Genomic DNA, 144,179 nt, shown 5'->3' with positions numbered 1-144,179 from the left:
CCACTGGTTCCTGTACTTAAACTCCACAATTCTCCTTGAGTTGTGACAATAACTGGAATCTTGACTATAAAGCCAGATTGATAATGATCTGTTTGCTTAAGAAATCTGATCTGCTTGATGTGGAGGACTTTGAGCTCCTTGCTATACTTGGAAGAGGAATCATGTATTTGTCACTGTCATTGTAGGAGGTGCTGGATAAGGACAGATATTCTGAGGCTACATTGGCCTCTTCAGACTTTGTTGGTGCTATGTTTTTGACTGAAGCTTCTCACCAAGGAAAGCAAAACTATAAATACCTAGTAAGGAGCACCAAATTTCCACAAATTACTGATGGAGCTACCTGGAATTTGGCTGAGTGCCTGGGAGGGGGACAACTTTCGGCACACCTCATCAGGCAGGCAATGAAAGGGACTATTTTCCCTTTTGAAATATGGAATAAGTATAGCCCGAGTTCTGGGCTAGTAGAATACTAAAAGTTAGTGTGCAGCCTCAGCTGACAGACAAGAATGAAGAAAATCTTCAAGTGTAGAGCTTTGTACTCTCCCTGAGCTATAGAATACACTGACGTAATTTTCTTCTGGGCCAGAAGTGCTCAGAAATTATAGTGCTCCCGTAAAACACAGTGGAGTTGATGTAATCTGATTTCAACCCCATTTTTCAGCAAAGCGAGGCTTATGTGTTCATACCATCCCTAAAAGCACACTTCTCTGGAGCTGCCTTCCAGTCCTATCTCAGTTACTTTTGAGCCAATCTTGACAAAACAGTGAATGTATCCAGAAAGTCCTGCAGGTTCTGTGAAATTATGTCTTTGGGTAGAGAGGGGAAAAGAGGCTTATCACTGCCTCACCTGTAAGCTTTTATGAGACATTTGACGTCTCACAAAAGGTCCATGAGAGAGACATGCTCATCCATACTGTTAAAAAAGGTCCATGGAGGAGCTTAGCCTCTGGATAGCCACTGCTCTGCAGAGCTCATTTCTTTGCTCACCCCTCAGCTTTGCTTCACAAGACCACAGCTAGCTTTACACAATACAACACCCAGCCTTGACTTGGGAAATAGCTTGGTCAGAGGCTGTTCCCAGGAAGCACCATGAATAAGTTCTTCTCATTAGACTTAATTCCTCATTCCTTCAACACTTTCCCAAAAGGCATTGAGCCATCACTCTCCACATGCTCTACCCAAGGTCATGGAATGCATATACTAAGTTTTATGCTATAAACCCACTGTTTATATAAATTGCAGAAAAGTCTGCAGTCTTTATTTTCAAGCATGTTTTAAAAAACCCTACAACACACTAAAAATAACAATTACTCCTTAGGCCAGAAGTAGATGGTGGTATAGAAGTAGAGGGTGGTATAGAGTGATTCAATTTGCCTTACCTGTCCTCAGGACCAGGAATCAATTACCAGCTCCTTTTATTCAGCAATATAGAACTATATACCTAAACCTATCCCTTGTTTTATCGGTTTTGGTTTTACAGAAGACTTTCATTATACACCAACAACGTCACTCTACTTGTGGAGAAACCTCTTGCCAATCTTGGACTCTCAGCACTGCTATCAGCAGCTGTCCATTTTCAAGGTTTATTGTCTGTGGAAAGAGCTAGAAGATGCCAAAGGTCAAAATTTAGTTAATGCTGCAGGAGCCCCTCTGAACTCAAGATGTGCCAGGACCTGCTGAGTGCCTTTCAGCTCAACCCCTCATTCAGAGTTAGCATCAAGTATTCCCAGGAGCCCCTGCTTTGCACATAGTGCAAGTAATTTGATCAAATAAATGCAATGTTGGGTAATAATTGGACAGTTAATTGAAACCCTTTCCTGCCCGTGGTCTCCCCAGTGGGTAGAGTGTGTTAAGAGGCATCTTGAGCCTGTGACCTGCTGCTTCTTGGGAGCCTCAGCTGGTGATGCATCTGCAGTGCCCTGGTAGGGATAACTGGCCAGCTCTTGTTCTGGGTGTTTGGGGGAGCAACAATTCCTGGGAAAGTGGATTCTGATTTTTATTTTAAATTCCCAAGGAGTTAAAAGCTCCTTTCCAGCATTAGCCAGAATGTTGACTATAAATCCACAATTTTCAGTAATTGGACCTCATTAATAAATTCCTCAAGTGTTCCCAAAGGCAAGAGAGGTAAAACAAGAGCCACAGGGATCAGAGAAACAGGGAACTGTGAGGATTCCTGAGTGTGTTGTTAATTCCACTTAATCAGCTCAGAGAAACTCTGTATTCAAAAGAAAATAACCATGACTCACAAAATGCTCCTGCCAGCAGGGAATAGGATTCTCTCCATTTATAGTAATATTTTCCCCAATTTTTGTCCTTTCTTCCACTCCATTTCTAAGTAAAGAAAAAGACCATCCCTCAGGCACTCTGAACACCTGCCGTGTTCTTGGGCCTTAGGGTAAACTGAAAGAACTGTGCTCACAGGAAAAATCCAGCATGGATTCCTCAGAGCTTCTGGGAGACCTATTCTGCAATCCCAATGTGCCAGAGGGCTTTCCCATCAGATCCAGACCAAACAGACTGTGAAGCAGAGGCATAATGAGGCAGATATAAGATTTATTGCTGTTTGAAGAAGACTCAGATAGTAGCAAACTTCGAGACAGAGCAAGCCCCATTCTCCACTCTACACTGCTTCCCACAGAAGGTAGACAAGTCAAACAAAGACAAGACAAATTACAGGGATAATAATTCAGGTCATGAGAAAAACAGGGATTATAAAGGATGAGAAGGCAGGAGGGTTTGCCAGGAGAATGGAGCTTTCTGAAGATGGCCTGAAGGAACACCTGAAGGGGCAGGTTCTCCAACACTGTATGGAGAGCCTAAAGTGCTGAATTTTAAAAACAAGAAAGGCAGAATGAGAGTCAAGAAAGGAAATGGAAAGCTTTTGAGAAAAATTGTAGGGAAGACAAAATATTTGGTTAGAGAAAGTTTGCACTGGATTCTCAAGATGCCTATAAATTTGGGAGCATAAGACTGTGCAAGCAGATGAAAAGCAAGAGAGTTTGTGGAGCCATCAGAACCACTGCTCAGGCTGCTCAGAAATCTTGTCTCTGTACTCTTCCTTACTCTTCTTTCTCAAAACAGAATGTGAAGGTACTGGGTACTGCTGTGTTGTCTATGGCCTGAAGATCACAGAATCACACAATCATTTAGGTTGGAAAAGGAATCTTAGATCATAGGGTCCAGCCTTTGACTGATCACCACTTTGTCAATTAGGCCATAGTACCAAGTGCCACATCCAGTCATTTGCTGAACACCTCCAGGGATAGTCACTCTACCACCTCCTTGGGAAGCTTATTCCAATGTTTGACAATCTTTTCCATGCTTCCTGATGTACAACCTGGCACTCCCTTAGCACAGCTTCAGGCTTTGTAGTCTTGTTCTGTCACTTTCACTTGTTACTTGTTCACTCTGGAAGAAAAGACTGACCCCCATCTGGCCACAGGCTCCTTTCAGGCAGTTGTAGAGAGTGATAAGGTCACCCCTGAGCCTCTTTTTCTCCAGGCTAAACACCCCCAGCTCCCTCAGCTGCTCCTCACAGGACTTGTGCTCCAGACCCTTCCCCAGCTCCATTGCCCTTCTCTGGACTCACTCCAGCTCCTCAGTGTCTTTCCTGCAGTGAGGGGCCCAGAGCTGGACACAGTGCCTCACCAGTGCCCAGCACAGGGGGACAATCTCTGGTCCTGTTGGCCACACTATTACTGATCCAGATCAGGATGGCCACCTGGGCACACCCTGGCTTATGCTCAGCTGTTGTCACCAGCACCCCAGGTTCTTTTCTGCTGGACAGCTTTCCGACACTCTGCCCTAGCCTGTAGCGCTGTTTAGGGGTGTTATGATCTAATGGCAGGGCCTAGCATATGGTTTTCAACCTCACACCATTGGCTTCAGCCCATCATTCCAGCCTGTACAGATCCCTCTGCAAAGACTTCCTGCCCTCTAGCAGATCAACACCACACCTAACTTGGTGGTATATTCAAACTTGCTGAGGCTGTACTCAATGCCTTCATCCAGGTCATTAATGAAGAGAAGGAACAATACAGGGCCCAATACTGAGCCCTGGGGAACACCATTCAACCACCTGCCAACTGGATGTGGCACCACTCACCACCATTCTCTGTGCCCAATCATCCAGGCAGTTTTTTACCCAACAAAGGGTGCACCTGTCCAAGCCATAGGCTGTCACATTTTCCAGATGAATGCCACTGGAGACAGTATTAAAGGCTTTGCTGAAGTCCAGTAGGCTGTATCCACAGCCTTTCCTTCATCCACTAGGAGCATCATCTGGCATTAAAGGAGATGAAGTTGGTCGGATAGCACCTACCTAAACCTGTACTGCCTGAGTGTCTGATCCCTTGGTTGTCCTGTGCATGCTGCATGATTACATTTAAGATGATGTGTTCCATTACCTTCCCAAGCAGTGAGGTCAAGCTGACAAGCCTGTAGTTCCAGGGATACTCCTCCCGGCCCCATGTGGTGGGCCACCTTCCAGCTGTCTTTGTATATTTATATATACTGGCTGCCTGTGTATTGCCCAATACCTGGGCATGTTTACCTAATTAAGGATTACATACAGAAGTGGCTGTGTGTAATCCTTACATGGTATGTCTGCAAGGGAAACTCCGTGGTCCCCTTAGCACTTTTGTGATTCATCCAGTAAATACATTGCAAGAAGTCAATAGAGCACCTTGCAAGGGGAAAAATCCATCACCAGCACACGACCCACCTCTTTGGCAGCCAGAATGACTAAGAATAAAGTGTGCTGGACAATAGGTCTTTCCTTTAAACATACCATTTGAGGTTTTCCAGCATAAAAATCTTCCTTGAAATATATGGTTTGGATGTCCTGACAAACAGCACTAGGGGAAATATAATTAATGAAAACAGCTTCAATAACTGACCCTTATTTCTTTCTCTTTCCCATTTCAGACTTTCTCCCTACTTGATATTTGGGAATTCTTTGGTCTCAGTATCTATTTACTTTATTTTATTTTTATTAGTGTCCTTGAATGTAATGTAAGAATAAACATTTCAGTTTTCACAGCCTTGTGGCTTTTCATGGGAACTTAGCTGCAGCCACTGTGTTTACAAAACTGAACTGCATCACAGTGTTTGTTAATTTGGTGATCTTGGATTATCCATATTTTTGGCTGCAAAACTCCCATTTAAGTATAGAGTTTGCTGTGTTTTCTTGGGTCCCAAGAGGACTTTCTAGATCAAAGTTTTAGAGTCAAACAGGACCAGCCAGTTTTATAGCTCACAGAAATACCAAGTTATCAATATCGATAGACCACTGGTGGGAACTCTGTCGCAGCAAGGAGCCAGCCACACATGTCCCCTCCTGAACCCACACCAGGATTCTGCACTCAAGCAGGGGAAATGCAAACAGGCTGAAACCTTTACCCTTGTGCAGGTCTCTCTGTGTTGAGATCAGAAGTGCCACGACTGGTTGGAGTCAAAGTCCCTCTTCCTTGTCTTAATCATTAGAGGCAGAATCTTCAAGGAAGGATATTAGCCATACAGACCTAAATCTTAAAAACACTGGAACTACATGATGAATTACAGTAACACAAATTGCAAGTCTGCATAAGCAGGAAATATGAAAGTAAGATAGGCAGCATCTCCAGGTAGTGGGAAACCAGGAAATGGCAGTACTGGCACAGGGAGTAAGACATGCTGTCCTGCAGTGAAGGGGCAGTAGATGGACCATAGGAAAACTTGCCTGGAGATGCAGGAGAAGAGTATTTGGCTCAGGGTACAGTTTAGCCGAAGAAAACAAAGGACTGTTTCTCTCTGGTTGCCATTTATACACATATAAGCAAAAACAAGCAAGCATACTGTGGTCTCTAGAGAGTTAATGACTTCAGAGGAGTTAAGGTGAAAATTATGGCATGGATATGTGTTGCAATATGTGCTAGGGGAAGAACTAAAGAGAAGGAGAGAACTATCATATTATATGAGAGATACTGTGACCAGCAAGAATGGGGTTCTAAAGGGGTTTTGTTCATAACCCTACGTATGGCTTATTCAGTTCTTACCGTTTACTCAGTCAGCAGTTGTGCCCTGTAAATATAATTTGTTTCAGTACTATAAAGTATAAGGCAAAACTGGAAGGTTTCCACAGAATTTCAGCAGGTCCTTTACCTACAGCTAGGCACAAAATCATGCCGCTGGCAGAAAATCATGCCACCTGCACAACCAAGGAGTAATGACAGATTCTTAAATGCATATTAAGAAGAAAATTGCTTCTTTTAAATGCTATGGAATTTGTTGGCAGAGAGCTGCATTAATGCGATGCCAAGATTATGCACTTTAGAGTACTCACCTCAGCAAAACCTTGAACTTCTGAAAACCAGGACACATGCTAAGCACATTAGCTCTGTCCCCTTTGAGCAATGCCCCAGCTTGCCCATCGTACATATACTACCTTTGCACCATTGCTGAGCTCATGGCCCATGACCACAGGAAGCAAAGAGAGGAGAGCTGTTTCTCAGTGAGTGGTGATCTCACCTATCCCATCCTCATGCACTGAACCAGATTCCCTGAAACAGCATCAAACTTATTACATTTGACAAACCATCTTTCCTTATGGAAACAAACAAAAAACCTGTCCAAAACAATACTGTGAATCAAATGTCTTTAGCTGGCGAATTTCTGATAAATCCCATCTTGCTCCTTGCTGTCCCCTAGCAAGAAGACCTTTGTAGACCACAATGTCATAAAATTATGTCCTTATACTTTAATCTTTTCCATCTGATAACACTTACGTTAGCAGCCTAGAGGAAGATTTGATTCCTTCACTCACATCTGCCCAGCTACTCTGAAACTGTGGCTGCTGTTCAGGGCACCCTCAACACACATCAACAAGCACTGCAAGCCTTTTGTGTCCTCCCTTCTCTGTTTCTAAATAAAGATTTTGGACATCTGAGAACAGAGAAACAAAAGAGAGACAAGCTTTAGACTATGAACTGAACACAGTGTATACCTGTGCCAGACGTAGAAAAGGGATAGAGAAGGATGAAGGTGTATCCCTGCACCTTGACTCATGTGAATAGCCCCCCTGTTATGGGGTGAAATCAATATTGGAGTTAAGGCATATCTACATGAAGTAGAGGTTAGCAGATTTTGAGGGCTAAGTGTCTAGACTTGAACAGATCATCAGGTAGTACATGGTCTAGAAAGAATGTGTGAAGGCATGGTGAGGAAAGGAAAATGCCTGGTGTGTGTATGTGGAATCCCTGAATGTGAAAAGTCTTGCACAAGTACCTATGACCAGACCTGAATTAATTGCATCAAATGGGAGGAGAAAATGGGGAACACAAAAAGTGAAGCTGAATGAAAGTATGCAATTTACCTTGAGAAGGGGTGATTAAAGGAGTCCTGCTCTGCACAAGCTCCAACAAGTCCATGAGCTATTCCTGCTGAGTGAGTTTTGTTGCCTTGCACTATTCCCCAGGCAGCACAGCTGCAGGCTGTTTGCCATCTGGGCCTCTTCCTTAACAGAAGAGGTTATTTAAATAAGGGGCAGGAGGGAAAGGCAGGAAAAAACATTATTTCCTTCTAAGCAAATTTGACAGCCTGGGCTGAGCCTGCCTTGAGATTAGAACACAACCTGCCAGCCCTGCTGGTGTATCCTCACAGGGAGCATGCAGCCCTCTGCACATGCACAGCCCAGTCAGTGAGCAGAGAGACAGTGGTGCCATTGAGCAGCCTGAGAGCACTGTTAGCTGACTGATTCTTCCATCCTGTCCTCTACTGTGAATGCATTATTGATGGTGATCACAGAGCTGAGGAACTTGCAGCTTGTCTTGCACATGGAGGCACCAGCTGCGGCTTTACTGGAGTGTCACTGCTGGCACCGGACATCCTCCCATCCTAGCAGGAGGGAGAGGTGGGGAGGACCAGCCAGACCAGCCTTTCAGACCAGCTTTCAGACCAGCCTTTCCACTGCATTGTACTTACAGCAGAATTTTCCCTTGGAATTACAAACTACAGCCCCATGTTTTTAAGGGCTCCAGCACCCAGCCTTCAGTGCTCCCTCTTGTCCACTCCACAGCAGAGCTCCCACCTGCAGTGTGCAATGTCATCCCACATGGTAAAGAGACTGTCTGTCTCTTTTGTTCACGGTGCCTGCAAGGAAGAAAGGTCTGATAGTGAGTGTCATGCAGGGTGCTGACATCCTGCCCAGCTGCTGGGCATGTATACAGCCTTGGGAGACAATGGGATAAGGGAAACTGTGAACAGCAGTCAGTAAAAGACATAGAGAGCAGAGGCCTCACTTCAGTGGACCCCCACCTGAACCTTTAATATGATGGAGAAAACCTGGCTCTCATAGGGATCAGGAGAGGACAGTGTGAACTTTGCTATAACCCAGAAAGCCACTGAAAAAAAGAGGAGGGCAATAAGGCTCGTGAAGAGCCTGGAACACAAGCCCTATGAAGAATGGCTGAGGGAGCTGGGGTTGTTTAGCTTGGGAAAAAGGAGGCTCAGGGAAGGCTGTCACACTCTACAACTGCCAGAAAGGAGGCTGTAGCCAAGTGGAGGTCAGTCTCTTCTCCTAGGCAACCAGTGACAGGACGAGAAGACACATTGTTAAGATGCAGCAGGGGAAGTTTAGGTTAGACATTAGGAAAAAATTCTTCACAGAAAGAGTGGTTGGGCACTGGAATCATCTTCCTAGGGAGGTGGTAAAATCACCATTCCTAGAAGTATTTAAAAAAGACTGGACGTGGCACTCAGTGCCATGGTTTAGTTGATAAGGTGTTGTTAGGTTATAGGTTGGACTTGATCTCAAAGGTCTTTTCCAACCTAGTTAATTTGGTGATTCTGTAATTCTGTGATTCTGTGAATATTGCTTCATCTGAAGTGGAGCTTGACTCTGCAAAGTATGGAGGTGTGTTTTATTCTATATCACACATCAAGTCTGTGTTTTCCCATTTAAAGACCATATTTCTGTGGCTTAAAATGTGGTATTCTAATAAAGTTAACCCTAGAGACTGGAAACCTGTGGTAGCTTTCGGATGTTTAGCAGTGTGACTGCTGTACTGTAAGACTCTGGCCACTGCAATGTCCTATTGCATCTTCTGCTCTTCCACCTTTAGCACTGCTCAGACCTAAGTGTTGATGAGATCTTTAATCTCAGAAATAACCAGCAACACAGGAACCAGTCCTAGGCATTTTCCAGCATGGAGCAGTGTGCTCTTACTCTATATTGTAACAATCTGTTATGATAGTGCACCACTAGGCATTGCAGAAAATGCCATTCCTCCCACATCCTAATGAAAAGCTTATAGAATAAGAATAAGCAAAGATCATCTTGTGATTCTTTTACCACAATCAAAAGTAGGCCTAGCTAACAATCTCTCTCCTTTGTCTATTTCTTTGCTATTAGAAGAAAATAAATCCATTGGTATTTAATTAGGAATTGCAGAAAACCAGAAACTACTTCCTAGAAATCTGTCTCATTCGAGCCAAGATTACCAATATACTATCTAGGAAAAGACACGAAATACGTAACAAGTTATGTAAGGAGTCATTTAAGATGCAGAACTCAAGAATTAAAGAAGTCTTTCCAAAGCACAAGATTAGTACCTAACAAGTTTAGTGCTCGCTTTTATCTGCAAGCTCTTATTATATGTCTGCCTCCTAAAAATGCTCAGGGCTGTTGTGTCTTAAATTGAGAGGTTGTCACTGTGAAAAATGATGGCAAAATGGTGGAACTGTTGTCCAGGTCGCAAGAAGGACAATTTCTAAATCAAGTTCCTGCCTTATGTACAGGTATTATGCCTCTTCTTAAGAGTTAAAATTATTTTCTGTCTCCTGGCCTTACAGGGAGGAGAATGTATTGGTTGGATATGCAAGATGCAGTTCTCAGGCTCAGCTCTTTCCCACCAGAGGCAGGTATGTGCTACACCCATCCCATTAATTAGTGCCTGCTCTGGGCCTCTTGTGGAGGAGGATTGCAGCTTAAAACAGCTCTCCATGTCATTGTGAGTGTTCCCATGAAAGTACTCTGGCTTGTTAAGACATTCAAAATCAAACATGTGCCTGCCAGATAGAGGATCACCCCAACTACAAATGAAAAATGCCTTAGATCAGAGTCCATCCCTATGCTTAGGTGTGCTATAACTCTCAACAGAATCACATATCTATTATTCTTCTTGATTTCTCTGCAGGATGCAAGCCAAAGGCTTTTATTGTCAGTCCAGAACAGGATCAACACAAGAGAAATTCCAAAACAGCATCAGGGAACAGTATGCTTGTTTTCTTCCCTCTCTTGTTATTTCCTCACATTAAACAATTAATTGACTTTATTGTTCTTGCCTGAGGCAAAGAAGCCTGGCAAATTTGAAGGGTATTTTTATTATTAGTTAGGTGTATTTACTTGCCAAGCATACTTTCCCAAGTTCTCTGAACATCCTACTCATCAGTTGCTAACAAAGGCCCCATTCACACAAGGGCTACCAAACAGGTTTGCAGCATGGTTTACAATTGGCCAAGAGGGAGAGCTCTCAGGGCCCCCACTCTGTCTGGTGCTTTGGCATCCAAGGTCATTGACCATTAAACAGGACACTTAAGCCTCAGCAAGGAAAGGACTTGTCTAAAGGAAGGCTTAAGTGGAATTGTGATGCCTCATAACAGAATTGCAGTTTCAAAAGTTCCTCTTCATAAATACAGTTGCCTCTGGTTTTTGGCAGAACACTCCCAAGTTACATCAAACTCTGCCCATTATGTGTCCAGATCTGATGCACATTGGGCAGTCCCTTCTGAATACAGCCAGTTCCTTCTCTAATGTAATAGTTCCTCAAATAGGAGATATGGGCTCATCTGTATCATCAGTCCAAGGAGGTTTATTGTATATTTCCTGTTTTCCCAGGGAGTGGCATAAGCACCAAAGCAGGGAGGGCAGTAAAACTTCGTCCAACCTTCTGTCTGAAGCTGGATCCAAAATCTGAAAATAATATTAAATCCAAGAATTTTATTAAAGAGTGAGGGTGAGTCTGTAGAGTTTAGGAGATGACTGTCAAACAAGGCTTTTCACAGTAAAGGAGGAAGTTGGAAATCCAAGTCCTGCTACCTCAGCTATGGAGTTGGGCCTTTTACCAGTAGGAGTACTCAATTTGTCCTACAAGGCTCTGAATTTAATCTGGGGACCCAGCTGCACTGCAGAGGCAGAGTGACTTCCAGGCAGCTGCAAGGCTCTGCTGGAAATTACCCTGGGGCAAGGAGTGGATGGGCAGAGGAGTGTGAGGATAGGATCTGCTCAGAAATGCTGTTTGAAGGTGAATGCAACTTGTTGGTAACCTCTGTCTTGCTTTTCAATGCTTTTGGTTCAAGCAGGAATTAGGTGCTTGTCTGTAGTCAGCACAGTCCTGCACAGGCCAAATAGTAAGAGCTGTTTCTGGAGCAGTATAGCAGAGGTGATGTGGCTGCCAGGCAATGTCCCAGTAGGACCTGGGAGTGGAAGCAGAGAGGAGGTGAAGAGAAGAGGATAGCTGAGCCTTTGCAAGGTAGTGAAGAGTCTCTTCCACTTCGCACAAGCATGGAGGTGAAGTTGCCTGAGAGTTGGCATCAGACTGCTTTTGTGCATGTGTTCTCTATTACCTGGGGATAAAAGATCTGTGTCGCACTTCAGGAGTGCTGAGGGCATGTGGGACTGCTCCGAGGACACTGTGCTTGTGAGGAGTCCAAGCTAAAAAACCTTCCTGGAAACCAGAGCAGCAGGGAGTTAACAGCCTGACATGAAGGTCTTCACTGACTCTCTGCTGTCATATTAATTTCTTCAACACACCACACTGGAATCCTGTACAACCCCTATAATATTGTATTGCCATGAACAGCACAGTCCCACTTGTCCTGACAAGAGAGAGTCCTTTTAATAAAATGTGGTTGGAAGTAATTTTGCTGAGATTTCCTTTGAAAACCAGTTAGAATTTTTGTATTTTCTGTCCAGGGAAAATCCAGTTTGGCTGCTCAGAAAGCACGGTCTGTGCAATCTGCCCATTCTGTGCACTCCTCCCTGTAACACAGACTGAGCCTTAAATCCCACAATATATCCTTTTATCTGAATATAATGCATGGGGCAATGCAAGATGGAGCTGCTGGTAAAAGAGGTCATGAAGTTCCACTGCACTAGCATTTTGAAAGGGAATCCTATAAAAAAAAAAAAAAAACAGCCCTGACATGGCTGCTGAGAAAGATCCTGCACTCTGTCAATGTCTTGGCATGTAGTTAGCACCGAGTATGGGACTGGACACAAGCAGAGAGTGGGCTTTTTTTGGCATTGGCCACAATGAGTGTGGTTGTCCAAGGAAAGTCTGAGGGGGAGGCTGAGGGGATAGAAGAAGACAGACATGTTAAAGGAAAGCGTGTTCCTACATAATGAGACATTGTACCACATGTTTAGGAAAAAAAAAAAAAAAAAAAAAAAAAAAAAAAAAAAAAAAAAAAGTCCAGGGTGGTGAAAGGATTTCCCCAGCAATGGAGTTGAGCTGAACATAGTTTTGGCTTACCATTATGGTCTATTGTGTCTTTGTAGGCATGGGGATCTTACACTGGACCAGCCTTTGTGTCAAATCTAGCTGCAATGCCTGAGTTCCCCAAGCTGCCTCTCATCTGTGAATCAGCTTTCATTTGTTTCTACCCATGCAGCTGCTATTTTTTATTTAGTCTAATTTTAGCATATCTACCAGCAGCTGCAAATATAAATGGTCCCCTTTGGTATCCAGCATGCCCAATTAGAGAAGTGGCCCACATGAAGTATGTTGGTTTCCCTCGCTCCACATAACTTTAAAAATAGACAAGTAACAAACAGTTTCTGCCAAGTATGATGTTATTACAAACTGCATTGAACAATTTTATGGGGTTTAATTTTTTTCTGATAAATTGTGAGCACAAACTGTGAAGTTCACACACAAATATTTCATTTTAGAATTGGGAAACCAAGGACCCCCCAAACTGCCACATTGGACCTGGAAACTGAAGCTCATTGGGAGAATAGAAACATAAAAGAAGACTTCTGGAATTGAGTGATATTTTCACGTCATGGTGTGTTTACTTCTTAGGAAAGGAAATGAACCATTCAGGAGGAAAAAGGGATGATCAAAGAAAAATTCAGATAGTAATAAATATAATATTGATGAATAAAATAATATAATAAATGATAACTATTAATGCTTAATATTAAATTTTTATCAGTGAGTACCAGTCTTTCAGGTTCAAGACAGCTATTAGGAAATCCCCTGAACTGTCTGGGGGAATTGATATGTTGGTAGGATTTTGATATATTTTTGATACATCTTGAGATATATGGTTTGTTTTCCCTGCTGACTCTTCTGCTCCCTTGCCTGTGGCTGCACCCAGCACCTGCCTCCCTGCCCAGCCCCAGCGCCCACCCCACATGTGAGGACCAGTGTGCATTTGGCTCCTGCCAGTACAAGGCTCATGGTCTGCAAAGGGTTCACACACACTGGTGGAGTGCTTCACCAAAACCAAGCCCAGAACATTAAGACAAGAAGCTATGTTTGTTCTTCAGTCACTGTATTTCCACTGCAAGGGTAAAAAAACCCATTTTATTCCCCTTGCTGACACAGCAGACTGGTCCTTCCCTCTTTTGGTCTTCTATGTGCACTGTGAAAGTAATTCAGAGGTAGATATCTTTTATGCTTAGCCAAACTCGGGTGTTTTATTTGTTCAACAAGGTCTCTGACTAGAGTTATTCCTTCCTATTCTTTCAACAGAAAAAAAAAAAAAAAGCAATGTAGACCCTTCTCTTAAGATCATGCCTAATGATTGCTTATTTGGGAACATCCTTTGATGTCTTGGCTTCTCCCAAATATATTTCCATTTTCTAGCCAGGGTCTAGGCAGTATGGGATGGCTATACAGACCTTCAGATCAGCCCTATGCTGCCCTGCTGGTGTTCTACTAATCCTATTATGGCTCCATGTGTGAAAAGAGAGACCAAACAAGTTTCTGTTTATTTTTGCCTGTGAGCCATGAGAAAGACTAGTTGGGTGGGAGTTTGAGAATAATAATTATCAGAACATCAGTACAATAAAATTATCCTGTACCTTTTCTCTTTAGTCATTGAAGTTTCATGTTGAGTACTTGAAAACAGCAACCCAGCTGTGATCTCACAGACCACTGGCAGTCTTTGCTCATTAATCTTGCTGAATGGGAAGCAAAGATCTGTTACAGACAGAATAAGGACTATCATTGATCCTTGTGAGGATGAACACTGCACCTGCAAGAGACTGTGCCAGCTGAGGGAAACAATGCCAAAAATATTTGTGGGGTGAGTAGATGGAGAATTCAGTACTCTTACATAAGCACTGGGCTGACCTATGTTGTGTTTGGCCATCACTTTTGGTAGTCTTTACTGACTGCATTTTTATTTTCAATCATGAACACATCGCACACTAAAACTACTCCTAAATCTACCTGGTGTCAGAAGCAATCTAGATCACCTTCAGTTATCCTCACACACTTGAACAGCAGGGTGACTTTTCCATGTGGTAGTTTTTGATCCAAGTTTCAACCTAGTTACAGGATTGTCAATATTGTCAATACCAGATACACCATACTGAAAAGGTAGTAAGTATGATTTTGAAAATCAGCACAGAAGAATCAGGCTTTCAGTTGTAAATTCTTCACACTATTTGTGCAATGCAAATGTCTCAGTCAAGCAGAAACACATTGGGTACTGCGACTGATAACAGATGGTTAATAATAACAGCTTGCCATTTTAGCCATACATCAATACTGCTTCCACATGCTAAAAATGGCAAATACCATTTTTTACCTGTCAAAATCAGATAACTAACAACTAAAGTACTCAAAATGTTATTGCAAAATATTCAAAAAAGTAATTTTACTAGCTCCAGCTAACATGAGACAAAGCTGTTATTTATATAATTCATGATGGAAAATTTAATATAGCTGGAAAGAGGCACTGGAGAAAACCAACAAAATTCCTCAAAGATGGAGATAATACTCTGTATCCTTCTATCATGTTATTGAAAACAGGGACGGGGTTATTGGAAATGTAAAAAAAAAATCAAGATCAATAATTTGTTGTGGGTTTTTTTAGTCATGTGATTCTATTTGCTAAATTGCTAGTGATGCGTGCTTAGCCTTTGCTAAAGGAACTAGTCCCTTGCTGAGGCCCTTGCCTCACGAGCCATCTGCCCAAGAGTGGTGCAGATTCATGAGACAAGAGTCATCAAGTCTAAAGTCACTTCAGATGGTAAAGTCAGCTTTTGTTCAGGCTAAAATTTTTTTCTCTTTAGTATTCTCATATTTGGAGGTTAGCTGCTGCCACCTCTCCCAGCTCTCTCTGTGCTGCAGGGACCATCCTGCATGGGCCCTCATCTCCCAACCCAGGTTGTGAACTACCCAGGCTGCACTCTAATTTCATGCATCACCAGAAGCCCAGGCTCCTCACAAATCAGGCTTAGGTGGCTGGTAGGACTGTGGCTCTGCAACTCTCATAGCTGGGCTGAAAGGCCTTAGAAGCTGCTGAAGAAGGGTGACGGACCTCAACAAAGCTCTTGTCTTCTCTGATTCCTCAACCCCTTCATCTTTGCTCATGGAGCTCCCACATGGGTGAGATCTGACTTGCCAGCACAGAGGGCTTGTCTGGGAACAGTGGGGATGGGGCTCAGTGCCTCATCTTCCCTACAGGATACATCCTTCCTTTTTGTGCCTCCCAGAAATTCAGTATGCTCATGGATGCTGGGCTGGCTGAGCCCTGTGGCTCACCCTGTATTGTCCTGCATCTGCACCACACTATCTGCACAAACCCACAGCAACTGAGCCCTCCATGCCTGTTTCCCCCCATTTCAGATGGTGTTAATACCCCTCAATGGACCAGTATGATTCATGAGTGAACATCTCTGGCATGCTTTGCAAAGAAAAGGTGCTGCATGCTCTCAATGCTCTTCATTTCTCAGAACAAAGCTGCCTTAAGAACACAGGACTTGTACCATGTACAGTAGACATTTCTAGCATAGCTTTTATTGAGGTTAATATAATATTCATAACACTGCTAAGGGACTGGTTGTTGGACAAAAGGGTTTTGCTACTGGCATTTATCTATAGAAAAGTTTTTCTGTTTTATGCCCACACACTAGCATATAATTATAGTAATAAAGTCTAGTCCCTCACTTGAAGTGACTGCTGCCAGTATTATGAAATCATGGCAATAGTTGTAAAAATAAAAGAGGTCAAAACCCCTCCACACACACACACCCACTCTGTAGCTGATATGGAATAGCTTTGGTGGGAAAATGTAGACCTTTAAACTTTCTCTACCAAACTCAATGCATTCTGTATTTAACTTATCCTCTGAAACAGTTTGTGTTGTAGGAATTTGAAAACTGCATATAACCATGGAAAAAGTCTGTACTTAATTAGCTACTGAGTTGAGCTCAGTTTAAGCAAAATAACAACTGTTTCTTTGTGCTAACTTTTTAAAATGATATTCATTATATGCATCAGACTGTCCTTACACTAAGGCTATTTGAGCATTGACTTCTGCTTCTAGTTTTGGCAAAGAGAAGCATCAGGAAATGTCTGTATGAAGATGCTTTTTCATGTCTAACAGGGCAAGAACATTACTTTCTCAGGAAAAAGGGCAGCTATCTTAGAATTGACATGATTTCAAGCACAATATGTTATAAGTTCCCAGGTGCCTCATGGTAAAGCAGTGCAGAGAGTGGGAGGAAAGGCAAGGACAGGTAGGAAAGGCTATTGCCCATATTCTTTGCACACTTTTCCAAGGACTCCTGCAGCAAATATCCCTTTTTCCCCATTACGAATACAAACATTAGAAAAAAAATATTATGTGACTAATGTACTAGCCATGCAAGAAGGAAAAGCAGAGTGGGCAAAACCTGAACCCCTGTATGTCACAACAAAACACAGAAGGCAACGCCCACATGCAGCACCTGGGACAGAGCTGGGCATCTTACTGCTTAGCATCTCAGGATGCAAAGCTGTGCCTAGGTCTTTTTGATTCCTTTCTTTTTAGAATACTTTCACAGAGACCCTGGTTTCACAAAGTGTTTGAGCTACCTGCTGAAAGAAGTTTAACTTCCTCAGGTGTCAAGAGCAAATCTCTAAAAATCATGCCCTGCTTGTGAGTCTTACTCCTGAGATTACTTTTCACTCAAAAAATTGCAACTTCAAATTTGGCTCTGTCCAAAAGATGACAGAATTGAAAGTTTAGTCAGAAAGTAAGAAGAGGAATTAAGACAAGTTAGAAATAAATCAAACAAGCACAAGACTGCTGCATTTGACAGCCTCTTCCTGTTCCCTCAGCTCTTCATAGTTTGTGGAGGGCCAGAGGCATACAGTGGAGACAGTTGAAGAGTACAATTCCCAGCATGGCCCTGAGCGAACTGTCTTGTTTTGTTTTCTTAGCTTAGGTCTTTGGAGCCAGTGGGAAAATAAAAACAACAACAAACTCTCAGTTGTTCACTCTTGTTTACTGGAAGTAGAAAATAAAGAAGAGTAAGCAATGTAGAGGGAGGGGAAGGTAGAAATAATAATTTACAGGTTGCTAAGGGGAGAAAAGAAGTTCAAGAAGGGTGATACAAGACAAAGGTTTTTGGAGAATGCTAATAATTATGAAAATCTTAATCAAATGAAAAACTGGAGACTTCTTAGATTTTCCCTCCTGCTCCTGTGTCTCATTTAAAAAGAAAAAAAAAATCAGAAAATTAGTGCACACAGGGCACAAACAGGTTAAGCTTAGAGAACAAAATCAAAAATATGGTGATAGATCCTACGCTTGTTTATCCCAGGGTAAATCTTTAATTGTCCCATTGGGACAGCTCTGGGTTTGCCTCAACATGACTGAAAGCAGAATGTGGCCCTTGCACAATATGTCCAGATGTTCCTTTTTTCTATGATGAAAATGAGAGAGTTTCAAAGACATCTCTCAGACTGATGAAATTCACAACCTCCACCCTCTCCCCATGTAGCTCTACTTAATTCAGCTGGTTACACCAGAGACAAATGGACTTTTGGCTCACTGAATACTTTTTCAATGTTTTACATTGCAAACCTACTATACAGGTTTGTTAGTGCCTGAAATTTAGCAAACCAAAGCTATCCTGGTACTTTTACAAAGACAGCTGGCCCAAGGGAAACCTTTCTGATGTCTAGGACAGCAAAAATTTTTTTGCATCTTGCCTTGTCTGCAGACTGCAGGGGCTACCAACAATCTCCAGAAGAGAATACTCCCCTTTTCTCTTGGGCATTATGCCAACCACAGATAATCAGCAAGCAGAGAGGTAACTGTTCATAACTTGCTGCTGAATTGCCTAGTGCAGGTGTGTATTCCTCATTTCAGCTGTCTCTCACACTCTCTTTGGCCAGATGATCTCATTTTGCACAGATTCCTTGCACTTTGTAAAGAATCCCAGAGATATAGAAAGGATCCATCATTTTACACTCCCATGCCAAATTCTGGCAATGTCTAAGCAGGTGCTCAAATATGCTGGATATCCAGAAAATCAAGATACTTGCAGAAGAAGACGGATAGTTGGTTTGACTCACTGCATTTTGTGGATGCGTTCATGTACATTGCAGGAGTCAAATACTGTTCCAATGAAACAGTGCAGAGGATTGGGTGGGAACAAAGGGAAAGGAAGTGGTAAACGTGTATAATCTTGCCATTTTTTTTCCCTAGAAAACCCTCCATATTTTGAGGCGGAGGGGGTCATGGCTAGAAATCAAGATGCCTTGACCTGCTTGGCAGCGCAGATAGATGCCTTCTCTACCTTCCGGTTAGATACCAGGGTCTCTGGCAGGCTCTGCCTAGAGCCAGCTGGACCTGTCCATGGCTGAGAACTTGCCTACTGTGCCGTGGCTGTCCAGGGAAATGGCACAGCTGGAATGGCTGTATGATATTCACAAACATCTCTTACCTCCTGACAGTATTCCATTGACCTTCTTCAGCAGTTAAGCCCAGGTCTGACACACTTGGAGTTTTGGCTAGGCAGCCAAAAAACTTCTGTTGTTCTTCTGTTGTCTTCAAAAGAAAATGATCTCCAGGTGCCTTCTCCCCCATGAATCCAGCTGCAGAAAGAGAGGAGTCAGCCACCATGGCCAAAGAGCCAACTTGCCTACCTTCACTCAAACTGCATGACTGCTGGCATCATGCTCTTACCAGCATGCTCTCTCACCAGCTTTTGCCATGCAAACTTCTTCATACTTGATCATCTATTACAACTGCATCTGTAGGGTCTGATTCTATAGTATCTGGGGCCCTTTATGGCCCTCAGGATGCCTTTGCATTGTACAGGCAGTCCCAGGACTGGTTGTACCACTCCCAGGTTTGATGAAGTGACGATAAAATGCATGGATGGGCTGTGGGCATGAGGTTCAACCCTGCTCCCACAGAAGTTAACACTAATTGCAGTTTTCACAACAGAAGATATCTTCCACAAAACTATAACTTCAGCAAGCCAGGGCATTATTAAAATCAATAATAACAGATAAAAATTAAAGCATGGTGGTCCATCAGTGAAATTATTTATCTTTCTTCTGTTGCTGAAAGAAGAATCCTCTGAGTTTCTTTGGTTGTGTCTTTCCTGGAGCACCACAGTTTCCCCTCCTGCTTTGCAGGGTGTTCCCTTGGTTTACCATGGTGGACCTGGCCTGTAGCACAGTTGCTTTGCTGTCTCCAAGTTGTGCTGCTGGAAGGAATGGGACAGGCAGTGGGCTCCCTAGAAGATTGCCCCTTCTGAATTGCCAGGAAAGAGAGGCATCACAGGACCAGTAGGATCAAGGAGAGGGCTTTGTGGTCTTGGGCTAGTGTCACAAGTCACATCTCATACATGTCTCTTGTTCAGTGAGAACTTCCTCTCAGCTGATGAACTTGGCCATGGTAAGCTGGACACCAGACTGGGTGCTGGTAATCGATGTTACTGTATTCTGGGTCTCTCTGAGTTAATCCCACACCCTCCCACGGCAGAGGCCTTACAGCAGGGCAACATGGCCCAGCAAACTTGACACTTTCTGGGACTGCTGCTCTTATACTCTTTTGGGACAAATTTAACTTACATCAGCATCTATCTGAGCACACTTCAGCTCCAGACTGTTCTTTCTCTGCAGAACCAAAGACCTGCAGGACAAGCACACTTTTTGCCGGACAAGTATGCTTGCACAGTGTCCAGCAAAACAGGACTGAGTCTACAGATGTTTCCCTAACACACTTGAGCACACTGACCAAGGAAACCCCTTGCTGAGCACACAGCACCTGAAATAAATCGTCCATACTGTTGCTAACCCAATTTTTAACTGCCTAATCAGGGCACAGCAGCAGCAAAGCAGAGTTGTTTAACACCTTTGCCCAGAGAAATATCCAGATACCCAGGGAGAAAAAAGCCGCCCTTGGGCACAGACTTTAGATACACAACAATGAGACACAGGAGGGGGGACAACACATGACATTGCCTTTGGCCAAAATCTATTTTTCAGGGAGCTGTTTAGCAAAACAACCACCATCACCACCACAGAGCTCTCTGAGCTGTCACAGAAAATGATTACACTGATTAGCCTTGAAGTTAAAACCAGGAAAAGAATTGTTTGGATCAATTCTTTTGAGCAACTGAAAAGAGACACATACTTCCCTATATGGTAAAAATGCAGCTCACATTCAGTGGGAAAATGTGGATTTTATTTTCTTCAGTTACAGCAGTTAATCCTGTCAGTTCATTTTAATAATGTTTTTTATAAGCCCATTCTATCCAGATGTGCTATGTTTTTGTGCTCTTTTCAGGGACACTGGGCATTTATTCCACATTTACAACACATTAATGATGCTCACAGAAAAAGAAGGGATTCAAAAGCTATGGTCCAATGATTATTTTTAACATTTTCCAGTATCTTTTTCAAAATGCCTAAATTCGCTTTATCTCTACAGGATAAGGCTTGTCTGCATACCAGGTTTGAAAAAAAAAGGATAAAAGATCCTGGCTTGACCTGAGGATGACCTTTCTGTACACAAGCTCCGTTATTGTACAGGAACTGAAAGCAGCAGTGCTTAGCAAAACCAAACCAAACAAGCCCGAGAAGCAGGCGGAGGGCCTGGAGCTGTCGCCCAGCAGGGAGGTGAAGCTCAGAGCACCACTCCCTGTCTCTGTGCTGTGTGTTCACCCGGGAGCCGAACCTTAGTGCAGTCCTCGGGTCACCCATGTCAGCAGTGAAACTCAATGGGCCCAAAGGCTCCTTCCCAGCCCCAGGAAGACTTGTGTCTAAAAGCAGATCCAAACAATTGTGGTATTTTCTCACATCTGCTGCTCTGAAGAAATGTTGGGGGGTTTCTTTGGTTTAGATTTTGGTTTTGGTTTGGGTTGTTTGTTTGTTTATTTGTTTGGGGAGGCTGGGGTTGTTTTTTTTTTTTTTTTCCATCAAAGTTGCTGTAAGCCTCCTTGATTTCATCATCCTGAGCAGGGCATGTTCAAAGCACGCTGCAACTGCTCAGAGATTGCTGAGGAATTTGGACTTGCAGTTACTTGCAGAAATTTAGATAATTACTCATTCTTTAAATGTGAGACATTTTTATACCCGTGCAGCTCCTAATTACATAAGGAGTGTCAAGTTTGTGATACCCGGTGTATGCTTTTTAATGAGTACTGTTATATGATATGAGGATTTTTCACACAGACATGGGAATATACTTCTGGCTTCCTGGCATTCTTCCCATATATGAACTACTGGTGCTTTGAGTTTGCTGGGAGAAGTTGCTGACCAAGCTCCTCATCTGCAGATCTCTGCTTTGCTCTGCACATCTCTGCTGCCTAGCAGAACAAATTGGGAAGTGATATTTCCCTTAAGATAATTTTTTCCTTCAGCTGAAAAACAAACCACTTTAAGAACTGCTTTGTCAAAAACATTTGTTAATGTTTTTTTCTGGATAAAGCAAAAGAGCAAGTCTCTGTGTAAGAGCTTAGAGATGAGAGAGTCGCAGCGTATGATAGGTGCTCTGTGGTAAGGGCAGCTTCAGAGCATCTCAGTTTTCTGGTGCTGTGAGCCTGCTGGTAAGGCTGAACCATGTTCTCTAGGACCCAAGGGTTTGGAAAACATTTCACAGTGCAGTCCCACCCTGAACTCCTGATGCTGGGGCTGCCTTGCCAGAGGAGCTGAGAGACCCCCTGCACCCCAGTGAGAGGCCCAAGATGCACTTGCCCACAGGTAATGTGGTTCAGGCCAGAGAACTCTCATTCTTACAGATGGTTGTATAAAGGTCCCCGTGTCAAAACCAGTTTTCTTTACAATATTCAGAGCTTCCTTTCCCAGTGCTGGCTGATCCTTGGCCTCCCAAGGTACAGGCAGACTACAAATGAAGAAGGCAAGAGGAACAGTGTGACCTTCTGCCAAGAGGGACCTTACAGAAAGCTGAGTTGTGATCTGTAGGAGTAGGGTGGTTTTGCTGTGCCAGAAGCAGTGCAGCCACCCAAGCCACTGGGTTGTTAACATCCTGCATCAATTTATGTGCTTCCTGACTGAACTGTATTTTACTTTTATCAGCTATCTGTTTTTCAGACTTGACATTGATGGTTTCAGTTTTGCTGCTAAAATGCACCTTGCACTCTAGAAAATATTTCCTGTTCAGGTTCCTGCCCAAGTGACTTACAGAAACTGCAAGAGATCAGACAGCGATGGAAACTTGTGACCACGTCCTCCTGCAGGTGCTCAGCGGCAGAAAGGCAGACGCAGCTGTCTACTGAGAGGCGGCGCACATGCTGAAAGCATTGCCTGCCCGGCCCCTCTGCTGAGAGCAAGCTCGACAAGACCCTCCATGGAGGAGGGAGTGAGACCAGTTTCTGTGAGACTGACAGAACAATCTCTCCTGTCCTCAGGATCACCTACCTGCACCGTCTCTGTGAGCAGACTCCCCCACCCCACACCCAGCAGCTGGGCCAGAGGGAGCGCATCTGCCAGGATAATGTGTGCGATGTCCCCCAGCGCTTTGGCTCCGCAATGTCCCCTCGCTGTGCCCTGACCTAGCAGCACCTTCCCCGGGGCCATCCTGACCCACGACACAGCACCCGGCCCTGGCGCCGCGCCCTCCTCCACTTCCGGGCTCCTCCTGTGCAAACCCAGCTCCTCCCAAGGCAAGGGCTGCCGGAAGCCGCGGAGGGTCCTACAGGAGTAAGGCGTCTGGGTAGATGCAGACAGAACACTGTTGAAAGCACAGGGGTATTTTACTTCACCTAAATAAATAAAGCAAGATGATTTAGCAGTCGCAGGCAGTTTCACACTTTCAATTGTCATGCGATGAGGCTAGACCATCACGTTCAGGCTCTGTGTAAGCTGTGGGTAACAGAATATATCGCACTTTTATCACTTGTATTTATTTCTTGCTAATATTTGTATCATGAATAAATTTTCATAAATGAGCACAGAACCAATAGGGTTACTCATAAGGCACAACTTGCAAAGCAAGGAAGCCTAAGAAGTCAGTGCACTTGGCATCAGGGTCACCAGTGACCATGTTGTGAACCAAAAACCATCAGAAAGGTGCATTATGGTACTGAAACATATATAGGGACACTGCTACAATAACAGTGGGAGCACACTTACTCAGACCAGCACTTCAGTGTAAATAGTGAGTAAATAGTATGGAAATAGCAATCAGTAATTTAACCAGCTATTTCCTGAAACACTCGGAGATTTAAATTATTGAACAAATGTTGTTTGACTAATTTGTATCTGTAATGTGAAAAATTAATATTCAAACAACTTGAATGACAAATTATGGATATTATTTGACCAAGTTAAACAGAACACAGATGTATTGCTTCTTTCTTAGACATATTTATGCCCAGTGGCAAAGCTCATCTCCTGTGGGCATATTCCTGAGCATCAAACACACATGCCTGCCTTGCACACCCTAGTATGTGTACATGCCGTCACTGCATGGGTCACCATCTCCTGCCTCCTGTCACCACAGACACTCTGACATTTATTGAATCAGGATGAATTGTGATGTTTTTCCTCTTTCCCTCCCTATCATATTGATAAAGGTTTATGCCAATCTTGATGTTAGCCAGCTGACCTAAATAAAGCATTTAGCTGTTTCTGCCTGCTCTGACACTTCTGGGAAGGCTGGGTTCTGGGTGCAGGCAGGTACTATCAAGTTGCTCAATAGCATGTTAGATTACCACCTTCTCTAACTGACTTTTCCTGGAGCATTGGGCATCTAATTGTGGCTAGAAGACTGAAGAAATCTTCTTTGAAGTCACTGCAATTACTTTGTCTGGACTATATTGTATGGGTATTTTTTGATCTTGTCAAGAACAGGCTGCTTGTAATTGAGAAAGAAGAAAGAAAGAAAGAAAGAAAGAAAGAAAGAAAGAAAAGAAAGAAAGAAAGAAAGAAAGAAAGAAAGAAAGAAAGAAAGAAAGAAAGAAAGAAAGAAAGAAAGAAAGAAAGAAAGAAAGAAAGAAAGAAAGAAAGAAAGAAAGAAAGAAAGAAAGAAAGAAAGAAAGAAAGAAAGAAAGAAAGAAAGAAAGAAAGAAAGAAAGAAAGAAAGAAAGAAAGAAAGAGAAGAAAGAGAAGAAAGAAAGGAAAGGAAAGGAAAGAAAGGAAAGAAAAGGAATGGAAAATGCCATGGTAAGGTGACAGAAACAAAGCTTTTTGGGTATGTGAAGAATATCCAGCAGGATGAAACATTCATCTCTTCATAAGATTTTCAGAAATTTTTCAAAAGCAAACACTGAATGTCAAAACAATAATTAATCAACAGGGTCAAGCTATTTCCTCCTTACTCATATGTAAAGTGTGACGTAGCTGTTCACACAGCAGTCTGTTAAAAACAGAAAGCAAGAACATTGAAAAAGCAGCACTTTTGTGGCATTCACTGATTTTGTTCTTGAACAGGCAGCATTTTTTAAAGCAGCAAACTGAGCAACACAGGAATCTGCAAATTGTAACAGACTCTTGCGAAAGAACTCACACTTTATCTTAATGTGCATCTGCAATTATAAAAGTTGTGTGAAAGTTGCAAAATAAACCACAACCCTGGAGGACCCGGTTCTGCACATCTAACTATGGGAAGCTGACAAAAAACCCTTTATATAAATCTCAGAAAGCACTGAATATCGAAAAAAACAGGCCTGTATGTTCTTTATGTATCCAAAAAATTTCCCAGAAAGATTTCCAGTTTTACAGTTAGCTTTTGTACTGGAATAAAAAGAAATATAGTAACCTTTACACTGAATGGCAGCTCTGTGAAAGCACAATACTGTGAGAAAGCATATTGTATTACGTATTGCATCATGAGGTAAATTAATTAATTAGACAATATTAGTTTCTGTTGATATCAAGTCTTCTTACTTTTCCAAATCAAATCATAGACATTTTCACAATCAGAACAACATGTTTTTCATCAGAGAAAAAAGGAGGTAATTATACTTTAACATCATGGCTTCAATTCTCAGGTTGTATTAACCTGCATTCTGTGACAGATTTGTGGAAAGGATTTTACGTTGGACTGTCACCAGCTAGGACTTTCTCTGCATTATGGTTTCTCCATGCTACTAGAAAAAATAATCTGTGTCTGAGCTGTGAATTGGTTACTCCAACCTCACCAGCATAATTTATTGGATAAATAATGTGGTCTGGCAGGCACAGAAAGGCCTGGGAGACATGTCTCCCAGGTTATGTGCCTAGTTTTACTACCAGAGTAAATTACAAACACTCAGCAATCCCATAACCTTCCTGTGCCTCTGCTTTATGAATAAGGATCATAATAACTTCCATTTTTGAGGAGTATTAAGAGCAAAAGGTAAAAGACATTATGCTTATCCTACAAATTATTATTGATAGTACCAAAATTTTATTTTAAATGGTTGCAATATATGCAGGAAGGAAACTTTCTAATTAAAAGATGTAGTAGCATTAAATCACAAGAGCAGAGGAGGTTTCACACAGTAACACTTAGAAAAGTAGAGCTAGAAAGCTCTATATTGCCATATAATTGTAGGGACATAAAGCCATATCAAGCATAACCACAGCATTCCAGACAGCATTTGTACATCAACAGGAACATAGCCATAGGGAAGACATGGTTGCCACAATGACCCTAAGCAACTGTAGCGACTACTCCTGGAGTTAGAAAACTTTTCTTTCCATATAACCATGCAGACCTTCAGTTAACTTAATTACACTTTATCCCACTCACACTGAATTTGGCAAGCAGTTTATTCTTGGATTTTGTTCCAGTTACAGCTAGTATGTCCCTTTCCAGTACTCTCTTTCTGAGTCAGAAAAAATCCACTCCTCACAAGCTGCATTTTTTCTTTTTGCTCTCTGAAATTCTTTGGACTTTCCTGTATTTGTTTATAACTTTAAGCACTGAGTCCAAGTGTAGAGAATTCCCTTTAGCTGAAAAGCCTTACCCAAGCAAATAGAGAAGAATTGCCTCCCACGATTTTCACATGGTAGCCCTGATAATACTTAACAGTATAATTGTTGCCATTTTTGTCACAGCCTTTTGTTCTTGCCTCCACCACAAGCCTGATGTCCTACCGCAGGACCACTGCCTACTCATTTTGCATCAGCACACTGATCTCTACTTCAGAATATATCACAGCTGTCTTTATTCAATGCCATTTGTTCCATTTTAGTCCCATTTTCAGTCTAGAAAGCTCTTCCTTCTTTTTTTTATTATTTTTTATCCTGTCCTCCAAAAGCCAGGCAATATTTTTCAGCCAATTTTGTAGGTGCACACCTTATTCCCTTATCAAAATTATGGTTGAAAATACTGTATACAGAGAGTATTCAGGTACAGATCACTGTAGGCCTCAACAGAATGTCAAATTGTTGATGGCACTTTTCTGACTACAGTTTTCTGGTTGATTATGGATCAAATGTTTTGCACTTCATATATCCTTAATTTGCTCATCAGAATGAAAGTTCTTTCAATTGAAGCCTATTGCCATGTTAAAAATAAGGACTATTTTAGTTCAATATTATCATATTTTAATCTCAAAGAAACACAGAAGTAAACAGTTAATGTAATCTATTACTGTTGGTACGCTTAATCACAAATCTGTCCTACCATAACTGGCCAGTGCTTCCACAGCCACTGAATATTTAAGCTAATTTTCATGAATGTAATTGTTGAAATAATTTTTAAATGTAACATGTCCATGGATTTAGGCTGGCTTCCATTTAGAACTACCTATGTCCTTAACCTTTATTAATCTCTCCTTGGGCATTTAGGCAACAGCAAAACCTTGTAGCTCATCCCTTACTCTCACAGCAGCAGCCCCTCCCCCACTCATATGTTTGCCTCATGAACTCGCGTATCTGTCTTGCAAAAATTCCATTTGGGAGCTATGACAGCATTCATCCCAAAACAGTCTTTTCATAACAGCATCATCCACTTCTACAGTGGTTGCTGCAGCAAGCAGCCCACATTCCTGAAGGGAGAAAGGTTCCTCTAGTTCTGTATCTGAGTGGGGCTGATACAGGGTTGTCAGTGCCCTATTTGTCTCAAGGCTGGATGTAAGGTCTGTGCAAGGAGCAAAATTACTTCCACTTCTGGCCTACCTTCAGCAGGACTCATGCTTATCTGGCCCTGTGTGAGTGCAAAGAGCGTGAAACCCCTGCATCTTCAGCAGCACCAGGTGATGTGACATTGTGAAAAATGGGAGTCCAATATAAACTTCCCAGTCCTGCTTCATTTCCATAAGCTGTGGGTGCCTTATTGCTCTCACTGGGTGCGCTTTGCTTTATAGAGCCATGGTGATACAGCATGGCAGTGATGGAGCTGGAGGCAGGAGAAGCAGAGTCTGTTAGTACAGTCCTTTCCCCCTTGTAGTGTTACTGTGGTTCCATCCTGCATGCAGCTGCCCTAAAATGCATCTAAAATCATCTGCTTGCCTTTCTTTCCCCTTTAGACATTGCATAAAACATCTAAATGGCAGGATCTGACTCCTGTTTTGTGCTTATTTAGCAACTGGTGAGGCACTGGAGAATCAGGGTCTTTTCTAAAATTATACAGTCTGACAGCAGAGCTGACATTGCAACCTTAGTGTGGCAGATACAGATCAGCATATAACATCCAAAGTGAAATAATCACATTTCCATGCTGAGCAGCTAGTGCTAGACAAGTGTATATTCATCTACCCCAACCGTTCCCTGGTAATAAAGAAGAAAGACACACCTAGAGAAAACAGTGGAGCAAGCTGGTTTTGGTTACCATACTAAATGCCACCCTGTCTCTGCTGAGGACCTTCTGAATGTTGCAGCTAAGTCAATAATGTCTTTTCAAATCAGTTTATTCTTTAGCAGGCAGTTGCCCAAGCCAAGGCCTGGAGCAATCAATCCCAGCCTATGGAACCAGTTTTCTACAAGCTGCTCACTCTTAGCCACAAGGTAACCTGTAGCTGGATCTGTGAATACAGAAAAAGTGAGCACCCTGCAGAGGACACACTAGAGACTGCCCTTGTAAAGATAGCTCTGGGACAGAGGAGCTGGTGCTTTTCACTGCTGTCATGTAGAACTGCTGAACTCCATGTGAGCTGGACCCTGAGCCTCCCCGCACCGCAGGGGTGTTCTATGCTGAAGCAGCACATGAATGCGAAGGCTGCTCTCAAGGACCACCTCTGCTCTGCAAGTGCTTTACCTTGGATTCTGCTGCAGATCAAAGATCTGAGAAGGACTGGGGGAACAGTGAAACAGTGTTTTCAAGTGGTTTGCTAGTTGTGGATGTGCAAAATTTGCCTTTAGTACAAGCACATCCCACATGCAAGTGAGACAGCTGACCAGGGGAGTGCCAGTCAGTAGCATTTTCAAACATTTTGCCCTAAGCAAAACTAACCATTAGACTGCCTCAAAACCCTTCTCTTTAACATGTTTTCTCCTCTAGCCCTACTGCTGCCACAAGCACTGGTGCATTTCCCTAGAGGCATCCAAAAGAGCTGGCAGCTCAATATACCCTGGACATAGTATATGATAAATGTAATGACTTTTTGGGTTTGCAACTTGTGCTCCCTGCAACCCTGCTCTCCTTTTCAGATGTTTTAGTTGTTATAGCTGTCTAACCAAGGTAGTGGAAAATAAAACCACTTTGCAGTCAATCACATGTGGTGTAGCACAACCGTTTAAGCCAATATTTCCACCATTGCTGAAGACACTCGAAAGCTTGACCATGTTGAGAGGTCTCTAGCAGGCAGAGAGAGGAGGTGATCTTCCAGGCTTCTTCCAGCCTCATGGTTCTTGGATTCTGTGAATAACAAAGTAGCTTCCTAAAGGCAATTGTGCTGTGTGCACTTACAGAGGTGGTTAATTCATGAGGATGCTCATTAATAATGAAGCAGAGCATCGCTATGGGGAGAATATTGTACTTATTACCAACAACTCTCCAGAGATCTGTGGGGTGCAGAATTCTGCTTCCTTTAATAAATAATATATAACTCTTATTTCTATAATATTATGCAACTAAATAAGATTTAATTTAACCATTTCTGCTCATCATCTTTCACCTGCTATATTATTGTTGTGGTTTGTTTAGAGAGGGTTACTTATCTCCCCTTACCTGCTACATAAAACAATATCATTTATTTTGACTGTTATAAAACTCCTTTTTCTGAAGGAATAACATTATTGCACCTGATATATTATCCAGTATCTAAATGAAAGGCTGAACTTGGGGAACACATCTCCACAGATCATTCATCACGGTCCTGATTGCTTGTACGTGTCCTTCCTGAAATGCATCTCTTGCTTTGCATTAATTCACTGCAGTTTCCTCTATCTCACAAGAGAATTAACAGTGTTTAAGGATGTAGAACAGGTTTTAACCCTGCATAGACTTTTTCAGTTTGAGATCAGTAAGGCAGAGGTATATGAAATGTATTCAATGAATAATTTGGCCCATGCTGTGCAATCGCATTTGGATTTGGATATCTGGGAATGCTATGTCATATGTAAAGCTCAGTGGCAACTCTAACCTTAAAATACTTCTCTAACCTGAATAGGATAGACACATGTCTGGAGTAGGAACCCAATAATTTACTTCTCTGAAAACAGAGTTTTCTTTAAACCTCTGATATGCTCTGACATGGTGTCAGATTATATCAAAGCATTTTCCATAAACCAGTTTTGCATATGTGAGAGATGCTGTCCATGACAGACTCAAGGCTGAAATATTTAAATTATTTAAATATTTAATTTATTAGTTGTTTATAAATATGAATTTCAATTATTTTGGCTTTCCCTGGATAATCCAGTTTATCTCCTCCTTTTCCCCATGACTAATTGGCTGCAGCCTGAATATAGGGAACATCTATGTTCTCTGCAGTAACACACAGCAGCATTGTCAACAAAGTTCTCCTGTTTGGTTTTTACCAGTGTGGGCTCAACATGAAGATAGAGAATACTTTCAATTCATATTCATGCTGTTATTTGAAAAGTGATGTTAGAAAACCTAAAACTAAAAACTGTGTTATCTCTCATCTAGTAGCTGATCCCAATCTCTCCTCAGGAAGTTGAGGAACTTCTGTTAGTATAAGTGCAGGCTTTTCTCCATCTCTGTTTCTGTCTGTAAGACAGGATTCCCTTTTTCTGCTGATTTCTGCTTAGAATAATGAGGGATTCCTCTGAGTTTCACTCAATGAGCTTTTAAACATCCTTCCTAACTGAAACATGACTATTAGTTTCAAATTTCTTGAAGAAGACTGTGGGGAAAAATTACCTAAACAAAATAGTTCATGGCATATAATAGTCAATTTAAAACAACTACACATCATAAAGTTAAACACAGATGTTGACAATGCTCAAACCTATCAGGCAAATTTTCAATAGACTCCAGGAATCATAATAATCATGTAAGTCAAAAGCTAGCTGCAGTGAAGAAATCTGCTTATAGGTAAGGCAGTAAGTCATTATAACAGCTCAAAGTTTTCTGAGATTTATTTAGATCACCCCCTGTGAAAAGCGATGAGCCCAATCCAGTCATAACAACAGAACAGAATGGTGTAAACCATAATAGTAGCAATTGCTTTATGAATCTGCCTGGTAGGTTCTATCCTATATAGAGTCACATTGATGCAGAGAGGGGCTGGACCAGGCCCAGGGACCCACAGCTGCTGCAAGACTTGCCATGAACACTCTGGGAAATCCCTCTTACTGCCTGTTTCAGCAGCATGCAGACCACTCTGCTGATTCCCTCACACCTTGCAAAACCAAACAGGGACCAGAATAATGCCACCATGTGAGACAAACTGCCTACATGCCAGGCTGACACTACATGGGAACCATGCTGCAAGCAGAAGTTCTGGCTACATCTAAGTGAATTGATCAATCCATTAAACAAAGATCTCAAACTAGACTTAAAACAGTGCTGAAGAGCTCCAGTGCTGCATACACTGGTTTCAGGTGACTATTTTGCAAGAAAACAGTTAAAAAAAAAAAAAAAAAAAAAAAAAAAAAAAACCCTGTCTAACCTGTTGAGGCACTTGAAATACCAAAAGCAATTACAGTTTCTGGCAAAAATATCCTTAGGCAACAGTAGCTGTGCTATCTTGCATGCCCAATAGCACCTCACTCTTGGCTGGTGTCACTATCTAAGTACCCATCTCCTTGCCTGTGGCACTTTAGGATGCAGATATTAAGGACCCCTATGTCTAAATCCCCTGGAGAGCATTATTTTTCATGCATACCGGGACACACCTAAGACAAACTGAAAGGCTACATCTATTCTAGTGAAGAAAATGGTTTCTCTAGCCCTCAAGGCAGCTAGCATGCCACATCAGGCGTGCATGCATTCACGGCTTCACCCTGCTGTCCTCAAGCTGTTCCCTGGGGAAGTGGCCAGCTGTGGGCTAGCCCTGAGCTGCTCCTCCACCTCACCTGCTGCAATCTGGGCTCTCAGGGGGCCAACACTTTGCCAGGGCTCTGCTAATTGATAAGCATTATGCAAGCTGCTGCTCAGATCTGTGTCTGGCTCTGCTTAGTCTATTAGTACACATCCCCTGTCCTGAGCAATGTAGATGTTGGGATGCTTCTGGCTTCACTCCAGACTGTGGGTTAGGACATTTGCCTGGAAGTACCCTGTAGCAGTGTGGAGGGGTATAATTTCATTTCATATAATATCCTGTTTCATTTCTCTCAAATATAAGCAGAACAAATAAATGGTCAGATTTCAGAGAGAAACTGGATATTCACATTTTTATTTCTGAATGCAGATGCAAGTGCACAGAGAACAGCACTTATGACAGATGAACTGTACCTAATTCCCTCCCCAGTTTCCCTAAGGCTGCCACTGCTGCTTGGAGATAATTTGATCTGTAAATATTGTTTTGAAATATTGGGGTTTTTTCTCCATTCACAGACAGATTAAAACCACAAGAATATGCTGAAATGGGCCATGCTCATTCCCCACATGATAGAGCAAGAGTTTTTCTCAAAGATAATGCAAGCCTCCAGAATGAATCTCTGTTCCCTAAATCCATGAAAGAGAAGTGTGAAATAGGATCCTGTTTAGAAAGGACTTTGATTCGCTGATCTGAGGATGAAGGACTTGTGTGGAAGTCTCTGTCCTTCACCTCATGGCTGGGAAGATGCATAAACACTGTGAATCCTGCAGGGCTTAGCTTCTCCTCGACCGCTTGAAGAGCAAACTGCTCAAAGATCCAACCTGAGGGATTGGGAGCTATTCATAGTAATGGCTTTCGGTGCTGCTGTGTTTCTCACTGTTCTGAAAAGTAGTTATGACAAAGAAAATTTGCCAGACCTTCAACAAAAGCTTGGATTAATTAATAACTTCATTATGGGCAGATATATAGAAATACACTCCTGTGAGCTTTGCTCTCAGCCGTTCGAGTTGAGGTGCAAAAACAGCAACAGACATGATACAAATTTTACATGTCTGAGGTTTAAGATCCTGACTAGGAAATCAGTTTAAAGGCAGACAGAAAGGAAAGGTATTTGAGGATGGTTGAGGTGAGAAAAGATTTAAAGCAGAAGAGGCAGAAGTGGAGAGAGGAGCTAGATGCAGGAGAGGGAACAAGCATGAGTGACACACCTGAGAAATTCATAGCACTCCTGCCAGGCCCTTAGCAAGACAGTATGGGGCTGAAAATGCAGGGGGAAAGTCACTGAGTGGTGAGCACAGCCAAATGGCTGAACCTGGAGCTCTGGGGACAGAGCAGAGGACAGTGCTCTACACAGCAGAATCTGCACCAATGGATGCAGAAACAAATGCGCTCCTGGGTGTGTGCCTGTGCGTTAGGCTCAAGCTCCAGCAGCCACCTCTCTGTGCCAGCACCATTTATTCCTTGTTGCAAGAAAAAGTGAGTTGCGCAAGGTTGGTGTGTGCTATCTCCATATAAGGCCTGGGAATGAGTCCATGCTGGCAGCTGGGGCTGTAGAGCTGCCATGGCACAGGTGCTGCTGGCAGTGGGCACAGCGCAGGGGTGCCTGCCCCTTCTCCCTGGGCTTAGCTGCTAAGGTGGCAAAGACTGTTGAGTCTGAGGCCAGAACTGAAAGGTGGGGTGGTTGCCAAACCAAGCAGTGGAGTTGTTAGAGAAAAAGAATTGTCAGCAGTTCTTAAACAAATATCTTTCATAAACACAATGCTGCCTGGACTGCATTGCTATGAGCATGAGTGTGTGTTGCTGACATTAGCTCATATATTTGCCTTTCAGAGGTTCAGGAAGATGTGTGCTACATGGGTCTGAACCTGAAAGACAGAAATCTCTCTCATCCTGTGGTTGGCATCTCTAGTAGGTACCTGGTCCTCCGCAAAATGAGAATGCTGCTGGGGACCTTCCTCACCAGGGCTACTACAGCCATGTGTTTGAACCACACTCTCCCAAGAGCTGAGGTTATGTGGCCAGTGAGTTATGTGGAGTCATTAAGAGTATTCACAAATCACTATTTAGTTATCAAAGGGCCCAAAAATTTTAGACTAATTAGGCCATGAAGTTCTCTGGCATTTCTCGAATAGTGTGTCAATTTGTTGCATACAGAGTACCTTACTCCTTGAGGACTTATATACCCTCAAATGAATACTCCTAGATATATAGACAGCAATATAGATTCTCCTCTGAGGTGACTCTTGAAGCATATAGTCACCAGACACACAATTGGAGCTACTCTAGACTGATGCCCCTTTGTCAGCTAGCTGTACACTTTATTGATGTGTCACATTATGTGTTGAAATGTAATTAAGAGGGTTAATGGGAGTGATCTTTTTTTATCCATGCTTCTGGAGATTTCACCAACACAATCAGGTCATCCCTGTTTGCCAGCCACCAAGCCCTCTGTTCTTTGCACTGCTGACCCTCATTTCCCCTGCCTTGGCCACAGCTGCACCCTCTGCTTTGCTCACATGGCACCAGTGCGAATGCAAGTCAGCCGAGGTGCTAGTGGCTCGCAATGTGCAGCTCCCTGGGGTGCATTTTGGGGGGGGGGCACGCTGGGAGCTTTGCCAAGCATGGAGATCTGACAGTGTTGCCTAAGAGCTGTGGGTCCTTCTGGTGAAATAAGGCTTTTCCTGGAGGTCTTTGTTGCGCAACCCACGGTGATTAAGGCTTCCATGTTCTCAAAAGGAAATGAATACTTTGCAGGCTACGTAAGGAAGAATTCAGGAACTTAGGAGGCTAGAAGGGAAAGAATATACAAGCGTGTAATTGGGTGAAAGATGAAAGCCTCCAAAAATTCCTTCAAGTGTTGGAGAATGAGAGTGAAATGGTTCCTGTTAACAGCAAATTCACTGAAACTGTTAGTAGCAGGGAGAAACAAAGTGCGAATTTTGACTGGGTTCAGCAATCACCCTTGTTTAGAAAACAGAAGGCAATTATATAAGAAGTTAAAGGGTTCCAAAGATTTTGAATTGCCATAGTTCATTCTGAAAAAGTGCTAATTTTTGAAATCACAGAAGTTTGCATTTCCACTTTTTTATTTAGTAAAAGCTTTCAAAATAGACCTAAGCACTAAAGAAAAGATCACTAAATAAATATGCATCTTGAACCAAAATGAAACATATCAGATAAAAATAAACAAGGGTTTTTTTGCTATTATTTTTTTCAGGAAAACTGAAAATTTCCATTCCAATTTGACCTGCTTTACTATTCCTCTCCTTTCATCAGTGTGGTCATCAAGGCTGAAAGTCCTAATACAGGTCACTCTAATGAGTGAGTTTGAAATCCTTAGGAGCAGCCTGTATAGGAAATGGATCTGTTGTGTGAAATCCTGTTACTACTGTGAAGTGCCCTCTGTATTGAGGTATTTAGCAAACCTTTTTATCTTTGGCATCTCTGGTGCACATTGTTGTACCAATAACATTACTGAAAACAAAGAGAAGGCAACTTGGCCCATTATTTGATAACCAAAACTAATTGCTAAGGTTTGAGTCCAGTAGTAGAGTATGGGAAAGTTTCCCATTCTAACAGGTCATTTCTCATGTGTCACATTAAAAACACATTAAAAGTCTTATGCTTCATCCTTTTGCACCCTTTGTGAAAGGTACACTGGTATAGTCCCAATGAAGTACTGGAACACAACACGTTTAATTCAGACTGTGTCATTTCTGACCATGCTGCAGAAGCAGCAAAGTAGCAGTAGCAGTAGCAGCTTTCTAAAAACCGTCCAGAACACATTGTCTGAAAAGTCCAAGGAGGAGGAATTCAAGTACTTGCTTTAGCTTCTGGAGCAACCTGGTCTAGTGGAAAGTGTCCCTGCCTATGGCAGAGGGATGGAACTAGATGATCTTAAGGTCCCTTCCAATCCAAACCCATTCCATGATTCTATGTTTCTTCATAATAAGTACCATTGTACTGCTCAAAGTTTAATGAGCTTTAATAGTACCACTTCAAGGAAGGGTGTTGTCTCCCTCCACAGAAACTGCCTTGTGAATCCATACAGAAATATCCCATTCTTCATTCAGTGAACTAAGGCTTTAGCTAAGATCAGTTCCAGTGATGAATTTCATGAATGGGGGGAAAAATAAAGCACATTGGTAAGATTTACTGAAATATTTCCTGTGATGACACTTCCATGTCTGCACATGGAAATCTTATTAAAAATTATTTTATTTATTAACTACTTTTTTGAAACAGATATTTGGAATACACAAATTATTTTAATAAATGTTAGCAGGAGGGATTACTTGATCTTGGATAGTCTCATACTGCCTTAAATTTTGGTTATATAGTAGATAGTATGATCATGAAGACAATATATATAATACAATAATGGATACATTAAAATAGCATTTAAATTAATATGTAATGCATCAGAAATATTGGTTAGCAAGAAGGGACACTATATTGAAATGAAAAGAAATCTTCAAAGAGAAGTAGGAGTTTAAGTCATGTGAGACATGTCTGAAAGACTACAGAGAGTTAATTTAAAGGGAAGAATCTGCAAATATATAAAAATAGCTGCCTGTTGACACCTTTTACAATGGAAGTCAAACCTAAGAAATGGAAGGGCGACCAATTTTAAATGTAGGAAATTGTCCTTTTCCTTAGTGTTATCCTGTGAAACACACAGTATTATTGCACTCCAGAGCTAGCAGGAATTTAGTATTTCTTACTTATCTGGGAACAAACACATGAAGAAGAGAGGCAGACTACTGAGCTTCATGGTACAAATCATCAGCTAAGAATACAAGTATAAGGGGTGGTGAATGTGCTTTATATAGGCAAGGTTTTTATATTTGCAAGGTTTCTTGCTTCCTGCTTTGCAGTACTTACCCCTAGCCTCTCTGAGAGGCAGGATGCTTGACATGAAAGGACATCCGACTGACTTCATGTCGGTTCCTATTGCCCTCCCCCGGAAATGATTAGTGGATACAGAGCACTTCTGAGTGTGAAAAAGAGCCAAGAAAGAAAATGTTGGCATGCTGTTCATGTGAGATATAAATATATCCTTGTCATGGCTGGAGGTTTGGGTGACTTCACACTGACTGGAGATGCATTGTTGTCACACGCCAGCCCCTTGTTCTTCACCACAGAACAAATTACTATTCATGAGGCAAAACCCTAAAACAAAGCCTGCCCTTCAAGTTTTGGTGGCCCAGTAGGATACAGCATGGTTTAGGATGCTGGGGTATTATCTGCACAGCCAGAGGAACTCGGAGGTGTATTGCCAAGAGCATGATAGCCATTTGCATGTGCAGAGCTGAATTATCAGCAGAATTCAGTGGATACAGCTTGAGTACTGCCAGTAAACACACCACTTTTTCAACCCATAGAGAGAAAGGGCATGGATGTTGGTTTGAGAAGTAGGGGAACAAGATGAACCAAACGCACATCAAGCACAGCATTATTTCTGACACAATGCATGGGAGTTTCAGACTCTTAGGTGGCTGTATTCCCTGGACTTGTTCACACCTGTGATAGGAGACATCTGTTCACAAATATATAATTATTTCCAAAGAGCATTTTACAAACAGCAGTGCATGCATATAGTGATCACCAGCCATGTAGCTGTATGAATCCACCTTGGTGTCTGGGCTACAGAACTATTATATAATCAATTTTTCTTCAACTTTCACCTCAGCTTCTTCCAGGGTCTTTCTAAGACATGAATCCCTGTTTCCTTCCTAGTGTAGGAACACTCTAATGGAGACATGCTCTGAGCTGTCCCATCCACAGCAGGGATTGGACATGCTCAAACAGACACATCACTAAGCCAAGAAACCTTATGGCTTCAAGTTGTTGATTCGGAGCCATATGGGCTTTCGTTCTGCACCAGCTTGATTACTTCATTGCTTTAGTCTGTATGGGCTACCCAAGCACTCCAAAAAGAGATGTACGTGTTCCAAATAAGGACTGAGGCAGCCTGCCTAGTGATAGCAGATGGCAGCATGGTACCTCTTCCTGTGACTGTTTTGAGCCCTTGCGAGTGGCTGTAGACAGTGTCTTCCTCTCCACACAGCATACTGGTTACCATGTGCTGGGTGAGGACAGGGAGGCCTCACTCCCCAGGGAGGAGGCAGATTTTGCTGTAGGCTCAAGGCCTTTAGCCTTTACTAAAGCAGTCACATGTCCTCTTATGTTGTACTTGATTATCTACCACACGTTTTAGCTCTTTCTTCCTAGTGTTTGCTTTCCTGTCCATAAGCCTAGTTTGCGTTTGAGCCCAGAGCATAATCTTAGAGTTGGCATTTCTGCAGTGCATGTTGCTTCTCCACTGCCAATCCCACAGAGGCCTCCAGAGCACTGTGTATCTACAGCCCATCCTTCTTCCACTTCTAAGTCTTTATGTAAATTGCAAATTGTGTTTACAATACTATTACATTTTTTCAAGCCATGGATCAAATCATAAAATGGCACAGGCTGAGTGTAAGTATATCCAGCTGGTACACACTCACATGCAATTATATTTGTAGTATATTAAGTAGAGTATTCAAACTATTTAATGCATTAATGAGCTATCAATGTTTAAATACAAATATAATCTAGAACCAAATTAAGTGTCTTTTTTATGTGCACATTTCTACTAAGAACACTCGTAGACTCATAAATTTGGGTTTGGGTTGATTTGGGTTGAAAGAGACCTTAGAGATTCAGCTATTCCAAAGCATCTGTCATGAACTGGGACACCTTCCACTAGACTAGGTTGCTCAGAATCCTGTCCAATCTTGCCTTGATACTGCCAGGGATGGAACATCCACAACCTCATTGGGCAACCTGCTCCAGTGTCTCACCACTCTCTTGGCCAGCAGCAATTCCTTCCCCAGCTAGAGGAAAAACCAGAGGATTCCTCACCATCCCAGAGGCTCAGGGCCTGAACACCCCACATGGGTTTCATTCCTGCATTGGGAAGACCAGGAGAAGACAGAGGAGTTCAGATACAGTTGTCAAAGTACCAAATAAGAGAGAGGGAAAGCATGTGTACTGTTATTTTCTTGAGGTTTCTTTGAGCCAACTCTCAGATTTTTTGCTGATTGAGCCCTATATCAACATTATTTTTCTGACATCAAGATCAGTATGAGTCCTAGACTTCTTTAATTGGTTTCTCCTTAGAAGTATTAGTTCTGAAATAGATGCCTCCCAGTTCTCTGGAAGTTTTCTAGGACTCTAGAGAGTTTTTCATGTAAACTGTGTAACCCACAAGCTTTTTTGAGATGTTCAAATACAAGTTATCTTAACTTACTGATTTATTAATGACTTTGTAATAGCTTCAGCTTTCTATTATCCTTTAATATTTTTGCAATTAATAGTTTCATTGTTATGAATAATTATAAAAAAATATGAATACTGACCAGCTGAAATATTCCATCATTGTTGTCTGTTTCAGTCCACAATCTTATGAGTTAATTTTTCTCTTGAGTATCTGTTGATATGTGCATTAGGTTATCTGCTGTATTCTTTTCTTCACTTCATTAGTCTTTTACTTCATCTGGCTTCCTCTTTATATAAATGTTTATCAAGTTTCCATGCTTCTTTTCATTTTGCTTTATGTTTTTTTAATGTCTTGCACTTTACTTTGTTAAAGCTGGTTTTTAATCAGTGTAAACATTGGTTCTGATTATAGACTGCTGTTTTTAAGCTACACTTATTTATTAATAAATACCTGTTTTTAATCTCAGTTCCCCATTTATATTTTTTCTCTGACTGATTGACTTACAATTATTTCCATATTTGACAAATAGTTCCTTGAAAAGGTCCCATATCTATTTGTATTTATTTTATATGCAAAGCAAACAAAATAGTTCTTTACACATAAAATGACAAAAGTGTCCTGATGACTTTTTTCCTAAACAAACCTTAAATTGTAATTTTACAGACTGTTTATCTTTATTGGGTAATATGAGATGCAGAACTCCATAGGCTGGATATAACTGTTTTGAGGCCTTCTTAAAATTCCAAGGATACTGAAACACATACAGCATCAGACCACTAAAAAGTCAACAAAAGTTCACCAATCTCTATGACATAAGGTGGTATTTTTCTTGTTTAGTGAAACTTGCCAATTTTGGAAAATAGCCTACCTGGAAAAACTATTTGGCATATATATTTAGCCCATGCTGAAGAGCTCTACAAAATGAGGCTGAATTTAAGCACATTTTTAAATGATCTCCAGGTACCTCTAGCAGCTATATAAAAAAAAAAAAATCACAAAAATAAAGAAAGAGCAATTGCTATTAGCAAATATTACCCAACTATTGTAAATTAGGTGCATGCTTAACATCACCTGTTAGCAAATGTTATCCAAATGTTTAAAGTTGAGCATATGCTTAATATCAGTGTTAAATTGCTGTAGGTGTATTCAGATCATAACTTGTTATGCAATGCAATATCCATGGATGATTAGGAGGACAAATATCTCTGTATCTTACAATGTTCACATTTGCGGGCTTGCAGATAAACTGTTCGCTGCTTGTTCCCCACAGCCTTGATCTACCAAAGTCTTTGAAGATATTCAGAAATTAAAGCCAGTAAATAATCCTACCCAATCATAGGTCATTGCTGTGTTTAAAGGCCTTTCTAGCTTAGGGCTATAAATAGCAGTAACAATGCGAGTACTAGCCATCCAGATTTCCGGCTTTAAAACTTGCCATCACTCTTTTGAAACAACGTCTGTCAGAGCATCAGTGTTCTGGCTAGCACATCTCCAACTGCTTAGCAGCCTCGTACTGAAACAGTTACTTGCTGAGAATGTACTTTTGCTGAAATCAAAAATAGCAGCAGATCTGATGTAGCATGAGCTGTTTCAATCAATGTTCCTTGGCTCCTGGGATGAGTTTCTAGAGAAGAATGTCAGAGAGAGCACAGTTACAAGCCCTGCCACAGAGTCATGGATAGGCTGATGCTGAGAGCTCACTTCATCTGGAGAGAAAAAACCTCCCACTCAGAGGGGTTTACTGCCCAGAGCAAAACACATCTTTCTAGGCCAGTGAACATTTAATTACTTATATAGTATGAATCAATGGTAGCAGGAGAAAGTGTCCCTTGAATGAATTCCAGTAACAATCCAATAGAGCAAGGATTCAAACCCATCTCCAATGCCCTGAAAGAATGCTTTGCTGAGTAAGTTACTATATTGGTATAGGGATCAGAGATAGGTTTGCCTCCCATTTCTGGCTAAGAAAGTAAAAATAAGAGTGTTAAGATTAATACATGCAGCCCCTTTTTTGCAGAATGATAGGGCAGGAGTGTGAAAAAAAATTAAAAAGGATCATATCTCTGTGTATCTGATCTCTTGAAGAATGTGGAAGTAAAAGGAAGAATGGAGAAGAATTGCTTGCAAAGCAGAAGCAGGTGTTCTCCTGGGCAGAGTAGTGAAATGGTGAGTTTGCAACCACACCATGAGAAGTGAGAGTGTGTGCAATGCTACCTGTGCTTTGAGGGAAGGAGTTGAAGGCCTGAAACACCAGAGCTCCTTCTGAGAAATTGGATGCACTCAAAATAAGTAGGAGAGGAAGGGTATTTTCCCTTTTGTCTTCTCTTCCTTGACTTGTTCTAGCTTGACAGAAGCAAATAAAAACCTGTGAAGGGGTCATATCACAGTTCTGTTCCTACTGGATCTGGCTGACCTAAGAAGGCATAATGCAAGCATGGATCATCCAATCCATGAGGTGCGAAGCTTGGTGGAATGGGAGGCCAGGGTCAGCCTCCCATCTGGTTGCCGTGCAGTGCCAGTCCCTCCCCTACAGCCAGATCTACTATAATAAACCCTGCAACCCCTGTCTCTTTGGAGGATGCTCTACCACTTCTAAATCACTCAAGACTTCAGCCTAACTTGAAAAATTTTCAGTGAAGGCAAATAATAAGCTCCAAAAACAAGTGAGTACCAGCGTATGGTGAGCCAAGCTGCTTATGCAGAAAACAGCAAAACCTTAAATAACATTTAAAAGCAAGCCTGAGTAAAACCTCATTGGTGTTTTTCTCTTTACAAAATGTGGACAGTGATGACCATTTAACCAAGAATTAACCAACGTGTACTGTTGATTAGGGAAGGACAGAAGAACAAAAACTGATTTGCACTGGGGTGTGGAGGTACCTAGCAGTATTGCAGCACACCCCGATGTAGCTATGCTCTGCCCTAAGCAACTGGCCCTGCTCAGGCGGGCCACTCTTCCGAGCCATGTGCTGGGGAGCATCCATAGGCCGCGCACCGCCAGCTCAGGAATGCCGCGCTCCTGACACTCTGTTTTTCCAGTTGTCAGCTCTGTCTATAAATTGCTCACTTATAGCAAATCCAGCACCTGCTATGGACACCTCAAGCTGTCAAGTGCTTGAACGTATCTCAAAAGAAACCATTCTATGCTCAACTCTTTGGTTAAAGCAGCTTCCCAGAATTTCTGAGGGCAAGTTGTTTTGAACAAATCTCTGAAACTGCTTTTGGATAGACCTAAGATATACAATATTCCCTTTCAGAACAAAATAGCAGATCCACTGGGCCTTGAACACACTACCCTCTATAAGCACAATATGTTTATCCTTTACAGCACTTAAAAATGAGTTTAGACTGAAAATTCAGAAAAAATCCAAAGTAATAGTAATTTTAAAATTGAATCCTTTACTGCTTTGTTCAACTGATTTGCAATTTTGATATATACTGGAATATGGTCGTTATTCATTAATAACTCCCAGGTGGAAAATATCAGATACTTGGATTTGTTCAAGCTTGATAACCACTTCCTGTAAACAGCCTCCCTCAGCCTAAAGGTGCTCAAACAGCAAAAAGTTAACATTTGATTGCACATAACAGAAAATGCAAAAGTCCTGTGCCAGATTCATTTCTGGGCTGGCCCAAATATAGCCCAAAATACAGCTGGGTCTGATAACAGCCCAAGTACCGCTGCAAAAGCAAAGCAGCCCCAATGAAAGCCTCAGCTGCCAGCCTGTGGAGACAGAGATTCCAGAGTTGCTAATAACCAGCTAAGACAAAAGGGGAAGGGCTGGAACTGACATATCTTCAGCTGAAGAAGGACTTTTGGAGGTTGCACAATGCAAGGTGTTCTGGGTTTTGGAATTTTTTCCTCCTCCCCTGTGGCCAGAAATAGCTCCAAATTTGTGACCTTCAGGCATGGTACAATCAGCCCATTTATTAGTCTGGTTGGGGACTAATAAATGAGTTTAGTTGGGGATAAATAGATTAGTTGGGGAGGCTTCAGATATTCAAGGAGTGATTAGGGTCAGAGATTTTTGATTTTTGAGGGGTGTTTTTTTTCCCAGTGGGGTTAGTGGTTTGTTTCTGCATTTTTTTTCCTTTTATGGGGTATAAATGGTATAACTTGAGATTGCCACTGTATGACATGGGATTTCCTTATGTAACCAAGTCAGAATTCGTATAAAAGTAAGTTAAATATGACCTTGAATGTCTTGAATGTATAGATTTCTGATTTTCTCTGGTCTGTTCATCTCATTTGTTCCAGTGCAAAATTGGTCCAAAATGCCATTGAATAAAAATTCTTGAACAATAGTAGTCTTTTATCCAGGTCAGGCTGATTCCACAACTCACAGTGACCTTGGCCTACAAGCCCTGTGGTGCTGCTTTACAGCTGGACCACGCTCACTCAGGAAGGGTCTTTGCACCATGAACAAGGTGGTCCTAGTGATCTGTATTCAGGGAAGCTGACACCCAGGGATACTGAAGACCAACAGTCTAGAAGCACTTCATTAATCTGTGAAGCTCATTGCCCCAAGATAAAAAGAGGTCAAATGCTCAAGAGGACTCCAAATGGATTAGCTTTTGTACTGCTTCTGCAAGGTTCTAATTGTACTTGATGTTCACAGATGACAGAAGAGAAACCTTCACATTACAAGGCATTATACAGTCCTTCTTGTTGTTAAAGAAAAAAAAAGACAAAAAAAAATTGTCCAAACAATTTCTCAGGGGCATCTGACAAGGTCCAGTAAAAGAGAAACTGTTTATCAGGGAGAGACCACTGCAGTATAACCCCTCCCAAATGCCTCCCAAGTGCTGCCTGACTTGCCAAGAGCTAAGCATCTTAGGGAACACCACTGCAGCCAGCAGTGAGTCCTCATCACTGCTTGGCTGGTCCAGGAGGTGATGACTGTGCAAACTATCAGCAAAGTGTGCAAGCAGAGTATTAGTGGGACAAGGATCAGTGCAGTGTGAATGCAATAGACTGGCATGCCCAGCCACGGCAACCACAAGAACTTGCATCTCATGGGGGTGGTGGCAGTGCCCTTGTCCTATGACAAGGGAAGGCAGGGAGCCAGGAGCTGCCCCTGACTCAGGTCATGTTTACCTTGCTGCAGCCCCAGGCTCAGGCACATATGTCAGAGGAAGCTTTGCATTTATTTCAAAACATTGGTAAAATTATTTGAAATACCTTGGAGAGGACTGTGTTATTGTTCTTTCCCTCTAATACCAAATGGAGCTGTATACATTATGGGGACAATATGCATAAAAAGCCAATATTTATCAGATTTCCTGGGTATTACTTAAAACAATGAAATTATATCGTTTTAGGCATATGATCCAGACATTAACACACAGTTTGGAAGTATGCTTCTTTCCTCTATTTATTATGCAGAAAAAATATAAAAATAAATTCAGATATTTGAAAAACACTTTAGACCTTTGATGCTCAAATGGATTGATGTCTAATTTCATTTCACTCAATCTGACAAAAAACTTTACACTCAGCACTTTGTATCCAGTTTTAATGTTACTCATTTTTGTGGCTATGTTTTCAAGGTTTTTAAAAATACCATAAAAGTATGAACTTATGGGCAGACAACTCTTTCACACCACAAATCTACTTTTCATATTTCTACAATAATTTCTAAGCACTTAAAGAAGTCCGAAATTGTATTACTTTCTCTGAATATAGATTGGTAGTAAAAAGAGATTATGCACACCAAAATTCACCTTTTGCCACCAAATACAGGAAAAGAGAACATCTGAAGCCTAAGAACAGCTAAGAATAATTGTCAGTAAAGAAATGGAATCACACAGATAGGAAGCAATATTCACATTGCAGCTTTAGGCAACTATCAGACTGAAATAGGAAGCCATAAACTTCCTAGTGAGCTTTTTACTTCATCAGCAATGCTTAGGTTCACTGCTCTACTTACACTACTATACCAGTGGATCATTTCAGATGAATTTTCCCTTCCCTTCCCTTCCCTTCCCTTCCCTTCCCTTCCCTTCCCTTCCCTTCCCTTCCCTTCCCTTCCCTTCCCTTCCCTTCCCTTCCCTTCCCTTCCCTTCCCTTCCCTTCCTTCCCTTCCCTTCCCTTCCCTTCCCTTCCCTTCCCTTCCCTTCCCTTCCCTTCCCTTCCCTTCCCTTCCTTCCCTTCCCTTCCCTTCCCTTCCCTTCCCTTCCCTTCCCTTCCCTTCCCTTCCCTTCCCTTCCCTCATTGGTTAATTAATTTCTCCATGAAACCCTGAAATACTCAATATAAATACAGAATACTATTAAATTGCAGGTGAATCTCATCAGTGAAATAGTTTGGAAAATGCTCAGTGAGGTGTACTGGTACAGGTAAAAATCTTTACCAGAGCTTAGAAACCTGGGTGTTGGTGAATCACGTGCACCAGGCATCCAGTGACGGGACAAATAACTGTTGCAGACTTGCACATTTTCAAGATCAAACTCTTACAGTATGTTTAGATATTTGAGAGGACACAGCATTACTTTGTCACATTTTACTGATGTGAGAGATACCTGCACTCATGCCACATAGCTTGTACAGGCATGCAGTCCTCCAAAGAAGCTTCCAAAGAAGCTGCAGCTTTTGGCTCCAATCAACAGTACGTGCATCTTAACACATTACTTTTGTTTAGGATCTTGGCTGAGAGCCCAGCCTTTGGGTCACCACGTGGATATTGCACAGAGGATATTTTCCTGTATTTGGTAACACCAGTTTTTCTCATAAACATATCAGTATTGCTAAATGCACATTTCATTTTTCATACTCTATATTTTCATATGTGCACCTCAGTGGATGGCATTATGCATGCAACAGCAGATCACCTATGAATATGCCTTGCAACGGCTTCCCTGATCTCTACTATTTCTTCAGTTCCATTTGCAAGGAATTTGCTGATCAATGTGCCCCTACTAGGCACCTCCACTCAGCAGAGATGCTTCTGTGCCATTTAATGGCATTCTGTGTCATTAGGATGACGCCTGCTTGAGCAAGGAGGTTGGAGCAGATGATCTTCTGTATCCCTTTCCAGTCTTACCCATTCTGTGATTCTCTGATTGGTTACACTCTGTTGCTGGGTGGGTTTCAGACTGTGCTTTGGAGTGGGTAGCCCTGCTCCTCAAACCTCCCCTGGATTTCATCTGACATTTTATCTGCAGTAACTAATACACTTTGACATTCTTTTCCCTTCCTACAACCCAGTTCTATGCTGTGTCGTATTTCCTCCTCCAATCTATACAGGAATACAGCATCTAATAACACTCTTCAATCCAAGTTTCCTTGAAAGTAACAAGGAAAGAATTAGGCCTGAGTTACTGATATAGAATACCATGAGTGATACACAACAAACCTCAAAGAGCTACACAAATGGTTCCCATGCAACTAAATGCCTCCTTTTTAACAAATTAGGAGAATTAGCGTTGTAGCAAATGCAAAGACAGAAGTCTTCAGCAGCTTTCTTTTAGTGAAGCTTCCTTTTAGCTTGAAGACTGAAAATTACCAGACTCTCCTGTGTTCCTACTGCCTGAGATCAGGGCACAGCTTGTGAAATCAAGTGTTTTATTATAGGCTAAATCCTGCTGCATTAATTCACCTTTTACAGAGTTTAGTAATGAGATACAGCTCAAGAAACCTAAGCTTTCTTCAGAGCTAACTTGCCCAGAAGCTGGCTGGGTCACCTCATACCATTTAGTTCCCCAGCCTTTAGTGTCACCATCACTGAAACAGGGCTAAAAATGATCAGCAGCTTTAAGATCAGCTGCTGAGAAAAGGTATTTTGTTATTATTTAGATAAAAATCTGTACAAGTTTGTGAGAGCTATGCAAAAATTAAGAGAAGATGAATACTTTCCCTGAAGTGCCTAACAAAGGACATGAATCTCTCCAAGGCGGGGAAATACTATTGTCACTCTGCAGCAGGTGGGCAACTGACCACAGGCTACCGCTGCTGCTTTCTATTCGCAACCACCTCACAGCACCTTCACACTGACACAGAAAACTAAAACTCTCTGGACACCTGGACACCCCACCCTCTCTGTGCCATCCCACCAGCACCCTGCTAAAAAGTCACATTGCTTCACAGCTGACCTTGATTGAGATCCAGATCGTTATAGCCATAGAATAAGGTGGCAAGCACAGGCATTAGGGTTCCACTCAAAAGAGTGTTTGGCTATTCAAAATTATGAGTTCAGAGGGAATCATCAGCCGTGGTAAGTGTGCCACACAAGCATGTGGAAAATGGGAGGTCAGGTAAACCATCTGAATCAGCCAGTGAGAGGAGAAGTAAAATCTCCCATGTAAGCAGCCTACAGTTGGATATTACATCTTGGCAGTGGAGTGAAATTTGAAAAACAGGGAAAGACAAAGTGAAAGAAAGTGGCTGATTGAGATGCCTTCAGATCAGGATTTCAGATGGAAGATATTGCTTCCAAGCAAACATATTCTAGAAACAATGCTCCTCAGCTCTTTCCCCTGCAGACAAGTATGCAGCAAGCTGACCTTCATAGGTTTTGTTTTGGGTAAGTTGTTACTCCTTGGGAAGAGCTTGGGCCAACTCTGGACTGGTAAGTGCACTAAAACTACCCATACACTGAAAGTACTTCCTGAAATTCTCAAGAGCTCCTTGCAAATTTAGCTTCCTGTTAGCTTGGGTGCACTTGATCACAACCTTGTGTAGTACTTACACAGATTTCCTGGTGCACTTAAGCACCACAGCTGGTCTGTGAATAGGGAAGAGTTAAATAGAACTTCCCCCTGCCCCCCTTTTTTTCCTCCCTATTCATCTTTCTGGCTACTCACAAATGACCAGCAGGTCATCTTCTAGAAGTCTTCCACAGAGCTTCACAGAGAAAATGCTGTCACTATAATATTGCTTTCTATGAGTCCTAGCTACTGACTTGTGGGAAAATAGTGCTATGTCCATACCACAGCACAGTAAGCAAAACATATTTCATTTTAGAGTATACTACTATAAAAGCAAATACTATAAATTGCTATATGAAAACCTCAAGGTATTCACCAAAACATTATTTTATCTTATTTTTTTTTTTTAATGAAAATGGTGGTGTTTTTCTTCCTTTTATATATATAGAGGACACCTGTTTCCCAGGATGCCTTCATGGGAATAAGTATTTGGGATGCAAATGGAATTTAAAATTAGGCTTATTTATTTATTTAATCTGGCTAGATACACGACTGGCACTTTGTTGCATTGTTTCTTCTTACAGTAAGTAATCAACATTTTCTTTCTCATACAGCATTTCATTCTTTGTTTGGCAATAGTTTAAATATATCAGTATTAGCAACTGTAACCATATCGTGAAATAAACCCACTGATGTGCAAGATACGTCCTAGTCTTTAATTTCAATTAATAGTTTAGTAGAAGCTCTCCCAGAAGGAAACATAACCACAAGCAAACTATTTTAATGCTGTAAGGACTAACACTCAGGCAAAGCTAAACACAGCTCACTGTAAATTACAGGGCAGACTTTCCAACAGTATGAAGGGATATAAGCAGACTAAATTGACTAGAAGAAATGACAAAACAACATGTGACATAAAGAGAAGTCATCTGTCTAATAGTGAAATGAAGACCCAAGGTAATGTTACTATGACTACAGCTGTGAATATTCTCCATATTACCATTTGGATTTATGCCTATCCTTGCAGACAGATTTCCAATGTGCAAGCACAGAGGATAGCAAGTTCTCTTACAAAAAAAATCTGCCATAAAAGACCAGGTAAAATGGAGGAGCAAAGAGATGCCCACTTGCAAATTGTCTAACAGTAAGCAGGGTTGTCATAGACCTGTAGGTTTACTGAGGACAAATGGAGAGAAAGCAGAGCCTGTGGGGCTATCACTCTGTGTTTTATATAAACAGATATTCCTGTGTCCCCACCTCTGAGGCCAAGAAGATATTCTTGTTCAAGGTCACAAGGAAAACAGAAGATGCAAATAGAGCCTGGCAGTTTTTGAAGGAGAAAGGCCCTAATTACATGGAGACAGACAGTCAGCCTGCCTGTGGAAAGCTAGCTCTGCTAGCTAAGCATGGTGTAAACTGGGCACCTCCTGAAGAGCTTTCCCATTTAGTATTCACATACAAGATAGCTAACCAAAGTGAAATCCCCCATATTTCATTAACAGATACTGTTACTAAAATGAAACTGATTTCCTGCATTCTTTTCAATAAAGCTACCAAAAATAGTCTCAGTCCACAAGCCAAAAAATCAACACAGTCCAAATTTCCATGGAGAGAATCAGTGTGTGCTTTTTACTTTGTATAATTAGTCACCAGTTAATGCCATGTACCTCACTTGGAGTCCAAGAGCCACTACCATCATCCATAAAAAGAAGGCTGTGTAGTACACTATTTCTTTCTTTTTGTATATGTTGAAAGAAGAATGCTTATAATAATAAGGTATTTGAGACAACATTGCACGGTTATGGTCATTAGATAGATCAGATAGAAAATACACTTGTCTTAAAAAACCAAGTATTTGTCAATGTCTTTATGTTGAGACTAAAAAAGGTTAACAGAAGTATGTATAAAAGTCTGGGGAGTCTGAGAGCCAGATCTCATGAGATGTCTCATCTTGCTCAGAGAATAAGGCATTTTTTAGTGTCTGTAACCAGCCTCGATGACTTGAATAGAATCATAGTTGAATAACTCACAAAATCAGATCAAAAAGACATATTAATTCTCTTTAACTTTTCATCATAAGGAAAAAAAAAACCAAAATAAATCATAATTTCTTTGGTGCAGTTTAATTTCCATAAAAGTAATTTTTGGGGTGCTCTGGATGAGCCCAGATGGCTCTAAAGAACTGCTTTAAAATTGAGCACTTGTGGCTAAGCTTGTATGTTCATCTCTGTCAACTGCAGAAGTTTGTATGATAGTCTGTGTTATTAGCATTCAATTTCTGTATCTTTTATGAGCTTTGTGTGAGGCGCTGATCTCTGCCTGCCTTTGAAATAGGGCAGAATCAATATTGTTTCAATTGTGATTAAGTTCATTTTGTGTGCAAGATACACAAGAAACTCTCATCCTTAAAAGTATCTCCCTGCAACACAGCGCTGTCATTGTGAAAGGCAACAGGAGATGCTGTGAAAATTTGAGATGGTTAAAGTCAGAAAAATGTAAATTATGTAGTGGGAAATTTACTGAAACAATGCTTTTCAACCTTATTCTGTTTGGAAGGCCCCAAAAATCTCCAAGTGTATGTAAACCACTTATCAGAAAAACAAATTTACTTGCTAATGGATTTGTGTTTGGGTTTTCTTTCATATTTCAGAGGAGTAGCTTCTGAGATACAACACTGGTGTAGAGATTGCTTCTTCAGAAACTGGGATGTGCCACAGGTTCTTCATGATGTCCTGTGGTGACAACCTCAGTTACTAGGATCTTAACCACAGAAAATGCATTTCATTCAGCAACAGCATGCTCAAATAGCTTCTCTGTTTGAGCTGTTGCAAAGAAAAATCAAACTAGTGTCTTCTGAAAATTGTTTGGATTTTTCTTGAGTGATTTCTATACAGCTTTAATAATACTTAATTTGATACTTCCAGTCATAATGGATGGCCTATTTCCAACATAATCTTTCTTAATTCTAAGTATTAGCTAGCATGGGATGTGATATTCAATGGTTACAAAGCTATGCTGAATAGTATTGTGTATAATTTGACCATATTTACTGGTCTTAGGACACTTCTTTATCTATTTTTAAAATAGAAGGGGAAATAATGTCAGTTTCTGTCTCCTTTCTTTACTCCAACTTTATCTAGTAAAGGTTATATTTACATTTCATCCCTCTGCATATCCGAAAACAAAGCTATAAATTCTCTCAGAAATATGCAACATACATGATAGCCAAAGTATCACCTATGTATAACCATTCCATAAGCAAAGAAGAGCCTTGATCTGTTCACATCTTTGCTCCTTTGTCTTTAGAGGAATAGAATTCCAGGATAATTTTCTTATATTTTTTAAGATTTTAGACCCCAATATTATTTCTTATTCAAGTACAGGAAGCATCTACATTGTATACATTCTTTCTTTCATAAATATTTAGTAAAGGTCTGTTTCTTGCATAGAGATGCCCTTCTCCTCTGAGCTTTGGGAAATTGTGATACCTTCTCAGGATGAATCATAAAAAACATTCTTGCTAGATTGAATTTCAACAGTAGGAGCCTATAGCCTTCAGTATAAATGATCAACCTTGGTTACAAAAATATTTGGTTATTTTTGGTTAATGAAAAGTTTTGAATTTACATTTCAACACAATTTTTTCTCTTTTCTATATCTACATGTTCTTACCATATTTCATTATTGGTTGTATCAACAAGGCTTACAGAAACTGAAAGGAAACAAGAAGAAAGGCTTATAGTGTACAGGTACTTAGTTGTATAAAAATACTTACACTGATCAAAAAAAAATATAAACACTTGGTGTGTATGAGAGACGAGTGCATATTTTCTGATTGTTAAAAATCTGCATCTACTAAAGCAGTCATTAGACATGATCTGGAAATAAAATTTGATTGTTTATTGACATTTTCAATAGAAAACAGTGTTTCCTATTAACTTCTTACTAACAGCTTTAAACTTGTGATTTGATTATTTTTGTGCACAGGATATAGAAAAAAAACTCTCATCCATTGAAGTATCTCCCCAAAATGTGGGCAAAAAACACCCTGAATTTTGTAAACATATGCTTGTAATTATAGCACAAGGGTTCAAACCATGTAGAAATAATATGTGTACACTCATAAGATAAGGCTCAGACCTTTTGTCTGCCTGCTTTCTATATCCAATTGTGTATTTTTGCTTTTCTGTCATGCCATTTTATTGCCTCAAAGTGACTTTTATCTGTGCTGCAATCCCCCCTTCTCTTTTTCCCTTAAGTATTGACAATATTCTGAGTGGCTGAGGGCATTGAAGGCCCTGAGGTAACGGCTTGTCTAAGGACAGAATAAGATGAACGGCAGAACACAGCCCAGGCACACAATCCTACAGCTCAATGCCAGCCTCTGGTTTGTAAGGCTGCTCCATTTTCTCTGTGATCAGGTCACAGCATCCTACTAAGTGTGCATTGTGCCCTGGCCACAGCTTTGCCTCTAGAGTAACACATGGATGTATAGTCGTGTACCATTTTGAATTAAATTTTCCAGTGTTCACATCCACAAGACTGCAGGAATAGAATCTGAAGTGCAGCTCTGTAATAGATATACTCAACTATATATTCCAGATATTTTTTCATTGTACATTTTGAAATGCAAATGAGAGGGTTTTACTTCTGCTGAAAGATGAATGATACTTAGCCATGCATGTACATCAGGTAACTTAAAATCCAGGAAAGTGCCTCTGTTCCTTTGAAAGTGATTCTGTCCCTTGGCTCACACCTATGGAGTGTGCTGTGCATGGGTGCATCTAAAGTCCTCAGCACTGCTTTCAGCAGAGCAGGTTCAACCTGATAAGGGTAGTGATTTTCCAGAAGGATAAAATAGCCTCTTGCACTGAAATTCCAGCTAACCAGAAAGGCCTCAAATCTCATGAAAGAAATACATCTATAACAAGTTCTTTAATCCCTCAGGACCTGATGCCCCATAACAGATTCCTAGTCAACTGTAAAGAGTTATCAAGGTCATGTTAAATTCTATATGCTTATGTAGTAAGCACATCATAAATATCTGCAACATGACAAATTTCATGGCCAGTTGAGTAACCTATCCATCATTCCCCAGACAGTGGGATATGAAGAGGCATTCCAGCACAGATACCACCATCATATCACCATGAGTGCCAGCATATTTAGTTTATTTCATCACCGTAAGGCAGTGAAAAAACTTTTTATAAGCTGTACTTTGGAAAATACATCTTGGCCAAAAAAGAAAAATCTTGACCTTTCTATTCTCTTTTTGAGTCCAGGAAAGTATGTTTAACCCTGAAAGATCACTTTACTATAAAAAACCTTCTATTTATGTTAGACACCACTGCCTCCTCCCACGTCTATATTCATGCGTTACTTTATATTTTCAAGAGGAAAACTAATCTTCCTTTGCCTTTAATATAAGTGCCATAGGAATATGTCTTCCTGTTAATTCCAATGCAAATTTTATTCCAAACTCCACAGTGAAGGCAGATATTCCCTAATCTGTCCCTCTGCCCCCGTTAATCATCTGGTATATTATAAAGAAGCAGAGCCAAAGTTCTAACAAGAGTTCAGACAAGGCACCCCATCCTGCATAGCAGTAAAACAGTCTGATCTTTTATAAACTGTAAAGTACTTTTCCTGGACATAAGGCTTTCTTGTGTATCAAACTGCCTAAAAATATATATATTTTTTTTCGTAAGATATCTTGGAGGGAAGGAAAGGGGCAAACCTTTCTTTGATCCCTTTGTTTTTTCTAGGCATGAAGATAATTATTCCCCCAATTTGTGCAATGTCAAATAAGTTGAGACTATATGCATCAAGCTTGAAATTTTCCCCATTACGCCAAAAGGCTATATGTGGTTTTATAGAGAATAAACTACTTAATTTAGGCTATAAATCACTTTTTGATTAAGCCATTTCAAATTTCATAAAAGTACTATATTATTGTGATGGAAGCAACTATGAGGCTCCCTCATCCAAGCAGAATACCACAGGTTATGTATGACAGCAGTACTAATTTCATACAGTGCTACTGCTGCAATACTGTCCTGTCCTGGAAGTTTCTTGGTCTCCCATTTAGAAACATGAGCTTTTCTCATGATCACTCCTTAGTCTCAGACAGTCATGAGCTGAGGATATGTAACCCTGAAGAAATGTAAGAGTATTGGCATTTAGAAATCATTCTGTAGTCTTTTTTAATTACTACCACAATCTATCCAAGAGCTGAACTAGAAATTATTCTTACTGATCTAATTATTCTAACCCAATCCAGTCTGCAAAATGACCAATAGCTTTTGTTTTCAGACATGGCAGTCATCACTGACTTTAGTCTAACAGTTTACTTATTTGACTACCTCTGTATGACTAAACTAATAATAAATAAAATTGTTCCACTAAGTGTTTTAAATTCTTTTTTCCTTCTTCTTCTAATTACAAGTGTATTTCCATGGACTTAAAAAATTACAGAACTTTAAATTATAAAAATAAGTGTAACCAAAAGTAAACTTATGCTCTACTGTCAATAACATTCCATTTTCTTTTAGAGTAATATGATGCTACATAGCTATTTTGAACTAAGTTCTTCTAAGTAAGTAGTATTGAGTGATTCACATGAGCAAAGGATACAATATCAATGCACTCGACCACCTCTTTGCAGTGAAGAAAGTATCATATGTAGAAAACCTCATTCTTGGGTGTTGTTAAAAGCATGTTTTCTCTCCATTTTACACTCGTCACCCAGCTGATGAGTGCTTGTACAGGTCACACAGATTTCAGTAGTCTTTAAAACTGTCCTTATTTTACATACTGTAGACTAAGGTAGTGCATAATTTTTAACAATTTTTTATTTTTGAAATCAGTTCAGTTTGTCTAAACTCAAGATGCTTCTTTACATTATTTGCAATATGAAGATTGCTCTAAGGGATGCTTATTTCCTTTCAGAACTTGGAATTTTGATCTCTAAAATGGCTCTGGTAGAACCTTTCAAATGTCACAGGTTGTTAAAATGTATGAATGCATGGCATCTGAAAAAATACTGAAGTTTTGCATGACTATTCTACATTTACAAAATACACAGTTTTCTGTGCTGTGTGCGTGCAGCACTGTATCTGTATGAACATGATTCATCTCCTCTGTCTTTCTCAGCTGCTAATTCCTTGCCAAGTTTCACTGCTGGGTGCTTTGTAGTGTATAAAGATTTGAAATCAGTATGAAGTTGGCAACAATTTGAGAAATAAGTTAAAAGAGCCCAATGCATTATTTATTTTTAAAGTCCTGGGCAGTTTTCTTTCTCAAGTTAGTAACATAAATCACCCCTTTGGGGTCTTGGGTTAGGCCTCTTTCAGTTGATGTTTCACAACATCTGTTTCACAATGCTGAGGCAACAAGCTAGTCTGCCTTGGCAACAGGCATTGCTATCCATTTATATTTATTTTTAAATATCGCTGTAAAATTAGGCAGGAGGGGTTGCTGCAAAAATAAATTTTAGTATCGTTGCCTTAAGTTTGAGATGAGATTAATGCTTATCTCAGTTTATAATTGCAAGAACTTTATATGAGGTGTAATTGATACATCTTGATGAAACTTCAAATGTCTCAAGCTTCTCCTCAGCAAGTACATGGTGTTGCCTGTGGGAGGCAGATGGTATAGCTGAGGTGATGAACCTGGGTTTAGGTCCCTGGGACCATGTCATTAAGTTAAAGCCCTGGTGGAAAGCACATATTCTCTGGCTACTGTTACTGGCTTGCCAAGTTGCTGCCTTTGTCTCTTGGCTTCCCAGTGCAAAGGAAAGCATGTCGTGCTTTGCTGCTGTGTGGGTGTCATAGGCTTGCCATGGGACACGTTTGTAATTTATCTTTACATTTATAACAATGTCATATAACAAAGACCAGTCTATCCTCTGCAGTGAGCTGTTCTGGCCCTTAGAATCCTCCTGCTGCTACAAGCAGACAATTTGCTGTTACTCCAAAGCACACAGATATGGTGATTTCTTTGTCTGAAGACAATAAACTGGTTAATTTCCTCATTCTTCGTATTTACAGAAGGAAATATTAGAAGTCACAAGTATGAATGAGCTGACAGTCATCTATATTGCCTTCTTCAAGGTCTTTGATGTTGCAGTCTCAGAAAACTTAGTTGTTTTGTGCATTGTGTCTTGAAATCATGAACGCTTTGATCTACATTTAAATGCATGTACTCATGGCTTTATATACATAGTTCAGATATTAGGGAATGACACTTCTGATCATAAAGGCTGTACCGCCAGTCTTTTAAAATTCTGCACATATGGTTACGTAACTACCTTATAAAATGCAAGCAGACCCTCTGTTTCTTACCTTTATTTACTGGTTATTGTGGTTGGGTAGAAGGAGGCTAAGCAGTAGTGGGACAGAAATGATGGTCATGTCTCAGTGTCCCACGTCTGTGTTGTAGGGCAAACTGGGCTGTGTCCAGCCCTCTTGTCAGTCTATGCTCAGAGGGAAGGGACCTGTTTTATTAACATGCTCCATGCCAGCACATCCTGCTCTCAGTTGTTTTCAAAACCTGCCCATCAGAATTTCTCTACTATGGCGGCTATAGCCAGCCATGGAAGACAGTCCTTCCCTAGAACACTTACCACATTGGGGTGAGTAAAAGTATGCAGAGCTGTAGGAAAATCTCAGGTCCTCCAAGCCTCATCCCACCAGCTTTTCTACTCAGCTCTGATGGCACTTGGACATGCCAGGACCTTCCACAGTTGCCATCCTTCATGTACATGTGCCATGGGCACCAGTGAGGTCTGCACTGGGAAGAGTCACTGCAGAGGATGAAGATGGCTGTAGGCCCTGACAGGAGGTGACATAACCAGGGCAGGGACAACAGGGCATTCTGAGATCAAGCTACCAGGCTCAGAAATTTGGTAATGCCTCAAACAGATTTGCTTCCAACAGAGAGTCAAGTTTAATGGTAATCCAGTATGGACAAAGAGACAACCCAGATCAGAGTGCAGGGTTTGAGTGTGACACCACTTGTGATCCAGAAGGCTATAAATAGAGAATATATATATTCTCCAGCTCCAGTGTTTGGAGGTTTATGCTCCCAAAATGTTCTAATTTTCAGGTGGTGAAAAAAAAAAATCCCTGTTTATAAAAACCACAAACTAAAGTAAAAGAAATTAGTAAGAAGCTTGTTTATTTAATTTAAAATGAGGCAAGGAAAGAGTTTTCTTCATACAGCAACACTGTTGGAAATGTTAAATGTGAAGAGGTAGAAATCCATGGCCTATCCCTGCACATTTTTATTTGCAGCAAGTTTATCCACACATGTATCTTACTTTCCTGTACTGTATTCTTCTCTAAATGTACATTGTCACAAAGCATGCACATCATCTTACCCTTCTGAAAGTATTTTCATATATATTATAGAATTTCCAACAAAAATAACATTATTGAACTTGAAACTTCACTTAATGTATTGCATATAATTTTCCTTCTTTATTGAGTCATGTCAGATGCATGAGGTGACAGTTTGACAGCTGTTCTTCATTTGATGGTACTGTAAGCAGTTACATAAAAGGATAATATATTATTTTTATGACAACAAAATTCAGCAGGAGTCCTGACTTAGCATCTTAGAATATGCCTAATATGTATCTGTTGCTTTGTATATAATTTAATTTTTCAGCACAAGTAAAAAACTAGTCAAAAATCCCCCCGAACTTTAAATATGACTTCTTATAATTTTGTTATTTTTCTGTATCTGAAGTGATGATTTCTAGAGTTGTAAAATGACCACAGTGAATTTGTGTTCAAGAAGAATTCTAAGGTACTCATGTTTATATAGTCTGCTTCTAATTTTCTCTTGATGTACACATATTTCTCATAGCAAGATACTGTTCTGTGAATGAGCTTAGCAGGAGACGCTGAATAAATACCATTAACTTCCACTCTAAACAAAATAACTTTGATAGCTTCAATAAATGCCCACCCTAATTCTGCTTTAGTGTTACTTCAGCAACTATTCATCATCAACTGTTCTGGGAAAACCCAGCAGTATAAATGATTATTCATAGTTATACAGCAGTGTATAGAGATGTGTGAAACCCAGTATAGTTTAGATATCCCCAAAGAAAGGCCTTAAACATAAGCACTTCATTGTTTTAAAAATATAATATTTTTACCCAAAGTTTAGCACTGTGATCAGAGCAAAAACTATGTACCAAACACTGTTTGAGATGTGATTACATTTTTAGGTACAAATTGTTCCCTTAAGTTCTTCTGCCTTGTTCTAATTAGTAGTAATGCTGATTAAACGATTTAATATATGAAAATTATAGTTTCAGATTAGCTATTCCCTACACAGCATAAAACATGGATGTTTGTACTTCTCTGTCTTTGCCTTTTTCCCTGAACAAAATATGTATCTGTCTTAGTTCTAATTAGGCATTGATTATAGCATGAAACTGTGCTACCTTTCCCACAATCACATCCTTCTTGCAAGTAAGTAGCCTTTAGAAGTCCTGGCCAAAAAAGTTAGACAAAGAAAAAGGTTACAAATTACAATGACTATGCTGATCTGCAATTTTCTCTCTTTTATTGCAAAGGAAAAGAAGAATACCAAGATCTAAAAAAGGGCTAAGTATCATTTGTAACAGGAACTCAGTTTCTTATTCATCTGTAAAACTGGGTTAATGACAGTGACCAATTAATAAAATGCTTCTGCACACAAGACCTGGCTAATATAAAAACACATTTAATCCCTCTTCTACCCTAACAGAGAGACCATACCATAGAAAATCAAGTGTTTCTATTTTTCTGAAATGAAGAACTTTCCCAACTCAGTAATTCTGCAAAACTTTATCCATTCTCATGATGGTGGGTTAGGTTTTTTTCAGGTACTACAGCCAATTTAAATGCAAGATCTATTGCACTCACGTCAGGACTATTGAAGTGTTGTTTGGAAGGACTCTTCTGAAAATATGCAGTTCAACCTCCCGCTAAAGGCAAGCCTTTTGCCAGCACTAAATCAGGTAAGTTGTGGGGCTGTTTAATTCAGCCTTGGAAACCTCCAAAGATGAAGGCATGACTACATTCCTAAGGTCCAGTGGTAAAAGAACAACATTTAATAAAAAAATATCCACCAGCAGACCAGCACCTGATAGCCCAGTGTTAGGGCAGCCTTACTGATAATATAAGCTCCACTTGTGAAGATAGATAGAAAGTGAGGTGGTGTTTCAGTACAAACTTGTTTATTCCTTCTTGCTCCTTGTTAAAATAGCTGTATCTTCATGCTTCGGCTGATTTATATCCTGCTATAGCACTGTATTTTTACTCTTAGATGGTTTACTTGTATCTGAATATAACTTTGGAATGAATTATCCGTGGCCTGACTTTGATGGAGGAAGAGAGGCTCTATTTTAGAGATATTTTAGACGTCTTTCCAATATTTTTCACATGGCAAACCCTAAAAGATGAGCTGATATTGTATTTTAAAAATAAAACAATACCCCATCACTTTACAGTACACCCAATAAGACCTATTATTTCAGGATTTTTTTAAGTTTAATGTGACTACCATGAAATTACTGGTATATTGTTAAAATATTAGCAGAAATTGGATCCTCAAAGCACATTCATGTCAGAAAAACTTGGAAACCCCATGTGGTTTTGTGGCTGAAACACTGAATTGGACAGACAGAGGTTTTTATTCCCAGCTTTCTATTTGCCCACAGTAAGCAAATAATTTCATATGTTCTTGATCTGCAAAACAGAGCAAATGGCAGTAAACTACTTTATAAAGTGCTTTGAAATCTATTGATGAAAAAAACTAATTGAAAGATTTGCTGATACTAAATGAAAGCTCTTATCTCTGGAAATTACTCAAGAGGGCTTCAAATCTTCATAGAAGTAGATTACTCTGATTGAAATATGTTCCTTAAGAAACTGATGCAGTTAAACCATTGCAACTTCTGTGGTACAAACAAGACCAAAGAAAAAGCCTGAAGCAATAAGTACAGGGGAAAGGGAATGCCTTTGTAGGTCAAGCAGTGTAGGGTAAAATTTTCTGAAGCAAGCACTTCAGTCTCAATCACTTCTCATTAGCTTTCACCTCTTCCTGTTTTAGTTTCCAATCACAAACAAGGTCCAGCCTTTTTACCTGAAGCTAAATCACACATTATTTTGTGTGCAGTATAAACTATATTTGAAACCCTTAGTAGATTGTGCAGACATGGAAGACAATTAAAAAGAAGTAAAGAACAACCTGTGCCAAACATGAACTTCCTAGTGTATTTTAAAGTAAAGATGATTCATTTTGGCAGCAGTTCAAAACCTGGCAGTGGGTAGAGGGGGAGACTTAGCCTGAAGGATAGGTCGTGTTGTCACTGTCATCCTTCCTCATAGTTTTGTCTGGAACAGCTTAAGAGCCTTTTCAGCAAAGCACGCTGAATCAACTTATTCTTGGCCAGCTCAGTTTGCTTTTTGCTGAGCCCAGTGCAGGCAAAGAGGGTGTGACCAGTGCAGCCTCTTTATTCTGCAGACTTATGAGTCCCTTGTCATAGTTTCTGCTACCCAGAACTAGTTAAAATTGAACAGTATTCATTGACCAAGGTGTCTTGTGATAGGAGCTGTAGTTTTTGTACATGTTCTTTAAGTGCAGAGGGGCTGTGTTATTCGCTATAATGCCATCACAACCCCCACGTCTGACTCATATTATCAAAAAAATTATTAGAGCTTAAAAATATTCATGTGGGTATTTTTGCTGTAACTGGAAGACAGAATAAGTACCATGGAATGTAATGACCCAGATGAATTAGTTCAATCCTAGATTACTTTCTATTAATTTGTCGGGTAAGGTCATGTGTTTGCAGCAAAGTGAACTAAACATTCTGCTTTAGATGAGTTGATAAGCATTCCTGTAAGAGCACTTTGTTGCTTGAACCTAAAAGAAATAGTAAGAACAGTTTTAACTGTAGTTAATGATATTTACACTAAGAAACACTAAACACAAGATCTCTCTCTTCAAAACATTACTTGCTGGGGGAAAGAGAAAGGCTAAGATATGACATGGAAGCCCTTTTACATTTCATAAGGAAATGGGCCTATACCTAGTGCCCAGAGCAGATGGTTTCATCTGATATAATTTCCATTTAGGCCATGATTTTTCTGAGTGATAGCACTTTTCTGAGTGATTTCATTTGTCTGTGCTTTAGGAGTTCTTGTTATACAAATACAGCATGGATATTCAGAGAATTACACTGTTAAAAGTGTAGAGCCAGCTAAAGAGTTCACCTAATACTTCTACCTAATACCTAAAAGAATACTGTGTTTAATGAGATCTTCATATCACTATTAACATACCACACACCTTTGAAAGACAATGACACAGAATTTTGATTTATCAGAAGTACCTATCATTTTTAAGAGGTTCTTCTGAAACTGAATTTCTTATAGGGATAACATAATTATATCAGAATCATTAAAGCTGGGCTTTGGGAAAGTGAGGACACAGATGTTGCCTTCACTGGGCCTAGGGACCAGGAGTGAAGGGAGCAGGAATGGCAGCAGAATCCTTCTCCTATCCCTGGAGTTTAACCATCAGGGCCATGACTGGTGCTCTGCAAAAGCTTAGCTAAGATTACAAAGGGGAACTAGACAGATTTTGCCGTTCTAATTCTTGAGCCTCTGGATATCCTCTTCTAGACCAATGAATGTCAAAATACTCACAAAATCATATGGTAAGCTTAGGCTTACTAGCAACATTTTCATTCATACTTTCCCATCTTCTGCAACAAGACTAGAATGCGAGACATCAATGGAATTCAGACCTCTGACCTTCTGAATATTCACAACGAACATGCTTTGAAAGCATTATACATTTCAATCTCAGGACAGCTTTTCTTGTCTTTGGTGTGGTACAATTACTAAAATAAGATGGTTGGAATGCCTTTCCATCTACCAAAACAAACACCTTCACATGGTTCTGTAACATGCATCTGCACCAAATATACTATGGTTGTGGTTTTAAACAAATTGTTTGACATGTTTATAAAGCTAGTATAAATTTCAGATATGAATCATTGTTATTCCAAAAAGTAACAGTTTATCTCATGCTTTGTTGAAAGCAAAGGAAATAGAAACATTTTCTCTTTATGACTTTGGCTTTCTTGACATCATCAAAATGCATTTGAATTTAACTTATCTACTTTCAGTACTTTAAAAAAGAGGGAAGGATGGAGAAGTCAGGAGTTTATCATACATACCTCTCTAACATGCTGTCATTAGTGATAGTTTTAGAATGAAAAATAAGAACAAAAGACAATATTAAGGAGAAAAGATTACAGATAAATAATTCTGTATTTATTGACTGATTAACATACGTGTTCACATGAGTTAGAGGAATAGTCCTGTTTTATTTTAAATGTAAAGAAGTTGTTTTACACCATTTCTATTAGGGCAAATTCTGCATTTAAAAAATAGGATTTTTTAAAATTTTCTGCAGGCTTTTCCAATTGGCCATATTCTTCTTTCATAACTTTCTCTGGTGATACTTTTCAGATGCTCTTCAGCTTTCTTCAAACACTGAAGAAGTAATATATAGAAAGAAGAAGAAAAAATAACTTAATATGGTAAAAAGATGAGTTGTGTTGTTCTTTGATACCTAAACACTCATTAAGTAGTGTATATACTACCCCAAATCCTTCAAAATCTGAAAGAGCAGCTTCTGGTGGACATGAATAGTGTTCCACAGAAATATATAACATATTGAACCATTGTGTTGAAAATTAAGATTCCCACAATGCAAATCTAAGTCTTAAGAATCTGGGTGGAATTTTAGAAATTTGGAAAAGAAAGGGACTGTAATCAGGAGGAAAAAAAATAGCTATTTACTGCTTAAAGATGCAAAAAATGGCAATATCCTCTACTAAAATTTAGTTGGCAGGATAAGAGGATACAGGATTGACCTGAACTAGAAGGGCGCTTTCATGTATGAAGAAAAAGGTACCTTTTCTTAAGGTTTAATGAGTTTACACCTATAGATTAATGGATATTAAAAGCTAGGCTTTCCTCATATTTACAATGCTATTTTGTTGTTGAAATAAATGCAAGTGTGCAAGCGTTTCTACTGAAGTAAATTCAAATAAATCTGAGTTCTTTGTGAAAAAGAAGGAATATATGTTGTCACAATTCATAGTAAACATAAGGAGTTAGAATATACAAAGAAATTAGGGAAAAACTCAGAAAGTTCTGGGTTTAGGAACTCAAAATTAAGAGGGAGTATAATTTCCTTTATTTAGTATCATCAGTCTACATTTGATTTTATTTCTCCATACTTCATATATACATGAGCATATTTCACTAGAGGCTGAAAGAAATTATTAGAAAGTGACTGTACTAGTTCTTACTATAGACTGAAAGGTATGTTACCACCCTGTGAAGGATCCTTTGTTCTGGTTAAACAGAGCAAACAAATAGTTATAATCTCAAGACTTCCATGACTAATATGGAAATGTGTTAATACACATTCTTATCTTGGATAGAAATTAAAGGGGAGACTGTTCATGCAGCTTATAGTTAAGATGTTAGAAACCACCTAAAGAAATGAATATAATGAAATCGGTGAATATTTGTAAACAAAATCACCTTCCAAATCTTGTGTGTATAGGAATGAAACTAAATGCAGCATCTCAGTACTGTTCCTTTGTTAATGAAGTTCAAGAGAAAACTGTGACATTTGTTTTTTAACTGATCTATCTTGCACCGTTAGTGTCATGCACAGAAAACTTGGTTAAGGCACCGTCCTTGAAAAGCAGTTACACAACTAACTGGAAGTGGTTTGCATGGATAATACCTTCAACTGTAAGTCACCAGCTATGCTCTGGAGACTTGCAAACCTTTATCCAAAATCTGAAAAATTTTGGCTTGAACAACAAAGAACAAGGAAGATAGGCAATCAGTCAAAATAAATTATGTATCCTACCTGGTAAGCATTAATGTCCCCTCCCAAATCCACACAAAATATTCTGTCAAGGTCATTCCTTGCTTCTCAAAGCCTTTCATAGTGCAAACACATAGAGCATTTGAAATCAGCTCAGCTTTGTACACTGATAATATTTTTAGGTTACAACAGTGAGATGAAATTATCAAAATGAAAATTGCAAAACTACAAAATCTAATCCAAATCCACTAAAGAAGCAGCATATATATGTAACACATATATTTATATGTATTTACATGTATTTATATTACATGAAAAATAACTTTGCAAATGTCGAAGACCACCAACTAATGCAACAGCAATTTTCTGTGATTTTAGTGCCTAACAAAAGGATGATAAGCATGCAGAAAATAAAGGATTTTCCTATTCCTGATTTATTGGTAAGATTAGTATCCAGACATCATAAAAATTACAAATTCATTGGGTGTAGCAAAGAAAGTTATGACGTAGAACAGCTAGAGCTCTCTAATTTACAGATCTCAGGAAGAGCAATCAAATTCAACAGGTATGCTTTTATTGTGGAATAGAAAAAATACTTTTTAAAAATATCTTATCAGTAAAGTAGAACTCAAGAAAAGTGAGAATTTTGTTTTGCAAAAATATATTTTATTTCTTTATATTTCTTTTGGAGACAGCTTTTCATTAATTACAAAGATAAGATGATTGATTTTAATATTAATCAAATACTAGAACTGAAATGTTACTTTCCTCAGAAATCTCCAGTGCAATTTTCTCTTTCCAGAAACCACATGGGAAACTTTTTTATGACTCCTGGACTTCTACGTATTTATGCACAGAAGAGGTTGAAGGAACACTGTGTCCAAAACACTTTGTCATTAGATAGGCAAATGCCTACTACTGAAGTCCAAATCATATGATTTTCAAAGATGTTTGGTTTAGATTATAACTTTGGACACTATGATTAAATGGCTTTGGAAACACTGTTCTCAGAGACTGCGACTGGCACACAAGCAATAAAGTAGTGTTGTGCCAACTACGTTGCTGGAGGGAATAACAGAGATTTAAAAGGAAAAAGCCATGCAGCTTTTTGTAAAGAGGTGGTGATGGTAAAGATCAGACTGTTTGGACATAAAGGATCTCAGAACTATTTTTAAGATCTGTGGATTCCCTGCCATTGTTACAGCTAATAGCTGTTTGATTTACTTCTACCATGGCACCAGAAAATTGGCAGGCTTGGCATAAAGGTGTTATACAATGAGCTAGGCACAGATGTTGCTGCTGAGTTTTATTTCCTCCTACAGCTGTGAGGTCCTTGGCAGGTCTACCTGCTGGATTTAGGAAGAGGAACAGCACTGTCATCACTGCTAGCTATCATGAATGGAAGCATACAGACATTATGACTGGTAGGCCAGGGTGGAATGAACAGAAATGAAAAAGAAGGAGAAAATGTGTCAGGCTGGATGCCATTACTGGATCCAGAAATGATTATTCAGATACGCACTGGCTCTGGAGAAAACAAGCAGGGTTCTTTGTGAAGAGTGTTCCTGCCAGTTCCTTGTCCATGTGGCAATTATTCAGGACAGAGACCACTTATCCAGAGGTCTCTGTCAAACTGTGTTACTCTTGTCTGCTCTTCTTTTACAGGATGCTCAAAAGGATTGTGTGGTATGTTATCAATCACACAAGACTTGTTTTACAGCCCACAGCCATGCTGAGATATACCAACAAGGCTTTTAATGTTTGTTGGTGGTTGAATGTTTATGCTGTTTTCAAGTTACTGTCCTCTAGTAATTGCAGCTAGAACTGTGTGATTCTGCTGCTGGCAGAGCAAGGGTCATGAGCATCAGGCAGAGGAAATGAATAACTGTAGGGTCCTCTTCAGTGGGAGTGAGGAAGTGGTCCTTTTTCCATCCTGTTGAGACAAAAATAAAAGTGAAATTCTTGCATCTGTTTCTTGGTAATTTGGAAATCTGTAGCTTCCAGGAAAAAAGCTGCTACAATTTATTAAAAGCTGTGCTTCTATTTGTGTATTTGACTCATAGAACAGAAGGAGTAACAAACATCTAGGCTGAAAGAGATTTAACACTGGTAGCAGCAGGGTGAAGGAAAATTGAGCTATCACTGTTTTTCTGAGTCTGAAATGGTAGAGTTGCTTTCCCCTAGGGAGAGAACAGATAGTGGTGTTTGCAATAGATGGAATCGTTGATCCAGGTGAGAACTATGCTGTCAATTTACTAGTCTGGAAGAGTATAAGAAAAAGAGCTTATGGCTGCAATAATTTTGGTAGATCTTCGTAAGTGATGCATGAGAAGAGGTTTAACAGGTTTTGTTCAGTTCATTAATACATTTCTTTTGAGCAAGGGTTCATCTTGAAACTCAATAATATTATATCCCTCAGCCTTGTGTCATGCCTTAGGTAGGTAAATATATTTGTTACACAGTTACAGCTTGGAAAAATTGAACCATGAAAGATCATTACTTATTCAAGGCCAGAAAAACCCTCTGTAGTACAGCCAAGAAGAATATCCAAGTTAGATATCAAGCTATCAATATTCTAAAGACTATCTGAGGTCAAAAATGGAGCTGATTTCAGTAGTTAGTGCAAGATGTACAAACTAGTGATAAAAAAAAAATCAGGCAGTAGATATATTGTACAAGGACTTCACTCTAGTTTGCTGATTGCTCTATTGCCTGTTTGTCTTTAATACTTAAATTACAAACTCTTTGGAAAGAGATCACCTTTTTGTTTTGGATCATATGGTTGATAGACCAAAAGGTTCATCAGTTCATGAGTAGATGCTACAGTAAAAAACATTGTTAAGTGTAAGGAATGTAACTAGACAATGCAGGAGTGTTGTAAGTAGCATCATCACCATTATTTCTTAAAAATAATCAGGGAAATGTTATTACATGCTTTGGCAGAACAAGGAAATTTAAGTACAGCTCTTTCCTTATCCTATGTGTCTGAAGCCTTCACCCTCAGTTTCACAGATCCAAAAAACATTTTTTAAAAAGTTCAGTTCCATGTGGACTGAAATGTGGGGGGGAAAATCTTTAGAGGTGTTTTCCATTAAAATAATAATGAAAAGCATAAGTAAAACATCAAGGAAAGAAATTTATAAATAGCAGTAGACTAGACATTCCCAGTGTATGAGCAAAACCCCTATAATTTTCTGTAACAGATTCCAGTTTTACTTGACATTCTCTCTCCTGAGAAGTGGTACAGGATCCTGAAGGAAATTTCTTCTGAATGGTACACCTGTTATGTTATAAAGAAAGAATGGCATCAGAAAGATGGCAAAGCATTACTACAGAAAACAGTGATGCCAGCAGGTTTCAGTAGGACCTAGGAAAGTAGCATGAAAAGATCCTCAGATGGGTTCTCATTTAGTTGCTTGACTTTTCCATTACACAGAGGAGTAAACAGGGAAAAATTTTGGCTTAAGAGCAGGTTTGTTTTCTCTTTCTCACAATGGAAAGAATGAATAGAAGATCAAGGTGGGGATAAGTCTTTCTACACAGACTAACAAGACAGGGAGAATCCAGTTTGTATACAGTATTAAAGCACTTTTTGCATGTTTAGTCAAGACCAGAAACTATGGACTGTATTATCTCTCATATTTATTCTGTTTGTGCATGATGATGCCTAGGTTATATATTCAGGGGCACAGCAGATTCCTATCTCTAGCATGTTGAAAATTGTTGATTATTCATTACACTGTTACAAGTTTTGTGCAACAAGGAAACTCCTTGGCTTGCAAAATCTTAGCGTGTTCCCAAACAAAAGTTTCTTTGTGTACAACAGTAGATGTTCCAAATATTGCACTATGCTAATTTGAGGCCAAAGGCCTCTGTTTCATAACAAACCCTGGGTGCCGTTACTTGTGATTAAAAACTGCTAAAAGTCTCAGGTTACCTTCTAGAGCTGTGTTTTAGATAGACTGAGAAATAATCTCTGCAAGAGGTAACTGAGTATCTTTCAGAGCTCTTCAGTTAAGTTTTGTACTTTTTTTCAATCAGGTCAACTTGTTTGTTTAAGTGCAAAAAATTTTTAAAAGCAAGTAAGAAAACACAGATGTCAACCAGCATGTTCAATTTCTGATTTCAAAGCAGTAGAGCCTTTATATTGTGCATAAATCTGTGTTGCATGCCAGCAGTGCACTACATAGAGTTCTAGAGTGAGGAATGGAAGGTGGGTTTTGTTATCCACTGTGCTTCCTTCTCTGGTCAAGGCATTGTGGAAAAACACACATTTGAAAAAATAAGGTGAATATAGGGATTATATGCAGAATGTAATTTATTTGAATTGAAATTCAGCCAGTAGTCAAAGGATAAACAATCATTATAAGGCATGCCATGCATTTTTTAATGACAGGATAGTAAGGGTTTTCCACTTTGCATCTTATCCAAAAGTAATGCAAAACCTTGACAGCACTGGCCTTACTCAAAAGGTAAAGTAGAGTAAACAAGAGCGGTGACAGCACCTGTCTTCTTTTAGCTGTTTCTTACAGCGGTGCCTCCCACTGTCCCTGAATTTTATATTTTGTCATGTTCTTAGCTGCTTTCCAGAAAGCATTTCACCTCAGTGTACATGCACACGCACCACAGTGTAGCATTCCTCAGTACCCCACTGCCACTCTGACATTTTTCTTGAATTTCCTGTTTTCTTCTCCCTTGTTGTAGTCTTGACACCCTGAGAGAGCTGTCCCCTAGAACTGTCATACACATTGTATACACCCTTACCTCCTAGATTTAATTTTATTGAAGATATGCTTCTTCTCTGTATTATATTCTGGCCAATTGCTATTCAAAGGGATATTCCTCTTCCATTTTATGAGCATTTATAAAATACCTAAAGTAATCTTCTTGTTCTGTTTAGATGTCTTTAAAAGCATAGGGGTTTGTGTGGTTATTTTCTTTCTTTTTTCTGTAAATGTGATTTTATGGCAGAGAGGAATATTTGAAAAGATATAATAGTGCACTGATTTGCATGCAACTAATTTCATTCTGTGTCTACAAAGTGGATACTTTGTTATCTTATTCTCATGAGTAACATTCTCAGTTTTTCAGTGCGTCTCGGTCTAGGAATCTTCCAGAATGCTGTCTCTAATTTACAGCAGAGGCTTTAAGTAAGTGTCAAATGCTACCTTTATGAAAGTCAGAATTAATTTACATCTCTGAGTTGTACATTACAAGAGACTATTAGATGATGGTCTGCTTATCCCAAAGAAACCATACCCGAAAGATGAAAATGAATGCAACTGACCTTCTCACGGCATCCTTCACTGAAAACCTTGCACAAGGACGGTTGTAGTGTGGCATCTTGACAGACCACCTAAATGATTCGTTCACTCAGTATGATCTCAAGGCGTTACCTACTGATATTATTCTTGTAAGTATATAGAGTACCAAGAGTGTCCTCAGGCTTTTGTCTAGAGGGAAAAACCTCTTCCTATCTGCTCATCACATCCTCCAGCAAAGACTCTACATTTAGGTCAGCCTCTGATTATATATGTAAGGCAAGAAAGAATCTGCTTCTGTTAGAAGGTGCTTCAGATCAAACCAGCAAACTGACCATTCTAATAATCATTACTGAGAGGCTTAGTTAATGTTACACTTGGATACCCACCAAATTCTGAGAATAAGCCTGAAATATTCAGCTTAAGTGCTTTGAAATGTGTGACTACTTTATCTAAAAACCACACCATCCCGAAAACAACCTTGTATGCATAGCAATATTCAGTTTTCCTTTTCTCAATCCAGATCAAAGAGCAAAACCACCCCAATGTGTTGAGTGAAAATCCCGACAAGTAGAAAAGTTACTTGAACCTCCCCAGGTTTCTGGTCATGTGATGTCTCCTGCCTTTCTTCTCTCTCGCAGTCTCTCAGGAAACAGCCGCGGAGGTAGCTGTGCGTGGCAGGGTATAACCTTTTCTACATGCGCATTCCTGCGCACACATGGAGACGGGTGTGCGCCGAGGAGACATTAACGCTTCTCCGTCGTTTGCAGACATGGAGAAGTACCTGAGGACGGGAGGAGCGGCGCCGGCCAACTGAGGGCAGCCCGGAGAAGGACGCGCGGTGGCTGCGAGCGAGGATGTGCATTTAATTTCCTACTGACTCCAGAGAGGGACGACCAGGTGAGCTGGGGCACATTGGAGAGGCGATTCCTCGGCTGTACGCAGCGAGGCACCGCGGGCGCTCCGCTCCTCCTGGCCCCTCGCCGGCTGCCAGGGAAATGCTGGGGAGAGGACAGGCTCAGATTACGGGGGTGCGAGATCCGGGAAAGGCTTCTCCGCGCCTCGCACGGGGGAGCCCAGCCCGCCCGGTCGGCCGTACCCCGCCCCGGGCCCACCAGAGCCTCCGCTGCTCTCCCGCACGTGGGGAGGGCCGCGTGGGGGCGGGGCCGCGCTGCCCTCTTGGCGCCTCCACCGGCTCCCGGGCTCGGCTCGGCCGCACGGACGGACCCCGTCCGGCTCCAGCTCCGGCCGCAGGCCCGGCTCCAGCCCCGCGGAGCAGCGGCGACGGCGGCAGGCGCGGCTCCCGCCCCGCCCCGACACCTGCGCGGGGGCGGGCGGGGCGCGGCCCCGCGGCACCTACGGGCGCGGCCCCGCCCCCGGCGCCCGCCGCCAATCCGCGCCCGCCGTCCGCCCCCGCCCTACGCCGTTTGCGCAGGCGGCGTCGTTTGCGCAGCGCGCTGTCCGCCGGCGGCCCCCGGTGCTCGGGAGCCCGATGTGACCCGACAGAGAAAATGGCGGCGGCGGCGGGGGATCGCGCCTCGTCATCGGGATTATCCTCGGGCGGCGGCGCGGAGGCGGCCGCCGCCGCCGCCGCCTGCGGGAGCCTGAAAGGCGGTGCGGTGGCGGGGAGCGTCGCCGGGAGCGGCGGGGGGCTCTTGCGGGAGGCGGGCGGCGGCAGCCGAGAGCAGCGCTCTGACTGGAGACGGAAGCAGCTGCGCAAAGTGCGGAGCGTGGAGCTGGACCGGCTGCCGGAGGCGCCCCTCTTCCTCGCCGCCGCCCCGGCCGCCTCCTCCTCTTCCTCCTCCTCCTCCCCGGAGCCCCTCGAGACGCTGCTGCTCCACTATCTGCCCGGGCCGCCGCGCTCCAGCCCCGCCAGCCCGGCTGTCTCCCCCAGCCGCTGCGCCGAGCTCCTGGAGCCACTGCCGGCGGGAAGCCCGGCGGGGACGGACCCCGCTATGGAGCGGAGGATGGAGCTGTCCCCCGCCGCGAGGTGAGAAGCGCCGACGGCTGGAGGGGCGGGTAAGGGTCGGTTCTGGAGGGCGCTGTGTGACAGCGACGGCGTCGGGGCTGTTCCCGCGGACCGGGCTCGGGGCGGGCTCCGCCGCCCCGTTCCCCCCTGTCCGTGGGCCGGTAGCGGACGCAGGGGCGGCGGGAGCAGCCGCGGAGCGCAGCGCTGGGGCGCGGCGAGCAGAGCTCTCCCGCCTTCCCCCGGGGTACCTGGTACGGGGCTGAGGGAGGGGCACGGCCGGGCCGGGCTGCCCCGCCGGCCGCAGCTGTCAGCGGTGCGGGGCTGCGCGGGAGCCGAGCCGCGGGAGCGGAGCTACAGGGGTTGGCCCGTCTGGCTGCGGGGTGCGTTTGTGTTTGACTTCTGCCGGAGTCCCGAAAGGCTTTGAAGTGTGAGCTCGGGGCGGTGGCAGGGCCGGGGCCGGATGTGTCAGCAGCCATTGGGGCTCGGGACGAGCGAGCGTGGTGCTGCCCGCGGGGCCGGGGCCAGGGCTGGGCTGCGGGCGGCGGCTGAGCGCCTGCGTTGCGGGCTCCCCAGGCTGCCCGAGTACTTTCCTGCAAAACTGAGTAATCGACTTAATTATATTTTTATTTTCCCCTTTCCCCCCCCCCCCCCACCCCCCGACTTCTCCGAAGTCAGATTTTAGTTTGCCGCTTCGCGATAATGCAGAACTGATTTCTTTTAGTAAGAAGAGGAAAGACTTTGAAGCACAGATAACCTCACTCTTTTTCTAGGAGAAAGTAATTTTGACGTGGCTTCGTCTAGGTGATAAATTTCAGTGGTTGTATTCAGCGCCCTGGTGTTTGCAGTCTATATTTGCCTTCTATGTGTATTAATTGATAAGTCCATTTTCTTGTACACTGCCAGTATTTTGCCTGTTTAACATGTGTGCAAGTATTCAGGTTGAAAGTGAACTTATGCCCGTGATGAAGCAGTTTAAGTACTTTAAAACACATTTCAGCTTTAACATGTACTTGCTGGGTCTTACTGGTGTATGTGTATGTAGGCACTGCAGTATGACCATTTAATTTTGTGTGAAGATGACGATTTCACCTGCATCTCTTATAAGATTTTATCTGATGCGGACTCCAGTTTAAGAACTTAGTATAAACGTCCAAGGACCTCTTGTAGTGATGCCTTAGAGTTTGGCTAATCATTTAAACCTCATAAAAGTATAACTCCTGTTTGGACATATGACTTGTGTGTTCTTTTTAATTGTGTCTTATGTCAGTCAAACCTATTTTTTAAAGGTTGAATTACCATGGGAGTACTGTAATAAGAACCGTTTTCTAGACTGATGTCTTGTTTTTATGTATTTTCGGCAATTCAGATGGATTTTGGCCTGTTCCTAGGTCAGTGTAAAAATACTTGTTCTGGTGTGGTTGTGCAGATAAGAAATGGCTCTGTACTTACAGAAAGATTAGCAGGAAATTATAAATGTTTTGGGGAAGGGTAATGATGTAGAAGTTGTAGTGAGTGCCTTGTCTTTTTATAAACTCTTAGCACCATCTTTGTTTTTATAAAGTTGTGATACTATAATGTACTGTATATTGCAATACAATTATATCAAATTTCATGGCTTTTAAGAAAAAAAGAACATCAGAATATGTTTAAAGAGGTTGAGTCTGATGGCAATAGCAAGTGGGAGTCAGGCTCAATGTTAGAGGTGCAGGAAGGTCAACGTATGTCGCATCAGTGCTGAAACGCTGCATCCATCCTTGGTAGTTGGTCCCAGCAGCAATGACAAAGCAGCTGTGGAATTTTTTTCCTTTTCACATGGACAATTTTGCTTAGTTTTAGGTACCTGCATTTGGCCAAATCAGTGTATTGAGTGTGTATACAATTTAAAGTACTTGCAAGCGCTTTGTGCTATTTGACTAGGAATGTTAACAAATCTTCGAAAATACTGAATGCCAAAAGCTTTTCTCTTCAGTATTTCAGTGAGTCTACTTTGAGTTTATTATAAGGGCAGTTGAAAATACATGACAACTTTAACAATGATTGTCCTTCAGAAATAGCCATACAGGCTCATGTAGGGTATCTCAGTAATTCTGTGTGCTGTATTACCAATAAACAGATATTAGACCAAGTAGTACTTTATCAAGCTGTTTAAAAAATTTAAAATATCTATATGGCCTCATTTTAATATTGACTTGTTTCAGCTGGAGGAGAGAGGCTATTTTATATGTGAGTAATAGTAATACACACTGAATTTGTCTGGCCAGCTGTTGCCCAGATATTTATTAAGAGGTAAACTTAAAGGTATAATTTAAAGAATGTTTTATGGGGAGGCTTTGAATGCAGTTAGTTGTACTTCCTGTAAGGATCTACTATTAGTTACGAAATATTATGCTTGCTCCAAAGTCTCCCATCAGTCTCTTTGGTATTACAGTTACTTCCATTTAAATAGATTCTCTGTTTCTGTTTATGCTGGAAGACCTTCTTGAGGCTCAAAATGAACCTGAGAAGGGAAACTGACTGCTGTTGAATTATAGATGTAAATATTACTTTTTTCCTTCAAGCTCTCAAGCATTCTGCATGTCACACAATAGATTGAATGTTTTCACTAAAAGCTATCTTATATCACTGTAAGAGAATAGGGGAGCTGTTTTCCTAGGAATTGCAGCTTCAACATGATAAAGCACTTTAGATCTCTTATCCCATATATATTGTTTACTGTTAGTATATTGGGGTTTTTTTTTGTAACAAGATCCAAATAGTGAATTCATTGATAACTGTAGTGTGATTTCTTGTAGCATGAGGGAAATCCATGAAGGTAAAGTGCACTTCCTTTCTCTGTGAGCTTAGCAATATGTTTTTAAAACATCCAGACCTTAAAGTGATGTTTGTGTCTGAAATTGGTGTAGATGCCTTATTACTTCCTCAAGTACAGCATTAGTTTATATTGCTGTAATCATGTTTTTATAAAAATGAAAGGAAATAAATGGTGCAGTTCATCTGTGTGCTGTAACCACATACTTTGTGACTTCCATGAAAATTAGGTGTTTGAAAAGGCATGTGCTAGATAGTTCAGCTGCAAGGCAACCCTTGTAGATGTTTTACTGTGTTTTTCTGCAGTTGCTGTTTGACACATGCTAGTGACACCAAAGTCACTCTGTAAAACTGAAGTTTTGTCTATATGTACAAGTGTGCTAGTAAAAGCTCATCAGTTTCAGCTCTGTTTATCTGTATCTATTTATTTGTATCACCTTTGATGTCTTTCAAAGGAGGACATGAATGCTTTTAACAGAGCACTGGGAGTTGTAGTGGGAGCAGAAGGAGAGCATCTACAGTGGCCGCACAGCATGGCCAAGGATTTTTTTTGTCACTGAAATGTGAACTTTCTCTATTCCTGTCAGAATGTAGCTAAGGTAAAAAAAAATATATATATAGCTTATTATTAATCTTGGCTATTCCCAGCTAAGGTAAAAAATATTTTTGTATTTTATCCAAGTCTCTAATGCTTGATGTTTATAACCATCTGTGTAAATAAGCTACCAAATTTTCTGCTTCCGGTTTGAGCAGATGCCGTAGTGAGAGAAGATTGCCTTTTTACCTCTTCTGTGCTCTGTGGCTTGGGAGTACTTTTGGAAGAGGGTCACCCTCTACCATGTCTGATTTTTATCACTCTTAGTTATTGCAAGTGGTAGGGTTCTGCTTAAATGGTCTGATCTGGTATGGCAGTTGCTTTGTTCCTGTGCAAAGTAAATAGATTGTAACTAACTAATCTGGAGCTTTCTGTCTCATTGGATTTAGTGATACTAAAGGTTCAGTCTCTACTGTCACTCATTGGAGTCTAAGTACTGCTCTGTGCATTACCTGTGTATAGACGTGTGCAGTCATATCTTACCCAAAGGTCAAACATGTAGAGCACAAGATTTGAAGACCAGTTTTTCCTTCTGTATGATGGATTTGAACTTCACAAGACCTTTTAGTGTACTAACACTTTAAAAAGTAATGGTGCAGCTGTGCAGAGACTTATGCTGCTGCAGGGAAGCATTAGGCAGGAGTAAAAACGAGCATCTGGGGGTGGAATGACTGTGGGAATGCTGTTGGCTTTCACTGACTTCTAGTACTGGTGAAACTTGGCTTAAGCTTGTTTAAAATACAAATTATACGTTGCCATGTAGCTGTTTTTTAAACAAACTTGTAAAGCTAGTTTTCAGCAGAAGTGGTGATAAGAGGATGGATCTGGTTTGAGTTCTGAATTTCTAAGGCTAATCTGAGTGTTCTCAGAGGATTCTCTGCAGAGACCCGAGGGTCATGTTAATTTACTTTTTATCTGCTGTGTGCTCACTTAAAGCTCTAGAATTACAGTTCCTTCTTTTTCTTAAGGCAGAGTGGACAGAAAGCCTTCTAAAGGGTTTCATTACTTGTCTCTGTAATGACTAGGAGAACGTGGTTAAGTGGAGAGCTGCTTTCTGTTGCTACCCTCCCTTTTTATCTTTACCCAAAGGCAGAGTGTATTGCCTGCAGCGTTGCTTCCGCTTTCCAGTCTCACACTGCACAAGTAGAATTGGAGTGTTCTGTTTGGTGCTGAAGTGTCTTGACTATTTTTTTCCTGTATGCTTGGAGTTTTGAGGGGGGTTTGGTTTGGTTTGGTTTTGGTGGGGGGAGGGGTTGTGGGTTTTGTGGTTGGGTTGTTTTGGTGTTTTTTTGGCTGTTTCTTGGATTGTAACTTTTGGGTTTTTTGTTTTTGTTGAGTTTTGGGGGTTTGTTTGCTTTATTTTGTTGCAGTTGTTTGTTCGTTTGTTGGTGTGTTTTTAGAAGATCAGTTTTGTTGAATCCTGGCTGTAAAATGTCCTGAAAACACAGCACTATTTACTTGCTACGTAAGAGCAATTTGAAATTGGAAATTATTTACCTTCTGTCTGGAAATGGATGAAACAGTTTTCAAATTGCCTTAATAAAAGGTGATAGAGGCATCACTCCCTCTCTTTTTTGGCTTATTAATGTCCAGTTGTTTTGATGGTGTTCAGCATGTGATGATTAAAGATTTTGAAGATGTTTGCAGAAAGTGGGGTTTTTTTCTTTAAACTTAAAATGCTTAAAATCTCCTATTTGTGAGATTAAACTGTAATTCAAGACAGTCTACCTTTGTTTCACACTGTCTCCCTGAAGTGTAAACTATTCAAATTGTTCATGGAAATACAGCATAATACTGTCTGTTCTCATCTCTCTTGTCCTAGTGTTCTAATTGGTATGGTTATATGAGTGCTATGCTATTATGCTGGACAACTTCAGTTCTTTCCTAGTATTTCCAATCCTGCTCTTGGTACTGCAGCTCCTTGTAACTTACCCAGGGTCACTGTGGGAAGTGAAAATAGAGTGCTGGGAAGTGATTTGCATCTGCTTGACCTCACTGACATCTGGCCACATCTGACATCTTGTTTTTTGAGCTCTTCCCCATCCTCTTCTTCAGCCTCCAGTCATCTTGCTTTTGAGCAAACCAAAAAGAGTTCTTACTCAGCTGTCAGTAGTGATGATCAGGTACTTTTGGGAGCCAGCAGTTCACTCTCAAAGATGTGCGTATATGTGTTTCATTTCAGTAGTTATTTCTCTGAAATGCAGTCTTACAGCATGATGATTTTTGAAGTTTCTATCTCCAGGACTATTCCTTTTGGATGCTGAAAGAGCTTGGTCTAAATATTTAAAATGCTGAAGGGGGAAAAAAAAAACCTAACCCTAATTTGTCATAATAAATTGAGAAACAGTTGTGGGTTTTTTAATACAAATTGTTTGTGTTACCTCCCATTCTACTGCAAATAAAATGTCTGTACAATATTATTTTAGTAATTCTTAGTATTCTTTGAAATGGAGGCTTCTAAGCTCAGTGGATGATATTTTGACTTCAGATAATGCGTAATTAGTGCTCTGCATTTGGAGATGTATGCAAAAGTGTAAGTATCTGTCAAAGGTGTGGTGAAGCTTGCAGTGGCATCCACTTTGCAGTTCATGTACAGTTTATTGAGCTTGTCAGATTAAGAAACTATAACAGGCTAGTGTTTGTTTACCACCATGGCTAAGACAGTATTGTTATTGCTTTGAATTATGACCGTACTTTTAATTTCTGGTTGCTGAATATATAGTTCGAAAATTCTTGTGTAGTCAGTGACAGTTTCTGTTTATAATTTTTTTTTTTGTTACTTTCATAGTTTTAGATGGAGTTGCCTGGTGGAGTTGCAAGGTCTGATATTAATAGTCTTTTCAATCTTTTTTCTCTGGTTGCAGGTTTTAACTTTAGCATTAGATCTATAATTAGTGTCTTAAATATTTCCATAAGTAAAGATCTGAGATGTTTATTTCACTAAAGGAAATGCCTCTACAGAGCTCTAGGCTACAGGATTACAGATTTCTTTGCTTAATGTAAGAAATTATTGCAGTTTTGATTAGCATGGGAGGTTGCTGAGACAGTCTTAATGTATTCCTAAAAACTTGGAAAGGTTCTTTCATATAAAGGATGTGTTTTGCATACTATTTTGTTAGATTATTAATATAAATAAAACGTAGGTGGCGGCTTCTGTAGTTGGTTTAAGTTCTTTCACAGTTCATACTTGAAATGGAAGAGTGAAGAGGTTTTAACTGTGTGGAGCTGGATGGAGTTATTCTTAAAACGGTACTAATATGCATAAGTTTATTTTTAAAAAGATAATAAGTATTGCCTCCATATAGATCCAGAAAATGGCTTCTCCTGTAAAGACAGAACTAACATTGATTTTTGGGGTTTTTAACTGTATATTCTGCATTGATTTGTAATGAACAGCTTATTACAGTAGGTCTCCTGATCTCTGCAGGCAAATCGAATGTCCCAGCCTGTAGAAAGTACGAGGGCTTTGGGGTTTTCCATGGTGTGGAAACTATTTCCATAATGCCCAGTAAATGCAGCCAAGCTTTTCAGTGTCTGCCTGCCAGGGGTGGGTTCTGGTTTCTGGCAGGGTCACAGTAACCAGGATCATTTGCTTTCTCTTTGAACCTCCAAGGTTAGGGCTAGGACTGGTGGCCTCGTATGTTCTGCTTCACACAGCCTTGTTTACACACTTCCTCAAACATCTTCCTAAAATTAACTAAAAGTTGGAGTTTGTTTCCTGGAGAAGGATTTACTCTGGGTTGCAACTGCATGTTTCTTACTGTTCCCAGAGGCTCTTGGGAGGAAGAGCAGGGGTACATGGAAGAGAGATCTTAAGGACATGCAGATTGTTCTGCATTTGCTTTAAGCCAGTAGTACAAGAAGAGAGAGAAGTTTCCCGCTTCACTTCCCCTCCAGCCTTGTGAACAAGAAAGCATAAAATGAGACACCTTAAGCCATTCAGAGCTCTGGCAGAGAGCAATGTAGGTGGCCTTCAGGGCTGTCATTTTAGAAATGCATTATGCCAGACCAATATGGAAAAGTTTGATCTGCTTGGTTTCTCTGTGTAAAGATTACCATGCAGACAGAGTGCCCTTTTTTTGTGGTGAGAGGGCACATAATAAAATAATAAATACTTGCAATTAAACTAAGATGTCTTCCATCTTTTCAAAGTTGTAACGTATTTTCATTTAAGGATGTGTTCAGCATTGTAAACCAGCATATACTGATGCACTCAGCAAGCTGAGTGAGGAAAGGTACGGATTGGCAAAGTGCTCAACTTGGGAGATTTGTGCCTGGTCATTACATTTTGCTTATGCTGCATGCCAGCATCCTCTGTTCAATGTGGTTACTGTTGTCACTCATTTCTCCTATATTACTGGTAGCAAAGGATTCAATTCTGAAAAAGAATGTTTTTTTTCTTGCATAGATACTTCAAAGACCCAAGGGGTCCAAGATGACTCTTGTAGGAATGAAAAATATAGGAAAAGGGCTTAGAAAGTACCAGAGTATAATGTAATGGAATATCAAGTGTTCCCTGTACCTGAGAAGTGCTCATTATTTTAGCCAAATTTCTCAGTCTGAGGGTTTTTTTAATTCCGCAAAAGGAGAGAAGTCAGGGTTTGCAGACTCCTAGACTGTTCTGCAATTCCTGTCTCTTTTCTACAGTAGAAGATGGACTTCCCTTTCTGAAGAAAAAAAAATTGTTGGAAAGGTTTGATCTGAACATTGCCCATTGACATGTCCAGGAAAAAGGTCTTGATGACATCTCGTTCAAATGTTTGCTGTCTATTCCAAATAAAACAGTGACCGTAAGTTTCCTTGGCTGTTGCTCTTTGGGATACAGTTTACTAATAATGTCATAAACCCTTGTGAAAAGTGGCATTTCTCAGGAAAATAGTGTCTTTATCTAAGCTGAGTATGGTAGTAAATTAATGAAACTATGCACTATGGTAAACTATGGTAGTAAACTAATGAAACTGCTTATTGTTTGTCTTTCTGAACTCACTTGAGGTACAGTTATACTTGATCTTGTAATTCTTATTTATGTTGAAAACTCTGAAGTATAGATTAGCTCTTTTATGAAAAGCTAAGTGTATGCATGGTAAGCAGAACAGTGCTCTACTGTATTGTAAGATTTGTTTTTTAAGCATGTGGTTAAGTTCCAGCATGTTCAGGTACAATGGTAAACTGTCTTGTCCTGGTAAATGTGCTGAAGTATTTAATTCTCCCTGGTGTTTCAGCAGTAAATTAGTATGCCCTTCTGTTTGCTTGTTCTGACCTGCTCCTAGTTGCATGTTTGTGGCAGCATTTTACAGTTCTGCTGCTGCTAGTGAGGATGCCCAGCAAAGCCAAGTGGAGAAGGAGAATTGCTTTGACACTTTGAAATAAGCTACATATAAATTGCATTCCTTTATTTTAAAATTGACTGCAAATGAGAATAGAGGTCCAGTGCCAGAGCAAACCACTTGAAGACCCTGGGAATCAAGACTGCAGGGGAGAGCACAGCCAGAACTTTTAGATTTTTGGCTTCCTTTCAGCCTACTGGGTAGACTGTTGAGGAACTAGAAAGGGGAACTAGTAGGAAATCTGCCAGTTTCTAGCATGTAGACTAAGTTCCATAGGAGCTTCATCAAAATAGGTCTTTCACTTTTTCTTATTTGACAAATAATTTTTTGAAAGTATTTCTTTGCAGGAAGCAGCTTGGCAGTATGCATTAGTATTTCAACTGTATTTAATGTACTTTAATGTGCATAAGTAGTTGAGACCTAAATAGCCATAAATAGCTAGGACTTAGACAAAAATTCAGATTTTAATCTTGTGAATGAGCCTCTAGGAAAAACCTTAAACAGTGGTGGAGCCTTATAGGCTTTATTGGAATTCTTTGTGAGCAAGGGTCATGTGTATCTACCAAATTTGTAATATTGGTACCTTAGCTTGAAATAAAGCAAGGCATTTATCACTAAGTACATGACTAACTAGTGTGGGTTTGTTCAAAACATAAATTCCAGTTCAGAGGAAAACCGGCGCCTGAATTTACCATTATGCCCACCTTGGAGTTACATGTGACTCTGTCAGGGTTCTGAGTGAGCTTTCTCTGCTTATCAGCTCTGTATAGCAGCCGGCAGCAGGATGACGCTACCATATCTGTTGTACTCGCAGTGGCTAGGTAAGTTCTTTGCACCTTGTGGCACACAGCTACATAAAACTATTTCTAGGACTTGTAAAGTTAGCAAGCCAGACTGCCTCTGATGCTTCAGGCACTACTTACCGCTGGTAGAACTTTTGGGGGGGAAAAGAAGGATGCAACATGTTATGTAATATGTGCTACAAACTGCAAGACCTCCTGGCTGTAACAGAATCTCTAAATAGAAATGTATGTTTCAATTAACGTGCTTAAGTTGCTTTTGCCTAGGCTGTGCTGATAGTTTCTGGTGGATACTGATTTGTTAAATATCTGAAACGCATGGGTTTGTCATGATTAAAACTTGGATGGAAAGGATACAATGGTGCAAGTGGTCAAAAGTAAGAAGGTGACTGTTTTTTTGATGTAGCTAGGACCCGTCGCTATAAATAGTTAGAGAGCTGTAAGCTTTCAAAAAAATACTCAGTTTGTTTCATCCGGTTTATTGGGAAAAAATTCAGATCTATTCCATTAATGTGAGGGGAAAGACTACTGAACAAATTTACCTTCTCTAGTTGACATTGGTACAAAACCTGTATTAAGTTTCTCTGGTCATAGAGCCAAAAGTGCTAAAGCTCTGATTTGCACACCTAGTAAGTAGGCAAACTTGATTGAAACAACGCCAAAACCAGATGCGGGACTGAGGTATACTATAGCAGCATTTTCAGAGGCATGACATGTCATCTGTGCGAAAGAGCTCAATGGTTATACTACTTAGGACCAGCTGTGTTCTGTCTCCCCTCTGTGGGGAGAACACAGCCTGTGTTATGGGAGCTGATGCCTTAGGAAGGGCAGGCCCTTGTTTTCATTGTTGATTAATCTCTGGTTGCGAAGACACCATTGCCTCCAGGTCTCAAAACATTTGTGTATCAGACATGATAACAAATAGATTTCTGATTTGGTGGAGGTACAGAATAGGCATATGGATTTTGTGCTATTAACATTTTTTTAAACTACTGGATTTTGCTTGAAACCACAAATAATTATTCAATCAAAGTTTTTCAGTGTAGCTATTATTGGGCAAAGTTTTGGCATTTTTTTAACTGTCAGTCTGTCCAATCTTTCTTCATGTTTCTTTATAACCACATTGGGAGAGGAAAAAACACTCTCTAGAACTTGTTCTTTTTCCCCCATTAAGTTCATTTTAGAGAACCAGCATTTCACTTTATCTCCTGAAGGCCCAATGTATGCTTCATTGCATTTCTGAATGTTATTGTGAAAAGACCTGCATTTTGATACTTAGAGGAAATAGGAAATGAGACAATATGGGTCTAGCACTGTTACTCCCTTTCCATGTTCAAATAAATGGCATGTTTTTATAACTGGGAGGGGATGAAGCTGGCTCTCACAAGGGAAGTGGTTAGTTCTTACCATGGTGATTTTTGATAAGGGTTTGTTGGGCTACTGTATACTTATTTGCACTTGCTAAAATAACCTATAATGACAGGATTTAAAATTCTTAACCCTTTCTGTGTAACTGCATTGGTCTTTCAGTAGCTGTGAGTGGGCAGCCAAGGAGTAGGAATTGAGAACTCTGCTTTTCCATATTCATACAGCAGCTTGTTTATAATTTTGTGTAGGTGCATGACTGGCTGGCTAATGCTTAACCCAGACATACTAAGCAAGTATGGGAAGTATGTCTTCTGAAAGTGGTGACCTTCCCTGTGGAGAGTATTCAGAGTGTTACAGGCTGTCTATGCAAATGCCTTTTGGTTTTCCAGGACAGGATTACGTGACAGTGTGTTCTTCACTGGCTCTGGGCTGCAGTCAGCCTTGTTCAAAATGTTTCAAAGGCATGTTTTCTTTCTGATGTCTGCATGGGGTTGGGACTCTGTCACCCTTTGCTTGTCCCAGGTTGCCTGACATTTTAATGTAGCAATTAATTCAATGGGTGACATGAGTCTTCAGCTTCTAGTTCACAGTCAGGTCACTCCAGTACCTAGTAAAAGATTAACTTGTTGAGAAAAGTATTTCCATAAACAGTCCATTAGTAAGTCACAAGGTCACACTCGTTTCACATTCAGACTTTCCCCCTGCTATAGTTACACCAGTGTGTTCTGGAAACTAGTTTTTACTTCTGGACTTTTATGTATTATTGTGGTTTCATAATGATTTGAAAAGCACTTGCACACCTCCTTAAAGAAGTGAGACTGAGAAAGCTAGTTACTGTCCCATATTTGAGACGCTGCTGCTGCCATATAAGTTTTCATGGTAAGAAATAAAATTAATGTGACATCTTTAGTGATCACAAATGTTTGCCTAATCTTTGAATATTTTATTAAAATTTAATAAGTTATCTGTGTGTTATAGAAAATGCTTTTTTGTTCTCTTTTTCTTAGGCATTTGTCTAGTAAAGGTCTTTCAGAATAGTATTATTTTGGCTGTAAAATGAGTGTATTGCAAATGTGTTTCAGTGGTGGTGGTTAAACTTTTAAGATGTCTGATCATGCTTTGATTTTACGTGAGTCCTTTTGTAAACTCTGACTATGTGGTAATGCCATTAAACTGGAGCACCTTTTAGCTGCAAGAGGTATGGACATCTTTCCCCCACTTTTTTCCCTTTAAAGGAAAAAAAAAATATATGGTATAGAAAAGTAAATAAAATTAAATGGGGTTATGAAATTGTAATAATCAGACAAATTCTGGGATAGAATTATTACTATGTCAAGTTGTTTCAACTGAAGTTGAAAGTCCTTTTAGAGAAGTCATAGCACAGTGGGTGATCACAAGTGAACCCTTAACTCATAAAGCTGCCATGATGCTCAGACTTCTTGGTAATCTTGTTTAATTTGTTGCTGTTTATCATTTCACGTGCTGAATCAGTGCTGATGAGTTTCTTGGTAGCACCTCAGGGAATTCAGATTTAGTTGTTACTGATTTCCTTTGAGTGGAAGATACTTCCTCTACAACAAGTGGCATAATTTACCCTTTAAGTTGGTTCAGTGAAATCTTGGGCTTTTATTTCCCATATTTTTATGATTTCCATTACTATCACTTCAAGTCCTAGTTTGTGCTTCCTATGTTTAAATATGTTGCTTTGAAAAACAACACTGTGGCTTAGGCTGCACTGATTTTTTTTTTTGTATGGATTCTGATACTAAATCCTCCAACAGATTGTGGAGATAGGGACAACACAATACTGAGATTTCACATATGATTGCGCAAAAAACACCCATGAAACTTGAAGAAAAACTTTATTAAGGGAGATGGGACAATCTCATCTTTCCAAATAAAACTTAATGTTCTTGAACATAATTAGCTCTCCATTTTCCTTTCACTTAATTTTGAATAAAGGCAGTTATGGCTGCTGGCAAATGCATGAAGTCACTTTAAAATCTGTAGGTTGGTCAAATTAATCTAATACAAAGAGTGAGGGATTTGCTTCAGAAGGAATTAAATAATAAAGCACAAGGATAAATACTGTTTTGAACTGTGCAATTTAGATTTTTACTTTCTGAAGATACTTTAACATAATTGTGGATATAGAGAATTACAGAAATCAGTTCTGGATGAGTTTGGCTTTATCAAATCAAAAATGGATTAAATGAGCTGGGTCTCACCTGTGGCTTAAATACTTGCTGGCACTTGAAAAAGGGTCAGAAACCAAAACTTCAAACTAGCAAATTCTTCTTGCTTTGTGTTTTTTGTTGTTGGTTTTTTTAATATCCAGTTGGATTCTCATTCATTGTAGCCTCATTTTTACTGGGAACTTTTTTCCAAAGTAACTGTCATATACCTTATTCAGTGATTTGGTTTTGGTGGGTTGGTGTTTGGTTTTTTTTTTTTGTTTATTTTTTTTTTTGTTTTGTTTTGTGTTTTTTTTTTGTTTTGGTTTTTTTTTTTGTTTGTTTTTTTTGTTTTTTGGTTTTTTTTTTTAATAATAAAGTTTTTAAATATGTTATTGTCTTGTATTGCAGCTTTCTGGGTTGATACACTTCTGTCTAAATGTTCATACAGGAAAGAAACCTCATTTTAGTTACTCAATTATTTTTTTAAATTAATTTTTATTTTTTTACTTACATTTTTAGTAGTTCTGAATTTCTCATGTTGGTATTTGATTTATGTGTTCTCTGGAAAGAAATGTCTCTTCTTTTTGCTTTACTCTGCTGTCTTTAACTAGAATTGCTTATGCTGAAAGTGAAGGTTGGTTTTGAATACAGCTGAAATACAGATTTAGTTATTTACATGTGAAGCCTAAATTTGGAAATGGCTTTGGGAGGCTTTACTTTTTTTATAAAATGAAACTGCACCTTGGATACTTTGATAGGAATTGGAAACCTATTTTAGTGTGAAGGCAGGGAAGGGAACTATACAGGAAAATAGTCACTAGTAGTCTTCCAGCTTTTTCAGAAATGTAGTGCCCTTTTTTTTTTTCAAAATTGACAGTGGGAACAAAGCACCAGAAGAGTGACTTTATTAGCCAGTTTCTCCAAGTGATGTGGTTTATTTTGACTTGTTAAGGAATGAGTACACATTATTAAACGTTATTTACGTAATTACTTTGAAGTTGGAAGTAGTTAAGAATCTTCCAAGAATAATGAAGAAAATTTGCTTTTCTCAAAATACGTACCTTGCTTGAGGTGCTTTTGGTTAAAAATCTGTGATGAGAGCTGGCTTTCATCCACCAATTTGAGCCAATAAGTTTTGGTGGTTTGCTTTTTTTTTTTTTTTTTTTTTTTAATGGATCAGAATCTGTTGTTGTGTGAAGAATTTATGAGATGGTTTTCAAACAGAAATAGAAAATTCAGTCAATGTTAGTTTTAACCTTCCCTTAGAACTCTGAAATAAAATGAAGTGGAAAAGCCCTGAAAACCAGAATAAAACACCCTTGAAAGCAAAGAATTCACTTACTGCCTCTCTAAATTTTAGAGTATTGTGGTGGTCAAATCTAGATGAGATTTCATGAGAAACTGGTAATGAATTGAAGTAAAAACTCATTGATATGCATTAGTTTCAGAAATTCCTGTTAAAACTATAATGCAGAAAGAGTATCTCAGTGAATTAAATGCTCTGAAGTTACTAGGCTTGGAACTTTTAGGTTAGTTGTGAAGTGAAATGACAACACTTGCAAACCATCAATCTGCTGGACCTTTTGTAAGACAAGATGGTTTCTCAGACAGCCTTGAAAATTGTAGTCTATGTTGGTAAAGATTTGTATCCGCCAGCAGGATGTGGAAAGGAAAAGAGCTGGGGCTTGACTTTCCTGAAACTCTGGACCTCTTCAGCATTATCATTTATGGCCTCTTCTTCTGTGTTTGCCTTTGTTGGTGTTTCAGGTGTTTTCAATTTGTTTTTCTTCATTGCACTAATCAGTAGGGAGAAAAGGAGGAACAAAATATTTCTGTGCTTAGGTTCTCTACTAGATTTTGGGAGATGGGCTTATGATTCTGGCTTTTTACCTGAAAATTGTGCTATGCTAATTTGAATAAAGTTGTTCTTGTAGGTGCAAAAATGTTTAGATAACTTTAAAATATAAGATTTAAAATTAAGTGCATAGTCTTTCCTAACTACTCCTATGTCTCAGTTTAAAGCTTAACCAAATTTATTGAATTCTCTTTAATAGTGTCTATTACCAAAAAGGTCCTGGGAAGTACACACATTCTTAAATACCAACATTAATACCAGAATAGCTCTAATATATTTTGATCTTATGACAACTAAACAGTGTTTCACACTAGAAATTGTGATTTTAATAATCAAATCTAGCAGTGAGGGAGTACACATTAGAATATCACAATTTACTTAAAATTGTAATAAATAATTGATGAATATATGGAATGAGAAAAAAAAATTCAGACAAAAATAACATTTTCTTGTCTGCCCCCCTGCCTCATCCCCCAGACACTAGTGGCACCTGTGCATTTGTATTTTAAATAAAATTACATTAAAAAGTTCAGATAACTTGCTTCCCACATTGATCATATTTTTTTTGACAGCACATCCATTCATGGGCTAGATTTCATGATCTTTTTTCTTAGTAAGAACATTGGTTTTAAATTGATGCTGTTACATAAATGTGAACACATCTCTTTGCTTATTGGGTGCTGGACTGAGAAGAGAGTATGATATGCTGTGCTATGGCTGAAAGATATCCATCAGATATGAATAAGTAGCTTACTTTCTAATGTACCGTGAAACGAGAAATAAGTTGTAAATCGGACATCCAGCTGCTAGTTACATAGTAACATCTCCTAAATTAGACTATGTTTTCTTTACTATACCACTTTCAACTGAATGTATTACATGTGAATGACACAAGTTTTCTTTTGCTGTAAAGATAATAACTGTATAGAATCGATATTTGCATTTTGTGAACTGGAAAACTACTTCCCCTAAAAAAAGAAGGCAGATCTAAGGTGTTTTTTCTCCTAGATGAATCTTTAAAATTACTGGTATAAAACTTTTCAGAGATGAATTACAGGTAACAAGTATGTTGCACTATTTTTAGCTTACTTCATGCAGCTGAATCTTTAGCAGATGGTGAGTTTGCTCTCAACTTGATGCAAAGTCAAGAGATAACACAGAGAAGAGTCCCAGTGAGTGTGTTCTGCAGTGCAAGGAAACAAAGTCCTCATCTCCAGTGAAACAGTTCCTGTTGTGTTCTTAACAGCTCTGTTATTGTAAATTGTTTATTACTTAAACAAGCCATCTAAGGAGAAGCTGAACTGTGACATCATGTAAAATTCAGTTCTGTGCTGATCATAACCTTTCAAGTTTATTTAATTATGATGTGCTTCAAGTCAGCTGCTATACTGTGCCATTTGGAATAATTCAGTGCAAAAGTCATGTAAGACAAAGTCACACACACACATTTCCCTCTTCTAGTTTTTGAAACAAACTGCTGTAGTTTTACTTTGGCCATTTTAGTTTTTTTACTGTAATAATCAAATTGGTTTTTAAAACATGCTCAGATATTTTAACAGTGCTTGAAATTAATTTCTATTTTTCAGATATCTGCCTGTCAATAACTGTTTTTTGTAGAATTTTTTGCAAGCTGCAATGCAAGAAGAGAGAAGGGCTTTTTTCTTAGTTAGATAAGAGAAACCGAAAGCACGCAGCTGACTTTGTCAAGATGCTTTTTTGTTCCCTTGCTTTGCAAGAGGAGTCCTCATGAAGCTTTCTTAAACTTTAATTAGAAATTTTCTTTGTCTTAATGCTGTCTCTGTTATGACAAATAACACTTAAATGTGTGTATTGAATTTTCTGTTTGAGAGATTACGAGAATGCATCTTTCTTGATCCGTGTCTGGTCATGTTCTCTCTAGACTTTGGGAAGAGACTGCCTTTTTATTGTAGATTCCTTCAGAAATCTGAGGTGGGTTTTTTGGTTTTATTTATCTTAAATTCTGCTGCCGGCTTCCCTTCATAGCTGAGGTTCCGTTTCCAGTGTGATAATAAACACTAGCACCATCTGAGTACAGTAATCTGTTCCTGTCTGCTTATTAAATGCTGAAAAAGTGACAATCATTTTGATATTTTGCAAAGCAGGAAATTACAAACTTCTTACTCTTTGTCAGAAACTTCAATGCCTAGAGCAGGAAAAGCTACTGAGATTCCAAGGAACATGCTCCAGGACACAAAATGTTTCTATTTTAACTTTACTGTTTGGGAGGAAACTAACTGGACACTTGTTTTGGTTTTTTGATGGGGTTTTCATTTGGGTTTTGTTTTTTGGTGGTGGTGGTGGCTTTGTTTGTTTTTGTTTTGGTTTTTTTTTTTTTTGTTGTTGTTGTAGTTTTTAGTAATTATAATCATCTTCTGATTTCTTCTTGTATAAATTAGAAATAATTTTTTAACATGCCATGGTGCAAATTGACCTTATTTTTAAGATTGTTTTGCTAGTATAGTTGCCCAAGGGAAAACCTTCATAAAGTGGAACTTGCCTTTCTTCTCTTCTGATTTGTATATACATGATAACACTGACAGATGTGTGTGTTGAATGTCTGCTGGCACACACAGCTTTCTTTAGAATTTTAACATAAACTGTAGTTCTACAGTTTCTCCTTTTTCCATCCCCTAAAGGTCAAGTAGGTCACATGGATTTTTCTCTCTGCCAGTTTGATTTGAGTGGGACTTACTCATTGAATAATTCATTGGATAATTCTTAGTGTAGTTTAAATTCAGTAGCATATAATGGCATTTCTGGTTTAACATTTTCTGAACATGGAAATAGTGGAATTTCTTGCATGTTTCTTGTGTAATAATGCTGATAGTATGGCATGAAGTCAAAGACATGGAATATCTTCTGCCTAGAGAAGTCAAAGACCTTTTCAAGAGAAACTTAGTCAAAGCAAAAATAAGGAAAGCAAAGCCTGTACCTGTGGATGAGTGTGTTTTCTCAATACCTCAGGAGGATACCAGAGCACTCTCCTCTTTTTTGACTTGCCTGCAGGAGCAGTTTTGATGGTTACAACTCTTTTAATACTTGCATGAAGGTTTTAGAAGAAACAGGAAGCTCAAAGCCTGTGTGTGCCTTTATGGTAATTTTCTTAAGTTACTGTATTCCCCAGACTACAGTCTTTCTGATTTATAACAGTGGGGATTTGTACACAAAGGTGGCATATATATTCAAATAAATAATGGGCATTTACCTCTAGCATGTATCTTAATGATTTTCTGTACTGCAGTTATTTTCAACTAGGGTTTTTTTTTTTAGTTTTGTGGTATGGTAAGTGAACACTTTTTACTGTTTCTCTGAGGTCAGCTCAGCATCTTTTAAACCTCTTGGGTCATTTCACATGGCATGCCTTCAGTTTCTAGAGTGCAATCTACATATAAACCAATAGATGAAAGAGCAGATAAAAAATCAGATGAATTCATGTGGAGGTATCCTCCTCTCATTCATCACTGAAGCCACGTATTGGCTGGTAAAAGTGGAGATGAATCTAGTGGGAGGAGTTGCTCAGAGTTTGCACTGTGGCTTTATCACAGCACACACAGATAGTTGCAGTTTGACATAGGATGCTGGGCTGGATGGACTTGCAGCTTGGATTTACAAAGATGCTTCTGTGGGGAGATCCCGTGGAGTGACTGACCGTGCAGCTGGGAGCCTTGTGAATGCACAAGGTCTGCAGTTCTCTGTAAGCTCTATTCTTGTGCTTACTCATACTGACATATTTCCTTTCTGTCCTGGAAATGTAGCATTTTCTTCCTATAATAAATAAGAAACAAATGAAGTTGTTACTTTTGGGGGTAACTTCTTGAATAGAAAACAGGAAAAAATGTTAGTATACTTGCTTTCAGTGTTAGACTTTGTAATACATTTAATCTCATGGCTGAAGGTCGTAACTTGTACTGTCTTGCTGGGTTGAGGAGAACAAATTTCTGCTTTTGAGGACTGTTGTTTCTGTTCTGGCAGCTTTATTTTAGTAATAAGACTTTCTTCATCCTACAGAACTGTAGTATTTAGTATGGTAGATCCTATTTCTGCATTTGGAGGATCTTCTCCACTGGAATAAATCTGTCTTACAGTGCATGTGTACTGTAAAAAAATCTTGTTTGTCAGAAGTGTCATCCTGTTTTGTTTTCCTGGGAAATTGTTGGAGAACCACATGAATTAGGTTGGAGATCAAATCCAGACCAACAGTTTTCTGTTTTCTCATCTCCAGCTTAAAGTTTCAAAATGTGTGGTGGTATTTTGGGGTTTGGTTCTGAAGTCAGATCAATGTCAGTAGGGATAAATAGAAATAAATAACTTAGGTAGGGAATAGGAACGCCTTAAACTGACCTCGTGTCTGCAGAGATGGTATATGGAACTGTTTCAACATGTTACCTACCCAAGTTAGGATGGCTTCTGGCCCCTTCTTCCTTTGGATTGGCATAAATAGCTGTTTTTCAGAGCCTGGGTATTACCTAAGGTTTCTAGGCTTGTTACCGCTCTAGTTCTAATGTTAGTGCTTGATCTAAGAGTACTCTACCAGCAAATTCAAGATTCTACTTGCATAAAAATGTTTTAGGTACTTAATTTGATTATTATTATTTAAAAGCTTGGTATGTTTTTTAATGCTTTAAATCATTTTAATCTGTAAATCTTCAATGTTTGTCTGAGGTTGAGATCCATGACCAAATTGACAAAGTACACCCAGGACATTGGCTTTTCTTTAATTGATACAGACTGGAAGAGAGGGATGTAAGAAGAAATGAAATTTGGGTATGCTCCTTAAGTAGATTTGCTTTAAAATGAATACTCTGAAAAACCATTTTCACTTTTTTGCTTTTCATTACACAAATTTTTGAAAGCTGCTTGGTGAAGAAATAAAAAACTTGCAATTTTTACTTTTTCTGTGTTGTCAGCTGGAATAAACTCTCAGTAACCTCTTAGAACCTCCAATTTACACATTTTCCATGTGACATTCAGTTTGATAACATCCCCTGAGACTCATTTCAGCTTTTTTTTTTAAAGACTACATTATAATGCTAAAAATACCTTAATAGTTCTATCACATTCTGCTTGTAAATAGGAAAGTCTAAGAACTTCGTTGCAGCCTGCTGGAAGCTGCTTTATCTGGCAGAAAAAAATGTAGTTCTGATTTTTCTGGTTTGTGATCTAGTTCAATTCTAGTCTGTAGAGTAGACTTTGTGTTGAATTCCCCCTTTATTGTATGAGTACATGATTGAGTTGAAATATTCAGAAGAAAATGGTCAGCTGTACTTGAGTTCTTGAGACAAAGTTCAGCATTCCTACTTAATTGATTTTGTGTTTTCAAGGGAGCTAACTAGGGAAAATGTTGCAATTTTTTATGCATGACAGATTTTAAAAGATGTATTACACATTTTTTTTTCTTAATAGCCTTTAAATATTTTACAGTATATTTAATTTTAGGAAAATGAATTTTAAAAATTGACCTCAGGAAGTAGTTATTTTGAAGTGAACTGCATAGAAAACAAAGCTTTCAACCGCAGCTTCAGTTTGAAATCTTACGCTAGTTTTTTTATGTCAAATCTAAGTGTGCCCTGCCCTGAGAAGGGGAGCACAGCAGTCTTTATGAGTCTAGATGCACAGTGCACTGCTGTAACGACATGTTCTCACAAACACCTGGACTACAGGTGTTTAAGTGTGGCACTTGGCAGTGGCACGGCCTCCAGTCTGTGGTTTGTGTGTTCCATCCAGTGTGAATTTTGTGTCACACTGGTTGCAGTGGCCGTGTTAGGTGGTAAATTAAAAATCAGGAGATGCTCTAGGAGATGAGGGTTGCAATTGTGTTATATCCCTCTAGAGCAGGTAGATGTGTCCATAAACAAGACCACATTTTCTTACTTTTTGTCATTAAAGTGTTAATGTGAATTAATTGAATGGAAACTGTCTGAAATCTAACATTGCTGGGGGGCAGCATTAAAGGTTAGTGCACAGGAAGATCCAGGTAATGGGTAAAACATATCTGTACATTAAAGCAGTACTCATGTTAAAGTTTCCTTGTAGGGAGGAATATATATGATATGCTTGCAGCAGCATTAAAAGTTCTTTCATCTTGCTTTGTAACTTAAAAGAAGTATGAAAATACTGTCCTGTACATAGAGCTTTGTGTAGCAGGCTTTCTGCTTAACATGTTGATTTTTAAAATGTGTTATATATTGGCAGCAACAAAACAGAATATTAAATACTTTTGCTCATGATCCTTTCATAAATGAGACTCTTATACCAAGGATTGACAAAGCACACATGCTTTTCCCATACAGCTTAAACTTGTCCTGAAAGTTATTTTCTTCCTTAACAAACACCACCACCATCCCCAATAAAAAACAAACACAAAACCCCCAAAATATTCCAACTACAGTACATGTAAAATTGAAAATCAAAGTTCTGATACTTGACAAAAACAAAAGCATGCTGGGATGGAAGTTTCTTTTGAACTATTTTAAGTAAATTACAGAAATGTTTTCATTTCCACTGCTGCCTGTATCATATTCACTAATTCCTAATAATGATTGTTGTTAATCAGTTGGTGGAGTAAAACCAAAGTCTTTGTAATTTGACTTTTCCTTATTTTAGATTGCTGATTTCAAATGGGTGGTAGACTGGGCATATTGGTTTTTTAATGAGGCATGCTGAGAACTGTGGAAAAATCATAGTTGAGATAATGAAGTACTTTCAGTTGAGGATGTTTCTGAGTTGACTTCTGAGCTAAAGGTATGAAGGGCCAAATATAAATGAATAAAATGCAGCCACACGAATTAGACTAGTAGTCTCCAAATCTGCACAGTGGGGGAAGACATCTTTAAAAAAAAGGAAAAAAAGGTGAAAGTTGATATATCACTTGATTAGTTTCTGTTGTAGAACAGGTACTTTGGAACCATGAACCTGCATATTTCTCCAGGATTAACAGCTTAGTTAACAAATTAAACTAAAATAAGAAAGGTAGGACTTCTCTGTACAAAGGTACAGTTTTGAAATAAAGTCTGCAAATAAAGACAGTTGAAAACCATGCTGTAAAATTACTTTAGAAGGCTTTCTTAGCAAGCTCAGATTTACTTAATTGAAATTCTAATTTCAGTATGACCTTATTTCTTATGTGTAACAGTGAAATGTCATCTTCCAGACAGATGTTTGTTTATATAAGTTTCTCAAATACATTTCATGAGAAGTTTGAGAAAACCCTGGAACTTTTTTGTTTGTTTGTGAGGTTAAATGATGTTTCAACCAATCAAAAATGTTTGTAATTATTTTAGTTTTGGCATATTGGAAAAAGTTTGCTTTTTATGCATACCTTAATTTTTATTAGTAGAGTTAATGTTATAAAAGCTTTAGTACATTCAGCTTTTCTGGTCTCACAGAAGTACTACACTGTCACTGTAAAGTTCAGGTAAGCCTTAGTGTTTCATGAGCTAACCGCATGTTTTATTTCAAAATTTTAAGTTAATTCTTTTGGATGTGGAGGAGTAGTGAAACAAGGGAATGTTGTCATTACAGTGCATGAATATTTAGACATTATGAACCTCATATGGGAGCATCCCAGCATTCTTCATATATTCAGAATATTCATGAAAGGATTTTGCTTTTATAATTCTAGTATTCAAAATGGAAGCTTAATAACAATGTATAAATTTCAGATAACTGCTCCATCAGGTCAATTAATTTAGATGGGGTAGAGGTCAAACACAACTGTGAGCAGGAGATGGATATTTGAAGGTCACATTGATGAGCTTACATGAGTAGTCCACAAAAGCCTAGTGTATAATATGGCAGAACAAGCACAATGTTTGTCTTTTGGGCTATGTGGGAGAGCAGTTTAAAAATCTGAAAATACACTTGTGTGTTAATGTTTTCTTTTTTTTTTTTTTTTTCTTTAAAGCCAGGAACTTCACAGAGTGCTGCTATCTCAGCTGAAGCAGTGCTTGAAGGTACTTTACAAATGGTTACTAACTGCTTCTTGTCTACAACCTTTCAGGGTCCTTTACCATGGATGAATTTAATGGCAAATCTTAATCAAATTTTTCTTGGTTGCTGGTTCATGGCTTGAAGTCTTTTTTTGCAGTTGTACTTCAACTTTATTGTTGAAAAGTTTGGATGGGCACAGACTTGCTATCAGTTACCTGAAAGATGATCTGAGTTCACTTGGTTTTAAGTGACTAAAGAAAAATACGTCTTAAATGGTAACCGATATCTTAACTTGCCAATAGCGTAAAGAAAATCAAAACCTTTTGTCTTGAATGTTGACAGTCAATTTCTGATGAAGCAAGAAGTTTAATGGGCAGATAGTTATAAAGAAGGATCAGTCATCATGCACTTTTTGAAGTACTAATTACTGCATTTATGATGATTGCCAGTATTAAATATTTAGATCAAATCCCAGGTAAAGCTAAACTTGAAGTGCATAATTTTTCTGCTTCTTAGGTTCTTTTTTTAAGGGTAAATAGATGAGAGAAAAATATTTATAATTGAAAACATGCTTCCTCTGCCTGAAGTGTATATATATCTGTATATTCCTGTGCTCCAAATAATTGGGTTGTCATGAAACACACTGAAAATACCTTTGTCTTATAAGCAGTAGTTTTCTCAACGAGAAAGTAAATGAGCTCTTTTGTAATCATACTTCTTTGTGGCTTCAGCAATGTGAGGCTTTTCCTTCAAAGACAAAGATTATTTCTTCTTATGTGCCTGTGGGTTAGGATAAATGAAGAAGCTTTTGTAAAGTTACTTTAATGTAATACCTATCCATGGTAATAAAGCAAGCAGTGAGTGCTGATGTTAGTGTTTTTTAAATAAGTATTTTAGAGATTTTTTTTTCAGTTCAATTGTTTAACTTCTTATAGTTGTTTGAACTCCTTTGTATGCCCATGAGACTTGTGTTCCATGAATGCCTGTGTTTATTCCTGTTTATATGTTTCGTGTTCTTCACAATTTTTTTTTCCTCCTTCTCTGATTCTTCTGAATTAATAAAAATAAAAGGTAAATTTAACTACTCTGATTAATTAATAATGTATGAAAGTTTGAGTTATTATTGTAACTTCTTCCCAGCCAAACCCCATGGTCCCCAGTTACCTTTGTGAGGAGATCTCAGAATGTAGTAATTAGTCTTACTCAGTTGTGGTGCTGATTAGAGAGGACAGTAAAATATTAACTATCCAGTTCTGGAAAGCCTTCCTCCATTCCTCTTCAAAAGTGTTTTTAACAGCAGTAGGAAATTGTTCAGCTTTCTGACAACTGTACATACAGGTGACATACAAGTTACTCATGTTACTTAGTGTTCATTACTTGTTTTAAAATGTTATTATTTATATTCAATGTATTTTGTGATCTCAAAGTCCTGTATGAGGTCAGAGACAGATTTGTTCCAACTACATTGTAGTTCCAGCTACACTGTAAGCAGAAACCAGAATGTTTGAATAAAGCAGTAGTGGGAGATGATTAAATGTCAGTGTATATCTGGGATTGTTCCACAGTGTGGTTTATTTTTTCCAATAGGTCATTTTAATCTTTTTGTACTGCCTTATGCATTGAGTGGCTTTCAGTGTGCAGAGTTGTGCTGTAATCAGTAAAGTGATGGTATTATAAGAATTTTTGCTAAATAATCACTCCACACAATCCTGGAGGAAAGATAATATTTCTTAAAGCAGGCAAACATGGGAATACTAAAAAGTGCTTGAGTCAAAAATTGCCAAAATAAATGCAAGAAATTACAAGTAGCCAAAGTGTTTTCTGGTGGACTGCTGAAAGGCAGAAGTGAAGGTGCCACCCACAGCTTCCTCTACAACATTTTGAATTCACATTAAGTGAATGCTATCTGATGATATTCTGCATGAAGTGCAATTTACCTTCTCCCTCCTCCATCCCTGCCCCCAGTCTCCACTTTCTTCTTTTTCTGTGATTAATGGAGCCATAGGTTTAGAGAACTCAGGATGGTGGTCAGAGTGGGATGCAGAAAGTCAGTGTGTAGAGCTGTACGTTCTGAGCACCGATTTTTATAAGCAGAAGGATAACAGTTCTTGTTGGCCCACAGAACCTTGAGGTTGGGAATAGTCTGCTGGCAGTCAGTGTGCTAACTGAAATCTGAACATAATTAAGCATCTTTATTCACCACTAGGATCTCTTTAAGACTTAGCACTTCATCTCAAATACTTCATGAACATGGTCTTAGAAGGACCACATATATGTCACTACAGAAAAATTAATTAGTTTTGCTGGTTTCATTTTTTAAAACTGTTTCACAGATAGGAAAACTGATACCAGCTGACCTAATAGCTCTTACTCTTACATTATCCCTCAAGTACTGTATAAAGCTTCCTACTGCTTCTAATTCCTCTTGTATGGTGTGTCTTGATGAAATCAGACTATTCTTTTTCATATACTAGCATGTTTTGTGTAAGTGCAGTATTTATCTACATAATTAGATTCTGATACATCTTTCTAGATCGATGTAATGTTATTTTTCTCTTTTTATGGAGGGGTGCCCATGTTATTAGCAGTCGCTTGTGCACACTAGAATGTATTGTGCCTAGGAGTCTGGGATTAAATGGTTAATCGGAAAACTTGAATGCGAAGGTTTTCTTTCTGATCAAATGTGACTTGCACGGAACAGTGTCTTTCCTCAAGTCACTGATGACAAGGACTCTTGTGTTATGCTTTCACACTGCAATGTGAATGAGTCTGCAATTTGTAACTAAATTTTTAAGAAATACTGAAGATACTCATTTCCTTTACCCAGACCCACATCATACGGAAATGAGCTCATTACATTTTTACTCTGATAATATGCAATTTCTAGTTAGCTTCAAGATTTACATTTCGTAAGGAGCATGCATTGCTATAAATTAAAAGCTTAAATGCATTGTTATAAGTAAGGTGGGAAAGCAGCAAAGTTTTTAAATAAAATCTCAGGAACCCGCTGAAGATTATAAGAAACAATGATAGATTTTTAAGTAGTATACTTGCTGTCCTATATTGACTTTCTTGTTTTGTTATAGAGCCTTGATTCATTATTATGAAAAATATTTTTATTGCTTGCTGACTGCACAGTTTTTTATTTTTTTAATTTTTAAAAATTGTCTCACTAAACACTCTCTTCCTCATCTGCTAAGACTCCTATACTTATTTTCTCTTTATTCTGTAGATTTTAAAGAAGACAAAAAAGGAGTTTCTGAGGCTGTATCATTTTTAGCCATATGCTCACAGAAGTTTTAAATGCCTTTTCCTCTGGTTTTTTTGTTTTTGGGTTTTTTTTGCTTTGTTTTGTTGGTTTTTTTTGTTTGTTTGTTTGGTTGGTTTTTTTGTTTTTTGGGGGGGGTTGGGGTTTTTTTGGGTTTTTTTTGGGTTTTTTTTTGTAGTTGCTTGTTGTTGTCTTAAAAAAAAAAAAAAAAAATTTGCGATATAGTAGCTTCTGTCATTAAAGTGGCTGTAGTTACTGTATGGTTGGCCTGTGGTTAGGTTAGCTGTCAGATACCACCAAAAGGTCTCATTGTTCCAAAGGAAACTACCCTGTTCAGCACAGAGCACTCCATACCTGCAAAGCCACTGTGTATGTGAGCATTAAGGATCTACAGAAGCTAAATCTGGATCTTCATGGTGAGAGTCAGGTCCCCTGTAGCTCTCTGCTGATAGAAGATAACCCTCTTCAATTTGTATCTACCATAAGTGGTTGGGGCTGCTAGGGTTGTATTTTTTTCACCCAGCAGTTACTCAGAATAGGCTTGCAAGGAATTTTTTATGTTATTTCTGCATTGTAGGAAAACTTCTTGTGACAGTCAGAAATCTCTGTGGAAACATTTAGTCCGCTTTAGCCTTTGAGCAAAATTCAGCGTATGCATGAATCTTCAGAGCACTAGGCCTTTTTGAATGGGTCTGACTGTCAGTGAGCGAGACATACCTCTCTTTAGCAAGTTCAGTACCTCTTTAGCATAGCTTACTTTTTTATATCATGATATCATACTAATGATATAAATTCCCGGTGTGACTTGGACTGATAAATATATAGACAAGAAATACGAAAAGAGGAAATAAAATAAAGCTTAAACTTTAAAAAATAAGTACCAAATAACAGAACATAAATTGAAAAACCAAATTGGGTTGCTTAGAATACTAGGGGCCTGCTTCATGATTTCTGATTGCCACTTCAGTATAACTAATTGATAACAATGATAATTAGTTGTAATTGTCAGCAGTGTATGCTAAGAAACAAATATAACCCTGGTGAGAAATAATGGTTATCATGAAAGCATGTCAGTCAGATAATTCTTCAGAAGAGAGCAGGAGGAGTCCTGTTAAATTTCATTCTGCATCCCTGGTCTCCTTCTGTGAGGCTAGAATAACCAGTCATTAAGACCTAAAATTTATAGAGGATGTTATGTTTGTTTTCTAGAAATAATATATATATAAGCCTTCAGTTTTTTAATTTGCTTTCTTTCATTGTTTATTTTTATGATCATATTTTGCTGAGAGAACTTTCCAGCAGTAATCTCTGAACATTTGTTATCTGCTGATAATTCTGCCATTTTGAACAGCGCCAAGACATTCTATTTCTTTTCTTATTTGTAACTATTACAGAAATAATTTAGTAACTTGTAGCTTTTAAATTCTACAGAGCTTATCCTGTCCAAGTTACTTGTTTGTATCCTATTTCCACCATTTTCATTGAAGGTGTGCAGGTTTATCTGCTTAACCCTAGTATCTTAAGGTGATTCAAAGCATAATTTTTTGGTATGAAATATCTGATGTTCTCTGCTGGCAACAGGGGAGTAAAATTGGCTAAGAAACTCTTCATCCCAGAGTGCAATATGTGTAGAGATGTTTAACTCCTCTCTGACAGTCACTTAATATACAATAAGAAATTTTAACTTTAAAAAATAGGACAGGCACTTGAAGCAGTAGGATATGTACCTGACATATTGACATATAAAAATAATTTCCATTGAGAACTTTGTTTAAGGGCTTTTTTGGGTTTTACCCTACCTTTAATTCTCATCTTTCTGTTAATGGCTTCTGACTTCTGCATCAGCAAGGGCCATATCTTCTCTGACCTGATCTTCTCTATGTGTTGGCCAATCACATTTCAACTAGTACTCCTAATTTGAGCTAGGACAGCCTTGATGAATCTGGGGTAAAAGATCAGTTTGGTGCCTAAGAGATTAAACTTTATTCTAGAAGTGAAGAATTTGATTATGTTAAAAAGGGAGTTGACTTACGTGATATACAACAAGTAAAAACTTGTTCTTACACTTAAGTAAGAGCTAGAGGATGGCTCTGGTGGGCTAACCTGGGGGAAAAGAATCCCTAACACCTATGTGTGAGATCTTATAACTTGGTGCAGATGAACTAATCATATAGCTGTCAGTGAGCACTTCTGTTCAGTCTTTATAATGACATTACTGCTGTTTTTGAAGTAAGGCCCAGTGCTATGTTGCACCACGATGGGGACAAGACTTGCATATTCTCTTCAGCTGGCATAACATGAACTGGGCATACTGGGTTCTACTCTCTGCTGGAATGCTGAAGTTTGTCATACAGTAATAAGTATATGAACCTTTATCAACTCATTTTGGGTATATTAAGCAAAATTCATAATTAAAATAATTAAACTACATAATTATTATTTCCTTTGGGTCTCTTGTATCAATATAAATTATCTACCTCTTGGAAGTCCTAGAAATTCTGTTCAATAATGACATAAACTTTAAAGGTATTAAAGTGCCAGCTTATCTCTGTAAAGCATTTAGGATGGAAATGTAGAGTCCGAGAGATCATGTAACACCTGTGTGTACACCCTGATCAATCTGGACTGCGACTGGCTGACTAAATAATTACAGAAAAAATTAGAGAGTCCTAGGAACTTTCTGTTATACTGGTGAGAGATGTCTGATAGTTTTTTTTAAGAAATACACAGGAACTAAGCCCATTTCATTAGCTTTGTAGCAAGTATCTATTGCAAACGGAGGCTGTTGTTTCTCGTTTTGTAGGAGAACTAATTTTCCATGGCTACTGAGTAATGTGTCTCAAAGGATTAACTAGGTGGTTTCAGAGCAAGAAATAAAACAAATGTTTTACATAGGTGAATTTTACTTCATAGGAGCTAGAAAATCTGTGCAGGAAATCAACCTCTGTATGTTCTGACATCCCTCTTTGGAGTTTTGAGCCTTCATCACTGAGGCTCAGAGGAAGGATGATCCTTCCTGACCAGGGCCTGTGAGGTTCCACTGAAGGGAATGGCTCAGTCTGTGTAGTTAGAGCTTTGATTGTGAATATTGTCCTGTTAGCAGCGAAATACTCTCTTTGACAATCGCACATTTTGACATACCAGCCTTCAAGGGAGTACTCTTAACAGAATAATACAAGTAAATTTCACACTTCTATAACATCCAGCTAAGGTCTCTGTAACTATTTTAGGAAGCCAAGTACTTTTGTCTCTAGGAAGTAGCACCTTCAATTCTGTTAAGTGGCAGTTACTGCCATTTAATACCAGGTTAAGTTCCCTGTGAAGTTGTTCATAGTATGGGCCATACCTTTTGATTTGTTAGAATGGATTCATATGGTTAGATGATGAATGTCAGCAGTAGCACATCATCAGGAGAAGGAACAAGAGACTTGATAGGAGGTCAGACCATGGCTTGTACATCTTGCTCTGTTTTTTATTTACTAATCTTGATTTTATTAGAAGTACTTAATGGCAGAAGAGAAACTGTGAGTAGTGCTGGAACTGTGGAAAGAATTTACCTAACATACTAGTAGCTGACCTCCTCAGTTCAGGGAATGGCTAACTCTTGTCCCTGTTCTTCACATTGAGCACTGCTTCTATGTGCCATGCCTCCTGGCTGGTGGCCAACTAGCCTAGTGTTCTTGGGACCTGTTGAGGCTTGGATTGCATTTAGCTGGGTGACCATATTTTTAATTCTTGCTTAAGATCCTCAAAACGAGATCTTTATATCCCATCTAAGGTCACTTCCAGTTGTGATTGTTACAATAGATAGCATTTTTATTGGACAGATTATAAAATGTCTGCTGTATTTGTTCTTTCTCATCTGGTGCTCTTCCATCACACCTGTTGCTAACTCCATTGATTGTTCTGACACAGCTGTTTTGTGACCACTTTTATTCATAATGTTTCTTCTGGTTCCCCATGGTTTGACCACTGCTCATATGCAAGTTACTTTTGCTAAATTTCTTCAGGCAAAAGTTTAAAAGAAAAAAAACCCAAACAACTCAGCAGCTAATAATTTTTCTCCTTGCTATGACTGGGTACTTGTTTATAGCAAATAGAACTTTCTTGCCCTTTATTGGTGAATTGACTTCTATTTCAGAGCTTGCATTTTTCCTGTCTTCCTGCTGCTAATAAAATGTGGTCCAGTCTGGCTATTGGATAAAGGTTTTTTACCCATATAAGATAGCAGAGAAGCCAAGACATCTAATTGTTGAGAAGTACAACCAAATGTACAATTGGCAAATGAACTGGAGCTACAACTGAGCTTTCATATGCCATTATATACTTTTGTAAGAAAAACACTTGCACAGAATTAGTACTGAATTCACTAAGCTCTTAGAAGTAAAGTTTGCTTATGTACTTCACCATAGTTCACGAAAATAGCATGTGTAATGAATACCTCAGTATAAAATACTGAGTCATTGATCCATAGAAAACAAGTTGTTAAGGATCTAGCTACTCAATTGCTGTTTGCAGGTCTTCAAAATTAAGACACAGAAATGAAGGACATTTTGCTTTCTCTGGTGCGTAAGACGTTGCAGTGATTGTTTCCATGCAGTGTGTTAATCTTACTATATTGAGATTTGTAGTTCATGAAACAAATAATCCAAAGTTAGTAATGGAATTATTAAAGTGTAGATCAGTGATCTTATGCATTAAACTTCATTAAACTGTTGACCTTGCTCAGTACTCTAGAACTCAGTTTAGACCGGTTTCTTTGGAACTTCTTGACTATTAATACAGCAGCTGATGTCTGTTGGTTTGAAAATACCAATACAAAGAATTCAGAAGATCCTTGGAGTTTACTTAAGGAGGAGGAAGGCAAAGTTAAAAAGTTAAAATTTATCAGAAAAAAAAGTGTATTTTATATTTTTTTCTTTGATTCATGAGAAGCTGAAACATTTAAGAACAAAATCCTTGCTTCCTAATGAAGCAGAGGGTGGGCTGTTGAGAAATGTAAGGCTCTCCTGGTTCAAGCATGTTCTCTGATGTTTGTTTTTAGCTTGCTCATTAGCTTTGCACTGTGATTCAAATAAAACACTACCTGAGAGTCACTTAAGTATGTGGCTATCAAAAGTAGATGCTGCTCTGTGAAGATCAAAATACTCTGTACACTGCAGGATGAAATGGAGGTGGAATATGCTCTGGATTTCTTGTTTTTACTTTGTGCTGAGGTACAGTGATCTAGATACTAGCAATCTAGACATTGCTGTGTAGAAAAACATCAACTTGCCTGGAATAGATGAGGGAGTTTGCTTAAGATGTAAAAAACGCACAAAAAACCCAAACCCAGAACCATGCAGGTTCAGGGTCACAAGATGAGGGTATCTTGCAGTATGTAGGAGTTTGGTGCAGTCACGGGAAAATTTTTTTTTCCACAGATCCAGTAGGTGTGAATATTCTAATGATTATTTTTGTCAAGGCTTGAGTTAAAATATAAAATATGAAGTTGTTTTGATCACTTAAGTTGTGCTCTATAAGTAAAAAGAAATATATATATGGGTATACATACAACTTAAATTCTGCATGAGATAACTGATCTACTAAGCAAAAGCTTTCAGACACAGTTGGTCTTTCCCACCTGCGTGTAGAGAAAGCACAAGAGTTCTTTGTGCAGAAAAGAGTAGATCGGTTTAGCTGTCACATGAGAGGAAGATAGCTGCTTCTGCTTTTTAGAGAACAAGCAGAGATTGTAAAGCCTCTACTGTTGTATTACATTGTTCATGAATTCAAGTCCAAGGGCCTCTAAAAGACTTTTTTTGTATCAGTTGGGAAGTTAATCATGGTTATATGAACAAATGAAATACTGTGTCGTTCTTTCACTGCTCGTGTGGTGTTTTCTGTCTAGTATATGAAGTATTCATGCAACTGAGATGGTTCATGCCATGAAATAACTAATATTAAAAAAATAATGTTTTAACTTGCACCTGTATTACTGCAGAGCTGTGTTCTTATCAAATATTTTTTGTCCTTGAACAGATTTTTTTGACTGAGGGAAAAAAAAATACTCTTTTTACACAGTGATTTCTTCCACATTTGAAATTTGCACATTTTTTCATTTGGACTCTACCTACTGCTATAATATCTTTAGTTTTCATTAATTATCACTACTTTTCTCTCTGTATCTAGAAGGCAATGTTATGGAATTCATTTGCATTACTTTTAAAATTAAGCAAGCATGAATGCTTAACCTCCGAAAAAGCATTCATTCTTAGGTGGATTGTGTTTCTACTTATAAACATTTTTAAATCCTTAATCACTAGAATCACACAGTTCTGCATATCTAAAATCAGTTCTTAGCAGAGGATTTATAAGTTAGCTTGAAAGAAAATATATTTTCTTTACAATGTCCATCTGCTTATTACAGTTCAGCACTGAACAGGAAGTATTATTTCCTGACTCAGAATCCTTTGTTTCCTTTGTCTCTACAATGAGAAGAGAAAAAAAAAAATAACAGTATTCTCCTTCTGACCTGCAAAAACTTCTCATTTTCTTTAAAGCATATTTATTTGTGATAAATGACCTCAGTAGTACCATGCTGCTGAAGATAGGAAATGTAATTTTAATTAAATAAAATTGTATCATTTTATTGCAATTAATATTGAAGGGAATGTATTTTTAGGTCATCATACAATACATAAATGCAGTTGTCAGTGCATGGTTAAATGTTTTAGAAGCTGAGATTGCATGGAAGAAAGCAGTGCTTGTAGCTAAATTATTATATACTCTCCCTCTTTAAGTTGTGATTTTATTTTTGGAATAAAATCTCATTCTGACAGTTGGCTTAATCAAGCTTGCTTATTTTGAAAGAGCACTGGCTTCAAGAAGATGGGTGGGGATCATGTGCTGCTGCTTAAGAATGTGGTTTTCTTGGTGATTTAGCAGATAGCTCAAGAGAATCAGGAAATCTTCCAGACTGTTCATATTTGTTTTTCAGTGTCTGACAGTATTTCTTGCCTTTTTGTTGTTGCCAGCAATTACAAGGAACTATTTTGCTGTAGGTGAAAAAGTACAAGCCCAGATGGATTAAATTTTCATTTTACAGATATGAATTTGCTGTGAATTTTGCTGTTACTATAGCTGATTTTAAGAGCTCTTGAATCATTAGTCACTTGGAAATAACTCACAAGGCCACTAGCCTTAATTTTGTGACTTCTGTGTCTAGTTTAAATACAGCTTAGGCCAGGTTGGATGGGGCAGCCTGGTCTAGTGGGAGGTGTCCCTGCCCACAGTGAGAGGCTCAGAACTAGGTAATCTTTAAGGGTTCTTCCAACCCAGGCCATTTTATTATTCTCTGATACTTACTGTGTATTAGATTACGAGTTGTCTGTTTTTGAGTAGAGTTAATATATGAAGAGGCACTAGATACATAGTTTCATGCTTGTGCATCCTATGATTATGGTAAATTTTCATCTTTAATTAATATAAATTTTGTAAATTATTTTAAAATGGAGAAAGGAATGCATGAACCATTGCAACATTTGTGAAACCTTTGATGAATGGCATGACATTACATAGAAGGTAATTTTTGTATTAGTTTTGTATTTGCCAAGATTTTTACTGGGTGTTCAGTGCTACAAGCAGTGCACACATTTTAAAGAAATATCCCTCTAAACAGGTATTCTGCTTCAAATTACAGAATAAGAGATTAGCTGTAACTCTTAAAAGGCTTCTTGCAGTCTTGTGGAAATAATGTTTTAGCAGCTGCATTGTAAGGAGAGGGATAGTAGGGTGGCACAAAGTTTAAGAACGCTGTGTGCATTATATTTCAACTGAAATTAATTGAGTTGATGACTTTTTTTTCTTTGCTGTAGTTGTGACATGGAGAATAAAGAAACCCTTAGGGGGTTGCAGAAGATGGATGACCGCCCAGAAGAGCGCATGATCAGGGAGAAACTCAAGGCAACATGTATGCCAGCCTGGAAGCATGAATGGCTGGAAAGAAGAAGCAGAAGAGGCCCTGTGGTAAGTGGCACTGATGGAAGGACAGTATCTGTAACAGCTATTACACATAAAAATCACTTAAATTGCTTTCTATTAGAAACCTCTTTTTCTTAACAGTTTGTCGGCTCTTAATTATGGTTCTCCTGTCTGTTTCCTACGCGGTGTTTAACAGGACAGCGTGGCTGACTGAATTCCATGTCCCGCGGTTGTTGCTGTTTATTTTTAAGTGAAAGCGTTACCGGGGTGCTGCTCCGTGAGCCGTCACGTACGGCTGCGGCACTGCTGCCCTCCAGCGACCGAGGGAGCGCTGCCCGCCAGGTGGAAACCTGCGGAAACCGGGGGCAATCCAAAACTCGGCTGTTCCTTCAGCCAACTCTCAGTTCTGATGAACTTTGCATGACAGTGTTCTGTTAGCCTTTTGGGTGCTGCTTTGGCATAAATGACTTGGAAGTGCTTTTAAGAAACGTAGGTAGATCAAACCTGAAATATTGTAAGATTAATTCCAATTCTATTCAGTGTAATGCTGGTTAATTAATAGCCATTACTTACTTATGAACATAGTTGCAATTGGTTGATATGGCTCCCATGACCACTAGTGTAAAGTTAAGGTAATCTGATGCAGTAGGCAAATGTCTGGGGACAGGTTTTCTGGAACAGAAATAAGAAGGTTCTGTTGTGAGAAATAATGTTGAAAATACTTAAAAGTGCACCAAACCCCATTACCTCAAAGGGTCAAATAACACAATTTTAACCTTAAAAATGTAAATGTTTTTCAGTTACTGAATAGCTTGAAATTATTTCCTTGCTCAGCCCACTTCCCTTGAGATTTGTGGGTGTGATAATACAACATTTGGTACTCCAGATTCTCAGTTACTGTAATTTGACATTTTTGATGTTTTCAGGCACAAGTAGTTTGTCCATAGGTACATGAATTTGCATTTTGATCTTCCAGGCAAGGAGAGGCATTACTGCTTTGATATTACTGAATTAATTGGTAGGAGGGGGGAAAAGGGTTTTCACTGCACTTTTTTTATCCTGTTCACTTTTGTAACTGGGCACTGAGTCTATATATCTCTTACTACCCTGAGGAGGGAAAGCTCCTTTCAGTTTTTGTCTTAAAGAGACCTCTTTAACTTTCTAGGAGAGACCTGCTCTGTTTATCTGAGTTGTTGTTTGGAGCTTCCTTCCAGTGTTGAGTCAAGCCTCTGAGACTTTGAGAAATTATGAACTAAAACTGAATCTTCCCAATGTGACTGTCTTTAATTAGATTCTTAGGGATATTACTCTTCTTACGCTTTATGTGGGTCTGACTGGCAGAAAGCTGAAAGTTACCTTGAAGTATTCCAATTCTTAATGTCAAAATTTAGTGTTGATGCAACAAAGCACTATTGTGTATGTACTTCCTTTGCTTGAGCACCCCTTCTATCTACATTGTGCAGCACCATGCGTAGTGGTTAGCTCAGATACCAGATGTGGTCTAGCTATTTTGCTTGTATGGCAGACAAAAAATGTGGCTGTGGTTTTTACAAAGAACAGCACACCTAATTTTCCTGGATTACCTCCATGTTTGAAGTCTTTATTTTGCAAAAGTGTTGTGTTAAAGAAAGAGTAGCCCTAGTATTTTTCAGCTGATACCATATGGAATGCATGGATCCAGTATTATAGCTCTTAATAAGCACAGTATCTGTAGAGAAGAAAATTCTTGTGGCTTCTACTGTCCAGATGGGGCAACAGTATTTTTTGAGGTATCATGAGAGATAGTTACAGGAGTACTTTGAGAATCAAATCAGTTGCTGCCACAACTAACATAAGCTGCACAAACAGACAGGAAAAAAGGTTCTTGCTCTTGCGTTGCATATAGATCAGTAAGCTAATCCCTCTCAAATGTTAGTAGTATGGCCTAAGAAGTATTTGGATATCTGTATAACGGCTTAATTACAACAAAGGAATTATTGATTTATTTGCTTTGCTTTAATGTGAAATTACTAATCAATCATTTGAATATGTGATTTAATTCCTGCAAGGTGGTGAAACCTATCCCTGGAAAAGTAGATGGATCAGAAATGAACAAACTCTGTCTAGATCCTCAAGCTGATGGACATAACACTGCTTCTTCACCTACACAAAAAGGAAGACGAAGTCCTTCTCCTAGCAGTTCCTCTTCATCATCTGCTAGGACAGTTAAATCTGAGTCACCAGGTGTTAGAAGAAAAAGGGTATCTCCAGTGCCTGTAAGTTGCAAGCTGTGATGTAATTTTCAATTTGGCTATATTCTGCAATCTTTTGCTTAGGCTCCCTCTGTAGAGCAAGGTGCTGATATAAAGAGGCTATTACAGGATATCATTTGGGTGACATACATATCTCATGTAGTATTTCTCATGTGTGTTTTCTTTTTCCTTCAGTCCTGCTTTCATTTGTTATTGCTTGGAAATAAATGAAGAAAAATAGGTACTCAATCATGAATAAATGTATATTTTCTTATCTTGATTAGAAGGAAGAAGTGCTGGTAGTGTTTTTGTTGGTCAGGTGGTTTATTTTCTTTATTTTGTTTGGTTTGGATTTTTTTGGTTGGTTGGTGGTTTTTTTTTTCTTGTCTTCTTCTTTTTTTTTTTTTTTTTTAAATAACTGTAGTCAGTTTCTCCTGCGTCTCAGTTCTCTGGGAAGGTATATTCCATTAAGGATAGGACTGTGGATGAAATGAAAATTCCTGTAGAAAAGTCTTACTGGTGTGCTGTACTGATCCTCTATTTCAGAACTTACCTTTATGTACAGATTAGGGAATACTTACATATGTACATTGTTAGAAGTCTAAAGTTACTATCACTGCATTCTAGAGAACATTTAGAATAGAATGTTTTGAGCAAGAGTAACTGGCTTAAAGAAGATCAAAAATTAAAGAAGATCAAGAGTATATTTTGAGCAATAATATCGAATACTCTGGCTTGTTGTAAAAAATGCTCATCAATAGTTAAATTCACAGTGCAAATTACAGCACAGCAGTACTGGTCCTTTCCTCTTGACAAGAGAAATTGAAAGGTTAAAAAAAAGAAAACAACCATTTTTACTAATAAAAGCAGAAGATCTGAAACGGAATGGAACAATTAGTGCATCTCATAATGTTAGAAATGAGAAGAATTTAAATGAAGACAATCTTACTAAAATATTTGGGCCTTTGACTTTTTGATTATGGGGAAGCAATATTAAAAAACCCCAAAGCATCCTCATCTAAAAGTTGCTTACATGGTGGAAAAGGGAGAAAGCTGGGGTTTTTTTCTTTTCTTTGGCATTTTCTTAAACTTTTGATCTTTGTTGAACTTATATTCCCTTTTTAAAACTATAGTCATAGCATTTTTTCATTTATGAAATACATTAGTGTTACAGCTATATGGAATAATATCCTTTATTGAGTAATAAGTCCCTGATTATCTTTGGATTTAATTATAAATGATAATTCAGTAGTAATATGGTAAGGCAACCAATGACTACATGAAAATAAGAAGCAATTTGAAAGACTCCTTTTGTGTCCCAATGTCAGACAAATTTCAGCTGCAGAATTTCAGTTTTCTTCTGCCCTTGACTACTGGGCATGGGAGAAAAGTAATCCTTTTAAATCATACAGACAAAGAGATTATAGTAGCTCCAGGTTTTGGGGACTCTTATTCTGTAAATAAATAAATAAATAAACCATACCTGTTTAAACATTTTTCTGTCCTTTGAATGCTCATGACGGAGGCACTTCTGTAGTTTCAGAGTGGACGGATAACACCACCTCGACGAGCCCCATCTCCAGATGGCTTCTCTCCATACAGCCCTGAGGAGACAAATCGCCGTGTCAACAAAGTGATGCGAGCCAGGCTGTATTTGCTGCAGCAGATAGGACCCAACTCTTTCTTAATTGGAGGCGACAGCCCTGATAATAAATACAGAGTGTTTATTGGGCCTCAGGTAGGGAACATTTTTGTCTTGTCTGTAGCTTTTATCAATTCATAGTTAATCTCGCAGAACTGTTCAAAGCCAGATTAGTTCAATTGGTGATCACTGTTCTATAAAGTAACGTTTAAAAGTTGTAATCTGTACCCATGTAATACCAAAATAAGTTTGTAATTTGTGAATTACATTTATCTACAGTTTCTCTTTTTTAAAAGAAAAAAAGACTCATTCCTAGAAGTGGCTCTGAATTATATGTCTTACATATTCTTGGCTAAAATTTTGTCACTTAATTCCTCTATTCATGGGATGTGTATAAATGATAAATACATAACTCCCTTAATAGTGTGATAATTTCATTCATACCCATAATGAGATCCTTTTCATAGGCTTTCTTGGTACTAATGTGATGTAGTATTGGGACACATCCAGGCTGGGTGAACAGAAGCATCTCATTTAAGTTTGATTGATGTCATGTTGCGATGTCATACTTCCAGTATGAAGCATGAAAATATCTTCAGTTGATTAAAAAAAAGGGAGGGGGGTGGGGGGAGAAAATAAATTGAAAACTGGTATTGTAATTTTATGCATTCATGTATGCATTTCTGAGTAATATTTTAGGAATTCTCTTTTTTTGTAAGGCTATGCAAGAGAACATTTATGCTTATATATGAAATACTTATTTTTGTTCAGGAGTGGGTATGTTCTATGGTACACTTAAATGTGGAAAAATTACCAAGTCAGTAGAACTTTAGGATATACTTTTCTTTGCAGACTTGTAGCTGCGGCCGTGGGACGTTTTGTATTCATCTGCTGTTTGTTATGCTGAGGGTCTTTCAGCTTGAGCCCTCAGACCCAATGCTCTGGAGGAAGACGCTGAAGAACTTTGAGGTAATCAATTTCTAATAGATGTAATAATGATCTACAATACACTCCATAATGTCTTTAGGACACCATATTAAATACGCTGAAAACTGTTAGATTTAAAAGCCACAAGAATATATGTTTATAATTATATCTTTAATTCAGTATCAGGAGTTCTGTAAGTGGAAAAAAATACCTGTAAATATAAGACATAGCTGCATCAATAGGAGAGAGCTGTAGTTTGATGGGATTTTTCTATTAAAATTTATTGCTATGTCTCACTGATTTTCTAGAAGGAAGAAAAAATGTGGGTATTTTAAAGTAATTGTGTGTATACTTGAAGCTGTTATTTATTTTCAATAAGCAGAAAAGTTTTTGGTGTTAAATGTTTCTTGTGATCTTTTTAGTAGTAAGACTTCTGAAATTGTTGCTGCGACTGCTAATGCATTATTGTGAAAGTGAATAGATTTTTCCTGTTAGCAGTAGTTTACACTTCAGTAATATGACTTCTAATTACAAGATATTCATAGCATAAATAAGACTGTTGCTATCTTTTTCTGATGTTAGGTTGAGAGTTTGTTCCAGAAATATCACAGTAGGCGTAGCTCGAGGATCAAAGCTCCATCTCGTAACACCATCCAGAAGTTTGTCTCACGCATGTCAAATTCTCATACATTGTCATCATCTAGTACTTCTACATCTAGTTCAGAAAACAGGTTAGTATTTTTTAAAGGAATTACAAGATTTATTCTGTAGTTTCAGAATCACCTACATTCTTTTTGTTCAAAACTGCTTTCATTTCAAGCCACGTTAAGTCTCTGCATTTGGAAGCAATCAAGTCAAGCATCCATTAGTCACTGTGGTACCAAGTGGGCATATTTGTTTTGTAACTTCTGTTTGGAAAATGTTAAGTAGAGTTGTGAAAATAATTTTTTTTTACCCTATATGAATTTTGCAAAACAAACTTTTGAGATCTTGTGTGCAAGACCGAAGCATACATCAACTTTGGAAGCCTATTGTGTGCATCTTTTTTTTTAATACAGCACTTGTGCAAATGTTAGCAAAAGAATAAACATGATTTTTCATCTCTTGTCCTGCTTTGGAGAAAAGCTTGTGCCTCTGACAATACACTGAAAAATGTTTATGCACTCTATAAACACTCTATATAAACACATACATTAATATAAAAACAGGAGCGAGCATATGTTTTTAAAACTACTTAACTAAAATGGGTGATTAAATTATTTTAAGAGAGCTGCTAACATATTAGTTATGCCTTATCTATGAATTAATGCCTTGTCTATGAATTTCCAGTGATGTGTTATTCTTTCATTCTTTTTCCCTGACTGCTTCTACTTTAGTTTTTTTGTACATCCTTTTCCATGATTTTGAAAAGATACTGATTAATTTTTTTAAACAAATAATTTCTGCTTGCATTATTTAGTGGGTAAACTGTACTTCATTTAGAGAGATCAGACCAAAGACAGCAACCCTAATTGAGGCTTTGTTTTGTGTGAAGTGGATTCTAACTTAAGGAGTACCTTGATATGTTACTTTGTGATAATGAGCTTGTGATAATGAGTAACATGAATATATTCAGACAGGTTTATAATTCTGATATACAAACTGTGACCTTAATCTCACTTCATCTTTTACTTATTTTTCCAAACTGTGTTTCTGTAAATAAATTGCATAAATAAAGTTGTTAAGTACATAATTACTCTGAAACTACTTATCTGGCAAGCCAATTCCTTTTATGTTGATACTTTGTGTAGGATTTTTTTTTCCACAGGATTGTGAACTTTGCTGCATTAGTTATCACTTCTTACAGGATGAAAGATTTTCAGTTGTTTGCCAATGCACCTGGTGGTACTGATTGACCCTGCAATACTGATTCAATGAGAGAAGCTGCTTTCTGTCCAAATCCAAAATTAGTATGCTATAGGTTTTGAACAACACTGAGTATCAGATTCATCTGAGATAGAAGTTTACTCAATTCTGAAAATTCCCATGACTTGCAGTTATGTTTTGCTTACTGCTAATTTGTCAAAAATAAGATTATATATATATACTCACGTGTGGAGAATATTTTTCATTGTAAGCTTATCTTTGTGGACCTTTTCAAGGAATAAACAGCTTTGCAAACATTTGCAGAGAAATAGAAAGGAATATATGTGTATAGAAATAATGCATGTACAAGTTAATTTTATTTTAAAAATATATTGTTGGTGAACAAATGCAGGATGCCTGCAAAGTTTTAGATGTACACCAACTATAGTTTAAATTTTTTGCAATGAGTAATTAGAATTTTGCACATTTAAACAGTATTGCAGAAGATTAAAAATCTGTGTTTTTCATTGCATGTAGTTTAAATTTAGAATAATTTTTTGGGTAAATCTCTGGTTATCCATTTAAAAATTAGAGAAAGAGAAAATAGGAGCTTTTTAAAATATCTGTGTATGACATGTATGTTAGTGTTTATGTGACTCTATTCCATCAGTTTCTGTTAGTGGCAGAAAATTCTTGAGTAGCTGTTTATTTTTTGAGTTTTACTATGCTCATCAAAGAGTATTTACAGTTTCTTGTAAAGGGCTAAAGACTGCCGTGTGACTCCATACTTTGAAAGGAATGTGATGAAAAAGAATGTGAATAGTTTTCAAAATATAAAAATTCCTTAGTTTTTCAAACCCAAATGATAAATTAAAAAGTGAAGATTGGTTTGTTTAAAGAAGCCTTAGGAAAAAAGATGTTAAGTGCCCAAAGCTAGGCCTTTCAATCTCTAATTGGTATCTGACCTAGTTTGTAAAGATGTCATGTGTTTTGTGACTTTCCCTTTCATTTTATCAAAGTGTTGTCTGTACTCAGTGCTTCTAAAAATCTGGTAGCTTACTTATTCAGACCAAGGTTTAGGAGAACAATTCAGTAATACCTATAGTTATCCAGAAGTGACTGTTTCAAACAGGAAGTTAACCTTTTTTCACTGTTAAAGCCTGCTCTGAATTTTGATATGCCTATTCTATAATCACAAATGTCTCTTTTTATAGTATGAAGGATGAAGAAGAACAGATGTGCCCCATTTGTTTGTTAGGCATGCTGGATGAAGAGAGTCTCACAGTGTGTGAAGATGGCTGCAGAAACAAATTACACCACCACTGCATGTCAATATGTATGTTATCTTTTTGTCAAGTTCTGGTGACTAAATCTGCAAAAGTATTATAGCTTAGTATGGTTTTGATTTGTTTGTTTTATGTTCAAACAAAAAACCAGAAATCTGCTCGTAAATGATGACTGGTAACTGTGAAAATTTGGTATCATTCAGGTACTATTGATACATCTTATTTTATCAGTTATTCACAAATCGAGTTTGTAATTTGATGGTCTGATAGAGAAGTTACCTGCAGGTATAGAGGTTTCAGCCTGCCTTACCTTAGTGAAAAGACTATGTCTAATTAGAGCAAGGTTAGGAACAGACTTTCAGCTCCCTGTAAATTGTCATTAGAATGCATAAAAGTCATATAAAGCTAGCTAGGGTAATACAATGAATTATGAAGTATGTTTATATAATACATCAGCTAAAAGATATAAATATTTGCAGTTTGCATTAACAAATAAAATTTTCCTATATTTGAGGTACAAAAAGACCTGAATTTCAGTTCATAAATTGAAATATTAATTGTAGTATTGAAGTGAAGCATTTCTTCATGCAGAAAACATATGTTTAAGCACCCATATTTTAATGCTCTGGCTGTTGAAAGTGACTCAGTTCGGAAGTGTTAATTTTGAAACTAATGTTCTTCAGTAAAACTTAAAAGTAGTTATGTCATCTTCTGTTTTTGTCCACTGTAAAACTTCAGTGCATATGATCCTGTTGCTGTATTCCAGGGGCAGAAGAATGCAGAAGAAACAGAGAACCACTCATCTGTCCACTTTGTAGATCTAAATGGAGATCTCATGATTTCTATAGGTAAGGATTCAGTTGGTGCACAATAAACTATCTGTTTCTGGATCTTTAATTGATATTTCTGAATATGCTGCATTATTTACCTCAAATGTTTAATTTGTTAATCTGTGTTGTTCTTGATCTGTAGTCATGAATTGCCAAGCCCTGTGGATTCTTCTGCTCTCCGTGTGGTTCAGCAACAATCTCAGCAGCAGTCCGCAGTTGGATCACAGAGAAGAACACAAGATGGTAATTTTAACCTTACTCATTATGGAGTCCAACAGATCCCTTCTACGTATAAAGATTCAGCTGAGCCATGGATTCAGGTAATTCTCTTTTGTGAAAGAGCTATTAGCCTTTAGAGTGTAGAGGTGGGTTCATCTGAACATGGGGTCACACACTTAAAAATGAGAACTTTCATTTCCTTTATTTCTGCCATTGTTTTTGTCTGGTATAGCCAGAACTTCATTTCAGGACTGTTAATGTCTGGAAACCAACTTCATACTTAATCGTTAAAATTCACTTAACAGAGTTTTTACACAGCCAAGAAGCATATAATTTATAATATTTTATTTCTATCACAGAATCTTTTTTAAGACCCTGTACCTTCAGACATATTTTTGCTGTCAGCCTTGATGATTTTTGACTAGAAATATCTTTCTTCTTTTTGATTGCTCTTATCAGGTACTTAAGTTGCAGCATTATTCATTTTGACTCCTGTAATGTTGCTTTCTTCCTTGGCAGGTATTTGGGATGGAGCTAGTTGGCTGCTTGTTTTCTCGAAACTGGAATATACGAGAGATGGCACTCAGACGTCTTTCCCATGATGTTAGTGGTGCTCTATTGCTGGCTAATGGTGAAAGCACTGGAAACTCTGGAAGCAGCAATGGAAACAATACAAGTGCTGGAGCTCTGGGAGCAGCTAGTGGGTCATCTCAGACCAGTATCTCAGGAGATGTGGTGGTAGAATCCTGCTGCAGTGTGCTGTCCATGGTCTGTGCTGACCCTGTCTACAAAGTGTATGTTGCTGCTTTAGTAAGTAGTTGTTTACTTGTTGTATTCTACTAATTTCACAGTTACTTCATTTTGGAAGAAGGAGGGAATGGAAGAAGATATGTGAAATCAGGAATCCTAGTACTTGTTGAGCACCACTGGTGACTATTAGCTAAGTTTTGAAAGTTGGGTGATCAAAATATTCATCATAAGTGAAAGGACATGATTTCACTGGCACTTGCCACAGTGCTACATATTGACAGTATTTGTAAGTCTTTTTACTCTCAAAGAGGAGTTGACCAGTTCTAGCAGTGAATATGTAGCAAGCTATTTATCCTTTGAAAGTTTTACTGACATTTTGCACACAATTTATGTAGAACTGAATTTACAACTTTTTAATGCTTATTTACATCTTTTTAAAAAAATAAAAATTGTGTAGCTAGTTGGATTTCATATGTGTTGGTTTTTTTCCTTTCTCTTAGAAAACCTTAAGAGCCATGCTAGTGTACACTCCCTGTCATACTTTGGCAGAGAGGACTAAGCTACAGCAACTTCTCAAGCCAGTTGTAGAGACGATACTAATTAAATGTGCAGATGCTAACAGGTATGATATCTTATGAACTTAATTTTGGATTATTACTGAAATATCTTAAAGCTTCATTTGTTACTATTCATGTGTAACTAGTTGGTGTTAAAATAAAATGTGTGGATTGTAAATATATATCATTGTTTTGCTAGCCTAACTGCTGCTGGCAAATTTTGGCTTGAAATATGTAGGTTTTGAAGGCAAGTGATTGTATACTTTGCTTTCGTAAGGGCTTTTTTCCCTCGCCTTAAAGTAAAGGTTATGTGTAAAGTAAAGTGTTATGTGCAGTCATGAACCTATCCTTTCTATCTCTGTTTTTATTGCTTTGGCCTATTTCTCATGACTCTCCTTAGAGCTGTCAGCAAGTACTCCTCAGTATCCTTCCTACTTCAGCAGAAGTTGTAACACATCCTTGCCATGAAGTTGTAGCAGTAACATAACACTTCTGATTAGTAGTTCAGAGTGTAATGGTAGGAGATAGCTATTTAGGGTGAACTGCTCTTAGCTTGAGTCTTCCAGTCCTGGACTACCCTGTTTGTTCTTCCAGGCCAACCATTTCTTCTGTACTGTAAACTAGATGCAGAACTCTACCAGCTTGAGTTTTGTCTCCCAAGGTTTAGTTTCTAAGCAGCATTTTTTTCTGAAACTGCAGCTAGAGATCCCCCGGCAACAGTCTAGCAAGAGAATATCTAAAGTAGTAAGTGAAATAGAACTGATTTTATGCATTTGGCCACATTTTGCAAGAGAACAAGGCAATTTGGGGTTTTGTTTGTACATTAGTGATAGACATTACATTTCTGGAAGTATCTTTTTAAAAAGTGTCACAACCACAGGTAAACTTACAAAGAGTGGGTTATAGAAATTTGCTGGAATAAGGTGGTGTGAAATCGTTTTACACATAATTCCTAGGTGATGTTTTTTTAGGTATAACAAATAGGATGTTTTTCCTTGAAAGCATTTGCTAAAGGAGTTCTTTTTTTGGTTTTACTTTCTTACAGTCGAACAAGTCAACTTTCAGTCTCAACGCTATTGGAGATGTGTAAAGGTCAAGCAGGGGAGCTGGCAGTTGGGAGAGAAATACTTAAATCTGGTAATAACTCTTCATATACAGTTAAATTATACAAGCAAATAATACTGGAATTGATCAAGTACAAGCACAGCAAAGAGAGCAGTATTCCTGTCAACAGTTTGGAAGGGCGCTAATTTGGGCAAACAATGAGTAATTCTGTATGATACAGTTCTGATTTTTGTGTAGACTCTGAATATAATACCTAATCTTCATTTTATCAACTTTTTTATAGGATCCATTGGTATTGGAGGTGTTGATTATGTCTTAAACTGTATTCTTGGAAATGAAATAGAATCTAGCAACTGGCAAGCACTGCTTGGGCGACTTTGTCTAATAGACAGACTTCTGTTGGAATTTCCCAGTGAATTTTATCCCCACATTGTCTGTGGAGATGTCTTGCAGGCTGATACCATAGTTAACAGGTACTTTTTTTGTACTCTATGTGGGTGTTACTCTTTGTAGTTGAATTTGTTGGTGATCTCATAAAAGAAGTAGTTGTTTTAATTCCTGTAAACAAATAACATAGATTTATATACAAAGTGTGCTTGCTTTACAGAGTGAGTAGTTGTCTTTTTAAAAACTTCTGACCTGTGAAGCATTTTTGAAGCACCAGTGCAACAATAAATCTCCTTGGTACTTCAGAACTGACAACTAAATACATTATCTTGAAACAGCTTTTTTGATACTAGTTAACTAGAGTATGTCAGTTTATAAAAGACCTCTTTTCTTTTTTTAGGTATAAGAAACTTCTCTCCCTCTTAACTTTCGCCTTGCAGTCAATTGATAATTCCCACTCAATGGTTGGCAAGCTGTCACGGAGAATATTTTTGAGTGCAGCAAGAATGGTAGCAAGAGTGCCCCATATTTTTGTAAAGCTGTTAGATATGTTGAGTGCGACAAGCTCAACTCATTATGCAAGGATGCGTCGACGTCTGATGGCAATAGCAGATGAAATGGAAATTGCAGAAGCCATTCAGCTAGGCATGGAAGAAATACACTCGGGGGAATGCCGACATGAAGACTTTTTACACCTACCTGTGCCAGATAATTCTCCAGAAACTACAGAAAATAATACTCCTAATAATACTATCCAGTTATCAGGGAAGAGTGGGAAAGGTTTAAGTGACAGAAAACTGAGTGCCAGCCCAGATGACATTTCTGAGATGCTAGCTGGCCTTGCTATGGGACTTCCTGTTTCATCAGTAACCACTGAGCAACCAAAACCAGCCATTCAAACAAAAGGAAAACCCCACAGTCAGTGTGTGAACTCTTCTCCCTCATCCAGTCATTCCCAGTCACTATTCCCAACACTTCAGTCTCCATCAAACCCATCTGTACCAGCTGGCACTGTAACAGATGTCTCTAAACTCAGACCTCAGGGATTTGTTCCCTGCAAAATCCCCTCACCTTCTCCTCAAACACAGCGGAAACTTTCTCTCCAGTTTCAGCGAAACTGTTCTGAAAATAAAGAATCTGAGAAACTTTCTCCGGTTTTTACCCAAGCCAGGCCATTGCCATCCAGTCACGTACATAGGCCAAAGCCATCACGACCCACCCCAAGTGATGTGAACAAGCAAGGAGAAGCCTTAAAAAGCAGTATGACACTGGACCTGAATGATATTTCACAGTGTGATGGCAATAGCAGTGCAGTTATACCAAGTGAAGAGACAGTGTTCACTCCAGTAGATGAGAAGTGCCGGCTGGATGTTAATGCAGAGCTCAATTCCAGTATTGAGGACCTGCTTGAGGCCTCCATGCCAACGAGTGATGGCACAGTTACATTTAAGTCTGAAGTTGCAGTTCTTTCTCCTGAGCGGGCAGAAAATGATGATACTTACAAAGATGATGTCAATCATAATCAAAAATGCAAGGAAAAGATGGAAGCTGAAGAGGAGGAAGCTTTAGCTATTGCTATGGCAATGTCAGCATCCCAAGATGCCTTGCCAGTAATTCCCCAACTACAGGTTGAAAATGGTGAAGATATCATAATCATTCAGCAGGATGTAAGTATGCATATGAGAATTTAGGTTAAGTCTCAGCCAAGTGTCACTGAAATTATATAGCAGTGCTGTTACATCTCAAAAGTGATAGAAAACATGAAGGTGCTCAGAAATCAAATATAAATTTGAGGGTACTAACAGAATCCTTCCATGTTATTAACAATCTAGAGAAGGTGTTTGCCAGAGAACCATATCATGTATCAATATTTAAAGCAACAAGAAAGAAAGTGTAAAACTGGGGAAACCCAGAAATAAACCAAAAATTTTAAGCAGCAGTAGAACTGTACTGAGTCCTAATGCTGATTTACTTTGAAGGCAATTGTACATTAGCAAACTAATTTTTGAAAGAAACAATGGGAAAAGATCTTGTCTTGCTATCTTGAGAGAAGATGAGAGATACTTTATTAGTCAGAAAAAAATACATATATATTTGCAAATAGACAAAAAGCACAAGAAATAATAATAGAGAAAAGGGGTATTATATTTGTGATTCTTTGAGGTAACAACATGTAAAACATAAAATTGGAGGGATAAATTAAATAGAAAACAACCTGCTTTTGGTTCTGTTTACTGTAGGTGCAAGCTAAAACCTTAACTAGATGTGAGACAAGGAATAGTAAAAAAAGTTGTGCTCATACTTGTGTCCTCTAATCTTGCCTTTCACCTTCACGTAGTAACACAGAGGAAGCTCTGTTTCATGTAGTAGAGTATGTGGGTTACAGAATACTCTGGTGAGATCTATATAACAAGTAGTTCAAGGAAGTGTGAAGGAGAGGAGAGGCATATAAACTTGGATATTTTCTAACACTTCAGAATGTCTGTGTTTTAGATGCATGTTAGTAAACTTGGAATTGATTTTGAATTTAATTTGCAGACACCAGAAACCCTGCCTGGACATACCAAAGCAAAGCATCATTATAGAGAAGATGCAGAATGGCTTAAAGGTCAGCAAATTGGTCTTGGAGCTTTCTCTTCCTGTTACCAAGCTCAAGATGTGGGAACAGGGACACTAATGGCTGTAAAACAGGTAAATACTTCAGGAAAGTACCTCATTTTCTTTTATTCCTGCTTCTTCTACTCCCTGTCATGTGTTCTGACATAATACATAATTTAAAAAATCTTTATGTGCATTATGTGAATTAACTTAATATATACAAGCTTTTTCAATTCTTCTTAGAATGAAAGGTCCTTTGTTCTGTGCCCATTTTCTTCCATAGTTCTTCAAGTGCATTTTTGCTTCAGTCAAGTTCATAAAATGGTGGCTGAGTTAAGAATGGAACCCAGATAACTTGATTCCAGATTAATGCCCTATTTACAAGATACCTATTTAAGATAATTTCTCCTCACTTGTCAAGGATATTTTTCCTTTAGCTTTAAATGGAGGAAATATAGTTTAATATTTGTTTCCTCTGATTCAACTTTGCTAACTAACTAAAGGCAATTTGTAGGCAAGTGTTCTTACTATTTAAATTAATAGATTTAATCTATTAATTTACAACTTCAATCAGAAGTTGTGTCTATGGCTGAGAAGAGGCACATGCTTCAGTCAAGATTTTTGAAGGTTTCAGGTGTGGGTAAATTGTTCACACTAGAGCTGACCTAGGGTTGAATCGGTAGTAACAAAAGTGAGGGAATTTTAGTTCCAACACTTTTACCAGTTCTACAATGAACTTACAGCTATGAAATAGATAAAATGTTTTGAAGTTGCACAAGGAAAGAGTATGTGCCACCATTCCTCCTTTGAAACTCTTTTGCTTGTGAAAAAATGAGACTGTCCATGTAGTCCTAGAGTGGACTGTACACATGGTCCACAGGACCATGTGCTCCTGTGGTCCTGAAGAGATGATGATGGTGATGCCTGGGAAAATTCCCTGCAGCATACTATTATATCATATTTAGTATGGATCACATCTGAAGTTGACTCCAATACCATTACTTCTGATCTGTCAAGTTGAATTTCTGTAAGAGCTTTAGTTATGAAACATTTATCATTTAACTGGTAAAATTTTATAAGTGATACTCAGGATCCCATTTCAGGCCTTTTCTTTCTTCCTTTTCTTCAATATTTGGAAACCAGGGGTTTTTTCCTAATTTAAACAGAGGTGAAAAGAGGGATGTTTCCCCACTCTACTTGGAGAAGTTTTTGTTTGTACATGGAAGATCACTCTTAATTTTCTATGACTGTCTCACATGGAGATGTGTTCTCAGCTGATGAGGTTTGAGGTAAAAAAGTAGTTCCAGATGGTGAAAACCATCCATTCTTGTTGCTGTACTGGAAGGTGATTACAGGACTTGTACTTAAATTAGTAGGTCTGAATACCATATTTCAAAACAGGTGACATACGTCAGGAACACATCATCTGAGCAAGAAGAGGTGGTTGAAGCACTGAGGGAAGAAATAAGGATGATGAGTCATCTAAACCATCCTAACATTATTCGAATGTTGGGTGCTACATGCGAGAAGAGCAACTATAACCTCTTTATTGAATGGATGGCAGGTAAACAACTGGTGAAAATACTATTTGAGTCTTGAAATACATAGTGTTGCATCACTCGAGGTTGTGAATTTATATTTTCATTGCTGTGTTTGCAATCAGTATAAAGGTATACTTACAGAACTGCTGAAGTGTTCATAACAATATTCTTAATGGTGCATCCTTTTGTGATTTGGAATCTTCCATACCTAATCTGTCATACAGTTAAAGCAGTTGGAAACCCTGACTTTTCCTTCCGTTTCTGACTCCAAGTGAGAAGTTAGACATTTTTATTTATTTCCAACTGAGGTGACTGTCTCTCACACTGTTGCATTTTCAGTGTATCTGTGTAGCTATAGGTTATTATTCTTAATAAATTTGCTAGAAAGTTTGGAATACCTGTCATTTATTTTTGTCCCAAGATTTTTTATTAACATTTTGTCAGATGACATGCAGAGGCATTTAAGAACATTTAAAGTAAATTTCAAATAATAAGTAGTAAGTAGTGCTTTTGGAAAAATTATTTCAAAGTTTAAATCTCTTAACTGGTAATCTAGTAAAAAAAATTGAAATATTTTCATAATTGTATAGAGCAGGCACAAGAAAATCTGTCTTTATTTTGAGAAGTAGTTTTATTAATTTTATGAATGTGATTATATGTTGCTGCTGTCCAGTTACTAAGTGGTGTTTTATACATCCTTATTTGCTGTAAATGAAAGCATTGCACCCTAAATTATGGTCAGAGTGTTAACATGCAAAGGCCCCAAGTATGTGTCATTACAAGAAGTAGTGTAAGAAATATTTTCTCAACATTTAGAGTGCCAAACCTTTTAAGTGTATTTTTTTTCTGAAATTTTATTATTTAGATAGTTAAATGTCAGGAATTGGGTTTATCTCATTCAAGCTCAGGCTATATTACAATACTTTCAGAGAAAAATTTGAAATCCAAAATCTTGAGAATCTGTTACCAGTTTTTGAGAATAGAGGAAGATACTGCTTTTCCTTGCTTGTCTGCGAAGTTCTATGTCTTGGATGATAACAAACGTAAATTAAGATATTAAGAGGGAATACTTGCTGGAGGCTGTACTTACCTATTGCCTCAAAAAACAGTTAATGTTCTGTTGTTTACACATTAATGTGAAGTGTGGATAAAGTGTTCTTTTTAAGGAAGTATTAAATCATTAGGAAGCATGCAGACTTTTGTCTTTAATGTGTACAATTCTATTTAGAAAGTAGTTGAAGAATGAACTACAATCACTTTTTGCCTATGAAATTATTTTAATTTTTGGGGTAGAAGAAGGAGAAATATTAATTAGAAATAGTAATAACAAGTTCCATTTTTAGGATGCAGTATTGCAATCTATTAACAGAATGTGTGAGTGTTGATAGAATGTACTGTTTTGTCTTTTAGGGGGTTCAGTTGCTCATTTGTTAAGCAAATATGGAGCCTTCAAAGAATCGGTTATTATTAATTACACAGAACAACTTTTACGTGGCCTTTCTTACCTCCATGAGAATCAGATAATCCATAGAGATGTTAAAGGTGAGAATAACCTGATAAATTCTTTTAGAAGGAGTATTCAGAAAGCAGCATATGTTTTTGGCCTGAGATATGTTCATTCTCTCAAATGCCATTTCAGGAGTGATATATCTACTGGGTTTGTCTGATCATTTATAAGAAACTCTATTGCTGAAATTAATCAAAATGCTACTGACATAATCAAAATGTTTGTGGCAAGCTTGTGGGTATTTGCTACCTGTGCTAATAGTTTAGAAGAATTGTCTTTCTGAGTTGGTTAAAATAAGATAGAAAGTTGCCATACAGTTTTAAAACTATTGCTACTTAAATGAATATAAATGTTTACACTGAAATGATACTAAAATCTGTGAACAAACCAAGATAACGAGGCCAGATTTCTAACGTGTGGTGATGAGTTTTCTTCCTTCATCCTAATTGAACATAAATACAGTTGTACCCTGAGTAACATGTGAACTTAACTGGGAAACAACTTTTCCCTTTAATGTCACTATAGCTGTCCATGAACTGGAGGTATATTATATAAGCAGAACATATTGATGGCAAATGTGTCCTTACTAATTCTTTTTGAAACAGTAAAACTTTAAATTGCTTGTAATTATCTTTAAAGCAATTCAGGGTTGCTTGATAATGAAATCACTTTAAATTTCATGAGGAGCTGCAGGCAATGAGAGTCTCTGGGCCTTTGTGTCACCATTTTCTTCCATTATACCATCTCCGGCGTTGTGAATCCTGTGTGTTTGCCCTGCTTTGAAGATTTGATTACCTCTCAAAATCTCTTGAACAGCCTCAAGCTGTGTGCAGTATCATTCAGGCATAAGAGAAAAGTGAGGTCATCAGAACATGTCCTTGATTTTTAGATTTCCTTGATACTGAGGTGGAGAATGTCAAACTGTTTTATAATTTGGAAGTGTAGGGAGGAAAAGTGTTAAATGTCTGTTCATCCTTTTGCCTTTAATAGAAAACCAACTAGTAGTATTTTTATTGTACTGTTGACAGGTGCCAATTTGCTAATTGACAGCACAGGTCATAGATTAAGAATTGCTGATTTTGGAGCTGCAGCCAGGTTGGCATCAAAAGGAACTGGCGCTGGGGAGTTTCAAGGACAGTTGTTGGGAACTATTGCATTTATGGCACCAGAGGTAAGAAAACCATTTTTGAAGTTATTTCAGAAGGTTTGTTTGAACTCTTTAAGCTAATTGTTGTAGCCAAATAACAGAAAATTGCTGTATATGCTTCAAATGTGTTTTAAATGCCTTTGTTCTAAAGATTAGGAATTATTCCAATATGGTGATGATAATGTTTCTTTCTTGCTGTTGTTTCAAGTAGTTTGCTACAAGATACAGTTATCACAAGTTTTGTTACTAATGCCCAAATGACCATTTGCTCAAAAACTAGCTATTGCAAGGTACTTTGCTTGCCACTTGGTCAAGTATTTTATTTACTAGATCTCTAGACCTGTGTAAATCTTGTGGCATTTACATCACTGGTCACTCTCTTAACCTGAAATGTTAATCAGAATAAACTTGTTTGATGATGTGTTGAGGTTTACTTCTAAATGACTTAGGGCTAAGATACTTTGAATTACATAATCTGATTTTTGATGTTTGTCTGTTCAGGTCCTGAGAGGTCAGCAATATGGAAGGAGCTGTGATGTGTGGAGCGTTGGCTGTGTTGTCATAGAAATGGCTTGTGCTAAACCTCCTTGGAATGCAGAGAAACACTCCAATCACCTTGCTCTGATATTTAAGGTAGGGTATTTTGTTATTACCAATATACTACAAAAGATGACAAGTAATCTTGTATACAGCAATGTGAATTTTAGAAAAGTGTGCATGTAGCAGGGATTGTTGCAATAGCTTTTTTTTTTATGTTGGAGCTGTTAGTACAGAAGCAATACTGGTACCAATATAATCATACTTGCTTCTTTAAAAAAAACACCAAAGAGACTGATACCAAAAAAAAGATACTAATACATGATACTCAAAATCATTATAGAGTGGTTTGTGTTGGAAAGGACCTTAAAGATAATCTAGTTCTTCCCCACCATGTGCTGGAGCACCTTCCACTAGACCAAGTTTTTCAGAAATGTCTGGTCTAAGATAAAAAAATATAGTGTAACAGGCTAAAAAATAGGAATAGAGTTGATCTTAAATTAGGCAGAAGATTGGGATGTTAACTTTTTCTTACAATCCTGTAAAATACAGAAGCTTTTTTTTCCATAAACCATTTGTGTAAGTATTCATATTTCACGGTGGGGAAAGTCCTTTTATAAAAGCCTAATGTTCCACGATCAGATTCTGCTGGAAGATGTTTTCCATTATGCCACACTATATATGATTTTTGCCCCTTCCTTTGCTTGTGAGATCATTCCTCTTGGCATTCATGTTTCATGCTAAAATCAGTTAGTTATATTTAATTCTAAAGGTCCAGTTGAACTGTAGGCATGAATGAAGAAAATACTGCTGCAAGTAAAAGATTTTTGCAGAAAACAGACATTGCACAGCAGTACTCAGATATGTTCTAAGTAAAATCACTTGTGCTAAGAGATGTGATTGTCTTGGTTCTGCATTGCTGTGAATCTGGTGGTGCCACTCTAGTGTTCCCAGTCATCCTGCTTTAATCCAGCTAGATAAAATTAATTTGGTTGGGAGGGATCTGTCTTTCTGAGAAATATTTGCCTTTGGGGTAGTAGCAGAAATACAGTAAAGGCAGTGCAAGAAAGCACACCCAGTTGAACTTCTTGTAGTGTAACATCACAGAGCTTAATCTCTTTCCATGGTGACTCATGCGAGTTAACAGTGAAGACAGCTAGTAGACTAAAGAATGTCCATGTGTGCTGTAGGAGCTTCTCCTGTGGCCTGCTCTGAGATGTCACTGCAAGATCTTGCTGTAAGAAGAACTTTTAGAGAAAAGTATCAGGAGAGAGGTCAAACTAAAAAGCAATAGGCATAAGGACAGTAAACTGAAAGTAGTAATCTTCAAACTGCAGTAGGAAACATGCTGAATGGAGAAAAGTTCGTAAATCTAACTCATCAGCTGAAATTGTCAGTTTGTAGAATGTTTTTGGGCTAGGAGAGCGGGGCATAATCACTGATTTCTAAAAAGTTACTTCCCTTTGTTCAGATTGCTAGTGCAACTACTGCTCCATCAATCCCTACACATCTGTCTCCAGGCTTGAAAGATGTGACTCTTCGGTGTTTAGAACTTCAACCTCAGGACAGACCACCGTCAAGGGAGCTGCTGAAACACCCAGTCTTCCGTACTACATGGTAGCTATTTATTTGTAAGGCTGAAATACTGAAGAAAATGCTACTGAATATACAGTAACTGTCTTGCAGTGCAGTTACGTGCAGCAAATTACATTATTCTGCTGGCCTCGATGATAGATACATCAAGAACATAAGGCCAGTGGAGGACCCTACCTAAGTATATGATTGACAAATCAAGATCTTTACCTAAGCTCAGTATGCAACATTTGACAATTCATGCAGAGGTTTATAAACTGTGCCTTTTCAAACATCTGGCTCTATGTTAACATAAAAACATTTTTCCTTAAATCTGCACGATTATTTAGAAGGTAAGTGATTTTTATTTTATTTAGAGCACTTTTTCAGCAGTATTAGAAGCTGAGAGGCTCAAGATCTATTTTAATATTGCAATCACTGTTCAATTTCACATCTAGATGCTCTGCAATTAGTAAATTTTCAATACTGGTTAAAAGGATGTTCTGTATCTGTCCCTTTTAATTACATGATACTCTCTGAGTAACAAATCCAAATATGATGGAAACTTTAAAAAAGCATTTGCCTTCCTATAAAGTAAGAGCAGGCACTCATGGTTCACTGTGCATTTACTGCTGGCCATGTAATTTCTTTTGAAATAAAAGTTTCTTTTCTTTGTATTTTTAACTTTCATAAAAAGGGGATATTTTAAAATAGTCTTTAGAAAAAAAGATGCAAGCTGTGTCATGGAATATTTTCCTGACACAAGAGTTTTAAAACCAGATTTGCTGGAAATCTGGGATAAAATGCCACCTTCAACAAGGATATGTTGAAGGCTCTGATAGTATAGGTTATTTAATAAACAAGATTGTTCTGTATAAAGCAACTTTAGTCTGAACCATGCTAGAAGTTGAGCCTTTTTTTCATATAGCAGTTTCTTCTGGCAAATGGTGTATAGAAGTTTTGTGTCAAGGGCCCCCAAAACCCAGCTTCCATTAAAGTTTTTATGGGAGACTTTGACATGTACTTCAGTGTGAGCAGGTGCCAAATGAGTAAATCTCATTCTTCATGTAAAGAAACTGAGGTTACATTCTCTACTGATAACAAGTTTTACCTGCTGTTTTCCTTCTGCCGTACATCATCTATTTACTGTAGCCATTAGTGGTAATTTAATTTGAAAATGTTAAAAATATTACCGTAAGAAAGGTATTTATTTTAACAAGAAACAAACTTGGACTTGAAGATCAAGATAAAGTAAAATGTGAAGTAAAGCTTCACCTGTAGTGCAAAACTTGTTGGTTTTTAGGAGATGTGGAGTTTTTTTTTTTAAACAGGTTTTAAAATTATTTTAAAGGCAGGTTTTTAGATTCTGATGCATGTAATTCTGAAGGAAAATGGCAGCTTTTTCTTTTGTTTTTTTTTTTAAAAATGGGGATCTTTTTTAATCTAATGATGATTGTGTTTAATCCATTTTGAAAAAAATACTGTTCATGTTATAACTCTTCAGAAGCCAGTTGGATTGTTGGACTCAAATAGAATTGGTTATTTTCAAAGACTCAGGACAAACTAAATAAGCTATAGTACCTTTAAAGTGTATAATACAAATTGGAAGCAAGACATCTTAAAGATAAGTTTACATGAATGATAGTGCTCATACTAATAAAAAAAAAAAAAGTCATTAGTTGTGAATGTGTTTCTTTTGGAAATTTTACATTCCTTTGTTTTTGAAGATTGGCAGACTTTGAAGAGTTAAAAAGATAATACGGAAATGTGAAGTTTGGTAGCTCTGTTTTGTACTTGACTTTTTTTTGACCACTTTAGAATTTCTCATTCTAATAAGACTGTTTCCAAGTCTGTCTTATGTGCAAGCTTTAAAGGATGCACTCTTGCCAATTCAAGTACTGGAAGATGAGTTTTCAGATTAATACTGTTTCTGGCAGAAATGTAAACTATAAACTGATGGAACCTCAGCTAATCAGTATTACTATGTAGATCACCATGCCTACCACATTTCAAACTCAAACTGCCTCTTAGGTGTCCAAATGCATTTGTTTGAGTTTGCATTTCCCTCGGCTTGCTGGTAATTGTGGTGTTTTTAAAATGGAGATGTGATGTAATATTCTTATTTTCTTTGGATCAAAGCTGGACTGAAAATTGTATTGTGTAATTATTTTTTGTGTTCTTAATGTTATTTGGTACTTAAGTTGTAAATAACGTCTACTGCTGTTTATTCCAGTTTCTACTACCTCAGGTGTCCTATAGAGTTTCTTCTACCAAAGTTCACTTTCACAATGAAATTATATTTGCTATGTGACTGATTCCTAAGATTTCCAGGGCTTAAGGGCTAACTTCTATTAGCACCTTACTGTGCAAGCAAATTTTACAGAAATCTCTGGGTTAAGAAATTTGGCTTCATTGTATCCTTTGTTATTTTAAATATATCAAGATATTTTAATTAAAAGTTTTTACCCCATTGAACCAATTTTATATAGTATAATTTGTACGTATTTTGGTGGTTTTTGTCTTTATAGTAAATAAAAGTTTTTGAACAAACTTTGTCCTTTGCTTACTGTAAGACAAACACATTCCTTTAACTGATGGAAATAAAATCTTTCTGGTACACTTTACTGTTCATACACAATTTCATATACTTGACATATCAAGACTTAGTTTCTAATAAAGGGCAGCAACAAAGACTTTTATTTTTAATGATAAATAAAGGAACTTTCTTATGACAGTACTGTTATCTAAGAATCTCACTTGATTATGCCTTTAAGCCAGGTATTGTCTAAATTTTGGATTACTGCAAATGTAACAATTACCTATTCAAGTGAGCTGATTAGGTTAGTTCTGGAGCCACTGAAGTGTGTGTTGGAAGTTAATCTGTTTTATGTTTCTGGTGAAATGATTCTGTTGCTGGAGATTTTAATAGCAAACATAAGCCTTTTCTTATTCAGGCAATCCATATATTGCAAACTAGGGCTTATTTCAGTTCTTGTCTTTCTCCAGGTATTTTTTAAATTTTAAAAACTAACCTTTTTTATGGAAATAGGTTTCAGCTATAGGCTTTCTTGTGACTATAAATTCTATATTTTGAAGGACTGCACTTTTAATTATTTTATTAGCTATGAGACTTTCTTCAGATAGATACAAGTGTATCAATTCAGAAAAAAACTGGCAGCAGCAATCTTCAAATAAAGTCTAATACCTGATTTCTCAAATCAGAAAAATATACTACCTGAAATGTGAGGAAGGAAAATACATGGCAAGGATTAAGTAGGAGATAAATTTACTATAACGTATCTTTATCTGATTTACTAGAGAAGTTCTGAATCCTGCCGTATTGTGTCCTATTTGTGATGTTGCAGCCTCCTTTTTAGGAACAAAGAATGGCAGAGATCACTGGTGCCCAGCAGATGGCAGTAAATTCCAAAGACTTTGGAAATCAAGTGTGTGCACAGGGCACATTCTTCCACAGGCAAAGGGTAAGCTCTGTGCCTGGTGTGACCTCTCCAGTGGGAATAAAATCACATTTCTGCATGTTGGTCATAGGTTGAAGTCTGATGGTGTTTCATCTTTGCAAGTTCTCCTTTGAGGCTAAGGACTGCCTCCAGAACATGTTGGAATGTCACATATGTCCTTTCATTACATGAAAGTGGGCAACTTGTGTGCATGGCTGTTACGACCTGACAGCCCACCTCCCAAAGCTCTCTTTTTCCCTTCCTAACTTTTCACTCATTGCATAGTCTTCCTTAATGACCTGTGACTGCCATACTTTTAAGAGCCACAATATCCATGTGATGTGATGAACATATGTGTTGTTTTCTGGTTATAGCACACGGCTGCTGAAACCAGAATTGCAAGTCTTGAAGTGAGACCTTTCTTCCCTGTAATTACCGAGGAAGGCCAGGAGATGGGAGGGAAGCACTTTGCGGCAGCCACTGTGCCTTTTCTTGCATTTTCCCTCAATTCCTTCAGTTCCCAAGAGCCCTTTGCTCAGCTCCTGTTCTTGGAAAAGATGAGGCAGGCCAACGGTAGAATTGAAGTGATTGTGGAATAAATATTTGTAAAGCTCTGAGATGTTAAGTTAATTCTGATAGTAACATTGCTTTGATGGGCCTGTCTCAAATTCCCAAACCCTTGTCAAAATTTCAGGTCTAGAGGAAGGAGTCTAATCCCTTAGAGTGGTTTATGATCTGATGTCTCTGTTTACTCCAATTCTCAAACACTCCATATTTTTTAAACTGTTTTCCGAATAAAGTACGTGCATACATTTTCTTCTTTTCCCAGTTCATTGGCAGTATTAAACTAAAACTGAAGATAAAGGAGCAGCATCCAAAGATAAAAGTTTTGTGAAACTAGGTATCCAAGCAGCCAAAAGACAACAGTGGCCAAAAATGTTAACAGTACCATTTTCTTTACACCTGTGCTGGTATGTAAAGAATGATTTGGGGGCCATTGCTAATTTCTGAAGACCAATTGCTGAGCAATTGTTTTCCTCGCTAGATTTTTTTTTTAATTACCTTAGAGGTAAGTGATGGTAGAATGTGGCAACAAAAAGGATTGTGCCCCTGTTTGTAAATGCTTGTGATTCGTAGTATATCCCTTCAATCTGTGTACTTCGATGCTGCTGCTTGCTGTACATCAGTCAGTGGGAAGCACCTTTAAATCTATAGTACGTTATGATGCTACAAAGTACATGTCTCCTTGTTACCACAGCCACATACTAGCTAAAAGTGCAGACAGAAGTGTGCAAGACTCAAGTCTAACTGATCCACTCTTTTTATGACATGGATCACAACTCTGGAGGACAAGTCTCGCGAGGAGCAGCTGAGGGAGCTCGGGGGAGGGGTCGGGAGGGGTTCAGCCTGGAGAAAATAGTTTGGATGTAACCTGCTTCAAAGGAGGTTGGAGCCAGGTGCGAGTCGGCCTCTTCTCCCAGGAAACAGGATGTGAGGATGTGGCCTTAAGCTGCTGCGTGGGAGGTTCAGGTTGGATATCGGGAGAAATTTCTTGGCAGGGAGGATGATTAGACATTGAAATGGTCTGCCAAGGGAAGCGATGGAGTCACTGTACCTGGAGATGTCTAAGGGAAGATTGAACAATGATACTCACAGTGGTATTTGGTCATAGGTTGGACTCGATCTGAGAGGTGTTTTCCAACCTAATTCATTCTGTGACCATCTGAAGCACTAACAGCCCTTAGCATCGCTAGAAGCAGGCACTGGATGATTTTGGAGGTGATCTGACAGCGTAAGGAGTGGTTTTTAACCGCTTCTAGATAATTTTTAAACCACCTTTTCCTCTGATCGTGTATTTTTGGATTGTTCAGTACAACACAGAAGGTGCAATGTAACATTGTTCCGAGAGAACTGTGTGTCTTTTCGTCTGTAGGTGTGCACCCAGAAGCTATGCGTTTTCATTCCCGGTGCCCGCAGCTCTCTCCGTTCCGGGTACTGCGCGTCATCACCCGGGCGGGGAGCGCGAGCCGAGCCCACACCCGCAGCCCTGGCCGCTTCCTCGTCACAGCCCGCCCGCCGCTCAGCGCCTCTCCGGCCGCTCGCAGCCAATGGCAGCTCAGGACACAAACGCGCCGGCGTGTGTCCGGAGCGCGGATTGGTTGGTCCAGTTTGCGCGGGCGCGGCTTGGCAGGGGGGCGGTGCCGGAGCCGTGAGGGAGAGGTCGCCATGCTGCGGGAGCTGCGGCGGCGCTGGCGCTCCTATAGGTACCGCTTCGTACCCTGGCTCGCCCTCAACTTCCGCCGCCAGCGCAGGTGAGGCGCAGGGAAGGGTCCCGGACGTTAGCCCAGACCCCGCTGTCCCTCGTCGGGATGGTCTGGGGCGCCGCAGGAGCTCACTCGGGTTTGTCACTCAGAAGTGCTTCGGCATTGGTCACCCCTCGGCTGACATGTAATTCCTAGTGAGACACCTTAAAATGGTGTTCAGCATAGATAGATACATAGATAGATAGATAGATAGATAGATAGATAGATAGATAGATAGATAGATAGTTTCTTGTTGGTAAGATGTTTATGCCCTATTTTAATCGTAAAAGTAGTGTTTGAATTTAAATTATTATGACATGGTTACAAAATTAAAATAAGTAAGTAAATTAAAACCTTCTTTGCCCATGCAATATTTGTTTTACCTCATTTAGAGTGTACTGAACTATTTGGGGTTTTTTAAATAAACATTATGAAAATTATGCTTTATTTTTGGTGCTTTTTTCTCTGAGAGTTCAGTAGGATTTAACCTACTTGTGGTAAATACTCAGAGATGATGATTTGTAGTAGAACAGGTACTGGCTTTTACTAAACAGTCTTTTAGTGTTTCAAGAACAGTGGCTTTAGCTTGAACAAGCATGAAAAAAGCTTGGGGTTTTCAAAAACAACAGTGTATCAAAGTTACTGGTGCTGCAGAATGTCTCTTCTCTATTTAGAAGAAAAAGTAATTATGTTTCTAATTTTAAAGTATTTTTTTTCTTTACAGGACGCTTCGATATGTTCCTGAAGGCTCTCAAGACAAAATTATTGCTGATGAAGATGTCTTTGAAACACTACTGAAAACATTTAAAGCTCTGTTCATAAATGACTTCAGTAAACAAGCAGATATTCTGGCCTTACTTCCGGAAGTCAAGTGCCAATATCTGGAATTACTTACTGTGGAGCAGAAGCGGTTGAAAGTAAATTCTTGTAACCGTCAGGGTCAGCACATATTTAGTCCTGAGGAAGTTTTGTTTAACACACTTGGGTTCACTGTTAGCAGAGACAGGAGTTCGCTGGTGTCTGCTGGAACTGGAGTCTTTGTTACCAAAGGTTTTGTACCGAAAGGGACGGTTGTGTCTATGTATCCTGGTAATGGAATGTTCTTATTTTTGATTAAGTTGCATGGGACTTCTAACCATCTGATTATGGAATGCCAAAGATCTACGCTAATTTTTATTCTGTGTGTTTTCTTTCTGTCATTCCTTAACAAAATCATCAGGCTGCATGAGAATATTTACAAACTATCTAGAGTTGTTTTGGAAATACAAAAAAACAATATTGGGAAGGATAATTTTGGTTATAAAAAAATTTAGTACTTAAATCCTGATTTTCCTGCAGCTGCAAAACTTGTTCCAGATTCTTTAAATGTAAATGCACAGGAGAAATTTAAAGTAGATGAACAGAAACAGGTTTGTTTCTGTTTCATCTGCCAGCAGAATCATCCCCTGTGGTCTGTGGCTTATGCCAGCAACACAGGATGGGGAGCAGCCCCAGCATTCACAGGGCAGTGGAGTGCATTTTTTGAAGTGCCTGGCCATTGCCATTGATTACCCATGAACTGACTAGTTGTGAGTGACAGCGAGAGAGCCTGCCACTTCTGCAGCTCACTTCAAATTTCAGGCACATATTAGATGTGAGTGTAGGCGCATTCAGAGTCTCCTGTGACAGCTCTTCTAGCAAAACACAAGAGGATGGGCTCTTGAAATGCCTTCTCAGGGAAATGACCTGCCAGGCTGGGCATGGGACCTGTGTACAGGGACTGCAGGCTGCCTGTGGCCTTTGCCTGGCTCCTTGTGAGATTGCAGTGCAGGATTTCTGCAGAGAGGTGCTGAAGATGTAGAGGGTGTGAGGGATGCAGGACAACGATTTCATGAAAAATGGCAAGCCAGTCAGTTTGCTGGATGCACTTCTGTGCTTGGAAGTTGTGGCAGGTTAAATCCTCTCCTCAGATTTGGGAAACAGTCTGCTGAAATAGTTTGTCCTTGATTTGTCATTTTCCATCTCCTGGACCAAAAAAAAATCCCTGGGGTAATGGAGGTAGGTGTTTCAGATTCTTTGCTGAATCTGTGTGTTTTTCAGAGTCCTGACACAGTAGTAATAAAATAACTTAATATCTTAAGCTGTGCTTTCCTGAACAGATACCACCTGATGTTTTCATCTCTGGAGCACACTAGTTGGCTGTAAGGCTTTATTTACCTCTCCCAAAGATATTTGGTTCAGGCCTTCTATGATTTCCTGTGAGGTTTATCTCTTTGGAATATATCAGCTCATTTAGTTGAGAGGGGATTTTTTACATTCCAAAAAGTTGTGTCTGAAAGCTTGTAGGTTTACAGATGTCAGTGTCACTAAGTGAGAGGGGACTTCTCTCCTACCTGCTGTCTCTCCTTTGAGTTTCTTTGTGGAGGGGATTGAAAGCCTATTCTGACAGTTAACTTACTTTTTCTGAAATAATATCTGTCTTGCAACAGGTACAGTATACAGAAAGCATGAGCCCATCTTTTTCCAGTCCCTTGGCAATCCCTTTATTTTTAGGTGCATTGATGGTGTGTTTATTGATGGGAACGATAAAGGACTGTCAAGATCAGTGTACAGGTAAGCAGAAGAAATAAAGGATTGTCACTCATCTGATTTAAAACAGGGATACTCCTCATCTTAGTTCTTTGTTTCTTTCCCCGATTGTCATCGACCTGTGCATTGCTAATAATGCAAACAGCACAAGATTGAGAGATGTTGGATGTGATCCATTATGTACTTGTGTCACTGGTCTGTAACACCAGTGAGATGCATTTTGATGCAGTAGACTTTCCTGTACAAAAGATAGTTGTACTAGAGCAGGATCTAGTGTAAAAGTATTGAAATGTTTCTGAGCTGTTACTCAAACCTACTTACTTCATTACGTCCAAGTCCCTGCTCCGTGGCTCCATGCAGGACTACCTAAAACTGAACCATGTGACTAAGAGCATCACGCACGCATTCCTTGAACTGTGACAGACTTGGTGCTGTGACCACTTCCCAGGGGAGCCCTGTGGCTGGCCACCCTTTCAGTTAAGAATATTTTCATAATATCCAGTCTGAACTTCCCCTGACACATGTAACTGGTTGATTTACCTTAAAATATAATTTGTTGTGTTTAAATATGATGTGAAAAGAACTAGGAGGTTGATACAAAATAATACCTAGTTTGAATAGTAATACCCACTAATACCAGATTTTAATTTCTGGAATGGGTTGGAAGCTAATATTGTAATGAGTCTTTGCATTTTAAGAGATGAGTGAAAGGTGTTGACACTTCTGTAATGGTAACATTAGGTGTTGATTCATGGAAGAGTGTGTAGTAGTTTTGTGCAGATCCTTCCACCAGAGTCTGAAGGACACCACAGAGTAGTGGGAGTTGTTGTGCTATGCACATGCTCTCCACCCCAGGTGGGTTGGGCAGCTGTAAGTTTATGCAGTGACTGTGGCCATTCCTCTAGAGGAAGTAAGATAACCTATTAGACAGAGGAGCCATGATCCACACTAATGCTGTTGGGCATTTCAGGTCTTGCAGCAGAAGAGATCAACTTGGCCCTTTTCAAATGAGTGATGAGAGCTGGCTCACAGCCACCCTGCAAAACCCACTGGCAGTGGGACAGTACGTCAACAACTGCTCACATGGTAAGTTGACAAGTAAGTTTTCCAAGTAGGAGTTTGGCTTTATGGATATAAATTATTTTTAAGGTGACACAGAGAATAGGAATTTGATCTTGGGTGGCAGTAGCACTGTTTAAAACAAGCACTTGGGGAGTAAAACTTTTCTTAGTTTTTTTGCCACAACTGAGTGTTAGAATCCTTCCATGCAGCAACACTTCAAGTATACTTTTTCTCACTGATGCTCGTTTCCCTCCCGGTATGTAGAATGAAAGGCACACCCAAAAAGTGAGATGGTGGGAAAGGATATCTGGCAAAGTACCACTGGACTAAGACGGTACAGAGTTGCATATCAAGTTCCCCAGTATTGTTCTAGGAGGCTTCGTGACAAAACTACACATGGTGACATGTACAGTAAGATACTATCACTGCTCACTTTGAACTGTAAGACCTTTTTTTTAGACTTCCTTACATTTATGCGCAAAATCCAGGAAACTGTTGTTGTAATCTGACCTGTTGGACATGAAGAAGGGAGCTACTTATTCTGTGTCACTGTTATCTTGAGTAACTTGTGGGAACAGTTGTACTGTACAGAAAGTTGAATTGATACCATACTGTTTCTAAGTGGCTTTCATAGCCTGCATTACACTAAAGATTCTCTGCCTCCAAGTAGCATTCAGAAAGGTTGCTGGAGGAGCAAAATGTGGATCGGCACAGAGATACAGGGCTGTTCCATGAAACTGTTTCTTCCAGGTCGTGTCTATGTAAGTTTCTCCCTGCCTGTATTTCTGACATGTTTTGCCACCAGGCAAAAGTATTTTCCAATTTTTTTTTAATTGTAAAAGCAAACACTGTGTATTTGTAACATCTAGCTACCCCTGGCGCTAAACAAGATGTGCCTCTTTATTGACATGTTGATAACTGGGCAAAGCTGCTATAGTTGATTGTGTACCTCTTGTGTAATTCAAAATAGGCCTTCAGAGGACTGCAGTACCTCCCAACAGAGGAATGGTTTTCAGGCTTGGTGAAGCATCTGGTTCTTCTGTAGCAGTACATTTGATGCTTTTACACATCTCTAAGCCCTGTCTAATAACTTTTTTTTTTTTTATTCCTAGAAAAAACGGCAAACGTGTGTTACCAAGAGTTTGACGTGCCAGGACATTTTCCAGTAGAATTGAAACAATATCTTCCAAACATCGCCTACAGCCATGACATAGAGAGGTTGGCAGCAAATGAAAGAGCTCGTAGATTTGTGTGATACAAAGCATACTGCATGTGTAAAGAAAAGACAAGACATGGTTGAAAAATAACAAACCATATGAGGATGAGTTACACAAAAGTGTGCAATGGGAGACTTACCTCTCTGAATAGACTAATTTTAATCACAAGACGCCTCATTCTTTTTTCCACATTTTCACACATGAAATCAGCATATCTCTGAAGACACAGTTATACAAGCAGTATAGCACTATAGTGCAATTCTGAATCCCATAAAGCAGTAGCTGCACTTTGTATTACAGTACTGAGGCTTTTCAGTACATATCTCAAATCTGTTTCAGCCTTGACCAAAGCCCTTCTGAGATAATTCAGATTTAGTCTTCTTACTCTCTGTTCTCCATACCTTCTGCTTATATGACAAATAAGCAGCTGAATTTGCAAGAAGAAACCTAAAACTGTATTGAGACAAGTGAAATACTGTGCTATACAAAGGCATATAGTTACAGTACAATTAGTAAAATTGCAACATCCTGTTTATGATTTGAAAGTCCACCTTTTTTTCAGAAATTAGAATACTTGGAAATATTTCTCAGATAATTCTCTTCATTTCAAGGATGTATAAACATTTTAGAGCAGATATCTGAACTTTTAGTATAATTCTGGAGTTATTTAAGTAGTCTGAAATTTCATTGGAGAAAGTCATGGTGCATATTGGAAAAACATATTTTCTGATTATACTTAGAGCTGGTTGAGTGAAGGTTAAAGATGTATTTGGAATCTGCAGATAATTTTAAAAGTGCTAATAAAATAAGCAGTAGGACTAAATTCTCAGGAAGCCTGGATACTGTACTTGAAGTGCGAAAGCACGTAAACTATAGGACTGCTTCAGGAAGGTGGAATTTTGCTCTTGCTTGGAATCTGTCCAAGAAAAAATGGTCTTCTGGTCATCATTTCTCCCAGTGTGCTGCAACCAGGCAAAAGATCCCATCTGCCTCTATGTGCTTTTTTCGATACTGATGTATACCATGGTGACAACATAGATTATCTGTTTTCTATATCTTTTTATGTCTTATGAAACAGTTCTACTTATTAACCTTGTTGTTTCATATGTTTCAAAATGGCCTCACACTAAATTTTGAATAGTGGGGACTTGAGTTACTGCTGTTTCCCACTCCCTGGTTCATCAGTATACAAAGCATGTGCTCTCCTTCCCAGAACACATACTTCAGTTTTAGGGCATGGTCATTCACTAAAAGGAAGTTTAGAGGGGTGGATTTCTACATTTCTGTGTGAGAAACTGCCTGCCAGCCCCTGATTTCAGCTGACTGAGGGAGCTGGAGTTGTTAGCCTGGAGAAAAGGAGACTCAGAGGTGACCTTATCACTCTCTACAACTCCCTGAAGGGTAGTTGTAGTCAGGTGGGAGTTGGTCTCTTTCTCCAGGCAGCCACTGACAGAATGAGAGGACACAGTCTTAAGCTGTGCCGAGGGAAATACAGGTTGGATATTAGGAAAAAGTTTTTCACTGAAAGAGTGATAAAGAACTGGAATTGTCTGCCCAGGGAGATGGTAGAGTCATCATCCCTGGGTGTGTTTATAAAAAGACTGGATGTGGCACTTGGTGCCATGGTTCAGTTGAGGTGTTAGGGCATGGGTTGGACTCAATGGTCTTAAAGGTCTTTTCCAACCTAGTGATTCTGTGATAATTGACCCATCTCTGCAGATGGCAGCAGGTCTCTGGTGCAGTTAGGAGCCATCTTCCTGGGTAGTGGTGGGCCTTAGGAGAGATGCTTTAGCCAGCTGGCACCTGTGGACAGGTGTGTCCACAGGAGTGGCTTCTGCTGCATGAACTTTGCTGTATCTTCTGCTCCTGTCTGAGTAAGTGTGTCTCTTGCGGTCTTGACTAATTATTCATCTCTGAATGATTATGTGGAACAATTGAGTAGAAACAGTTTTCTCATACCCACATAGGCTGTGAGTTTTTTAATTATATTGGTTTTGCTTATATTTGCTGTCTGTATTCCAGTGTTGTTTTCCCATGTTCCCTGCCCTGCATTATGCATATTACTCAAAACTAATCTGGACAAGGCCACTGGTTTAGCTTCTTGAAATGAAGAACTGAAAACAATTCAAAGAAAAATATAACTGTTCACTTTCACATGTTTTGCTTCTTCTTTTACAGCCACTTGAGGTGTGTAGTTCTTGTCACTCTCAGAGACATCAAGCAAGGAGAAGAACTTTTTTCAAATTACTATACTGTTGTCAGCTGAATTAATAGATTCAAAACTGAAGAAATCTGTGTCAATAAAATATGTATGGTGCCTGTACTTCAAGCTTCATCATCATTTTTGTGTAAGGGAGAGCTGTAGTTTTACCATCCAGAGAGCAAAGCTGTAGGCTTGAATTTCTCTGAAAATAGTCCGCATTTGATGCACAGGTAAAGATTAATTTCCTGTGCTTAAAATGGACACAGCTTGTAAGAATGGCTATCCTCTTGAATTGTATAACAATATATAATGCTAATCATAGTTCACAGTAATTATTAGGTTTTTTTTTTTGATTTCTTGAAGTTGACCCCTCTGGTATCAGCTTGCTGTTAAAAAACATGGTAGTGTAGGCAGTTGTCCTAATATTGCATGACGCCCGTTTTGGAACCCTGCTCATGGGCCCTCCAGCTGTACCTGCACAGTGCACTGTCATCTTGAGCCACTGGCTTTAGCTGTGCCAGTCCTGTGTGCCTTTAAGCCTCTCGCAGTCCTGATTCCAGTGATTCATGGCAAGTTCCTTGGCATGTGTCAACTTCCATTGCTTTCATTCTGCAAGAGGACTTCATTAATCAGTTGCTGGTATAAACAGGGCCAGCTATTTCCACATTAATTTTTGTTGCTGTCTGCAAGCTGCTTTCAGAAAGATGAAACCAGTATTTAACTGGAGAAGTCCAAGCAAGCCTCCCAATGAATTTGTGGCTGGCATAAGCTCATGAGAGAGAAGGAGCTGGGAAGCACTGTGCTGTTGCAAACTGGGTAGTGGTTGGGGCAGCCAGGGTGCCCTGCTTAGCTGCTAAGGCATCATCTTTTCAGAATGCAAAGCATTACGTGGTCTGCTTCCAAGCCTGAACCTTGCCTGTCACATTAATTTGGAAATCCTTCACTGCCAGAGGAGGCTGGCAATTTCAGTAGAAGTTAACCAGCAGAGCTCTGAGATAGTGGCATCAGGCTCAGCATGGATTGTGCAAGATTCATGATGATGCTCAGGGCGACTTCTAGTGACATTCTTTGTGTCTTCACTGCTTGGTAACGGATCAGAGCAGTGATCAGCAGTCTGCTGAAGAGGGAATTCATCCTCCATCACTCTGAGTATCCCTTCTCTCCTGAGCTGACTCTTCTCAGCTCTCTGTGAGGTTATGGGGCCCTCTTGATCTGTGGAGGAAGTTGGATGTCAAGGGTACTTGCAGTATTCCTAGTGTAGGGGTGTGGTTCCCCAGGCAGCTTCCATGGCATTCTGGAAGGAGGAGAGCAGGAAAAGAGGGGTGTGGGTGTATGGGTGTGTGGGTGTGTGTGTGCTGCTGCTGCTTATTTGCCCTTTTGCTCTTAAAGCTGCTGTTCTTTCCTGGCCACTGCTTGGCAGACCGTCCCATGAGCTGATCTGACTTGCTAAGCACAATAAGACCACCCCCCCCCCCCCAGGCTTTTGCTGCTGTTTTGTTCTCTTCTATTGCAGTGAGCTGAAACAGCTCATATAAAATAGCTTATAGAAGGGCCAGAGTGACCCAGAGAGCAGGAAGCCCATAGGTGGTGTCAGAGTTGCTGATTTGACTCCCTGGGTCTTACAAAGCTGTGCTTTCAGACAATTCTGTTTTGCATATAAAGGTGATGCTGTGCTTGCTCGAGGTCTCACTGCCTGCCAGGCTGCTCTGCTCCCCACTGCATTCTCCTCCCCGTGCTGGTTCTGGTGCTTACCTGGCAACAAAGGAAGCCATGTCAGAACTGCAGCAAGAGAGAGCGGTGATGTTCTGCCACCTTAAAGAACTATGCATGTCAGCCTGTTGGCACAGCAGGCAGGTGTGTGTCAGCCACAGCAAAGGAGCGGGTGGGGATAAGAAGCCATGCTGCAGGGCAGGAGTGGGCCCATGGCTCAGGACGGTGAAGGGAGTAGGAAAGCACATTTCTGCTGGGGCATCCTCTCCTCCTCCCCTATCAGAGGGACAAGACTTTCTGGGAGCTTAAATTACTTTCCCCTACAGAGAGGGAAGAGAAATCCAAGAACTAGTAGAGGAAGTGTTTTATCAAACTGACAGCCAGGGTTTATGCTTGTAGTGTTTGCTGCCTTGCAACTTGTGGACAAAACAAGTCAGTTGGTGAGGCAGCAGTAGTGACTGGCTGGGTAGATTTGGAGGGTTAGGTCATGCTGTTCATGGGATTCCCAAGCTCAGCACCACTTGAGCAGCAGCCCCAAGCTCTGTCTGGACCCAGAAGCCCTGGGCAGCCAGTCAGCCACTTTGCCAGGAACATTGCAGCAGATTTAATCTGCTCTAAAGAGCATCAGTAAACCAGAGTGCAGTGAACAGGAACATGGTACAGCAGGGTGACCAGGAAGGGCTCCTTTGACCATCTGGAAGGAGCCAATAGAGACAGATAAACAGACTCAGTATCTGGTGGGGACGAGCCACGAAAAGATCCTTTCAGTCTCAGTTTTATCAACCTAAGTTAATATTAGCATAAGCTTCAGTTGTAGTGTTTCTGCACCACAGAGCTCATTCCCTTGCAGCTGCTGGAGTCACTGACCCAGCCATGTCAGAGGCCTCCAGTTGGACAGCAGACCTGCTGATGACAGATGTATCTCTCCAGAAGTGTCTGATGCCTCTCAGGCTGGGCCAACAGACAGTTCTTTTGCAGAAGGTGTGCTGCAGTTGAAGAGACATGTAACTGGGTGAAGGAGCAGAGGAAGAAGTGAGCAAATTAAGTAGTATTTGAGTGAATGAGTGATTGACCAGTTATTTACAGATCTGCTACACTCTCAAGACTCTCAGGAGTCTCAAACCTCCATGGTAGTGGAGAAGCTGATGGACTCAGAATCCTGCAAGGTAATTAGCCAAGGGTCTGTTGAAGATGAAGGCTGAAAGCAGGTCACTGCATGTACCAGGAGGAAGATTCCTCCTCCTGAAAACAATTAGGACTAGCACCTGTTGCAAAAGGTATGAGGTCCTGGAACTAGAAGTCCAGACAACAGATGAGGTGGGTGAAGATCCTTCTGGAATAGTGGGGCCTTATAAAACAACACCACCTGTACTCCACATCACAACCATGTCTTTTAAGAGAAAAAGGGGTAGTTTTATTAGGAGACTCCCTTCTAAGGAGAACAGAGGGCCAATATGAAATCGGACCCAATGCACAGGGAAGTCTGCTGGCTCCCAGGGGCTCAGATAAAGGATGTTACTGGAAAGCTCTCCAGTCTAGTAAGGCTATTTGATCACTATCTGCTATTGGTTGTTCAAACTGGCAGAGACATAAAAACAAATAGAAGTCTGAGGTCCATCAAAAGAGCCTTCAGGTCCTTGGGACAATTGAGAGTCTGAAGGATCAGGAGTACAGGTAGTGATTTCTTTGATTCTTACAGTAACAAAAAATAATTCTGATAGGATGATGGACCAAGGGAGTCTCAGTGCCCTGAGCTGAAGGACCGTGACTGTGAGAATGATCAGCTCCCAGCTGACCCTGAGCTGATGCTCCAGCTGGATCCCTACAAATCTATGGGGTGTGATAAGATTCATCCTATCAGGATGGATAGGATTCATTCATCAGAGAATCCTAAAAGAGCTGAGTGATGTTGCAAAACTTCTCTCAATGATTTTTGAACAGTCTTGGGAATCTGGAGAGGTTCCATCTGACTGGAAGCTGGCAAATGTCCTGATTTTCAAGAAGGGAAAGAAGGAGGACCCTAGAAAACACAGGCCTGTCAGTCTCACTTCAGTGCCCAGTAAAATAATGGAAAAGATTATTCTGGGAAGTATTGAAAAAATAGCTGGAGGACAATTTTGTCACTGGTCACAGTCAGCACAGCTTCATGTGAGGGAAAATCCTGCTTGTTGAACCTGATTTCCATTTATGACAAGGTAGCACATGTAGGGAAGCCAATTAATGTGATCTTTTTGAATTTCAGTAAAGCTTCCATTGCTCTCTCTCACTGCATCTTTCTGGACAAAACGTCCAGCTCACAGCTGGACAAACACATCATGGGATGGGTCAGAACTGGCTCATGAGCTGGGCACAAAGGGTTACAGTGAAAGGAGTGACATCAGACTGGGGACCTGTCACTACGGGGGTTCCACAGACCTCCATCACCAGGCCCGTGCTCTTTGCCATCTTCATACATGACTTGGACAAAAGATGAAAAGAAATACTAAGTTTGCTGATTACCCTAAACGTGGAGGAGCTGTTGACTCCCTTGAGGGCAGAGAGACCTTAAAAAATTAGAAAGATGGGCAATCACCGACCATATGAAGTTTAACAAAGGGAAGTGCTGAATTCTGCACCTGGGATGGGGCAGCCCTGGATGTACAGACAGAGTGGGGAATGAGAGGCTGGAGAGCAGTGCCATGGAAGGGGCCCTGGGCCTTGGTCCTTCACCATGGCAAGCTGAACATGAGCCAGCAGTGCCCTGGCAGCCAGGAGGGCCAAGGGTGTCCTGTGGGCATCAGGGACAGCATCACAGCCAGGCAAGGGAGGGGATTGTCCTGCTCTGCTCTGCTCTGGGGCAGCCTCACCTCGAGTGCTGGGGGCACTTTTGGGTGCCACAATAGAAGACATTAAACTACTAGAGAAGATCCAGAGGAGGGCCATGAGGATGTTGAAGGTTCTGGAGGGGAATCCTGATGAGGAACAACTGAGGTCACTTGGTCTGTTCACCCTGGAGGAGACTGAGGGGCTTCACTGTGGTCTCCAGCATCCCCAGGAGAGGAGGCAAAGAGGCAGGCACTCCACTTTCATGAGCAGTGGCAGGACGCAAGGTAATGGCCTGGAGTTGCGTCCAGGGAGATTGGGGTTGGATTTTAGGAAAAGGTTCTTCACCCAGAGGGTGGTTGGGCACTGGAACGGGCTCCCCAAGGAAGTGGTTACAGGACCAAGCCTGACAGAGTTCAATTAATATTTAGACAATGCTCTCAGGCACATGGTGTGACTCCTGGGGTATTGACTGTGTGCAGAGCCAGAGCTGCACTTGGATGATCCTAGTGGGGCCCTTTCAACTTAGGTCTTGGCTGTTTGTTTCCTAAGCACTGCAAGGATTTAATCTTATCTTTTTAGTGACAGAAACCAATGTTTCCTACCTAAACGGAAGTGTAAGTTAAGCAACTGAGTTCAGGAGAGTTTAAATATACATATACTAAAATACAAACATTTTTAAGACTCCAGTACTACAATTAGTTGCAGTACTGCATTTAGATGCAACAATTAGTTGCATCAAAACAAGAACCAGATGGGGTCAGTCCTTATAATTTATTCTAACATTGATCCTTATGCTAAACAACTAAAAAAACGGAGGTGCAGCCTGTAACTGAAGTGTTTTGGATAGGTATTTTGTTTTGCAGATTGTACTGACCATCATTAGAAAGACATCCTTGTATCTCTCCATCAGGGGAAGCAAAGCTCATTACTTGGCAAATTATAACTTTTGCTGTTTAGAATTATACCAGCTTGTACTCCTGTCTACTTAAAAAAAAATAATAATTTCTTTACTTGAAGATTTCCTGTGCCAGCCACTGCAAAAACACGCATGCTGGGTCTAGGAAAGAACTCCACTAACTCCATCTGGCATTTGACAGAATTGGTACGCAAGATCTTACAGCTTTTCAGGGTCCAAGATTAGTGCTTGTTGTCTTGAGGGACTGGAGAATCAAGGCAAAAAGCATTTCAAATTGTTTAAGTTCAA

At 39.2% G+C, this 144,179-nt stretch overlaps 2 protein-coding genes and 1 long non-coding RNA gene across 4 annotated transcripts; 2 read left to right on the top strand and 1 right to left on the bottom strand.

Moving 5' to 3' along the window:
- Window positions 1–64,079: 64,079 nt before the first annotated feature.
- LOC128782434 (uncharacterized) lies at window positions 64,080–70,134 on the bottom strand. Its single transcript, XR_008428785.1, has 2 exons — window positions 68,956–70,134; window positions 64,080–65,601 (listed from the first exon to the last, which is right to left on the bottom strand). It is a non-coding gene; the product is annotated as an uncharacterized LOC128782434 (long non-coding RNA).
- A 285-nt stretch (window positions 70,135–70,419) lies between these two features.
- MAP3K1 (mitogen-activated protein kinase kinase kinase 1) lies at window positions 70,420–128,124 on the top strand. The gene is made up of 20 exons (XM_053932347.1): window positions 70,420–70,919; window positions 104,903–105,053; window positions 107,057–107,263; window positions 108,777–108,977; window positions 109,734–109,850; window positions 110,391–110,539; window positions 112,868–112,989; window positions 113,706–113,787; window positions 113,912–114,089; window positions 114,508–114,798; window positions 115,239–115,360; window positions 116,341–116,432; window positions 116,644–116,833; window positions 117,148–118,414; window positions 119,286–119,438; window positions 120,747–120,909; window positions 122,297–122,428; window positions 123,422–123,564; window positions 124,042–124,173; window positions 125,549–128,124. The coding sequence occupies exons 1-20, from the start codon at window positions 70,441–70,443 to the stop codon at window positions 125,696–125,698; spliced, it is 4,521 nt and encodes a 1,506-aa protein (XP_053788322.1). The 5' UTR covers window positions 70,420–70,440; the 3' UTR covers window positions 125,699–128,124.
- An 820-nt stretch (window positions 128,125–128,944) lies between these two features.
- SETD9 (SET domain containing 9) lies at window positions 128,945–138,580 on the top strand. Of its 2 annotated transcripts, XM_053932091.1 has the most exons (6): window positions 128,952–131,419; window positions 132,135–132,499; window positions 133,879–134,002; window positions 134,949–135,064; window positions 136,153–136,258; window positions 138,436–138,580. In XM_053932091.1, the coding sequence occupies exons 1-6, from the start codon at window positions 131,058–131,060 to the stop codon at window positions 138,521–138,523; spliced, it is 1,161 nt and encodes a 386-aa protein (XP_053788066.1). In that variant the 5' UTR covers window positions 128,952–131,057; the 3' UTR covers window positions 138,524–138,580. The 2 variants fall into 2 exon arrangements, with proteins under 2 accessions (XP_053788067.1, XP_053788066.1); XM_053932092.1 differs by lacking the exons at window positions 136,153–136,258; window positions 138,436–138,580 and adding an exon at window positions 135,305–135,451 and having other exon boundaries at window positions 128,945–131,419.
- The last annotated feature ends 5,599 nt before the right edge of the window (window positions 138,581–144,179 follow it).

Source organism: Vidua chalybeata, chromosome Z (assembly GCF_026979565.1).
Source record: "Vidua chalybeata isolate OUT-0048 chromosome Z, bVidCha1 merged haplotype, whole genome shotgun sequence".
Taxonomy (NCBI): domain Eukaryota; kingdom Metazoa; phylum Chordata; class Aves; order Passeriformes; family Viduidae; genus Vidua; species Vidua chalybeata.
The sequence above is the reverse complement of the archived record's forward strand: the minus strand, read 5'-3'. Positions and strand labels throughout refer to the sequence as shown.

Coding starts and splice junctions, on each gene's coding strand:
- MAP3K1 (XM_053932347.1), top strand. CDS start 70,441: ATGGCGGCGGCGGCGGGGGATCGCGCCTCGTCATCGGGATTATCCTCG. Junction 70,920..104,902: donor GAGCTGTCCCCCGCCGCGAG/GTGAGAAGCGCC, acceptor TCTTTGCTGTAG/TTGTGACATGGAGAATAAAG. Junction 115,361..116,340: donor AAATGTGCAGATGCTAACAG/GTATGATATCTT, acceptor ACTTTCTTACAG/TCGAACAAGTCAACTTTCAG.
- SETD9 (XM_053932091.1), top strand. CDS start 131,058: ATGCGTTTTCATTCCCGGTGCCCGCAGCTCTCTCCGTTCCGGGTACTG. Junction 134,003..134,948: donor CTGTCAAGATCAGTGTACAG/GTAAGCAGAAGA, acceptor TGGGCATTTCAG/GTCTTGCAGCAGAAGAGATC. Junction 135,065..136,152: donor CGTCAACAACTGCTCACATG/GTAAGTTGACAA, acceptor TTTTATTCCTAG/AAAAAACGGCAAACGTGTGT.